Source organism: Chanodichthys erythropterus, chromosome 3 (assembly GCF_024489055.1).
Source record: "Chanodichthys erythropterus isolate Z2021 chromosome 3, ASM2448905v1, whole genome shotgun sequence".
NCBI lineage: Eukaryota > Metazoa > Chordata > Actinopteri > Cypriniformes > Xenocyprididae > Chanodichthys > Chanodichthys erythropterus.
The window spans coordinates 66668300-66792498 of NC_090223.1; the positions used below are offsets into that span (position 1 = coordinate 66668300).

The 124199-nt window shown below is 39.9% G+C and overlaps 3 protein-coding genes across 6 annotated transcripts; 1 reads left to right on the forward strand and 2 right to left on the reverse strand.

Moving 5' to 3' along the window:
• Positions 1–1684: 1684 nt before the first annotated feature.
• On the reverse strand, positions 1685–66744 carry LOC137006130 (NACHT, LRR and PYD domains-containing protein 3-like). Of its 3 annotated transcripts, XM_067366642.1 has the most exons (10): positions 66619–66682; positions 53040–53109; positions 50843–51120; positions 50564–50626; positions 42751–44548; positions 42201–42371; positions 37356–37529; positions 36703–36876; positions 32498–32544; positions 1685–3066 (listed from the first exon to the last, which is right to left on the reverse strand). In XM_067366642.1, the coding sequence occupies exons 3-10, from the start codon at positions 51099–51101 to the stop codon at positions 2519–2521; spliced, it is 3234 nt and encodes a 1077-aa protein (XP_067222743.1). In that variant the 5' UTR covers positions 51102–51120; positions 53040–53109; positions 66619–66682; the 3' UTR covers positions 1685–2518. The 3 variants fall into 3 exon arrangements, with proteins under 3 accessions (XP_067222743.1, XP_067222736.1, XP_067222752.1); XM_067366635.1 differs by lacking the exon at positions 53040–53109 and having other exon boundaries at positions 66619–66744; XM_067366651.1 differs by lacking the exons at positions 53040–53109; positions 66619–66682 and adding an exon at positions 54837–54850.
• Positions 66745–98091: 31347 nt separating this feature from the next.
• LOC137005407 (tripartite motif-containing protein 16-like protein) lies at positions 98092–100523 on the reverse strand. The gene is made up of 5 exons (XM_067366286.1): positions 100041–100523; positions 99722–99955; positions 99354–99513; positions 98872–98919; positions 98092–98645 (listed from the first exon to the last, which is right to left on the reverse strand). Exons 1-5 carry the CDS (start codon positions 100113–100115, stop codon positions 98092–98094), a joined length of 1071 nt encoding a protein of 356 aa, XP_067222387.1. The 5' UTR covers positions 100116–100523.
• A 141-nt stretch (positions 100524–100664) lies between these two features.
• Positions 100665–110142, forward strand: LOC137006512 (tripartite motif-containing protein 16-like protein). Of its 2 annotated transcripts, none has more exons than XM_067367341.1 (6): positions 100665–101285; positions 104954–105049; positions 105135–105368; positions 106718–106877; positions 108813–108860; positions 109086–110142. In XM_067367341.1, the coding sequence occupies exons 1-6, from the start codon at positions 100713–100715 to the stop codon at positions 109637–109639; spliced, it is 1665 nt and encodes a 554-aa protein (XP_067223442.1). In that variant the 5' UTR covers positions 100665–100712; the 3' UTR covers positions 109640–110142. The 2 variants fall into 2 exon arrangements, with proteins under 2 accessions (XP_067223442.1, XP_067223451.1); XM_067367350.1 differs by having other exon boundaries at positions 105147–105368.
• The last annotated feature ends 14057 nt before the right edge of the window (positions 110143–124199 follow it).

The window sequence follows — 124199 nt, forward strand, 5'->3', positions numbered from 1 at the left end:
ACGTTTAGATTCTTACCCCAACTCTGCTATTAGTTTCTGTGATCGGGATCTCCGTATTGATTTCATGTTATTGGTTCGTCGGATGGCAAAAATACCTTTATCCATGATGAAAGTGGAGCGGGCGGTCGCTGAATCAGCTCGCCAAAAAATTACTAAAATTTCAGACATATTCGGATGGGACATTTCTCACAGGACTTCTGAGTTAGCCGGGAAGCAGAAATTTTCCGATTCACGTACAAATATGAGGAAAAAATCGTAAGTGAACTTGGCTGCGCTGTGTTTTTGACTCTCAAAGAATCGGTTCATAAGAGTCATTTGTTAATGAAGCACACTGGGCGCGCTGCGTGCAACCATCATTCACAGTTTATTGAAAGACGTGTTTTCTTGCCATTACTTTGCGTTGCGCAATTTTTTTTAGTCATCATATTGAAGCGCCGCTCCTGAAAAGCAGTACTTGAAACACTGCTTACATATTTTATTCTGTGATAATTTTGAGGTGGCAAAGCTTTTTATTAGGGTGGCAGATGCCACCCCGTGCCACCCCGGTAGATCCGCCCCTGTCCACGCATCCGGCCTCTTTGGCGCCCCCTAGCGAGATTGCGCCCTTAGCATTTGCCTATACTGCCTATATAACGGGCCGGCTCTGCATTTTATGATATATTTCAGGTTGAATGTGTCAGTAGCAAAGGCTGGAATCACTGGGATCACATGATCAGACCAAACTTTCATCTGTCTGGGATCACAAGACTCTGTGTAAAGTGTGTTAATGTGTGTTTAAATACAAGTGTTTTTGCTAATTAAATATGTCATGACTTCTCCTCGTTTGAGAATAAAATTTCAACACAGAATCAGTTGCTCTTTTTTATTCAAAATGAAACTACTCTCATTATTTACTTTCATCTTTGATATATTACAGATATGCAAATTACTACATGGTCTATTATTTTACCAGCTAATTTAAGAACTAATACATTTCATTGTGAATATACTGCAGGTTTGATCATTTAGTTTCATATATAGTTTCATATCAACACTGTGTTAAACTGAATCCTGATTCACAGTGCTTCATGTTTTTTCCACATTATAATGTTTTGTCAATTAAATGCATCATTTTGTGGAAAAAAAGATGTTTCCTAATAATATGAAAAAAATAATACTTCACTTTAGGATTTAATAAAGTCTCTTTAAAAATATTTACCAACTGAGCAAGCAATTAAATGACAGAACAATCACAGCAGTATGTATATATGTCTGATTATCCACATAACAATAATATTCCTCACACTTCTGCCAATTGTCTTCTCCATATAAATATTTTTAAATAAAACCTGCATTAGTAACTTTTAGTTTTGTAGCTGATCAATTTAAGCACTTGTAATTCAGTTTTAACATTTTAATTGTTGTGGAAAGCGCATTAAAATAAAACCTTGTGAAAGTGCTGCAGGGAAGCTAATATCACTGTCTCATCATGTTTCTGTTCATATAGAGAGCATTGTGTGTTTTGCAGAAAATGATAAAGAAGGTTTACATTAATTCATACAAGTCAAAAACATAAAGGGAACATAAACCTTATTACCCTCAATGTGTTTAAAATAATAATGTCTGGTTAAAGTTATGCAGGCTATCTGAGAAAGCAATAGGGAATGACACAATAATCACAACTGAAACTTTTATTATGCCACCACAGATACATTTATACAAGTTATCTTCTCAAACGAATTAAAAGAAAATCAAAACAGCTAAAACAAACAAACTCGATGTCTGTTGGCTCATTTCCTAACGATAGACCAGTAGTGTCTGTAAACGCTACTAAATTATCTGTCGCGACTCAATGTGACCTACAGACTATTGAGATTCATAAACAGTTATTAATAAAGAAGAATCATAAATTCATTTGACGCGGAAACACAATCAGGTGACAGAAAACAGTTCTGTGATCCAAGGACAGTCCACTAACATGTTCAGTGGCGCTCAGACACCGAATATTTCATCACACCGGCTCTGATGAATAGTTGTTCTCACTGTCCAATGACAGCGCGTGTTACATTCACAGTGACAGAGGATTGGCTCTTCACACTGAGGTGAAAGCTGATTGGTTGCTCCACGTGTGTCCTGACCAATGGCGTTTTTAACTCGACTGACAAACGGATAAAGAAAAGCAATTGGCCAATGCTTTTAAAAAGAGATTTAAAATGATTTATTAATGTACGTTTAAAACATGAATCAAATAAACAGTTTTAAATGTGTGTATTTATTGATGCGTGTAAAAATGTCCATTTGTGTTTGAATGATTAAATTGATGAATTGATTGTTGATGTTATTTTTCAGTGGGTTAGTGGATCTAAATCTGTAAGTGTCACTCCTGCTCCTCATAACGACACCACATGACACAATATACATGAACACTGAGTTCAACATTTATTACAATATTTCAACATTTACTTCATCATGTGATTCTGAGTCATTAACACACATTTATTGTGTCCTGATATTTCAGTGTTAATGTCATGAAGAGACTCTAGAACAGTTTCACTGATCCAGGATAATAAACACTAAACCCAGGATAGAGCGGTTGAGTGAATGTGGTCTGGACTGTGTGGATGAGGATCATTGTGTCTCCAGAGACGCTGTAGAAGGACAGAGTTCCTGCACTGTGATCCACATACACTCCTACTCTGTAGTAATTCTCCTCATTCACTGTTCTCCTGATGATGGGCTTTACAGGGAGATCAGTGTCTATCTTATTGTGTCTGAATGAGTAACTGTAGGGATAGCAGATCAAACTCCAGGACTGATCATTATATCCAAACACACACTCACCCCGTCCCTTCCTGCTGATGCTCTTATATGACACTGATATAAACACATGTCCACTGCACTCAATCTCCCAGTAACAGCGTCGATCACACACACTCTCTCTACACAACACCTGAGGATGATGATCAAATCTGTCTGGATGATCAAGATACGACTGTGGTGTGCGAGTGTTAGTAATCACTGTGTTATTCTCAGACAGACGGAGGCGTTTATGTGCTGTGTTCAGATCCGGAGTGATCCGATGGGAATCTGATGGAGATAAACACATCACAATCAGGAATCATCAATCTGTCCATCTTTTAATCTACACTGTAAACATGATTTCTGCTGCTTGTTAAATGAACTTCATTAAAATGAGTTAAAGCACACAATTACTGCACATTCTGTCCTGATTTAATGGAGTAAATCCACTTAAACACGTCAAACTGAAGTTCACTTCATCATTATTGGTGTAGTGAAGGAACTGAAACTGGGCAGTTCCCAGCATGCTTTGCTCTGGTCTGGATCTATCACAGAATCTGAGGAGTTCATGTAGGATTTGTCTCAGATCTGAACTTGATTTAGGATCTTCTGGTCTCTAGTTGTGAATCTTAAAGCCTCCATCAGTTCGGTGATCGACTCTCAGGTCTGTTACCAAGAGCAGCTGCTGTGAAGAAACGCTCCAGATTCAAATGGAGGATCAAAACAGCTTTAATGAAGTTTGATCAAAGCCTGGCACTGTATTTCACCAGTCTGTCATTATTCATCAGTGTTTTGTGTTCAGAAAGTCTTTCCAGCGCTGATCTTCATAGTTCATCATTAACTCTTTCCCTCCAAACACAGGATTTTCAGGGTTTCCGTGTTTTCTCTGTTACACACTGTTACACATCATCTGAATGAGTACAGACTCTGCTTGATTAAAACTCATTTATAAATTCATTATTTTATCATGAATCATCATCTGTCTGTGTCCATTATCTTTTCATCTCCCGATCTCCAGTGGAAACACTTCAAAATAAAAGTCCCGATAAATATATATATATTTATTTATTTATTTATTTATTTTTAAACAAAATAAGTACACAACTAATACTAAAACACACACTTAATTAATACTTATACTAATATAGTGAAGCAAGAAAAACCCTAAGCTATTTAACCCTTAATCGGCTCTTGGGGTCAGGTTGACCCCGCTGACAGTTTCCTTCGTTTTTAAAAAGTGTTCCCTTCATCTCAGGGGCATGAAACTCTGTGACTTTTCCTAAATAATCTATCTAAAAAATCTGGGCTTGATTTGGTTGTTCTAAAGGTGCGTAAAAACCGTTTTAGTCCCTCGGGGTCAGATTGACCCCACATTGAAAATGAATGGGAAAATAAAAAATTACTTTCTTTTCATTGCATGTGTCAAAAAATAAATAAATAAAAAATCCAGAATAAATCTGAAATGTTCTACATTTCCAGAAAGGTCTGATCTTAGACCATAAACACAAAGTGGAACAAACTTTCTATCTCTCACACATACACACACACACACACACACACACACACACACACATACACGCCTATATTACAAACAGGGGACTATCACTCTACACCCGCCAAGAGGGGACTAGTGTTTCTGGTCATTTTGAAGAAACAAAAATGACATACAAAATTTTCTTTTAAGGTCTTTTTTCATAATATAACTTCAAATGAGCATTTTTTTATTTTTTAAAAAATATGCCAAGAGGGGACCTGCAACTCTGACCGATGTCTACCTATCCAACAGGGGACCTCCATAGCCTGCAATGGAGCTATGTGTGAACAGTGAACTGGCAGTGAAAACATTATGTAACTTTATATAATTATGTAATGTTCACACAGGCATAAGGGATCACAGTAGGCATAAATATACACAATATACAAATAAAAAAAATAATGACCAAACCATCAGTTATTAAAAATTTTAAACGTTGAATTGCTTGAGGAAAAACCATTTGAATCAGTTTTAAATACAACGGGAGAAAAAATACAGTCAGTGAGATGGCAACAGTTCAAAAGCTAATGTTTTGGACATTACAGAAGAGTATTTTCTTTAAGAAATGTATTCTCTGTTGTGGATTCATACAGTATATGATCAGTCCACATATCCCATTTAAGCTTATTGTGAAGTATACCAAGATATTTATAATTTTGGACTGATTGTACTGGCTTCCTATTAATTAAAAAAATAATGTATGCTCTCTAAAATTAATAGACATTTTCTTTGTTTTGGAGATGTTTAGAGTGAGATTTGATTCCTTGCACCAATTTAAAAAGATTGAGGACTGGACTGTGTTCCTCCTGCCCATCATATAAGAGACTCACTAGCCATGTTTCCACTGTTGAGCCAAAAACTTCAAAACTTGCTGCATTAAAAAATCCTCAGTTGGCTCAATTAAATTATGTGAACTGAACACTGGCACTTCATTTCTTAAACCAACCAAAGATTTTCAATGAAACAATCAACATAAAAATTAATTTTGACCTAAAAATAAATAAATAAATAAATAAAAATCTTATTACAGTGTATTTTTTATGGCAAGAACTAAGTTCAAAAGTTTAAATCTAGCAGAAACAGGTATAAGGTAACAATTGCAGGTCACCATTTTATCAGGTTAGTGATTATATTAAACAAATGGATACTGGTCCCCTGTTAGATGGTGTGAAATGATCTGATTGCTTTGCCAGTTCTTCAGTTTCATTCATTTTGACCTTAAAAATCTTTTTACAGTGTATTTTAGTAACAAAAATGGGTGTTTTAGTGTTTTTATGAACATTGCTGCTACATTCAAAGATATACAGAATACAAAATATTGCTAAATATAAAGGTATAAATATAAAAATATTATTTAACATCACTGAACCAACCTACCAATTTCAACAAAACTAGGCTTTATGGGTTAAATCAATCAGTGAAATTTGATTTGATTAAACAACATGCCTTTGGTCCCCTGTTTGATGGTAAATTGTGACATCTGTTTGGTTGCTTTGCCATTTCTTACCATCACAAACACACTAAATATTTTGGAGGTCAGATCTCAAAATTTTATGTTGACTTGCTGCATTGCTACCAAATTGTCAGTTATCTCAATTAAATTATGTGAACTTAACTGACACTTTAGCTGAACCAACTGAAGATTTTCAATGCAGGAATCAACATAAAACTGAGTTTTGTCCTTTAAAATCTTTCTACTGCGATGAACATTATGAACATTGCTATTACATTCAGAGATAGTCAGAATAGGAAATATTGCTAAATATAAAGGCAACCAAGCAGGTGTCACTTTACCATCTAACAGGGGACCAGTGTCCTTTTGTGTAATGAAATCAATATAACATGCACATTTTGCTGCTGCTTAACTTTACCATGTACACTTTAACTTGTGTGAAAATGGGCATGGAATGGTGAATAAAAAAGTCAATTATTAAACCTTACTGAACCAACCTACATACTTTAATTTATAACAACAAAACAAAGTTTTATGGGTTAAATCAAGCACAAATAGCTCTTTGAAATAATACCACTTTATACAGTGAATATTGATTCAGTTAAATAAAATGATTTTGGTCCCCTGTTAGATGGCAAATTGCGAAATCTGTTTGGTTGTTTTGCCATTTCTTACCATCACAAAACACACTGTAAATATTTTCCAGGTCAGATCTCAAAATTTTTTGTTGACTTGCATTGCTGAGTTGTCAGTTATATCAATTAAATAATTTGAACTGAATGTCTTTTAACACTGGCACTTTAGCTAAAACAATTAAATATTTTCAATGCAACAATCAACATAACACTGAGTTTTAACCTTTAAAATCTTTCTAAATTGTATTTTTATGGCAATATCTGGTATTTTAGTTTTTATTATGAACATTGCTATTACATTCAGAGATATGAAACATTGCTAAAAGTAAAGGCAACCAAACAGGTGTCACACTTTACCATCTAACAGGGGACACCTGTTCTTTTGTGTAATGAAATAACTATTACATGCACATTTTGCTGCTGTTTACCTTTACCATTTAACTTGAGTGGAAATGGGCATGGAATAAAGAAAAATTGTAACATATTGTGGTAACCTGTTATTGTAATGGCAAATTAACTAATTTTGTTGAAGTCAATAATTAAACCTTACTAAACCAACCTAAATACATACATTTTTACCCCAGAAAAAGTTTTATGGGTTAAATCAAGCAGAAATAGCTCTTTAAGGTAACAATTGCAGGTCATCACTTTATACAGCGATTTTTTATTTGATTAAATAAAATGCCTTTGGTCCCCTGTTTGATGGTAAATTGTGGCATCTGTTTGGTTGCTTTGCCATTTCTTACTATCACAAACACACTGTAAATATTTTGGAGGTCAGATCTCAAAATTTTGTGTTGACTTGCTGCATTGCTGCAAAATTGTCAGTTATCTCAATTAAATTATGTGAACTAAATGTCTTTTAACACTGACACTTTAGCTGAACCAACTGAAGATTTTTAATGCAACAATCAACATAAAACTGAGTTTTGACCTTTAAAATCTTTCTAAATTGTATTTTTATGGCAATATCTGGTGTTTTAGTTTTATTATGAACATTGCTATTACATTCAGAGATATGAAACATTATGTAAAGGCAACCAAACAGGTTTCACACTTTACCATCTAACATGGGACCACCGTTCATTTGTGTAATGAAATCATTATTACATGCACATTTTGCTGCTGTTTAACTTTACCATTTAACTTGAGTGGAAATGGGCATGGAATTAAAAAAAAAGGTAACATATTGTGATAATCTGTTATTGTAATGGCAAATTAACTCATTTTGTTGAAGTCAATAATTAAACCTTACCAAACCTTAAATATGAAGTTGAATGACAACTTAAATACATGAATTTTTACCCCAGAAAAAAGTTATATGGGTTAAATCAAGCAGAAATAGCTCTTTAAAGGTAACAATTGCAGGTCACCATTTTATACAGTGAATAGTGATTTTGTTAAACAAAATGTTTTTGGTCCCCTGTAAGATGGTAAAGTATGACACCTATTTAGTTGCTTTGCCATCTCTTACCATCACAAACACACTGTAAAGACTTTGGAGATATAGGGCCAGATTTACTAAAAAGGGAAAATTAGTGTGAGAGCTCAAAACCATAAAAGTGCTGATGGTAGTGGAAATTTCAGCGTGTGATCTACTGACGAAGCACAAATTAAAGAACACACTGACGCAGCTGGATCACTTCCATAATGACCAACGCAATCTACCAAGAGAAGCGCAAATTAGCATCTGGTTTAAGATTTTTGCATTTAAAAGGTAAACTCCAACAAATGCATATGCAAAAAGGACAGCTGCAAAAATATCTGTGTCCACGCCTTTTCAGAGCTAATTTTTTCACCGTCTTTAGTAAATCCTGAAAGTGGATTTGTGCTGTTGCAAACCGTTAGTAAATCTGACCCCAAATGTCAATTTTATATTTTCACTTGCTGCATTGAAAATTAGGGCTGTACAATATATTGAAATATCACAAATATATATATATATATATATATATATATATATATATATATATATATATATATATATATATATATATATACAGGTTATATAATTTTCAGTTTTTAAATATAATTTAAATTGAATAAAAAAATATTGTATCACATACTGCATATATTTATGACAAGAACTGGTGTATTAGTGTTGTTATGAACATTGCTATTATATTCAGAGATATGAACTATTGTTATATATAAAGGCAACTAAACAGGTGTAGCACTTTACCATCTAACAGGGGACCATTGTCCTTTTGTGTAGTGAAATTACTACAACATGTACATGCTGCTGCTGCTTAACTATCATTTACACTTTAACTTTAGAAATGGTAACATCTAAATTAACATTTTAAATTTTGTTCAATTCAAAAATATTACCACTTTATACAGTGAATAGTGATTCTGTGAATCTCAAAATGACTGTCAGAGTCCCCTGTTAGATGGTAAACTGCGACACCTGTTTGGCTGATTTGCCATATCTTACCATCACAAACACACTGTAAAGATTTTGGAGGTCAGATCTCAAAATTTTATGTTGACTTAATTGAAATATATGAAGTATGGATGTTCATTTTGCATGTCACCCACCCCACCCCCACTGACAGGTGATGCTTGTTACCCAATCATTATCCATTAACTGACAAGATTAGAATGTTATATTACAATTAAATTAGAATAGATATGTGTCTGTGACTCATTATAGTTTTTTTTTTAACAATTGCTAGGACAAGGGCTTGACAATAACACCCGCTAACCCGCCAAATGCGGGTAGATTTCAGCTGTGGTGGGTAAGACCAGAGTAGGCAAATACACGCACGCAGATGTCAAAATGTCGGAGTATGGATATGTGTCAGTATATTATGTACATGCATTCAGCAGCCCAATTAAATGTTTGTATGTCATTTATGTTAATCAAACAACAAAAGATAAATAAATATTAAATAAACCTACTCTATCTGAAAAATAGTTTAGGCTATTTAATTTACTATTGTGTTCGTAATTTGCTAAATTGCTTCTTTGTTCTTTTTTTGTATAGCCTAATAAAAATAACTTACACAATTATAAAATTTATCATATTATGGTCATATTACACACCCCTTGCCTACCCGTACATACCAGCTGATATACCATGTAGGCCTAGTCTTGATTTAGGTGGTTAATCTGCATTTGAAAGTTTGAAAGGGTTTTAAATCTAGCTAATCAAGTAAAATTACTCAAAATCAAGTAATTTTTAACATGCCAAAGTCAACTTTAATCATATAAAATGTAATTTCCCAACAGCAAAATTATGGCCAGTGAATTCTGAGTGGCTAGTAACTTTGGAAAACCACTAGCCACAGTGGCTGGTGAGCAAAAAAGTTAATGTCAAGCCCTGGCTAGGACACATTTTTCAATATTTATGTCACTTTTTCAAAACTCTTCACTCAGTTCTCCAAACCAGCTTTCTGCTTCACAGCAGTTAATTTCACATTCAGAATGCACTAAAACCACCAAAACATTTAAATTATGTCTCAAATCATTTTGCTGTTCAAAATTCACTGCAGTTTGTTACAATGTTCATGTTTACATTAGTGTACAAAATTATTTCTTTATTAAGTTTTATTAAGTTTCCCCTTTTGTATAGATGATGAAAATGATGAAAGACTGACATGTAACTGTTCAGCTACACCTAATTGTTTTAATAGTATTTCATTTTTTTTTTTAGATTTGGAATATATTTCAATATGATACTACTGTAAAAAATGTTGCAAATTTTTGTCTAAATAATAACTGTGTGAATAATTATGAAATCTGTCCTATAGTGATTGAAAAAAACTGTAATAGCAGCTGTAAATGTGGCCTTATTTATCATTCAAAATTAGTGTTAAACACATTTACACAAACACATGTAGATGGTCAAAGTATCACTGCCTCTATAGGATCGTTCACACCACCATCCTGAGTGACTAAAGACACAGAATGATAATATGCAGTGAGAAAGTCGCAGATACTAAAAACTTAATGAGTTAAACTCTTTTTGTTTAAGATATAATTTAAAACCGTGGTCTAAAGATTGAATTATTTGGCCATAACTCATTATTATCCTTGATATTCTAAACATAGGTAATTTTGTGTGTATTTAGAATTGAGCTTGCGGCACCAACCCCCACTGACAATTTACATTTCAATAGGCTTCAAAAACCAGTTTTGTCACAGGTGAGGTACAGGCCAAAAGAGCTTACTAACTACAAATACTGTTACCAATGTCTAAGAATCTGTGGAACTTCACAAATAAACTAAAGATTCTGGGATTTACCCAAATTAAGTTAAAAAAACAGTTTTACCACCGCTAGGATGCATTTCTGTTTAGGATAACTGAGTGAAGAGTTTTGAAAAATTACCTAACCAGCTTTCAGCTTCACAGAAGTTAATTTCACATTCAAAATGCACTAAAACTACCAAAAACACTTAATTTATGTCTCAATTCTTCACAAGACTAGCAAAAGTTCCCCCCAACAAACACACTTTGTCACTCATAAAACAAAACAACAACAACAAAACAGGAGCATTACACAATGTTTTCTTTTGTACTTCTTTACAAAAAAAAAATAACATTATCTACTGTTTATAATTCACAGTAGTTTATGTTACATAATCCATGTTAAATTAGATGGTGATGAAACAAAGACTAACACTTGTGTAGGTGTTCAGCTTACATATAATTATTTTGATTGTATTTGTTGTTTTTTAGATTCAGAATATATATCAATATGGTGTTACTGTAGAAATGTAGCAAATTTCAGTCTTACTCGTTTTTGTGTTGTGTTAGGTCTTGAATTTATGTTAAACAGTTTTGTAAAGAGTATGTAAGCATGTGTAAATTGGCCTGTATAGAACATAAAGCTTTGGTGATGTTTGTGTCTAAGTGAGAAATGAATTGTATGTTACATGACAAAAAAGTTATTTGTCATGTAACAAACTGCAGTGAATTATAAACAGTAAAAAGTGTCAATCTTGTTTTGTAAAGAAATTTTACAAAAGAAAACATTGTGTAATGCACCTGTTTTTTGACAAAGTTACAAAGTGTGTTTGTTGGGGGAAACCTTTTCTAGTCTTGTGAAGAATGATATGATTTGACACATAAATTAAGTATTTTAGTAGTTTTAGTGCATTTTGAATTTGAGATTAACTGTTGTGAAGCTGAAAGAAATGTGTCCTAGCGGTGGTAAAAATTGTTTTAATTTAATTTAAGTAAATCCCAGCACCTTCTCTTGTTTATTTGAGAAGTTCCACAGGTTCTTTGACATTGGTAACAGTATTGGTAGTTAGTGAGCTTGTTTGTCTGTACCTCACCAGTGATAAACTGGCCTTTTTGAAACCTAGTGTATTGAAATGTAAAGCGGGGGTAGCGGGGGCAGCGGGGGTAGTGCACTCAACACAATCCAAACTCAATCCTGAATACACATGAAATTACCTATGTTAAAATATCAAGGATGAGTTATGGCCAAATCATTCAATTTTTTGACTACAGTTTTAAATGGTCTTTTAAACAAAGAGAGTTTGTTTGACTCATTATTTTTTTAGTTTTGTCTGTGTGAATTTCTCACTGCATCCAAACCTTTAAGTTGATTTGGAGATTTTTCAAAAATTATCTATGCTATCATGTCTGCTATTTCATAAAGAAACCTTGCTGCCATTTATGCAGCACTGTAACACTACAGAATTTGTAGTGTCTTATTCACCCAGTACACCAAACCAACTTTTTAGCTTCACAGCGATTAATTTCATATTCAAAATGCACTAAAACTACCAAAACACATAATTTCTCAAATCAAGTCATTTTTCAAGAACACTAGCAAAAGTTTCACCCAACAAACACACTGTATCACTCATAAAACACTATCGACAGGCATTATACAATATTTGTTTGCTGTTTTCTGCTGTTCAGAATTCACTGCAATTTTTTACATGATGTTACAGTAAAATTGTTCCTCCTAGGTTTCCCCTTGTGTATAGACAGTGACTTAAGAAAATTTTCTAGATATAAATGTTTTTTTCTGGCCATGAAATTGTTTTTGCCAAAACAAGCAGTAATGACACCAACATTATAGATACCAGTGAAGATTTAAAATTCTCTATTTCAATTTCAAGACCACATCTAAAACCACAAGCCTAATTGATATAAATGTAAAACATTATTAAAGACAAGTAAACAGTCAGTAATACAATTATTATCCAAATGATACAAATAAAATGAACCGTCCTTTTCAGGTTTTTCAGGTAGGTCTAACAGTAGTTTTCAGATACAGGAATTAAATAAAGTAAGGAAATATAATATAATATAACACTGCATAGCCTTCACTGTAAATTAAACATCTTTATTAATGAATACTTATTAAAGTTACAAAAGTTATCCAGTCAACAGAAGTGAGGGATAATTTTCTTTTGCCTTTGTTGTTTGATTAACATTAAAAACACAGACAATGCATGGATCTAAGATACTGATACTGTATATTAAGACCTAACCAACTATGTTTACTGGGATACTCACTATTTTTTGACATATTCTTTATTAATCTGTCCACTTAAGAGCAAAATGTCATGCAAGAAAGCTCAGTTAAATATTTGTGGGCTGTCAAGAGATACTGATTTTTGGGCATGCGCTTGTTTGCGCACACAAAACTTTTCTCACAGCACACAAAATGAGCTCCCTTTTGTGCCTTCTTGCACTTGAAGATTTAAATGGTCAAGGCTTAAACTCTCTTGATGATGCAGCGCTGACCCATCAACTGTCCCAATCGTTGTTTATGTTTGTTCACGTTCATGCTTTGTTAGAATTCATAAAAATGCTACCAGCCAACTGGCGTGTGACACTGTTTTATACGCTCGCCAACACCAATTTTTACTCACATTTGGTGGTTGGGCAAGAATTAATATTAGGCCTTGTCTATATGTACATGCTTTTTTTCAAAACTGTTCAACTTAAGTTCAAACCCGAACATAATATTACCATAAAACTTGGTTTTGTTGTTATAAATGAATGTATTCAGGTTGGTTCAGCAAGTTTAGTAACTGACTTAACAAAATTAGTTAATTTGCCAATAACAGGTTACCATAACAGTTACAATAACAGGCTACCATATTTTTTTATGCACAGTTCTGTGCCCGTTTTCACACAAGTTAAAGTGTACATGGTAAAGTTAAGCAGCAGCAACATGTGCATGCTATAGTGATATCATTACACAAAAGGACACTGGTCCCCTGTTAGATGGTAATGTTTGACACCTATTTGGTTGCCTTTACATTTAGCAATATTTTGTAATCTGATTAGCTCTGTTTGTAACAGTAATGTTCATAATAAAACTAAAACACCAGCAAGTCAACATAAGATTTTGAGATCTGACCTCCAATATCTTTACAGTGTGTTTGTGATGGTAAGAAATGGCAAAACAACCAAACAGATCTGGCAATTTACCATCTAACAGGGGACTAAAGGTTGCCTGGAAAATCCAGCCTCACCACTCTACCAGCGGATGAGTCTGGTCGGCCATTGAATCAATTCAATTTCTAGGGCGGAGCAAATCCGAGCAAACAGGAAGCAGAGTAAACCAATCAGAGAAGGGCAGATATGACGTTAGCAAAGTGACAAGAGAGTCAACAGCGAAAAGTAAATAATTAATGTGTTTTTGGTCATTTAAAACTGAATTCACGGCTGAATAGAACGAACTCAGGTCTCCCGTGTGCAGTCTTTGTTGATATTGAAGGGACTTTCGCCGCACTAGAGTCACGCAGTTTGTGTCACTGAAATAAACAAATCTGATTGCACGGTACGTTTTGGAGTTGACTCGAATCACGACGGAGGGCAGACTGACCAGACTGATATATCTTGTAGATATATATCAGTCTGGCCTTGCAAGACTAAAGGCATTTTGTTTAATCAAATCAATATTCACTGTATAAAGTGATGACCCGCAACTGTTACCTTAAAGAGCAATTTCTTCTTGATTTAAAACAAAACTTAGTTTTGTTGGTATAAACTGATGTATTTGGTTTGGTTCATTGATGTTAAATAATATTTTTGATTTGAACAAAATATGTTAATTTAGATGTTATTATTTTTATTCATCATTCAATGCCCAATTCCACACAAGCAAAAAGTGTGCATGCTAAAGTTAAGCAGCAGCAGCATTTGCATGTGCAGTAGTGATTTCACTACACAAAAGGACACTGGTCCCCTGTTAGATGGTAAAGTGCAATTAGCAATATTTCATACTGTTCATACTTACTGTTTACTGTTGTACCCCATACAACTAAATATAATATATAATAATAATAATGCTATCCTTACAAACCCAGACACTTAAAACAAACTTAAAAGACTTCTATGTCAAGGTCAAAGTTCAAAATTTTAGGTTGACTGTTTTATTGAAATTTTTCAGTTGGTTCAACTAAAGTGCCTGTGTAAAAAAAAGACATTCAGTTCGCATAATTTGATTAAATCAGCTGAACATTTTCAACGCAGCAAGTCGATATAAAATTTTGAATCTTCACCTGATATAGTGTGACACCTGTTCAGTTGCTTAGTTTTTTGTTTTGTTTTTTACTTTGGTTGATGACAGTTGTATTTAATTTTACTGGATGAGTATATATTTTGAAATACTGTTTTAAATGTCAATTTTAAATAAAATTTCATATTAATGTAATGCAAAGTTTGAAACTAGTAAGTTTTAGGCTTTTTCCCCCTTTTCTTTTACAAGGTCCCAGTTTGCAAATGTGTTAGTGGCTAAATTGGTCAAATGTTATCCAGATGTAGAACGATGCATAAATGATTTCTATATTAAAAAACAAACAAACAAAAAACATTTGAATATTTTGTTAATTTACATGGTAATTGTCTCTGAATGTATTAGCATAACAGTGAAATAATAATTACGATAATTCAAAACATTTCTATAATTGGCCTAGTAGTATAAAAAATAAAATAAAAGGTTCCTTAAGAAAGCAGCCTGTTAAACAGCAGCTCGCAAAATATTGTACACATATATTTTGTACAATTTTACACAATAAATGTTTCTTGAGCACCAAATCATCATATTAGAATGATTTCTGAAGGATCATGTGACACTGAAGACTGGAGTAATGATGCTGAAAATTCAGCTTTGCCAACACAAGAATAAATTACATTTTAAAATATTTTCAAATAGAAAACAGTTATTTTAAATTGTAAATTGTTTCACAATATTAATGTTTTTGCTGTAATTTTAATTAAATAAATGCAGCCTTGGTGAGCAGATAAAACTTTTTTTAAAAACATTAAAAATCTTACAGATCCCAAACTTTTGAACAGTAGTGTATATGAGATATAAGGATTTTTTTTGTAGTATATAATATAGTCAATAACAAAGTGTATAATGTCAATAAAACAGTATACAGCAAATAAAAAAGTAATGTATTAAATAATAACAACTACCCTCTAAACAATGTTTTGTTCCGTATCTCAAGAATCAGTTCCTTAAGCAGCCTGTTAAACAGCAGCTCGCAGTCTCAGACCCTCTCTAGGACAGCAAGCCATTCAAACAATAGAGGAGTGTGAACGACGTGTGTTTATGGGCCATTGCAGTTCTTGCTCCAGCCTACAGGGGTGCTGCTGAGTATGGGCTTAAACACTCACACACCTGTAGGTCCCCACTTGGTCAAAAATGAAAAAAATTCACCAGAGCGTTTTTTACTTGATTTTAACATGATTTAAAGCATGACAAAGTGGGGACCTGAAAAATGTCCCCTCTTTGCTCGGTGGTCCCCTGTTCGTGAATGTGTTACGACACCAATGTCCCCAGTTTGATAGGTAGACAAGTACACACACACAAACACATAGTCTCTATTGACCTCTATTGGAGATATGTGGTCATTGCACTTTTTTTCTTTCACTATAATTCCTGAAGTTCTTCCACAAACCTCTAGATGGTAGTATTATATCCCTAACACATAGAGCAATGTCCAAATACAATTTAGATTTAATTAAGTTCATCATTAAAGTGATTTACTTTTATTATTAAAAATCAATTTTTCATAAGCCAATTTATGACATGGTTAAGTAATTATGCAGTAAATAGGTAAAAGAAAATACAAAATATCCACTAAAACACAGCATAAATGCATAGATGAGAAGTAAATAAAAAATTATATTTAGTTTATCATATAAAAAATGTATGTTTTCCTTGTGCAATCGCTCTGTAAAAGTTTGGGGTCGATCTGACCCCAAGGGACTAAATCGTCGGTACAATTAAGGGTGCGTTCACACTTGTAGTTTGGTTCATTTGGTTCATTTGGTCTGGACCAAAGAAGAAAAACATTTAGTCCTGGTCTGATTAGCATTCAGATTGTCAATTTTATCACTGAACCAAAAGATACCGAACCTAAAGGCATAGAGATACATTCACAACCTGATTGGTCGGATTTTATGATGTATTGCCTATTTTGAGGCTGAACTTACTGAACATCAGATCAATGCTGTGTGCTGAGGTAAATGCGCTCGCTGTGTGTGTGTAGCCTGCATGTGATGGTATTTTGGCCAGCTGGGAACTCGTGAAGAGCTTATAAAATGTGTAAAGGAGTCAAAACAGCGGCGGGAATCCCTCCGTCACACACACAAATGATCTGCTGCGTGGAGACGCGCGTCTGATGCCTGTGATGGGCAAACTCACGACTCTGACAAGAAAAACCCACATGCGTGAGGATTCTGTCCTTTTTAGGGTCTCGTCTTCCTGTGTTTGGTTCGTTTACATGTCTTTGGTCCGTGTTGCGTTCATATATCATTCGAACAGCACCAGAGTTCTTTTCAGCGGTCTCGGTCCGCTTGCCTGTCCAGGAGCGAGTGTTCAAAAGAGCACAGTTGTGTTGATGGGGCACATGACGAGGAAGAAGTGTCTCTGGTTAAAGGGATGGTTCACCCAAAACTGAAAATTACCCCATGATTTACTCACTCTCAAGCCATCCTAGGTGTATATGACATTCTTCTCTCAGACGAACACAATCAGAGTTATATTAAATAATGTCCAGGCTAATCCATGGTTTATAATGGGAGTGGATGGTGGCCCAAATTTGAAGTCTAAATAAATGCACCCATCCATTATAAAGAAGTCCACACAGCTCTGGGGGCAAAATTCCCTAAGGGTTAAAACAACTATTTTTGACACTGGACCAGCAGACGACGTAATGGGTGAAATAACCTTTTTCATTTTAACAGAAACATCAGTTTGAGTGGGTTGGGAATCTCCCTGTATGCTTATGGTATAATATGGACTGAGTTGTTGATAATAGAGCTTCTTCCCTCCTTTTGCTCTCCTGGGCTTCTGCTTCTTCTCTCTTATCTACAAATGTTTTGCTCTTTTTGATCTTCATCTATTAGATACAATACTCTGGATATTACAATACTCTAAATTTATTATTAACTATTGACTGCTCCTTTATGGTTGTTATTTAACCTTTTGGTTTTATTAATTATTTTCATTATCGATTAAAGTTTGCGTGTGAGGCTAAATTTAATTGTAATGAATAAATAATTTTTCATCAACTTTATCTACTTCCTGGATCTCATTTTCCCAAGAATTTGCACCAGTTTTTGGTGTTTCCGCCCGGTTCCGGTTCTGGTTCGGTCCGGAGGACGATGGTGCAAAACCAGCGAGGCTTAAAATAGGTGAGTAAAACCATCTGTTTTATTCGGTGTGCTGTTTTCCGGATTGTTGAGCCTGGAAGTGTCTGTCTGTCTGTCTAATGAGGATGTGGTGTTTTGATTGGCTGCAGACAAAAAAACAACCACGAAATCCGGAACCCCGACGAACTTTTGAATATTATCTGACTGGTGTTCATATTGAATTATCAAGTTAATATTCTGTTTCAATCAGACGGGGGAATAATGAGGGAGTGCTCTGTGACGAGGGTGACCACCGTTTGATATCAATATCCCATCGTTTGTTTACCCGTTAGGCTAATCCTCGGGTTAGACTGTGTTGGTGGGTTATTGAAAGTCTGTTTGGTCAACTCGTGTCTTTTTCGGCAGGGACACTTCTGATAAGGGCTCTACAATCTTCGGTAACTGGCAGCAGACTGGCCTTGCTTCATCATTTAACATTAAGATCCGTTGGCAAATAATATAGCAATATCTAAAATTAAAACCAAGAGAAATTTGAAATTTGTCTAAATTCAGAAAGTAGAAATTTAAATTTTGCAAATTTGTAAAAAATAGTTACCATTGTCTTCAACCACAAGTATTTTGAGTGTTTTATCTAATAGATGAAGTTATATTCGGTCATGACCTATTCTTGTGTGTATTGAAGTCCTTGCAAGGCACTAAATCCTAAAGTGCTAAATAACTTTTAAAATGTCCTACATAACTCGATCTTGTCAGAGTGGGTGTCAAAGCAGAGCAGCACATCAGTGATTATTTTTGTATGTGGATGTCCGTCTTATAGAGGAGACTGAATTGGATTGTTAAAAGGCTTATACATTCAATTAATGGCTATTTGCCACTATTTCCTCCAAGCCACTTTGATGAGGTGAAGTTAGTTTTGAACAAGTTTCTGTTCTGCTCTGTTCTGTCCCAGATGTGTTAGATTGAGTGTGCTGCTATCTTTAAAGTATTGTGGTCCAAATTTAGTGATACGATATGTACAATTGTACTTAGATAATTCTGCTTAATAGTTTGTGTTTTATTATTATTTTATGCATTGTCTCAGATAGGTTAAAAGGTTAAAGGAAAATACGATATGCATGAAATGTGGAGCTACCTAAAAGAGAAATCAATAAATAGTACAATATTAACTGAATGAAGCAAAAATATAGGTTTAATATATTCTGTTATCAGTGATCTGAAGATGTCTGAAATATGTATTCATAATCCCTGGTGGACAGCTTGAAATTGTATCTATTGTAGAGATTTTTAGCAAGTGTTAATGGAAATAACTTTTGCATTGTGTTGAATGAGAACGAGATTGAGTGACTAAGTTAAAATTAAATTGATTTAGTAAAGAAAGAAAATTTTTATTTTGTTTTGTTTTGTTTGATTTTGATGTATTTGTGAGTATCATTTATATGTTCAGATAATTAAAAATATAGTTTAGTTTGCTCTTTTTTGCATTTTGCAAAGAAGAAATTTCTTGCTCTATTTTCTGCAAAGAAGAACTTGCTTTATTAAATAAAATACAGAACTGCTGTTGTCAATTGGATGAGACTCTTAAAATAAGTAAAAGCAGAGCAGATTGCTCATATACGATTGTGATGACAATTTGTGTGGGGTCAATTTGATTTATGCCATTCTCTGAGTGTTCAGTTTGCAGAAGAAGATGTCCCAACACAAACAAGAGTGAATGGACTGTGCATGCCAGTGGGGGAAAGAGACTCAAAGACCCAGGCTGCAGAGAAACGCAGGCACCTGGTTGATGGGCCTTCAGCTCACCCCTGATTCCAGCTAACCCCTGAAAGAGGAAGCTGAAACTTCTGAGGGCTAATGACGAAAAGACTGAGTTAATGCAGAAACAACACATCCTGCCATGATGCAGAGAGAGAAAGATGGCTGCATTCAGAGTCAACCTCATGTTCCACCTGGTCCTCATGACAGACTGAGTGACCCAACGTACTGGATGAAGAAAGACACTAAAACTGCCAAACAGGCTCAACTGACTAACTGACCATACGAGTGGGGGACTTCCCTCTCTTCCTCGTGTGTGTGTGTGCAGGTACTGCCTTTACTGTGATCACTGCAGAGAATGCTTCAGAATTAGATTCGTCATCATAACTTACAGACTGATAATAGTCTCATAGCAGTTCTTGATTTTGTTAACCTCCTGCACTTTTCTGTTAATAAGCACCAGTCCAACCCTTTATGAAATGGAAGTTAAGTGATTGCTTGACTCACGTTCAGTTAAAACTGGGTTTGGACTTAAAGGATGTTGTGCAATGAAGAGAGTTTAGAGACTGCTCTCAGGACAGACATGTGTGTCACAGAGTTCTCTTAAATAGAATATGGATGGTAGAGATATGATATTAGTCACTCCAACTTGGCTAATAGATATTTATTCTTTATTATAAGGAAAAAAAATATATATTCAAAACCTGTAAAATCTATATATATATATATATATATATATATATATATATATATATATATATATATATATATATATATATATATATATATATCACAAATGCTGTCATCAGGGATTATGGTTATGGTTAATCATGGATCCAAAATTATGAGATCTCCAGTTTTTTTTTATTATTAGAACAGCTCATTAACAACTGTAGAAAGGATACTCTTTTTATTACACAAATGAATGATAATAATATATATTTAATAAATTTGTGTTCTTAACTGTGGCATGCCTAGGCTTGAAATAATATTTCTTTAAATTTGGTGTTTCTTTTTGCGGTGTTAAAATCAATTCTATTGCGACAAACATCGTCTGACTAAATCATTTTAAAAAAACCCTAGACACTGTTGCGCGGGGAATGCCACAGTGCCTATGTTTCACCATTTCCAACATCGTCGAAAGAGTTTGATTCGATTCGACTCGGTGGTATCCCATCCTTAACAATATATATATTCCCCATTCAGTTCACTGTTTACAGATGCAGTGACAAGAACAAAAAAATTATACTCTGGCCAGAGACATAAAAGTGTGAAAGTGTGTGTGTGTGTGTGTGTGTGTGAGAGAGTGTGTGAGTGATGGTGCACCAAGGCAAAGAAAAATGCCATAAACAGCTGTATTCAAATTTTCTGAGATAGGCACATTATATGAATTATGCCTAATGAAATAATGGTCATGGATGAATTTGGCTAATAATCCTGACCTGGGTTATTGTGGCAGAAAGAAACAATGCCACACCTGCGCAGGTGAATAACTTTGGGAAAGCAGAACAAGCAATCTTGTCCTGTTTACCCCACATCTAACTTTACTTTTCTTTCCAGCATGTCCTGATGAGTTCCACTGAATGAACTGATTCTGTTCTGAATGCATAATGTAATGTCTTGTGATTGTTAACATGTTGAAGTGATGAGTGTTATCCAGGTAGAGGAATTTATATTACTGGGTAAAAATAAGAAAGTATTTACTTATTTAATCAACAAAGGAAATAGTATAAATACAATAAGATTAAATCATGTATGATATTGCCAGATAAAGGAATATCATGGTCTGAACAGCCCTGGATAACTCTCACACCAAATCCGAATGAATTTCCACAGGTTTTGTTACCCCAAGGAGGACTGGACGGGGTGATGTGTAAATATATGTTGTCTCTAACAAAAACATTTCAGGGTCTTCATTCACAGGTCAAAGCCGTGCTGTTGATTGCTGAAATTCATCCTACTAATCCGAGTGCTAATGTATTGTTAATCATGTGAAAAACGACAATGTTGTTTTGTTTTGTTCTTTTGTTTTCCTTTTGTGTCCGTTATATCTTCTCCATGTCTAGGTTCAGTTTCTTAGTTTTTATCTAGGTCTAGTGTTGATATTGGATTCACAATTCATTATGGCAGATTAATTTGATTCTTTACTAAAACTGGCTAACAATTTAAGACTAATGGAAGAAATTTTAATCCACCTGATAGTTGCGGTAAGTCCTCAACCCAGCAAAAGTCCAGGGGACGTTCGGGGTCGGGTTTTTCTAGTAGCCCTCGTCGGACCAGCCTGGTGAAGCTTCCAGTCAATATTCTATGCAGGTAGCTGGGGTTAGAGAGGCACCCGCAGCTTCATTTAGATGTGATGCTTTATATTTAATTTATTCGACATCCATTTTCTATCTTTTAACAATTCTGTAATGAGTCCTTAAGGACTCAAGTGGGGGACTGATGGATCCAATGGTCAATATTAATATTCATGCCTTTTTATTAATATTTATGTTAATCGTTTATGGCTTATGATTTATCAGTTTCACTTTTGCTTTCATATATTTATGTACTCATACTTTATATATATTAATTCTCATCATATTTTCAAGTATTTACTTGTTATTGTACCCTTATGGTTATTCTTATTTTATATTTCAGAGTATGCTTGTTATGTTCAATTGTTCTTCAAGTGTTCCGGTGTGACAGGTCACGTCGACACGTTTGTGGTTAGACATTGGACGCCTGCCAAGTACTGCAGAAGTGATGTTTTTCAGAATCAGTGTTTGCTGACATTTAACAGTGCAAGATTTGCAAAATTCCCTAAGGGTTAAAACAACTATTTTTGACACTGGACCAGTGGACGACGTAATGGGTGAAATTAACCTTTTTCATTTTAACAGAAACATCAGTTTGAGTGGGTTGGGAATCTCCCTGTATGCTCATGGTATAATATGGACTGAGTTGTTGATAATGGGGCTTTTTCCCTCCTTTGCTCTCCTGGGCTTCTGCTTCTTCTCTCTTATCTACAAATGTTTTGCTCTTTTTGATCTTCATCTATTAGATACAATACTCTGGATTTTACAATACTCTAAATTTATCTTTAACTATTGACTGCTTCTTTATGGTTGTTATTTTACCTTTTGGTTTTATTAAGTATTTTTTATTATCTATTAAAGTTTGCGTGTGAGGCTAAATTTAATTGTAGTGAATAAATAATTTTTCATCAACTTTATCTACTGCCTGGATCTCATTTTCCCAAGAATTTGCACCAGGGTGTCAAACTCGTTTTAGTTTGAGGGCCGGACTGGAAAGAAATGAACCATATGTGGGCCGAATTACCTTCTTATGATAACCTTAGTGCGCTGATAGTTGCAATAATATTAAACATATGAACAACAAATTAATTTGCAAGAAAACCATTTTTTTTTTTTTTTACCGTGAAAAGACCATTCGATTTTTAAAAAGATTTTTTATTTAATATTTTTTATTAGCACCTATTTTGATTTTTCATGGCCAATTTCAATTTTTATAAGAAGCAAATCGTCTGATTCTGATATTGGTTGCAGATTTTTTTAAAGCAAATTTATTTGTTGTTTATTTTTTCACAGGCCAAACTGGCCTTAAACAAATATCTCTTTGACATTAGAGGCAAACACTGGCATTTGGATATTACAGGCATTTTTATCATAGTCAAAGATGTTATGCACATGAGCATGATCAGTTGTTCCCTTTCAGTCGGCCACGTTCGACGTACGTCAGTAGTGACCGACGAATTGGGATATCGCTAGAGAGCCCCTATCAGCTTCGAGAAGACTAAAACAAGCCAATGAACATTGGCGTGCGATATTTGCATAACGCACCCCTCCCCATCCGGGGCATATAAAAGGGGGAGGAGATGCAATCGCACTCTGTCTTTCGCTTCGGAGCCAAGCTATTGGTGTCCTACAGCTAAGAAGATCTTTAAAACAAGAAGAAACAGCGTTCTTACCGTGTTTGGCGCAACGACACTGCAGCGAGTCCACGAGCTTCCGGGTCCGGGCAGCAACATCGGCTGTGAAACAGCGTTCCGCTGTAAATCCAATTGTTTGGTCTGCGATTTGGCCGGGTCCCGTGTGTGTGTGTTTACCACACTTCGTGACACTCCCTGTGTGTCTCATTCACAAAAGAGCTGTGAGTTTCCCCCTCTATTAGACTTTACAGACGAACCCTGCATCTGGGGAGATGGCATTTCGTCTGTGCGCTACTGGGTGTGGTCGTTCCCTGGTCCCTGCTGATGGGCACAATCGCTGTATCACGTGCTTGGGCGTTCAGCACGCTGAGGCCGCGTTTGTAGATGGTTCATGTTCTCATTGTGGGAACATGACTATCGCGGTGCTGAGGTCGAGACTCTCGTTCCTTGGTTCTCAGGGAGCGGGGGTCCCCTCCCCTATGCCCCGTGCGGCCGTTTTCTCTGGCTCCGGTCGGGGTGACGGTTCGTTGGCGTGTAGGCAGGGTGACTTGAGGGTCACGGTTAGGGCTTCCCCGCCGAGCGTTGCTCCGCGGGCCCCTGCCGCCTCTGCAGCACCGCAGCCAGTGGTGTTACCGCCGTGTCATGCCGGGCCCTCTTCGGAGCGTCCGGTATTGTCCTTCGGTGCACCTGCGGAGGACCAGATGTCGATCACGGTATCGGAAGGCGAGCATGAGTCCTTGGGAGAGGATGACTCGGCTGAGCCCCCGTCTCAAGGGGTGGCGGCTGTGGCCGAGTCGGATCCTGAGTTGATGGCTGTGCTTTCCCGGGCTGCCGAGAGCGTCGGGCTCGTGTGGAACCCTCCACCCTGTCCCGGCCCCTCTCGGCTTGACGATTGGTACCTCGGGGCGGGTCGCGCTGGTCCTCAGCGTCCCGCCCCGATGCCTTTCTTCCCGGAGGTGCACGACGAGGTGACCAGGTCTTGGCGGACACCGTATAGTGTTCGTTCGAGGCCAGGCCCCTCGTCCGCCTTCACCACCCTGGATGGCGGAGAGGCTAAAGGCTATATGGGGATCCCTCCAGTCGAGCGGTCTGTAGCGATGCAGTTGTGCCCTACGGCCGCCGGCTGGCGTGGTGACCCGCGCCTTCCGTCCCGAGCCTGTAAGTTTTCTTCCTCTCTGACGGAGAAGGCTTATAGAGCTTGTGGGCAGGCCGCCTCCGCCCTGCATGCCATGGCCCTTTTGCAAGTGTATCAGGCAAAAGCGTTATCGGAAATGCCACAGGGTGGTCTTGACCAACATCTGTTGGGGGAGTTGCGGGCTGCCACCGATCTCGCCCTCCGGGCGACTAAAGTGACAGCACGCTCCGTTGGTCAAGCGATGGCTACTATGGTAGTCCAGCAGCGCCATCTGTGGCTAAACCTGGCTGACATGAGAGAGACCGATAAATATCGGTTCCTGGACTCCCCCGTGTCCCAGGCTGGCCTATTCGGCGACGCAGTGGAGAGCTTCGCCCAACAGTTCTCCGCTGCCCAGAAGCAGGCTGAGGCGATTAAACACGTCTTGCCCCGCCGGCCCGCTGCTGCCTCCACCCCGCCGGCGGCGCAACCTCAGCCTGCTCGTCGCCGAGGGCGCCCAGCCGCGTCGTCCTCCGCTCCCGCTAAGTTGGCCAAGCAGCAGCCTCCACCAGCCAAACAGCAGGGAGCCGGCGCCGGCTGGGGCGCCCAGCCCGCTCAAGCCAAGCCAGGTGGCAAGAGGTCGAGGAAGTCGCGATCCTGAAGCGGGCGACCTGGAGGAGGAAGTAGCAGCTCTTCAGGGGGGGATTCCATCTGCCCCTCCACTCCCAGAGGAGGGCCGGGAGAAACTTGTTGTGTCTGTCCCGCCGCTGGCTCTCCGGAGTCCAGCGGTACCCACCTTTTCACAGAAAGAGCTGTTTCCCTTTCATCCTCCAGGTCACAAGAGGGCGCGGTTGTCAGGACCCGGGGCTCTGCCTCGGTGTCCGCAGCCCCCTCTCATTTCGCCAGTGGGGGGCGCCCCGATGGTGCAGGCCGTACCACGTGTACCGTCTCCCATCGGTGCTGTCACCCCGCAGAATCTGACTCCACTTCGGGCCGCTGCGCTGTCCGAGTCGAGTCCCAGTATTCTGCCTCGCTGCCCCACTCCCGGTGCGCCTGTGGTGCCCTTGGTCCCGCTCGTTTGGCGTCTGGAAGCCTGGTTAGCGCTTCCCAGCCCGTCCCGCTGGCTCATCCGCACTATCAGGCTCGGCTATGCGATTCAGTTCGCCCGGCGTCCCCCGGTGTTCAGAGGTGTCCACTACACTCAGGTGTCACTGGACAGTGCTCCTGTTCTTCGGGCGGAGATTGCTGTCCTCCTGGCGAAGGGTGCAATCGAGCCGGTCCCTCCAGCCGATATGAAGTCAGGGTTTTGCAGTCCCTACTTCATTGTACCGAAGAAAGGAGGTGGGTTACGGCCAATCTTGGATCTGCGAGTCCTGAATCGGTCCCTTCACAGGCTGCCGTTCAAGATGTTGACGCAGAAACGCATTTTTCAATGCATCCGTCCCCAAGATTGGTTCGCAGCAATAGACCTGAAGGACGCATACTTTCATGTCTCGATTCTGCCTCGTCACAGACCCTTCCTACGGTTTGCGTTCGAGGGTCGGGCATATCAGTACAAAGTCCTGCCCTTCGGGCTGGCCCTGTCTCCCCGCGTCTTTACGAAGGTTGCGGAGGCGGCCATTGTTCCCCTCAAGGAACAAGGCGTTCGTATTCTCAACTATCTCGACGACTGGCTTATTCTAGCCAGTTCGCGGGAGCAGTTGTGCGAACACAGGGATCTGGTGTTGGCACACCTCAGCCGGTTGGGTCTTCGGGTCAACTGGGACAAGAGCAAACTCTCCCCCGGGCAGAGGATCTCTTATCTCGATATGGAACTGGACTCGGTCACCCTGACTGCGCAACTCACAGAGGAGCGCGTCCAGTCGGTGTTGAACTGCCTGAGTACGTTCAAGTGCAGGACAGCGGCCCCACTGAAAATGTTTCAGAGGCTCCTGGGGCATATGGCATCCGCAGCCGCGGTCACGCCGCTTGGATTGCTTCATATGAGGCCGCTCCAACACTGGCTCCACGGCCGGGTCCCGAGATGGGCGTGGCAACGCGGCACGTTCCGTGTTCCTGTGACACCGAGCTGCCGCCGTGCCCTCACTCGATGGTCAGACCCCTCGTTCCTGCGGGCAGGGGTTCCCCTCGAACAGATGTCCAGGCACGCTGTGGTTCACACAGATGCCTCGACCTCAGGGTGGGGCGCCACGTACAACGGGCATGCAGCCTCAGGTCTTTGGACGGGGCCTCAGCTGCACTGGCATATCAATTGCCTCGAGTTGCTGGCAGTTCGTCTTGCGCTGGGCCGCTTCAAGGAGCTGTTGACAGGCAAGCACGTTCTAGTCCGCTCAGACAACATCGCGACCGTAGCGTACATCAATCATCAAGGTGGTCTACGCTCCCGCCGCATGTCGCAACTTGCCCGCCATCTCTTGTTATGGAGTCAGAAGCATCTGAGGTCGCTTCGTGCCATTCATGTCCCAGGTGTGCTCAACCGTGCAGCCGACGAGCTTTCACGGCAGCCTCCACTTGCGGGCGAATGGAGACTCTATCCCCAGGTGGTCCAGCTGATTTGGCATTACTTCGGCAAGGCTCAGATAGATCTGTTTGCCTCCCAGGAGAATGCTCAGTACCAGTGGTTCTATTCCCTGACCGTAGGTTCTCTCGGCACGGATGCACTGGCACACAGTTGGCCCCGGGGTCTTCGCAAGTATGCGTTTCCCCCAGTGAGCCTTCTTGCTCAACTCTTGTGCAAAGTCAGGGAGGATGGGGAGCAGGTCTTGTTGGTGGCCCCTTATTGGCCCACCCGGACATGGTTTTCGGACCTGATGCTCCTCACGACAGCCCCTCCCTGGCCCATTCCTCTGAGGAAGGATCTTCTGACTCAGAGAGGGGGCACCCTGTGGCACCCGCGTCCCGACCTGTGGAACCTCCACGTGTGGTCCCTGGACGGGATGCGGAGGTTCTAAGTGATCTCCCGCAAGCGGTTGTAGACACTATCACTTCCGCAAGAGCTCCTTCCACTAGGAGTCTCTATGCGTTGAAGTGGAACCTGTTCGTTGAGTGGTGCTCTTCTCACCGAGAAGACCCCCGATCATGCTCGGTCAGATCCGTGCTTTCCTTCCTGCAGGAGGGTCTGGAGCGAAGGCTGTCTCCCTCCACCCTCAAAGTGTATGTTGCCGCCATTGCCGCACATCACAATGCAGTTGATGGGAAGTCCTTGGGGAAGCACGATCTGGTCGTCAGGTTCCTGAGGGGAGCGAGGAGACTGAATCCGCCTCGTCCCCCCTCCATACCCTCTTGGGATCTCTCCTTAGTTCTTTCATCCCTTCGGCGTCATCCCTTCGAGCCCTTGCAATCAGTTGAGTTAAAAGTACTGTCCCTTAAGACCGTCCTCCTGGTTGCATTGGCCTCGCTCAAGAGGGTAGGGGACCTGCACGCATTTTCGGTCGACGAATCGTGCCTGGAATTCGGGCCTGGTGACTCTCACGTTATCTTGAGACCCCGGCCTGGATATGTGCCCAAGGTTCCTACCACTCCCTTCAGAGATCAGGTAGTGAACCTGCAAGCGCTGCCTTCGGAGGAGGCAGACCCAGCCCTAGCTTTGCTCTGTCCCGTCCGCGCTCTGCGCGTTTACGTGGATAGAACTCGAAGCTTCAGGACCTCAGATCAGCTCTTTGTCTGTTACGGAGGCCAGCAGAAGGGAAAGGCTGTCTCCAAGCAGAGGACGGCCCACTGGATTGTGGATGCCATCGCCCTGGCTTATGATTCCCAGGGCGTGCCTTGCCCGTTCGGGTTGAGAGCCCACTCCACCAGAGGAGTGGCCTCTTCCTGGGCGTTGGCTCAGGGCGCCTCGCTGACAGATATCTGTAGAGCTGCGGGCTGGGCGACACCAAACACGTTTGCTAGGTTTTATAGCTTACGTGTGGAACCGGTTTCTTCCCGTGTACTCGCTTCCACTAGCCGGTAGACGCGTTGAACCTGTTCTATGTGTCGGCTTGCAATGCCATTCCCGCCCTCTGGGCTGGATACGTGCATTTTTGACTCCAGTCGTGTTCCCCGATCGGTGAACCCTGTCGAGTTCCTCCGCCTCCCCTTTCGGCTCGGACATTGTGGAGTGTCTGATGCCAGACCAACATCCACCTTCGGTGTTGTCTGTTGGTTGGGTTCCATATGTTGTAATCCCTCTAAGTGAGTGATTCCATATGTGTATTTCCACGGTTACTCCCTACGGTGAGTCCGTGTCTTTCCCTTAGCAGAGTTTCTGCTGTCACCTGTCAGATGAGTCTCCCCCTACTCAGGTGAAGCCATCCCAGGGACTTGTATGCGTTCTGCCCTTCGGGCCAGGCCATATGTTCCACGTAAATTCCTTCCCCACTGGGTGGGTAGTGGCTCCGCAGCGTCCCCTACGGGTTCGCTTCCCCAGTGTAGTCTAGTTTACTTAGTGGGTATTTCGGAACAGCAGTAGACTTCCCGGCGTAAGCTCGCCCCCTTCTCCGTCCCCCTGGTGCGACGGGTGGCTAGAGCTTGCGCTGGGCACTGGAAGGGGTTCGTAACTGTGGCGTTTTATTTGGGATCCCAATTCGTCGGTCACTACTGACGTACGTCGAACGTGACCGACTGAAAGGGAACGTCTCGGTTACGTATGTAACCCTCGTTCCCTGAAGGAGGGAACGGAGACGTACGTCCCGTCGCCACAGTTTCTGTACCCTCGCTGCAGTGCGGACACCAGTTGTCTCTTCAGCGAAAAACAGAGTGCGATTGCATCTCCTCCCCCTTTTATATGCCCCGGATGGGGAGGGGTGCGTTATGCAAATATCGCACGCCAATGTTCATTGGCTTGTTTTAGTCTTCTCGAAGCTGATAGGGGCTCTCTAGCGATATCCCAATTCGTCGGTCACTACTGACGTACGTCTCCGTTCCCTCCTTCAGGGAACGAGGGTTACATACGTAACCGAGACGTTCTTAATTTAAATTACTGAATAATTTGAAGATTAACAGCAAAAACTAGGTCTGGTCTTACTTTAGCTTTGTGAAATTATGCTACATAACAAAACAAAATCAGCAGACGAACTGAATGAAAATGGAACAGCGGCGATACAGCGTTTCCATGGTTACCGCTATACACACACACACACACACACATACACAGCAGCGCTTTTCGATAAATATAGGCTAATACTACTACTTTATATGGAGATAAGAGGAAAAGCCATCAAATCTTTTCTGAATACAGTTCCCTTCAGAGATACATTCATATCAATCCCACTGTAATATTTATATTATTCTCCCTATTTTTCACGAACAGTGAGCTTGTGCATGGTACAGTACTTTCTCCGCTGGCGCGTCTGTTCTCCTCTTTGTGTCCGTATTCAGTGTGTTAAAGTCCTGTTTACATACTTCGTAAATACACAGATGAAATTTGGGGAAATTATTACAAAGCAGTTTGTTTGCAAGCCCAGAATAATAATAATAAAAAAAAAACACTTAAAAACGTTTTTGGCCCCTGGACTAGTGCATCTCTGTGTTTTATTATAGTTCAAATCAGATTGGACACCGGGCCGAAAGTTTGACACCCCTGATATACAGCTATTTGCACTGTAAATTGTTTTATTTACTATGGGCTAATAAATTTAACCTCAATAAAGGTTAGCCTGGGATGAACGCAAATTCCCATGATAACCCTCTGGGATTTTGGAGCACCAACTTGTAACAGTAGATGAACATAACTATTGCATTCTTTAATTGATTCGCTGTCTTATTCTGCCCTCTAGTGGCTATTATCGAAATAGAATCGAAATTATTTGCACTTTTAGAACATTGTTTTCATTTTTATTGAAAATAAATGCCTTTTTTGCCGCGGCGATCGCAGTAAAAGCTAGTATTGCGATCCAATACGTTAATGTTGCGCCACTGAAGACATTGACAGATGCGCGTCCTTTATTATACTTGATAGACAACATATGATATGTATGATACTTGATACGTATGATACTTGATAGATAACGACTTAATATCTTGAAATAACCATTTAATATGTCGAAATAACGAGATAAGTTTTCGTTTTTTTTCCCACCATGCGGTTCAGGGCTTCCGTAGCAGTATAATGTTTTCTTGAGAAAAATATTATATTTTTCTGAAATATAAAGCTTTTGTAACATTATAAATGTCTATACTGTCACTTTTGATCAATTTAATGCATCCTTGCTTAATAAAAGTATTAATTTCTTTCAAAAAACAACAAATAAAACACTGATAATAATCATAAATGTTTCTTGAGCATCAAATCATCATATCAGAATGATTTCTGAAGGATCATGTGACACTGAAGACTGGAGTGATGATGCAGTCTTTAGTTCACAACACTTAAGTCAGCACTTAAGAATCTGTCTTATGTAACAGGTATACAAAGTATACGACTAAATATTGTTATAATATGTGATTCAATGGAAGAGGTAGGTTTCTTTTGTCATCCTGTTAATTTCATTATTTGTTATAATAATCCTTATTTTAATTATATCTTAATTATATTGTTTATATCTGTATTTCTACCCAAACTTATGTGTAAAGTACTATTTTATCTATCCTTGGGATTCTTTTATGTGAGACCAGCACATGGTAATGGAGGTGCATCATTTGTTTATAGAGTGTTATAAGGGCCACTCAATCTGAGGCTGCTTATTTGTCTCTTTTATTCAGGTATGTTTTCTGTATATTATATTCCTTATGTTCATGTTTTCTGCCCTTTTGAAATGTGATTCAATGGAAGAGAGTGTTATAAGGGCCACTCATTCACAGAGCAAGTTTTAATACCCGCTGGGCATAAGCGAGCTGCACGGCTTACACTTATACTTTACTAAAAGTTGCACTTTATAAAAGTTCTACTCTCTTTACTAAGTATTTTTGACACTTAAGTCAAAACTTAAGACTATTCTTAAGGGCCCAGGTCTTTTCATGATCGGATAGCTATCCCATCAGATAAAACACATGAAGTGACCAGGTGTACACAGATTTTAAAGAAACACAGTTTGAACCAAAGATATTTTACACGTCTCATAATAAGATAAATCTTTATGTTTTGTGTCATTGCTTTGGCAAAGCATCTCTCAAACAAACTAAAATAAAAAGCATGATATGGCTTTGTGCCCTTATCACAACTTATAAGACGATAATTAAGTAAGTTTGTGGCCCGTTGCGCTGCATGTTTCAGAGTGAAGAGCAAACTTTGCTCACTCCATCAGCTTGTTTTCCACATCTCAGTTCACAGTGAATGAATGCATCTCTGCATGTGCTTTGAGTTTAATGTGCATTTGGGAACGCAGCGAGCACCAGTTACACTCTGTTTTCACATTCGCACTATATCCAACATTTTTGTGGACAGTTGATTACAGTATTTCACCTGATTTGTAATAAGATGCATTTATAAACTGAACTGAAACTGCAAGTTTCTGCCAATATAACAGCTTAAGTGAAGAAATTAAGAGTAAGTATTGTAACGTCCTATTGTAAAATAATATACTCTTTATAAAACATTTTTCATTTACAGTAGTATATTACTGTCTTAGAGATAATTCGAATAACAGTGATCTAAATGTATTGTAGTTATTATTTATTATTAAACAGCATCATTTGACAGATACTGTGTGTGAGAGAGAGTGTGTGTGTGTGTGTGTGTGTGTGTGTGTGTGTGTGTGTGTGTGTGTGTGTGTGTGTGTGTGTGAGTAGACATACATTTGTGTAGTCCTGCTATTATCCTGAATTCTCCCCCATGATCCACACTAGAAAACACACACAGTGATACAGTTAGTCAGTAAACAAACTCACACACACCCTCAGACACACACACACACACACACACACACACACACACTCACACACACATACACACACAAAACCATTTTAATTTTGGACAATTGTAAGGCTAAGTACATTACCAACCAGGTCTGTTAAGGACACAGCTCGTTCTAATAGTAGATTTATTACAAAAAGAATATAAACATAATTCTGGAAGGAAAATCAGTCGGGAGCAAAACAAAACGCCGCATAAATCCAGCTGCCCAATTATAGCAACAAGGCCTCTAATCTCAAACTCACACACGGTCCACAGGTGCAGGAAATCAGTTCTACCAGAAAGACTCGGGAGGCAAGAGAACGTTTGAATAAGATTTATTTAACAGTTAGTATGCAAAGATGAAATGATGATGTGACAAGCAGGCCGGAGCGAGAGCTTCGGTGAGGGAACAGCGTGAGGCCGGTGGTGTAATTTGCTAAAGGCGGGCGTACACGGTGTGATTTTTGCTATTGTACGAGCTCGCAGGTGATTTTTTTCAATTGTGTGGAAATCTTTGATGCTCGTATGGTCACGGCTTGTATCATGTGCGAGGAATTATGAGCCAAGCAGAGTGGCTTACGAGCCCTTCCCGACTCCCGATCATTTTTAAACATGTCAAAAAAGTTTGGGAGCTATCGGTTTGAATTCGACACGTGTGTGGTTGAACAAGCCGTTTTTTCAATCTATCTGAAGTTGACCAATCAGGAGCTATGAAAAACCACATAAGAAAGAAGAAAGATGAAGATGACAGCGCCACGGCGAATTTGGACCATTGAAAAGGAGGATAAACTCGCTGAACTTTGGGCGAGCGCGGTATGATGTGTCAAGCAGTGTGTGCCACTCTTGGGATCGCCCAAGAGCTACAGTTAAAAAATAAATTCTGCTTGATCCGACTCAACTCATTATCCGCTCTTGATCACGACATGAAATTTCTCTGTACTACTGTACTATACGTGTTGGTAGCCATTAAAGAAAACATATTTAGTTTAATATTTATGTTTAAATATGCCTATTACAATGTTATTTTTTCATCTATTTGATTAAGACAAGTGAACAGCATGAGTAAGATAAATACATCGCGATCACTTGCACATGAACTGGAGCATGTCTTATAGGCTAAATGAACTGAAACTCAGCATATAGGCTGAGAAATATATCTATAGAAAGCTTGAAATGTCTTCTTTTAAACGAAATAATTCAAAACGAAAAGAAATGGGCTACTCTGATGATGTAATCCGAATGAAATGTGCATTCTCTAGGCACATCCACTGCAAAGATGATGAGAGTCAGTAATGTAAACTTCATCTTTGCAGCCGACAGTGATTTAGAAAACATTAGATTATTAAACAATTAAAATGTGTCTGATTCTTGCTGGGTTTTTTTTGTCACATTCATAATCATTTATTTTGCTGATTCTTTATGGCAAGCTTATGTGTGCGCTTGAGTGCTATATATACTAATTATAATAGTTTATTCTATCCAGTATTTAAGAAATTAAATGTGACAAAAGGCTTAAACAACTATAGTTGGTAAAAAAAAAACAAAAAAAAAAACGTATTTCACATAGGCCTATTTTCTATCCAGCATGTCAAAAAGGGTATTGAGCTCGCGCTCCGCTCGCATGCTCACACACACACTCACAAGGAACTTTGTGTGATTGCTTCGGAAATTGGCAGGTCGAAAAATCGTGTTGTATATATCACCACATCCGTACGATTCTCAGATAAACTCACTCGTGACGTGTGCATGGACATATGATCTTCCGACCATCACCATTCGCACCATATACGCCCGCCTTAAGGAGTGTCACCTGCGCACTGCACCAGTCTCATATCTCTCACGGAAGCATAAAGGGAGAAGGGACGACAGTGAAGGATGAGAGAGGACCAGGCCTGGATTTATGTTTTTATTGTTTTAGTGTGCGGCAGTCATCTGTGAGGGACGGCCGCTATTTTACTTTTGTTTTGAATTTGTATATTTTGTATTAAAGTGTGTTGAACGTTTGCCGGTTCCAGCCTCCTTCTTCCCACATAAATGAACTATGTTACACTAGTGGGGGTCTAGTGGAGTCCATGCCTCGACACGTCAGGGCTGTTTTGGCAGCAAAAGGGGAATCAGCACAATATTAGGAAGGTGGTCATAATGTTATGCCTGATCGGAGTAATTTCGTATGTGTGTGTGTGTGATTGTGTGTGTTTGGCATCAGCGTCTCTAATAGGGTAGCTTAACTGTTTAAAGAACAGTGACATTACTACCTCATTACTGAGAAACTGAGTCTGTACTCATGTGCTTCGAATCTTCACGAATCTTGTTTCGAATCAGAGGTTCAGAGCGTGAATCAAACTGCCAAAGTCACGTGAACCATTGAAATTTCGAAACACTTATGACGTAACGAAGCCTCGTTTACTAAAATCACATGACTTTAACGCTCCAAACCTTTGATTTGAAACACAAGATTCGTGAAGATTCAAAGCTTCATGAAGCAGTGTTTTGAAATCCCCCATCACAAGATATTGTTGAATAAAGTCATTATTTTGTTATTTTTGGTGCAAAAAAAGTATTCCCGTCACTTTATAATATTAAGGTTGAACCACCGTAGTCACATGGACTGATTTAAATATGTCTTTATTGGCTTTCTCTAAGTGTTGATTGTCTTGCTGGAGATGCAGGCCTCACTGAGCCATCGGATTTTATCAAAAATATCTTAATTTGTGTTTTGAAGATGAACTCTTATGGGTGTAGAACGACATGAGGGTGAGTAATAAATGACATTATTTTCATTTTTGGGTGAACTTTAATTTACACTTTCAATGCCCAGAGACTAGCAAAGGTAGCAAAGACTATATTTTAAACAGTTCATGTGACTGCAGTGGTTCAACCTTAATGTTATGAAGCGACAAGAATACTTTTTGTGTGCCAAAAAAAAAAAAAAAAAAAAGACTTTATTCAACAATTTCTTCTGTTCCGTATCAGTCTCTGACACACGTTCACGAGAGCACCAAGACCCAGAAATGCAGGAATGTATTTACAGAGGAAGACATACATATGCTCAACATAAAACATTTGCACAACCTTACTTATTAGAAAAAGAATATACAGAGAACAAACTAAAAGAGATGGAAGAGGCTGCAACACAACCACAGCCAAAGGCTTCTGAAAGACAGAGAGCAATGGAGAGCTGGTGGTGTAGATGTCATCAGTGCCAAGCGATGCCTACTGAACAAGACAGTGTAGTGCATCGATTGTGATATTGTCATGCCACAACTTGAAAGTCTGGATAATTCATGCAATGAGCAAATTGTTGAATAAAGTCGTCATTTTGTTTTTTGGCACATGGAAAGTATTCTCGTCACTTCATAAATTGAACCACTGTAGTCACATGGACTTTAAATATGTCTTTACTAATTTTCTGGGCATTGAAAGTGTAAATTAACTTGCTGTAAATGCAGGCCTCACTGACCCATCGGATTTCATCAAAAAATATCTTAATTTGTGTTCTGAAGATGAATGAAGTTCTTACGGGTGTAGAATGACATGAGGGTGAGTAATTAATGACTGAATTTTAATTTTTTGGTGAACTAACCCTTTAATTCTGTGTTGTGTACAGCCTGGATGAAAGTTACCGTTGTGTTAGGAACAAATAAACTTCCTTTGGATGAAGCTGATTGGATCCTGTGTTTTGACCAACACCCCTTGAGGAAAGCTAGATATCGGACATCACTTACTACAGTCACTTTTTCAGGCATACTATATAAATTGTGAAACTATTTTACTGATGAAGTCGTGGGGCAGCACTGACACATTTCTGTGCATGTTTATGTTTGAATGTGTGTGTGTTAGTGTGTCTGTACTGCATTTGTGTTAATTTGTATTGGACATAGAGCGGGAAAAATCATGCTCTAATTTAGTTGAGACCTGCCTGGAACTACTTTAGCTCTGCATTTACTTGACAATATTTGAGCACTTCAAAAAGTTTGTCAAACAATCAGAATCAAGCATTCAACAGCCCTGTAGTATAACTGCAGCTAAATCTCTGTTTATTCTCAGTAAGAACTTTTATAAATGTTTGAAAGAAATAAAGTCAAACACTTCCTGCTCAACATACTTGAATTTATCCAGTCTGAAGTTTTGATGGTTGAGTGTATCAGTGAGTAGCTTGACTCCAGAATCTCCTGGGTGATTGTAGCTCAGATCCAGCTCTTTCAGGTGTGAGGGGTTCGAACTCAGAGCTGAAGATACATAACCACAGCCTTCCTCTGTCACCATACAGCCAGACAATCTACAAACACACACAGCAAAAGTCCACATGACATTAGTTTGACAATCAGATAAGTCACTATCACACACTGACCTGTGCAGTTTGTATGCTGTTATTTTCTGTAGATTCAGTCATAAAAGTAACAAAAGTGTTAGTGGAAATGTACCAAAGTATTCATTCACTTTTCTAAACATGTACAGCAATGGAGCGTGTGCCATTCACAATAGCAACTTTTGATTCCATCCACCGAACCAGTGATTTTCTATGGCGATCAATCAACTGTGTTGAGCTTATTCAGAAGGTGACAAGTCAAGAATCTGAAGAATGATTCAACGAACGATTCAAGCTCATCCATATTTGTATGAGTACAAGTACATGAGCTTGGTATCGGGCCCGATCAGTTTCCGTTGACTATTTCCATTACATTGAGAACAAATGTCACATTCAGTGATAATCATTTATTGTGATAGCATTTTGTTAATTATTTTAAAACCATTTACCTCAGTATCTCCAGCTGACAGTTTGGACTCTTCAGCCCATCAGAAAGAAGCTTCACTCCTGAATCCTGTAGGTCATTGTTACTCAGGTCCAGCTCTCTCAGGAAGGAGTTTGAGGATTGTAGAACTGATGACAAACTCTCACAACACTGAGCAGTGAGATTACAGGTGGAAAATCTGAACAATAAAAACAAAATGTAATTGCATACAGAATCAATTTTAGCAGTGTGTTTTTAAAGGTGCCCTAGAACGCTTTTTCACAAAACAAGATTTTTTTTTTAACTGCCTATTTTGGTGCACTCCCTGCCCCCGAGCTCGCAACTCTATAATACATTGCATAAACAAAGTTCACACAGCTAATATAACCCTCAAAATGGATATTTACAAAGTGTTTGTCATGCATGCTGCATGCATGCATCAGATCATGTAAGTATAGTATTTATTTGGATGTTTACATTTGATTCTAAATGAGTTTGAGGCTATGCTCCGTGGCTAATGGGCTAAAGCTAACATTGCACACTGTTGGAGAGATTTATAAAGAATAAAGTTGTGTTTATGAAGTATACAGACTGCAAGTGTTTAAAAATTGTCTCCGTGAATACAGTAAGAAACGATGGTAACGTTAACCACATTTAACAGTACATTAGCAATTTTTGAAGAGAAAAATTGTGTGGGAGAGGACGCTGGCGTGGCTTGTTCGCCGCTTCTCCGCTTCTCTAACTGAAAACCCTCTACAGTGCAACAGTTGTTGTTATGGTATAACCTATAACATAACGTTTATCGGCCAGTAATACGTTCAGTCAGTTATATGTGGATTTGTATGTGTTCTGTACGGATTCCACCGACTCAAGCGGCTGCTCGCCTATCAGTTTGCTATCGCTTGTGGATTCCTGCGTCTGTTCGTCGCTGTCTGTTGCCGTGGGGCTTTCGTCTGGGGTCGCTGCCGATGATCGTGAGGTGTTCACCCATGGTCACGGTTGTTTGCTTGCTGTGTCTGTTGGCTTTTCTCTGTGCATCACGGGCGTGGCTTGCGGCTAGCAGACCACTCTCCATGATTGACATAATGCTGAATTACTCAGCCATTCAACTTAAGAAATTCAACAACTATACCACTCCATCGTGTACATCAGTCATTAAACAACTTGGACTCCTTCGCCGGCCCCGTTATATTCACAGAAGTTGCCGTTGAAAGTTTGTTTTCTCCCGGTCTGATCACAACATCTCATCCATCTGGTCTGGCGTGCGCACTGTCGCATTTCGAACACGTCATCAGAGCGCCGTCACTCATAGGACTAGTAGCGCTGGAGTTCCCATGACAACGCTACGCACTGACCTGGATGGAAACCGGAGAAAACGTGGAGTGGATCTCAGTCTACTTCGGCCAATACAGAGACACACTGCTGCAACGAATATCAAGATTGAATTTTTTAATGCACAATCCATCACAAATAAATCTTGCCTTATACATGATCATATTCTAGAAAAGTGTTTAGATATGATGTGCCTTACAGAAACCTGGCATCAACCAGATGTTTATTCTGTTTTAAATGAGACCTGTCCCCCTGGTTACTGCTATTTACAGAAAGCCCGCAGTACAGGGCGTGGTGGTGGTCTGGCTGTCATCCATCGAAGTGATCTGATCTTGTCTCCTATAACCCTGCCTGAGTTGTCTTCGTTTGAATGCCTTGCATTTAAATGTAAGCACCCTTTTTCTACTATGATACTTCTCATTTATCGGCCACCTAAACCAAACCCATCATTCATCCCAGAGATGTCCAATCTTCTTTCAACTTTCTGTACAATGTCTGCTAATATCATTATACTTGGAGATATGAATATTCATGTCAACTCTTCAACCTGTCGTTTTGCAGCAGAATTTCTCCAATTACTGGATTGTTTTAATCTGACACAACTTGTCGATGTCCCCACTCATACCAGGGGCCACACTCTTGACCTAGTCATTACAAACTCTGTTTATCTCAGTAATCTTCTAGTGTATGATCTGGGAGTTTCTGATCATAAGGCCATCTCCATGAAGATGTCTTCACTGTCCAGCCTCATCAAGCCCAAACGCCAAATCTGCTTCAGAAATCTGAAAAACATCAACCAAGAGTCTATGGCATCCGATCTCCAGCATCTCCTTTCTGTAAACTGTCTACCACCCATGGACTCAGTAGACTATTATAATAACACCCTCAGAAGCATTCTGGAACTTCATGCCCCGGTCAGAACTAGAACAGTCACTTTCACCCGATCAGCACCCTGGTATACCGGTGAATTACGAAAAATGAAAGCAGCTGGGCATGCCATTGAGAGGAGATTCAAAACTACAGGTCTCACTGTTCACAAGCTCGCTTTTCGGGAACACCGAAAGGACTACTCAAAGTCACTTATGGAGGCACGGTCAAATTTCTACTCAAATGTCATCAGAAATAGTCCCGGAAACTCCAAACAGCTGTTCTCCACCATAAACCATTTACTCAAACCACAAACCCCATCAATTACAGAAACTACAGAAGAGCACTGTAATAATTTCCTGGACTTTTTCAAAACTAAAATAGACTCAATTCACTCTACCTTTCCTGGATCTTCACCACTATCCACCCTGACTATCAACTCACAGCCTGCAATTTCGGAGCCTCTTCATTGTTTTCCAGAAATTTCACCGCAAGAGGTTGAGACAATAATTAAAAGGATGAAACCTACCACCTGTGCCCTCGACCCTTTTCCTACAGCTCTAGTGAAAGTAAACTCCTCTGTTCTAAGTCCTCTGATTACCACTATAATAAACCACTCGCTCCAGTCTGGCAATGTTCCATCTGCCCTAAAAACTGCCATAATCAGACCACTTCTCAAAAAACCCACTCTTGACCCAGATGTGCTTGCAAATTACAGGCCCATTTCCAATCTCCCACTTCTCTCCAAAATACTGGAAAAAGTTGTAGTTTCCCACCTCCAGGATCATCTCAAACACAATAATCTTTTTGAAAAATTTCAGTCTGGTTTCCGCACTGCACACAGTACGGAAACAGCCTTGGTTAGAGTCACAAACGACCTACGGATGACAGCTGATGCAGGCTCACCATCCCTCCTCATACTCCTCGATCTGTCTGCTGCATTCGATACAGTGGATCATGGCATACTCCTTAACCGGTTGCATCAAACCACTGGACTTACTGGCACTGCTCTTAACTGGTTTAAATCGTATCTCACAAACAGAACAGAGTACATTTCACTTGGAAGTGCAAGGTCCCGGCAACACACAGTTACTTGCGGGGTCCCTCAGGGGTCAGTCCTTGGCCCCATTCTCTTTATCATTTACATCATCCCTCTTGGCCATATCATTAGCCGCTATGGAGTCTCATTTCACTGCTATGCTGATGATACTCAACTGTACATGAAATCAGAAACACACACCTCTGCAATTTCACCAACATCATCTTCGTTTTCAACACTCACTGCCTGTCTGGAGGAGATAAGGGTGTGGATGAAGCACAACTTCCTCCAGCTAAACAGCTCTAAAACTGAGGCAATTCTTGTTGGCACACCACATCAAACCCAGTCTTCCTCCATAACTGGTATAACTATCTCTGATCATGACATTCCCCTCTCCACAACTGTCACCAATCTTGGTGTAAGATTTGATCCACAACTCAGTTTCGAAGCCCATATCAAAAACCTCTGCAAGACATCTTTCTACCATCTTAGAAATATTGCAAAACTCCGTCCAATGTTAACCTTAGCAGATGCTGAAAAACTGGTCCATGCCTTTGTCTCCTCCAGACTGGATTACTGTAACGCTCTTCTCACCGGGATCCCTAACAAAAGCTTGCAGAGACTGCAGTATATTCAGAATAGTGCTGCTAGGATCCTGATGAGAGTTCGAAAATATGATCACATCACACCCATTCTCCATTCACTTCACTGGCTTCCTGTTTCTGCCAGGATTGAATATAAGGTCGCCCTTCTAACCCACCAGTGCATCTATGGAAATGCCCCCACCTATCTGAAAGAACTACTCACACCTTCGACTACAACTCGATCACTCCGTTCAACGAATTCACACCGCCTTCTTATCCCCAAGACAAAGCTCAGCACTATGGGTGATCGGGCTTTTTGTTCTGCCGCTCCTCGGATTTGGAATGCCCTCCCCGACCATTTGAGGGGACCTCAAACCATTGTGACTTTTAAAAAAGGACTAAAAACATTTCTTTTTAGGAGAACTTATGACTTTTAACTATTAAATCTATTACTATTTTATCCTCTTTAAATGATCTTAATTGTAGCACTTTGAGATTTGTTCCAAATGTAAAGTGCAGTACAAATAAAATTTTATTATTATTATTTATTATAGCAACATGCTAACGAAACATTTAGAAAGACAATTTACAAATATCACTAAAAATATCATGATATCATGGATCATGTCAGTTATTATTGCTCCATCTGTTGTTTTTCACCGTTGTCCTTGCTTGCTTACCTGCATAACGTCTGATGATTCAGCTGTGCACAGATCCAGACGTCTAATGTCTAATGCCTTGAATGTCTAATGCCTTGAACATGGGCTGGCATATGCAAATATTGGGGGCGTACATATTAATGATCCCGACTGTTGCGTAAGAGTCGGTGTTATGTTGAGATTCGCCTGTTCTTCGGAGGTCTTTTAAACAAATGAGATTTACATAAGAAGGAGGAAACAATGGAGATTGAAACTCATTGTATGTCATTTCCATGTACTGAACTCTTGTTATTCAACTATGCCAAGGTAAATTTAATTTTCAATTCTATGGCACCTTTAAATAATTAACTTAATGGAAAACTAAATAAATAAAGCATTTAAACTCAAACCTCAGTATCTCCAGCTGACAGTTTGGACTTTTTAGTCCATCAGAAAGAAGCCTCACTCCTGAATCCCGTAGGTCATTGTTACTCAGGTCCAGGTCTCTCAGGAAGTTTGAGGATTGTAGAACTGATGAGAAACTCTTACAGCACTGAGCAGTAAGCTTACAGCACTGTAGCCTGTGTAGCGCACAACAACAATCAGTGATATCAATGCTTCTTAAGTAGTGTTTATAATCTAGAGCATAGATAACTTGGAAAAACCTTTGACTGTAGCAATGTAAGCAAAGCTAAAACAATTTTCATAAAACATCAAACCTGTATTTTCAGTTTCTTTAATTTATGATACAATTAAGAATAATAAAAAGGGTAAAACTCAGGTTCAACTTGTCTGATGGTGGAGACAATTTTTCATTTAATATTATCTCGCACATTGATTTACATTTACATTTATTCTTTTTTTCTGAACTGTCTAGGCCAACAAGTCATCCATTTAAAAAGAAGTCCCAACTACAAAAGACCAACAGTGCATATAAATGAATGTAAAGAAGACTCTTACAGTGCTTTTCTTGTGTTTTTGATCACTGGCAGCAGTCTTATCACTGCTTCATCAGATCTTCTGTATTTCTGCAGTTCAAACTTCTCTTGAGTCTCTTCTGACATCAGGAGCACAAACACCAGACCAGACCACTGAGCAGAGGAGAGAATCTGTGCTGAAAGATTTCCTGAGCTCAGGTTTTTCTGAATTTCCTCCACAAAATCATCTTTCAGTTCACTCAGACAGTGGAAGAGATTGATGGTCCTCTCCACAGATTTCTCCATCTCTATTTTCTTTTTGATATAGTCAACAGTGCTTTTCATGTTCTCTGTTTTGAGTTTCAGTCCTGGCACTAATTCCTTCAGGTCACTCTGATTGGACTCCAGAGAGAGACCCAGGAGGAACCGGAGGAAAAGGTCCAGGTGTCCGTTCTCGCTTTGTAAAGCCTTGTTGATCGCACCCTTATGAAGCTGAAACTGTGTCTTTCCGGACAGTTTCCATCTCAGTTTTTCTCTCAGGGATTGAAAAAGCAGCTTTGCTTTCTCATCTTTGCTAATCAAAAACACATAGAGAGCAGCAAGGAATTCCTGGATGCTGAGATGAACGAAGCTATAAACGTTTCTTGCTGAAACAGCTTTTTCCTCCTGAAAGATCTGAGTGCATAACCCAGAGAACACCGACCCTTCACTGACATCTAGTCCACATTCCTCAAGATCTTCTTTGTAGAAAATCAGATTTCCTTTCTCCAGCTGTTGAAAGGCCAGTTTCCCAAGCTTCAGAATAATCTCATCAAAAGACCTGGCTCTGGCTTTAGGCTGAGAGTCATCACAGTATTTGTTTTCCATCTGTTGCTGCTGAGTAAGTAAGAAGCTTGTGTACATCCCTGTCAGAGTTGTGGGTGTTTTGTCATTGCTCTTTTGAGCCTGTAGAGGCTGAAGAACAGTGAGAGAGATCCAGCAGAAGACGGGGATGTGGCACATGATGTACAGGCTCCTGGATTTCCTGATATGACGGATGATGTTTCCAGCAACCTCAGGACTGCTGTTTTTGATGAAGTATTGCTCTTTCTGCTCATCGTTGAATCCTCGCACCTCTGTCACCTGATCAATGTAGTCTCGGGGTATCAGACTGGCTGCTGCTGGTCTGGATGTGATCCAGATGAGAGCAGAAGGAACCAGATGTGTCTTAATGAGGTTTGTTATTATCTTACTCAATGTTGTTTTTTCTTTAACATCTGTAAATCCGTCATCCTCTTTAAAGTTCAAAGGGAAGCGACATTCATCCAGCCCATCAAAGATGAACATGATTTTACCGTCACCATCAGGAAGAGAAGGCAGTTCTTCAGGACTACTAAAGAAGTATTTGTTAAGAAGTCCTATAAGACTGTACTCTTCTTTAATCAAATTCAGTCTACGGAATGGAAGAGGGAAAATTAAGGCAATATCCTGATTTTCTGTTCCTATGGCCCAGTCAAGGATGAATTTATTGATGGAGATTGTTTTTCCTACCCCTGCGATGCCCATCGTCAACACTTTTTTGTTTTGTCGACCGTTATGGACTTTAAAAATGTTATTGCACTGGATTGGTGTGTCCTTGGCATCAAATAGTTTGAATTCAATCTGTCTCACCTCATGTTCACTCACTATTCCTCCAGTCTCATTCTCCACCACATATAGATCAGTGTAAATATTGTTCAGGTATTTCTGACGACCCCTCTGAGAATTACCAACCAATATTCGTTCATACTCCTGTTTTAATTTGACCTTCAGTCTGAGGCTGATCTCATGAAGAGCAGCTTTACTGTCCTCTGCAGCTGAGCCTTTGAGAAAGAGGGAAAATGTCAGCAAAAAGTGATCCGGTTTTATTATTTTATTTAAAAACTGATATTCCTATTACAAAAATAATCATACATTTGTGGTAACTTGAAAACTGTGCTTCTACTATTCAAATGAATCACACTTATGCTTAAGTTGACTGCATGGAAATGTCTTCACTCTTAAACACACCTTGTAGGGGTGAAAGATCAAAATATTACATCTCATATCACGATATCTGTGTTTATAACACTCTGAGGTCTGAAAACGCGCCGGCGCGTTTTGCAGGTTTTTTTTCACATTGCAGCAAAACAGACTTAAAATACTCCGTCATTTTTTGTCATAGAGACATAAGTAATATATCAATTGAAACTATAGAATATCTTCTTTTATTTGTATACACTCAGAGTAAAAACACAATGTTGTGCTTTTTGTAAAATAAAGAAAACTAACATGATGCGTGATTTCTCCTCTCCCTCTGAACGAAGTCCAATCTGATAGTTCTCAGAAAATGAACTGTAACTTAGTGAATACTAATCACAGAAAAATTAAACTTATGTCTAAAAAAACGTTAAGATGTCAGGTTTTAAATCATGTAAGTCAAATCGAAAACAAACCTTCTGTGTTTATGTAATCTGTATGAAAAGAGAGCCATGTCAGAAGTCCGTGATTCAGCTCATTATCCGCTAATGCGGCCACGCCCACGGAGCCAGCGCTATTCAGACGCTAATTCAGAGGCAATACATGCATTCATCGTCTCAATCGTGTATTTATTGTCTTGAAAAGTGTTTATCTGGATGTAAAAGTCATGGTTAGCGAGCCCTAGAAGACATGCAGTTAGTTCCTGTTTTCTTTTTTTCTATAGATGAATTTTAGATGAGTTTTTGTTTCTTTAGCGCCCTCCGGCTGCAGTATGAATTGGAAACTCCATTCATGGAATAGCCTCTTCTTCTTTTAGATGAATTTGTGGACTAAAAATGCACAGAGAGCCCTCCGACTTCAAGGATGAATTGAAAACACCAGCGCTCATAGTAATGACAATGAATATTAAATAAATATATCTAATATTCTATATATAATATAAATATAATATAAGAAAATTGACATAAGCATATGAGAATCCAATATTTCTCCAAATGTGCATGCTTTTAAACTAAAAGCCTATATTCAGACTCTTTGCATCACAGAAATACATTATATTTTAAAGTATAATATAAAACCATTACTTTATATTGTAATAATATTTTTCTGTATGTTTCATATATCATGATGAGCTTGAGACATCACAGAAGGTTTTTTTCACAGCCTACCTGACTGAAATGCCTCATTAATATGCAAGTCATTTCAGCTCATTACTATCCAATTCTTTTGTCTTCTCAGGTGAGAATGGCCCATTATTCAGTGGTGATTCACGCCTCCACGCATACTGTGTTTCTTGGCAAAAAGTGTCTTACAAAAACTAAATCAATATATTGTTTTATATGAAGGAGTAGGCAGCATAATTTTTACATAATTCTGAAGCAAAAACTCTAGTCTACAACCTCCAATACCCTAAAGTCTTGTGAACACAGATTTACTATACTTTTTTTGGCCTTATTTCAGTGACTTAAGTTTTTTGTTTTTTCAATAACCACGCATAAATGTTATTCCTTCAAAAACACAAACATGTACATACATGTTCCTCACATATTATTGTAGCCTAGTTTGTGCTGAATACAGTGTAATGACACTTTTTCCATTAATATGTTTATGAACAACTGAAAAAAGCACAAATGTCAGGGCATGTCAAAACTTCTCCAGGCCCCAAATCAGCCTCAGACTCCAGAGGGTTAATTCACGATAACAATATACACTGATCAGGCATAACATTATGAGCACTGACAGGTGAAGTGAATAACACTGATCATCTCTTCATCACAGCAACTGTTAGTGGGTGGATATATTAGGCAGCAAGTGAACATGTTGCTCTCAAAGTTGATGTGTTAGAGGCAGGAAAAATGGGCAAGCGTAAGGATTTGAGTGAGTTTGACATGGACCAAATTGTAATGGCTAGTTGACTGGGTCAGAGCATCTCCAAAACTGCAGCTCCTGTGGGATGATCTCGGTCTGCAGTGGTCAGTCAAAAGTGGTCCAAAGTAGGAACAGCGGTAAACCAGCAACAGGGTCATGGGCGGACCCCATGACAGTTTGTTGCGTATGGGGCTGCATAGCTGCAGACCAGTTAGGGTGGCCATGCTGACCCCTGTCCACCGCTGTTGTTTAACCCTAAATCAGGCAACGTGACTCACGAGTCACATAGTTTTTATTGTCTTTTTTGGGGCATAAGAACAATTTTTTTATTAAATCCTTTTATCATTTATCAATGCCTGGTCTGTCTCAAGTATGCTGGTCACATGATTTGCTTCAAGTTTTCAGTGATCTATTAGTCAGCCTGATCTAAATCCAACATGGCTGCCAGTTGTGGAGAACATTCAGATTTTGAAGTAGATAATTATATATTAAACTTACTTTTCTTTTGGGAAAAAAAATTATATTACTGCTAACATTAATTCTGAACAATGTCTTAGGGTGCTGAAGAAAAATTTTTTGTCATATGTTGTTTATGTTGTTATTTAGCACGTTTTGAAATGTATGTGACTCCTGAGTCACGTTGCCTGTTTAGGGTATAAAAAAGGGATTAACCCTAAGAGTAGAAAAGTCTAAGGTAACCATATTAAAAAAACTGTTGCTCCCCTTTTTGAGAATATACGTAACACTACACTAAATTTAAATGGTTGTAATTTAAGAATGTTTTGGAATATAGACATAAGTTTGGTCTTGTTTTTCAAAAAATGATTACATTTACTGTAAATCAAATATACTCTACAGTACAGTCCAAAAGTTTGGAACCACTAAGATTTTTAATGTTTTTAAAAGAAGTTTCGTCTGCTCACCAAGGCTACATTTATTTAATTAAAAATACAGTAAAAAACAGTAATATTGTGAAATATTATTACAATTTAAAATAACTGTTTTCTATTTGAATATATTTGACAAAGTAATTTATTCCTGTGATGCAAAGCTGAATTTTCAGCATCATTACTCCAGTCTTCAGTGTCACATGATCCTTCAGAAATCATTCTAATATGCTGATCTGCTGCTCAAGAAACATTTAATGTGTACAATTGTACAAAATATTTGTGTACAATATTTTTTTTCAGGATTATTTGATGAATAGAAAGTTCAAAAGAAGTGTTTATCTGAAATCTAATCTTTTGTAACATTATAAATGTCTTTACTGCCACTTTTGATTGATTTAATGCATCCTTGCTGAATAAAAGTATTCATTTCTTTAATTTCTTTAAAAAAAAATAAAAATAAAAATTCTTACTGACCCCAAACTTTTGAACGGTAGTGTATAATGCTACAGAAGCTTTGTATTTCAGATAAATGCTGTTCTTTTGAACTTTCTATTCATCAAGGAATCCTGAAAAAAAAGTACACAACTGTTTTCAACATTGAAAATAATCATAAATGTTTATTGAGCAGCAAATCAGCATATTAGAATGATTTCTGAAGGATCATGTGACACTGAAGACTGGAGTAATGATGCTGAAAATTCAGCTTTGCATCACAGGAATAAATTACTTTGTCAAATATATTTAAATAGTACACAGTTATTTTAAATTGTAATAATATTTCACAATATTACTGTTTTTTACTGTATTTTTAATTAAATAAATGTAGCCTTGGTGAGCAGATGAAACTTCTTTTAAAAACATTAAAAATCTTAGTGGTTCCAAACTTTTGGACTGTACTGTAAATATTTTATATAAAATGTATATTTTACAAAATAATTTTTACTCTAAAATTACTATCAAATCAAAGTCATATGTCTATCCAATTTGTGTTCTAAATTTTAATTTGATATCACAAAATGTAACTTCCCATGAGATTTTTAGGTTTTGTACCAAAAATAGCCACTGGGTGTTTTTTTATGCATTCTCCTGTATCAAATTTATACATTTCAGTCTCAATATCAAAAAACAGTTGGCAGATGAGACCGTGAGACTCAGAACTTTCCGATGATATGTGTTTTGTCAAGATTAGAAAAGTTTTTTTTTATAAAGTAGTTCAAATAAATTGTGTAATACAAAACCTGACACCACCCACTAGGTGAGGAGCTTGCTAAAAGAAATTAAAGTACCATTTTTATGGTAAAGCAAGGTCCGATTTCAAAATGGTTTTCACAGGCTGAATCTTGAGTTCGTAAGCTTTTGAATGATATATAATTTGTCAACATTACATCAGGTAAAGTATAGGATATAATTGTTTTAAGCATGCAGTGGCAAGTAGGCCAGTAACAGTTAACAGATTAATGACTTGGTCCTTTTTTTATACCCTAATCAGGCAACGTGACCTGGGAGTCACAACTCATAAAATCCAAAATATATCAAATATTTCAAAAATTCTTTTGGATATGTTTTACTTAAGCTCAGATGATATAAAAAATGACATGAAAATGTTTTTTGCTTATCATTTTCCACTCTTGCCTGTTTAAGGGTTAAAAAAAAAAGTCTAAATATATAAATAAACTAATATTATGTAGGTAATATAGTAAGATAAGACTGAAGTATTACTTATTGCATATTTCTCTTTTGAATTTATAAAGCAAAAAAATTACACTGGAAAATAAATTTAAGGGGGCAACTATTGTTCCTTAATTTTATGTAATTACGACAGATTAACGACATATTAGCAACAGCTTTAGTTGCAGCAGATCAATTTACAGCACCATATTAAACATTCAGACATGTGCACATAGGTAATATGGTCACCCTAACATAGGTAATTCTTTAGGCTTTAAGCTTTGGGTATTATTTTGTTGAAATGAAACGTTGGTTAATATCGACCAAAAAAGACAACGCAGGGATTAGAGCGGAGAAGCACCACCGTCATGCCTATGTGCATGCGATGCAGGAGCAGCACGCGCTTTTGTGCATTCACATATGCCGCGTTTGCAGTGCACAACTGATCCGTGGTTGTGTACTATATCACAAACACAACATTTACTTTTTATTTCACATTCAAAAGTTGTTACTGAACATGGCTTATCAGCATTGCGATGTACCCAGGCGAAAAAAGTACACTTCTATAATGTGCTCTATTTTCGTGTACTAATTTTGTACTTAAGAACTACTAAAAAAGAATTTTTAGTAAATTAAGAGAATCTTAACATCATCTATGTGTACTCAACTGTGCTATTTTGAGACACCATAAAATATGAACTAAAATGTGCTTTTAATATACTATCTCTGTATTTAAAAAATGTATTTGGAGACCACTTGTAGTACACTATGGGTTCAAATGTACTATAAGTAGTATCTAAATACATTTTTTAAATCTCTGTATCACTCTGTATCAAATGGCTAATTTTACTATAGTGGTTACCTGCCATAGTTTCATCTGTCCTGCTACAGTTTTATAATGAGCCTGAAAGATCACTAACACGGTGTTTTGCATCATTAATGTTAACGATTCAATGAGTCAATGATTCACTGACCCATTCATTACTGAAAGAATGAACGACTCGATGACTCACTCATTAAGACAGTGACTTGCTGCCACCTACTGGCAGTTTGTTTAATATTTCAAAGTATCTCAATTTATTGCTTCATTTATTATATTAATAATATAATTAATGGAATTGTAAGAATATGATATAAAACATGACATTTAATATGGTTAGAAAACTTTGCCTTTATGAAGGTAAAAATGCACCTGTAAATCAATTTATGGGGGCAAATATTGTCCCATAATGGAAAAGGTGTGACTGCAGTCTGAGTGTTAGAGAGGGAGTTTGCAGAAAGATGTTAAATGTCTATGGGGGAACGACACTAAAAGGTTGGGAACCAATCTAGGCCCATTGAAAGACTGATTCAACACTAATCATTTACAACATGCAGTGGTCAAGAGCATCTGATCTGGCCTACATTATGGCCTACAGGGGTTTCTCTGTACAGACAGTGATCATTATTTACCCTGCAGCGGTTTTGAACTGGGTCCAACAAGTGCAGGATCCTCAATACTGTCCTCAGCCTGAGCTGTGGAGAGAGATGAGAATGAAAATACTGTGACATTAAACCACACAAACACATCAGCAAAACAGAGAGATGAAAGATTCAGCTAAAAATGCAGTTATTCACTTATTCTCTAAACATTCACTCTGTGAGACATCAGTTATAGAAAAATAGTACAACACATTTAACATTTTATTTATATTTTAAACAGCACATTTAACAAGTTCATTTTAATTTTACCTTGCTTGTGTTTGTTCTCTAGCTGCTCAGCCAGATTATTCTGGTTCATCTTCCTCAGGATCTTCACGGTGATCTTCACAGCTTCTTCTGCTCCAAAACGTGCCACCATCTTATCCAGTGTGTCTAACCTATCTGCATTCTCCATTTCAGACTTTGATATACACTCATGATCGTTCACTAAATGCCACTGAAACTCCTTCAGTTCAGCTTGTACCAGTTCATTCAGTGATTTCTCAAGCAGATCTTTCACAGATGCCATCGTCCTTCACCGTCCACAGCTGCAGGACACAAAGAAAAAGATCTATTTTTAGTGTCTCAACTTATTATGAAAAAAAAGTTTTGCCCTGTATTTCATCTTTATTGCTAGATGATCATAAAAGCAAGTATCAATCTTCTGTCGTGCGAGAATAGCCTAAACAAAGGTAGCCAATCTCATCATAGTATATTTTGGAGAACAAAATTACCATCCAATCACAATTCGTTATCATTCGTTGCAGTTAGTAATGGCGGGATATTAGAAAGCGCGGAGGAGATCAAGTCAGACATGAAGATGTCAATGAAGCCTGTGTGTACCTTTAATGAGGATATTCAAAAGGAGTTTATCATGGTATTATACAGTAAGTTGTGCAGAAAGAACTGAATGTGGAATCGCCAGCCCTGGTCTAGTGTTCAAAAACAAACAAAAAAACCCTCAGGTGGAGGTAGATGTTTTTAATGCCTGATCAAAAGTTACTGCAAACCTGATAATATTACTACTATAACAGCAACAGAACACATTACATAATTATTGTTATTAAATGAAATATCTGGACATTTAACACTTGTTTAATAACATTACAGATTGATCTGAATAAACAGGGTATGTGCAGCTTTGGTGTATAAGACAGCAGGCTAACTGTATTTTGTGTGAATGATATAAATCATAATGTGATTTTATAGAAATTATAATCAGGTGCTAAAAAAGGGAGCACCCATTAAAATGTCTTTATATAAAGGACTCGATCATGGACCAATGCACAGTACAAGTGCAGCATTGATCTTCTTGAGTCTGTTCAGTAAGGAGCGTTTTGATTGGTGGACTAAAAGCTCACCACAATTGGCTAAACAGAACATCCTACAAAAAGATATTTATGAATATTAACTGACGGTCTCAAAAATACCACACACAAATTCAGAGCTGTCCACATACGTGAGACGATTCACAAATGCAGATTCAACGATCCATAAATACATGTAACATCATTCATAAATGTGTGATGGAAATTAATTCAAGAACTTGATATATACACATTTGTATATATTTTTAAATGAAAACAACATGATCAATTTCAGTCTGGATTTAGGTCTGTATAGCACTGAAACTGCCCTTCTCAAAGTGACAAAAGATTTGATGTTGTTGTTGGCAAATGTTAATGTACGAGTCCCTTTCATGTAAAGTATTACATGTATTAAATTAATGCAATTAGAATAACAAGACATTGATTTGTTATCAATCAAATTAAATTAGTATTAACAAAATCCATGTTTGCACTGCAGAGGAAACAGAAGCAGCATCTGAAGTGCATGTAGATTTATTATTTACAGTGTTTTTAATGAAGCTCAGATGTGCAATGAAAGCATTTTCACCACAGTTACAACTGCATAAATAATTCTGAGATTTTAGATTAGGGTCCAATATGTCTTTTGCCTCAGTAAACTCCTAATTACTGTGTGGCGATGAGGCTGAGGGGCGAGTGTTAATGAGTGTCAGCTGTGTGCCACACCGGTCTCGAGTTTCTCACGGCCCTCGGCCTCGTCCTGCTTATCACAGTCTGCTTTGTGCAGGGTTTTTATTTGCTGTACATTTTCAAAACACAAAAATCCAAACGGATCTTGTAACACTAACCTGACCTAATGCTTTCATTCTAGCTGTACATATTTTCATTCTTCATAATCACTGTTTCAAACACAAGATCATTGTGATATGTAATGAGAACATTTGGTTTAATCACTGAAACACAACAGTATGATCTTCTTTACTGTCCTTTAACAGTCAGTATGACATGGTCATGATGTTCTGTGCTAGAACAGAGTTTGCTGCCAATACAGTAAATGTTCTCACTGAACCATAGTGCGTTACAGTAAAGTGTCAGTCTCTACCATCTGTTTACAGTATCACATGTCAAACTGTAATGTAAAATGCTGTATTTGACGTCACCTGTCTCTCTTCTGATCAATCTGATATTATAGTCATTGACTGTTTCTTTTCCCTCGTACTCAGTCCTGATCTGTGTTCACAAATTACAAATCAAAATGTGGATTAAATAATAGACAAATGTATTAAACTGAACGAAAAGAGATGCAAATCAAAAGTTGCATAGTAATAGCATTATGAAAGTCAGTTACTGTATAAAAATGAAACACTTATTTTGTGAAGTGAAAATGATACTTTGTGATTTTTTTTTTTTTTCGGATCAGCACAAAAAAATAAAATAAAAAATTGGGTGGTGGGGGATAACTTTGCATTTATTACTTTATTTATAACCCACTTTAAATACTCTGATACCACAGCAGAAACTGAAGAGACTGTAAAAAGAACAAATACTGTACATCAATTACAAGCATAGATAAATAACAAAGTTACAAATAAAAAGGTCTAACTGTAGTAATAATTAAATGTAAAATGACACAGTTCACTGTATAAATTTGATATAGATTAATCTTTGTTAAAGTTGTGTTATAATGTTTGATTTACATGGCAGACAACAGCAGGTATTTATAGGTTGCTGTCACTTTAAGAGTAAGACCCCATGCACACTCACATCCGACAGATACACATCCGAATTCTCACCTCGTTCAATTAAGACATAACTGAATGTGTTTACGAGAATACTTGCCGAGAGGGGTATCTCAAAAAGCTCAAAAAGTTTTGAATGTTTGAAACTTACGAGTTTCTCCTCACATTTGCGTGTGAATCAACTTGGGTTTGTGTGTGTATTTCTGACACAATCCTGGCACCAGACTCCTCCCACCCAGGTCATTCGTACTCTGTAGCCAATCAGATTGAAGCTTATCAATCGACCAATCATTATCACGTGAGGGCGTGCCTACCTGGGTGTTACATCATCAGCTGTGGCCCAGTTCAAATCATACAGAGAGGTACAGTTTGATTGGTTCATCTGTGTTTACTGAAGTAAACGAAGTTAGAGATCAGCTGAACCTATAATTTATTAACTATTATCAGATATAAGCAAATGCTGTGGTAATCAGATATGTCCCATTTTGTCCAAAATGGAGAGGAAATAATGCTTGCTGTGCACACTGCTGTGACTAGGGGTTTGCAACATTGACAAAAACGTTAGATCAATCTGAGATTTTAATCCGTAAAGACAATTAAATGATATTTTCTGAGCGTGTAACTGTGCTGGTACCTTGGCAGGTTTGGGTCTGCCGTGGACAGCTGACTCAGGAGTTTTTAATACTCTTCATATTCTGCTTGATGGTCAGTTCACAGCAGTAACAAATTATTTTTTTCCAATGTTTCAATTGATTTTGTACCTTTTATGGGAATTTTTCCTTTATAAATCATCTTTTAAACCAAATTATACATGCAAAATCTTTTATGTCCATTTCATAAATCAAATTCAGTTAAAATAATAAGACACAATAGGACTGTTGCCAATCAAATTGAAAAAGTTTCAACAAAATTCATCTTTGCAATAGAGGAAACAGAAGTTGCATCTGAAGTGGCATATAGATGCATTTACACAGATATTTTAAAGGGATAGTTCACCCAAAAATGAAAATGTGATGTTTATCTGCTTACCCCCAGAGCTGCCAGGATGTAAGTGACTTTGTTTCTTCAGTAGAACACAAATGATGATTTTTAACTCCAACCAGTGTGGTCTGTCAGCTATTTACAAATTTACAAATATAACTAAAAATATCATGATATCATGGATCATGTCAGTTATTATTGCTCCATCTGTCATTTTTCGCTGTTGTTCTTGCTTACCTAGTCTGATTAATCAGCTGTGCAGATCCAGACGTTACTGGCTGTCCTTGTGTAATGCATTTGAACACTGGCATTATGCAAATATTGGGGTGGACAGTCGGTGTCAATATTACGTAACAGTCGGTGTTATGTTGAAATCGGAGTGTTTTCCGGAAGTCTTTTAAACAAATGAGATTTATAAAAGAAGGAGGAAACAATGGAGTTTGAGACTCACTGTATGTCTTTTCCATGTACTGAACTCTTGTTATTCAACTATGCCGAGGTAAATTCAATATTTGAATCAAGGGCACCTTTAAACCCTGCGGCTAAGACACGAAACGATTGGTTTGTGCGAGAAACCGAACAGTATTTATATCATTTTTTACCTCTAATACACCACTATGTCCAACTGCGTTCAGCACTCGCTTAGTGAGGTCTGATCGCGCTCTGACAACGACAGTGATGTCTGACACTCATTGAAGTATAAGCACGAGACATCACTGCCGCTGTCAGAGCGGTAAATCCTAGTAATCTACAAGACTATATACGTGCACAGCACTCTGGGTATGTGTGTGTGAGGGATAAACTCGATCAGATCACATGCTATTAAAACAACAATTACTATATTATAGCAGATGATATTTATCACACACCTTGATTGCTCTTCCCTATCCTCAATAAATAAATTAACATTATTTTCATAATCGTCTATTTATATACAGCATCTCTCTTCAGTCAAACCATTGCTATGCTTTCTGTGGAGTTTATTAATGTAAAATCCTAACGTTGTATGATATGCACATGAATAATTCTTTATTACATAAACATAATCCATCAACACCTAAAATAAATGTTTATGTTCACACTTGGACTAAACAAGTTAATAAACTATAGGTTCAACTGATCTCTAACTTCGTTTACTTCAGTAAACACAGATGAACCAATCAAACTGTACCTCTCTGTATAATTTGAACTGGGCGACAGCTGATGATGTAACACCCAGGTAGGCACGCCCTCACGTGATAATGATTGGTCGATTGATAAGCTTCAATCTGATTGGCTAAAGAGTACGAATGACCCGGGTGGGAGGAGTCTGGTGTCAGGATTGTGTCAGAAATACACACACAAACCCAAGCTGATTCACACACGAATGTGAGGAGAAACCCGTAAGTTTCAAACATTCAAAACTTTTTGTGCACAGCTTTATATCTATGAATTGTTTTGTGTGTGTGAAATGTATTTTATGAATATATAACTTTATTTTGTGTACGTGAATTGCTTTTTGTGAATGTATATATTTTTTCCACACACATGATTTGTTTTTTGTGCAAGTGAGTTAGGTTTCATGCATGTGTGAATCATGTTTCTTGCGTGAATTATATTTGAGACAAAATTCACTCCATATTACACAGCCTCGAACCAGAGAGAGTCAATGCGCTGCTCTTCCTGTCACTGTCTTTAAAACACACACACACAGGTTTGTTTTTTGTTATCTCAGTGAGGACTCTCCATAGGTGTAATGGTTTTTATACTGTACAAACTGTACATTCTCTCCCCCGACACTACCTCTACCCCTAACCCTAACCATCACAGGAAACATTCTGCATTTTTACATTTTTTACAGTTTTTCTCAATTGCTAAAACACTATAACCAGGCTTTTTAACTAAAATTTCAAAACCATAACACCATTTATCAAAAAGCACACCCAATTCCCTAAACTCTAAACACTACTCCCCTGTTTTAACACGAGTCAGATTTGTTGAGCTGTCACTGCAGAACTCTACACAAAATAAATTCTCAATTGTTTACACACAAATATTGGTACTTGAGACACAATGACCACAACATGTAACTCATGCACCAACCCCCTGAACCAATTCTGCTAAACTACAAGCACAATTCCTGCTTTACACTCACATTTCAGTTCTAAAACACACTTTTTTCGAAACACTACACACAATTCTCTGCATTTGGCACAATTTTCAGGCAGAAAAATCTCTTGTTTTCACAAGGAACACACTGCCATTCAAATATGCACACTGACTCATCACATGGGCAAACACCTGTCACACATTTTTACAATTAGCAAACAGAGCTTTAGCATAAAAGGGCAACAGGTGAGCTCTTCTGTTTTGGAGCAATGGATGCCAACAATGGAAACAGAGGCAGAGCAGCATAGTTTTTTTTTTTTTACTGTAACTGTATAGAGTAAATTCTTCTGTTGTTTTGTATGTATACCACTGTATGTGCAACTTTGCATTAATTGAGATGTGCACTGTACATTGTTTTTGTTGGAAAAATAAAATATATTTGTTACCGTGTATTTGTGTGTTCTGACTATAAAAACTATATATATATATATATATATATATATATATATATATATATATATATATATACTACAAATATTTTACAACACACTTATGTATGTACTGTCTGTAGTAAGTGTAACACTGAATCAAATAAAGACCAAAGTCATTATGATGAATGAAGAAGTGTTTTCCATTCATCATTGTGTTTTACATAGAGCACATCAGTGTTTAACTGGTTCTTATAAATGTCTATTCATATGATGGTTTGTGTGTGTCATTTGAAAACAAAACACCATTTTGAGAAGAAAGAACATTGTTTTGAATGTAAAGTTTCATTTTGCAGGAGAATTTAGGGGTTTTGCCCATTGTGTGTGTGTTTTTTGATTTGTGTGTACACTGTAAAAAAAAATCCCAGTAAAATTTACGGTAAAAAAACGGCAGCTGTGGTTACCAGAACTTTACCGTAAAAAATACAGTAGCAACATAAAAAAAAAAACTGTTAAATTTACGGTAAAATAACATATTTCATTAACTGATATAATGTTAATTTACCAACCTAATGAAGTACTAATATCTGTTTTGTACCTTTATAATACACTGACAGTCACCAAACACAGTGGTGATAAGAGTCACATGATGAATCAAAGTTCATCACAAGCAGCTTTTCCACAAGCTGAGGAGGACAACACTAACATATAGAAGGTGCACACAGTATCATTCACCATCATGGTAGCATGCATGAAATTTAAAAAATGCAATAAACATTAATTTAACAACATTAGATGTAACATTAAACCCTAATGTACATAACTGATTAGAAAAAAATGAGAAAAACTAAGAAGAAACATATCAAAATATATCAAATGTGAAGTGTCACGCAGGGAATTGTGGGAATGTCAATTTACAGTTAATTGTTATTTTTCACTTCCAAAAACTGTGAATTTAACGGTATTTTACCATAAAATTACATATTACAGTTATTTACCGTATATAGTACGGAAACTTTCTGTAAACCAATTGACAGTTTTTCACCGCAGCATTTTTACGGGCTTTTACTGTTAAAATCACGGTCATTTTTTACAGTGTAGAGTTCTGAGAGTATGAGACATGCTGTCAGAAAATGTGTGTAAACAATCAAGAAAAACTGTAATATCTTATTGCGTACACCATGTGGTCATTTTGAAAGCACTAGCATTCAATACTGTTCATTGAAGTCAGCACAGCTTGAGCTCAGTTAGCACACAATTCCCCAGATGAAAACACTAAGAGTCAAAATTGAACACACATCAATCAGATCCTTCAATAGATAGATAAAAGGGCCCTAATCAGTTCATTGAGTTTTGGAACAATGGATCCACAGAGAAATGGAGGAATATGTCGAGGAGGAAGAGGAAGAAGTGGAGGAGAAGGAGGAGGTGGAGAAGGAGGACGAGAACAAGGAAGGGGAATGGCAAGGAGACGAGCAGTCTCGGATGAAATTCGAGCCACTCTAGTTGACCTTGTCCATGGTATGACTATGAGGGAGGCTGGGCAACGAGTACAGCCAAATTTGAGTCGTTTCATCATCGCCTCCATCATCAGAGGAGGAAAGACTGCTCTGTACAGTAACCTTTGAGTGCTGTACTCTGCTGTGGCAACACATACAGTACACTGTTGCACTGCTACTGTACAAGAAATGCATCAAACTGCCTCACATACAGATAGAGTTTCAGTTCTAAACCCAATAGAGGAGTGTTTTTCTGCATGCCGGTGGAAAGTGTATGACCGAGAAGAACCTTCCATATCCGTGTTCACCTCGTCCAGGCTATCGAAGAAGCCTGCCTAGACATATGCGTGCCAGGAGTGGATCAGGCAGTCATGTAGAGGATTTTACCTCCGCTGCCTGGCTAGGGCCAATTGTGATGTGAATGAGATTCTCTGGCTTGACCCAGACCAAAGAGCTGCTGAGGTGGAATAATTTTTATTATTTTATTATAATTTTTGTACTGTGTTATGAATGAATAAAAATGTGCAATGTATACATTGGTTGTGTCTTTTGTGTTCATTATGTGAAAAGGTTTTTGAGGGGGTGAACCACAAGCAACATAACTTACCAGTTCTGGAAATGTTGTTTTGAATTTATTGCACCAGTGTGTAAGACTATGTTGTAGTGTATGTGTTTTTGAGGGCTTGTGTGTGATGTCTGAGGGCAAAGTTTGGTTTTTTCAGCAAGAGTGAATGGTTTTGAGTGTAGAGCTTCATTTTGACCTGAAAATAGGATGTTTGGGGAATTGGGTGAGACGTTATGGATTTGTGTTTACTGTTTTGAGAATACGAGGCATAGTTTCAAGAAATGTATTTAAGCAATTGAGAAAAACTGTAATAAAACATTGTTTAGTAGGTTTTTTTAAGTCATTTGGTTTATGAGGACAAATGAAGTGTTCTTATAAAACATGTTTATGTTGTAATACACGTGTCATGACCCATTACACACAGTTGTGTCCTCATAAACCATATATACAGTCAAACCAAAATTTATTCAGACACCTTCAACATTTCATTCATTAATGCAGTTTATTTAAAAAAAAAATGGTAATAAAATATGACAAGATCTCAGAGTTAAACTGTGTCAGAAATTAATCTTAATTATGTCAGATAACACTTCAGCAAAACATGTTCAGGTCAAAGTGCCTGAATAATTTTTGGTCCCAAATTTGTATAAATCTTCCTGCTAATCCACTGTATGAAGTATTTTTGGGTATAATATGTCACAGTTTATTTTATTTTGCTATCCTCACTTACATAAATGAACTGAAAAAAAAAAAAACAACTGAAAAGAAGTTCCCTTTCGATACTTCACTCGTACTGCGTATAGGGAAAGGTCTCCTTTTTCCCCGTTACTGAAGCCTTTTTCAATAACGCAGTGTAACTGCATCGTCATTGGTTCACTCATAGACAAGTTGTTGAACCAATGACGGCGCGGCATAGCTGCGCAACCTATGGCGAGAGAGCGTGCGAATATTCCCGCCGAAATGGGCGGGGTTTAGGGCTATATAAGCGGGCGTTTCGCCATAGGATTTCAGTTCTCTCTCCTTCAGCGACGACTTCACATCGCTCCTCGCTGATCTCCGGCTGAAGCCTTCGCCGCCTTGAAGAAGCTTGCCTGGAAAGAAGCTCTCGCCGCCGTCGAAGAGGCTCCCGCAGCGGACTGCTGAGCTCGCCGAGGAAGAAGCGCCGGCGCCCTCGTCGACTGCCGCCTTGAGCACCGTCTCGAGCCGCCCGCTTCACGCTTCCGGCCGCCTGCCAGCCCGTCTCCTGCCGCCATCCGGCGCGCCTGAAAGAGCGATTTTCCCGCGGTTTATTGCCGCTCTAAAAGAGCTTTCCAACAGCGGTTTTCACCGCTCTAGCGGCCCTCGCCGCTCTAAAAGAGCCCCTCAAACAAATGCCGCGCCACTCGTGTGGCACATGCAGAGCCCCTCTGCATGACAACGATGGACACGGTGAGTGCGTCGGCTGCCTGGGCAGACCCCATGCAGAGGCAGCGCTCACTGGGACCTCGTGTTCTCACTGTGAGAACATGAGTCTCGCCTCTCTGCGCTCGCGGATCGCCTTCTTCAGTGAAGGCGATCTCGCCGCTCGCGTCACGCCGGCTTCCCCGCGTGCCTCACCCTCTCCCCCAAGAGAGCAGTCCCCCGTCCTGTTCTCCCGCCCTGAGCTGCGTCCCTCGGCAGATTCGAGCGACATCTCTTTTGGCGGTTCTGAGGACGAGCCGCTTGATGACTTCATGTCTCTCGCGGCCTCTGAAACCGAAGGTTGGGCCGGTGATTCTGACCCCGCCCGCCTTTCCTCGCTGGAGCCCATTGACTGCAAGCCGGGTATGGATGCCGAGCTCTTCCGCATCCTCTTGAAAGCAGTAGAGGTTTTGGACCTCGAATGGGCTCCGCCAGAGGAGCCATCACGGAGCAGGCTCAATGAGTGGTTCCTGCCGGGTTCCCGCCAGGCCCCTCGTCAACGCGCCGCACCGTTTTTCCCAGAGGTTCACAACGAGCTGACGAAGTCGTGGTGCGCCCCGTATTCTGCCCGCCTATGTACTATGCATTTTTCAGCTCTCACCTCTGTGGATGGCTCTAAAGAGAAGGGTTACGAGCATCTACCGCCCCTGGACGAAGCAGTGGTGGCTCACCTCTGTCCCCCCACGGCTGTGGGTTGGAAAACTAAGAGGGCCCTTCCATCCAAGCCCTGCAGGACCACTTCTGCCCTGGCTGGCAGAGCATATACGTCCGCGGGCCAGGCTGCCTCAGCGCTGCACACCATGGCTATTCTCCAGGTGTTTCAAGCGAAGCTCCTCCGTTCTCTGGATGAGTCCGGCGTCGATGCACCTGCCTTCCGTGACCTCCGCAGTGCCACTGACTTAGCCCTGCGTGCCACAAAGGCCACAGCTCAGGCCATTGGATGATCCATGGCCAGCCTGGTCGTGCTTGAGCGCCATTTGTGGCTCAAAAAATTACTGCAGCACACAAGTCGTCTCAGGCTATGCGACACTTCCTGCCTAAACGCTCTAGCAGAACAAACCTGCCCCCTCTACCTCTCAGGCAGCACCACCCAAGGAACAGCACCATCGTAAGCGCTCCTCCTTCCCGAGGCAACGTCAGGGACCCCGGCCTAAGTTTACGCTGGACCCGATGCCTCCTAAGCCCTCCTGATGTTTCAGGAAGGAAGAGGATGGGGCAAAGTCTCGCCACGGCCGGACCACCCCAAAAGCTCTTTCGTTCCACCCCCCCTCCGCCTCGTTCAGCTCCGGGCGTGGGAGATATGTTCAGTGTTGTGCTAACTGGGCCCAGTGCTGCGTCCATGCAAAACGCCATTCTTATGGCGAACACTATGAATATTCTACCTTCTCTAAGAAAGAGCGAAGTTCCTGTTCCACTCTCTCCGGTGCATGGGCCCCCAATTGGCAGCCTGTCACCCGATACCATTCAGCCCCTTGTCACGCGGGCCATCCCCGGAGTGTCAAGCTGGGTTCTGGGAACCATAAGTCGAGGCTACTCGCTTCAGTTCGCCCGAAGGCCCCCACGCTTCAGCGGGGTGCTTCAGACTTCAGTCAACACGGACAACGTTCATGTCCTCCGAGCCGAAGTCACGTCTCTTCTGAGGAAAGGAGCTATAGAAATAGTCTCCCCCTCAGAGAGCAATTCGGGGTTCTACAGCCGTTATTTTCTAGTTCCCAAAAAAGATGGCGGTCTCAGACCCATCTTAGATCTCAGGCTCTTGAACCTCTCCCTCATGAGACGGAAGTTCAAGATGCTAACGCTGAAGCAGATCCTTCTGCAGGTTTGCCCCGGGGACTGGTTCTGCTCGCTGGACCTGAAAGATGCATACTTTCACATCCAGATAGCCCCCCATCACAGGCGATTCTTGAGATTCGCGTTCGAGGGTGTGGCTTACCAATATACGGTCCTTCCATTCGGGCTGTCCCTAGCTCCTCGCACTTTTACCAAGTGCATGAACGCGGCGCTTTCCCCACTAAGACAGATGGGAATCCGGGTTCTCAATTACCTCGACGACTGGCTCATCCTAGCCCAGTCACGAGCCGAGCTGGAGCATCACAGATCCGTGTTACTCAGCCACTTGGAGTGCCTGGGTCTCAGGGTCAACTTTGCCAAGAGCTCACTGCTCCCCAGCCAGCGTATAACGTTCCTGGGTGCGGTTTTCGACTCAGTCCGTATGACGGCTGTAGTCTCTCCAGAGCGCGCTCTGGCCATTCAGCAGCTTGCGGCTTCGGTCAGGAACAGAGCCTATTTCCCTCTGAAGTTTTTCCAGAGGATGCTAGGGCTGATGGCTTCCGCCTCCCCGGTTCTGCAGCTCGGCCTTCTTCGGATGCGGCCTCTGCAGTACTGGTTGAAGTTCCGGGTCCCTCCTCACGCCTGGCGGCACGGCCGTCTGCGTCTCAGGGTCAATCAGGCCTGTTTGGCAGCTCTGAAACCCTGGATGAACCCTGTATGGTTCAGCCAAGGGGTACCCCTACAGGCGGTGTCCAGAAGGACGGTGCTCTCAACGGATGCGTCCAACACAGGTTGGGGCGCTCTTTGCGAGGGCAGACCGGCCTTCGGCTCGTGGTCTCACGAGGAATGCCATCTGCACATCAACTGCCTCGAGATGTTGGCAGTGATTCGAGCCCTTCATGCGTTCCAGGCACACCTGACAGGGCGCCACGTCTTAGTCCAGTCGGACAGCATGACAGTGGTGTCATACATAAATCACCAGGGCGGTCTTTCGTCCAGCCGCTTATGCGCTCTGTCGAAGCGTCTTCTGGAATGGGCATCACCGAGGTTTCAGTCGCTCAGGGCGACTCACATACCCGGGAGAACAAACTTGGGAGCAGACATGCTATCTCGGAGCAATGTCCCCTCAGACGAGTGGATGCTCCACCCCCAGACGGATCTCATAATCTGGGAGTTCTTCGGAAAGGCAGAGGTAGACCTCTTCGCTTCAGAAGGCAACTCTCACTGCCTAATTTATTTCTCGAAAGAGGAAGATGCCATGTCTGGCCCAGCACCCTCCTTTACGCTTTTCCCCCGATCGCTCTGATCCCAGAGGTCATCAGACGAATCAGGGAAGACAAGCTCAGAGTTCTCCTGGTGGCCCCGCTCTGGAGGAGCCAAGTTTGGTCCTCAGAGCTGTTCATGCTTTTCAAAAAAGCTCCGTGGCCGATCCCCCTGAGACGGGACCTCCTCTCTCAGGCGAACAGGACGATTTGGCATCCCCAGCCAGAACTCTGGGCTCTGCACCTCTGGTCCCTCGACGGGAGCCTGCTAACCTCCCCGGGGACGTGCTGAATACCATTTCTCAGGCGAGAGCTCCGTCCACGAGATGCCTCTACGCCCAGAAATGGTCGGTCTTTGTTGACTGGTGTTCTACACGCAACATAGACCCAGTGGAGTGTGACGTATCTCCGATACTGTCTTTTCTCCAGGAGCGTTTGAATCTGGGTCGCACCCCTTCAACGCTCAAAGTTTACGTAGCAGCCATTGCAGCGTTTCACGCTCCTATTGCTGGCCAGTCGGTGGGACGAAACAACCTCGTGGTGCGTTTCTTGAGAGGTTCTAGGCGATTAAATCCTCCTCGTCCTCTCACTGTTTCCACCTGGGATCTCTCTTTGGTCCTCAGAGCTCTCAAAGGGCCTCCCTTTGAGCCACTGTGTTCAGCTGACCTCAGACCCCTGATGCTCAAAACCACTCTGCTACTTGCACTTGCATCGGTTAAGCGAGTTGGTGACTTGCAGGCCCTCTCCGTGAGCCCTGCATGCCTTGAGTTCGGGCCCAACGACTCCAAAGTCGTTTTTAAACCTAGGCATGGCTACGTCCCTAAGGTGCTCTCGACTCCATTCAGAGCACAGGTTATTTCCCTCTCAGCGCTTCCTCCCCCGTCAGACGAGCAAGAGCTGGAACTACTCTGCCCTGTCAGGGCATTAAGGACCTACGTTGATCGATCACAGCCTTTTCGGCAATCTGATCAGCTCTTTATCTGCTTTGGTGGCCGCACCAAGGGGTCTTCGGTCTCAAAGCAACGTCTTTCGCGTTGGATAGTCGACGCTATTGCTCTTTGTTACTCCTCTATGGGCCTCGACTGCCCCATAAGAGTTAGAGCTCACTCTACTAGAGGAATGGCTTCCTCTTGGGCCTGGTCTAGTGGAGTTTTGATTAAAGACATCTGTGAGGCGGCCGGCTGGTCCTCGCCGTCCACTTTTGTCAGATTTTATCATTTGGACGTCCCGACCTTGCAAGCTCGGGTCCTCTCGGTATGATCCAGCGGCCTCTATCGAGCTCCGCTCCATGCCACTCTGGGAGTTAACTCCCTTTTTGTAGTGTAACGAGGGTTCGACGGCTCCGGCCTTCTCACTTGTCCTCTGGTTCCCTCACGGTGCCCAAGACAAGTCCAGTCGTTCCCTGCCGTGGCACGGCACGGTTGAATTCGTTCCCCCATACGCAGTACGAGTGAAGTATCGAAAGGGAACGTACTCGGTTACTAACGTAACCTCGGTTCCCTGAGATACGGAACGAGTACTGCGTTAAATGCCGTGCCACGAGGCTGCGGCTTCAGTGTCGTCGCTTCAGTCGAATGACCTGATATCTTATGGCGAAACGCCCGCTTATATAGCCCTAAACCCCGCCCATTTCGGCGGGAATATTCGCGCGCTCTCTCGCCATAGGTCGCGCAGCTATGCCGCGCCGTCATTGGTTCAACAACTTGTCTATGAGTGAACCAATGACGATGCAGTTACACTGCGTTATTGAAAAAGACTTCAGTAACGGGGAAAAAGGAGACCTTTCCCCATACGCAGTACTCGTTCCGTATCTCAGGGAACCGTAACCGAGTACGTTTTGTCTGCTCACCAAGATTGCATTTATTTAAAAATACAGTAAAAACAGTAATATTGTGAAATATTATTACAATTTAAAATAACTGCTTTCTATTGGAATATAATATAAAATGTAATTTATTTCTGTGTTGGCAAAGCTGAATTTTCAGCATCATTACTCCAGTCTTCAGTGTCACATGATCCTTCAGAAATCAATCTAATATGATGATTTGCTGCTCAAGAAACATTTATCAATGTTGAAAACAGTTATTTACATTTTTATTTCATGATGCTATGATAAATATAATCTGTTGTTACATTTTAAATGTCTTTACTGTCACTTTTGATTGATTTAATGCATCCTTGCTGAAAAAAAATATTAATTTCTTTAAATTCTTATCAAAAAAATAAAATAAAAATTCTTACTGACCCCAAACTTTTGAACAGTAGTGTATAATGTTACAAAAGCTTTACATTTCAAATAAACGCTGTTCGTTTGAACTTTCTATTCATCAAGGAATCCTGAAAAAAAAAAAGTATACAACTGTTTTCAACATTGAAAATAATAATAAATGTTTCTTGATCAGCAAATCAGCATATTAAAATGATTTCTGAAGGATCATGTGACACTGAAGACTGGAGTAATGATGCTGAAAATGATCACAGGGATAAATTACATTTTATATTATATTTCAATAGAAAACAGTTATTTTACATTGTAATAATATTTCACAATATTACTGTTTTTACTGTATTTTTAATTAAATAAATGCAATCTTGGTGAGCAGACAAATCTTCTTTTAAAAATATTAAAAATCTTGCCGATCCCAAACGGTAGTATATATATATATAGTCTATGGAGCCCCGCACATGATGCACACTTTACATAGTTGTTCCCTCGGTTTATAAATCCTGCACACGATTTAGCCTACTATTTTTTTCCTGCATGTCATGTGCGGGGCTCTGTAGTTTTCAGCACATGTGTGAAAGCACAAATTATGTGTCAGTTAATTATAAATCATTATTATTCAGCCCTACTTTTCCCATCTCACATTTCACAGATCTACATTCAAAAGTGAAAATATTGTATGTATTTATGGACTCTGTTTTTGAAAACAGATGAAAACAAAAAAAGAAAGATGTAACACTCACCTCAAACAATATTTCAAGACTTTTCTTCACTTCTGAACTGTTGTGTTGAACAGCGGCTCTGAAATTGGTCACTTTATGTGAAATAAAGGAAGTGAAACTGCTTTTCAAGTGTCAGTGACAGTCAGACGTCAGCAAACACACTAACTCTCCTCTGAAATGTGTGTTCTCACTAAACTGAATTTTTTAGTTGTTTTTTCAAGTTTGTTGATACAGGTTTTTTAAATTTTAATAAAATGAAAACTGAAAGACTTTCAAATCACATGAGCCAATATTTTATTCACAATAGAACATAGATAATATAAATGTTTAAACTGATTTTATGCGTGTCGAATTTTATGCACAAAATGAGCTCATGTCAAATGTGATGCCTGCTACAGGTCTCAGAATAGTTGGGACGGGGGCATGTTTATCATGGTGTAGCATCTCCTCTTCTTTTCAAAACAGTGTGAAGACATTTGGGCATCGAGGTTATGAGTTTCTGGAGTTTTGGTGTTGGAATATGATCCCATTCTTGCCTGATATAGGTTTCCAGCTGTTGAAGAGTTTGTGGTCATCTTTCGTTTAATGATGCACCAAATGGTCTCCATATGTGAAAGGTCTGGACTGCAGGCAGGCCAATTCAGCACCTAGACTCTTCTACGATGAAGCCGTGCTGTTGTAATAGCTGCAGTATGTGGTTTTGCATTGTCCTGCTGAATTACACAAGGCCTTCCCTGAAATAGACGTCGTCTGGAGGGGAGCACATGTTGCTCTAAAACCTTTATATACCTTTCAGCATTCATAGTGCCTTCCAAAACATGCAAGCTGCCCATACCGTATGCACTTATGCACCCCATACCATCAGAGCTGCTGGCTTTTGAGCTGAACGCTGATAACACGCTGGAAGGTCTCCCTCCTCTTTAGACCGGAGGACACGGTGTCCGTGATTTCCAACAAGAATGTCAGATTTGGACTCGTCTGACCATAGAACACTTTTCCACTGTGAAACAGTCCATTTTAAATGAGCCTCGACCCACAGGACACGACGACGCTTCTGGACCATGTTCACATGTGGCTTCCTTTGTGCATGATAAAGCTTTAGTTGGCATCTGCAGATGGCACGGTGGATTGTGTTTACCGACAGTGGTTTCTTGTGACCTGTAGCAAGCATCCAATTTGAAAAGAGCTCATTTAGTGGATAAAATTGTAAAATTTCTAAGTTTAAACATTTGTTATGTTATCTATGTTCTCTCTTCACACAGTGATCACAACATCAGTCTATGTGAGCTAAACTGTGGAACATTTATACACAGTGTTTTTGTCAGTGACAAACTCCTGACCACGCCACTGCTCTCTGAACAAGAAAAACTAACACTGATGTGAAAAGTGTCTACTGTCTTATAATAGCATTTTTAGAAGTGTTTGCTTTTGCAAGATATATGTGATGTTTTGCATGTTGTGTGTGTGTTTTGTGGTTTAGAGTTTTGAGAAATGGAGCCATAGTTTCAGGAACTGTGTAACATTTTAAAAACTGTAACCGCAGTGTTAAGATGATAGTTGGTCAAGAGTAAACCTGTAACTTCTCTGTTAAGATGAGAGTTGGTTAAGAGTAAAGCTGTATCTTCTCTGTTAAGATGAGAGTTGGTTAGGAGAACTGTGTGAAGAGTTCTGAAAAAGTGAACTAAGTGTTGAGAAATGTGTCCTAGTGACTGCAAAAAAGTGTAAATGTGTATCAAGTGGGTTAGTGTATGTTTTCATTTTGCCTTTCAAATTGAAATAAAATGAGCAGAGACAAGAAAACGGTGTCTGTTAGAAAGGCCGGAGAGAGTGACGAATGGACTTATCCTAACTATCTAAACCTGGCTTGACATAGCTGCACATAATCACCCTGACTCAGAAAACGTGCAACGGACTAAGCCAGGATGCGCTGATTAAACTAGGTCAAGCTGCGCTTTTTCTGTTATCCTGGCTTTCCTAATTCTTCTCTTGTGTAATTCCCCTCTGAATGACTCCAGCAGGAGCATCATCCTCAGGATCCTTTCATCAGAATCCATCATGCTGATCTCATCTTGAAGTGAAAGAGAAATTTAGAACATGGGAAATTAACCTGATCCAATTCAATAATTGTGAGGTTTAGTATTTGTCCTACATGTTTGTGCATATGAGCTTATCTGAGAATCTCTGGATTTTGAGCTCCACATTCACTTGCACAGACACTAAGAGAGTCCTGGCCTCTGCAGTGACTTTATCAAACAAGAACTCATTAGTGTCCAGCTCTCCACATTCACTTCTTTCTTCAAACATTCTTCTCCTTTTCTCCTGACCTCAACTCAAGTAAAATGGCAGCAGAGTTGCTGTTCAAACTTGCTAATGCCCAATGGACACATCGCCATGGAGCTCCGACACAGCTTTATGATTGGCTCAATACAGACTTCTAATGTCAGCACGATCTTGTGATGTATCTGCTAACACTGCTAATCTTCATTCTTTGTTCAATTTACTGGTAATGTTACTTTTCCTCATACCGGTAAATTGCCAGATCTATCATTAACCCTACACTCTGTGGCAACAGGTTTGTTTGTATGATATCTGGGGCTTTACTTAAATTAAAAATGCTACTGAAAGAAGATTGTCTAAAAGGTAAGGAAGAGACAGAGTAAAGAAGCATGTTTGATGAAAAGCATGCTTAAAATTACATACAGTATGTAAATTAAATTGCCTAAATTATTACATTGTTAGCTAACTGCATGATTATATATGTACATTTCTGAAACCACATATACTGGACAATAAATTACATGCATTCTCTGTAAAGCTGCTTTGAAATGATATGTATTGTGAAAAATGCTATTCAAATAAATGTGAATTAAATCTACTTTTCTGGCAACTTTAAACAAAAAGGATAAAAAGAGATCATGACAGAAAGGCAATGAATGATAATGAATATTAATCATGATTTATAAATAATCACAACTTCATATTTAAGTTGCATTGACTTTATGCAGAGCTATGAATTATTTTGAAGGAAAAAATAGTAAAAGCTAAAAGAACGCTGATGAGGATAAATTACATTTGCACAATTACAATCCTTTTTTTTTTCATTCTGGAAATGTAAGTTTTTGTTTTTTTTACTTGGACAAGTGAATGACCAAAGACCAAAGGACAAGCACATGACAAGGCTTAATGTCGAGCCCTGCTTTATGTAAAAGTTATAGATTTTGTCAGTTTATGTTTCCCAATTAAATTTGTCTGTGGGGTAGTCAGTGAAATTAATTTAGTAAATTCAGCATGTACCTATTTTCTTCTTCTTCTTCATTTTTATACTTTTAGACACCCAAAACTGAGGAGGAATGGCAATGTAAAGGTTGCACAAAACTGCTCTGATTCCTTTGCCTCATGAATTGTATTAATTATTTTATTTACTCTTTACACAAATTCACAAAGTGTGATCTTTAATGTTACGTTTTTGAATTTCTATGTCTTCACATTGTTTTTTTTTTAGTTATAAAAACACTCTTTTCAAGGCAAGTATCAGTTTGAGCAGTCCCAGGCTGATTTTGAACTCTTGCGTCCAGGTCAGATCCATCTGACACGCAGTCTTCTTGCTTACTCGGTTCGTTTGGGTTCTTCTCATCTCCTTTCAACAGTTCCCTCAAGCTGCAAAGTCAATAATTAATTGATGTATAGAAGTATCCACAACAGAGAAAAGGTAACTTTTTTAAAATCTAGTTTAAAATACATTTTAATTTAATTTGGTGTAGTGAAGTAAAAATAACAATTTTGAGTATACATAAGTGTACACAAGATCATTATTATTTTTAAAATAGAACATCTTTTTTTCTTTCTTTTTTTTACTTAATTTTGAATCAGCTTTTCAACATTGTTGTCATATTTCTCCATTCAAAAGGGCCCTTTGCAGACATTTTATTAACATTTGGAATACAATGATAGTAAATCACACTGTGATTGAATTAACAGTAATAATACATGAAAAGAGCTTTAAAATTTGTGAAAGTACAAGTGACTTAATTAATGTGATATAATAAGAGTTTGGCCAATAAATAGCTGTTAAGAAACATTGACTGAGACATGCAAATTTGATGGCATATATGCCAAAATTATGTGGCGCCAGAGCTTTCTCAGTCAAATCTTTGCCCTGATTTATGTGTTTGAGTGGAGCTTTATTCTGCTGAAAAAGGATCTGAATTTGTCAGTCCTCATTTAGAAATGTAATCATACAGGAAAGTGTGCACTAACTCTTTTCTACAACATGTTCATGTTCACAGTTGTGTACTACAGTCTCACAACTCATTGCCTATAGAACAAAAGTGAATACTTACACTGGTCTCTGTGTGGCGTGACGTCATGTGTTTTCTTAAGAACTCCATATATCTTTAAGCAGCCAGATCTGCTTTGCTGTAGCTGTTACATCTCACTTGGGCTGAAGTAGTCGGCTGTACTGGGTACGTAATGAAGTATGCATTTCTTCACCTCCGAAACTGAAATGGAAATGCATTTATAAATGTTTCATCTCATAATGTTAAATTATAATTGCATAAAGAATGTTACAAGATTAATGTTTTTAAGATGATATTTTAAATCTAGAAATGTTGGACAAAATGCAATACATTTACATTCAAAGCAAAAAGCACCCGTAGGTGATGGCAAAACACTGTCTTAAATGAGCGACTCGTTGAAACATTCATTTAAAACCAAAGCAAGTGTGACTGTCTTTTCTAATAGGTCATTAAATCTGTAATTTGCTTAAACTGATTTTTTCAGAAAAGAAACACTACTGTGTTGCTCAGAGACGCACAAATGCTCTGCTGTGGCTTTGTTTGGAAATAATAATATTAAGATGTAAGTCACTTAATACAATAGTTTTTGCTGATTTGTTTCAAATACGTTGGATTTAGAATTCTATGAGAAAAAACTGTCATGTTTAACGAATGAAAACATGACAGTTTTTCCCCTGATCTTCCTCATCTCTGTGCTTCCTAAAAAACTTTGGTAGGTTCAAAGCCGTCACTTAAATCGCCTCCAGAAACTGAGAGCACATCACAGTTCTTGTGAAGAAAGGCGTCCTCAAAAGCTGTAAATGAGGAACGGAAGAAGACCGTCGCTTTACACCAGAGCATGAAAACAAAGGTCAATCGTATTTAATCGTTTATATGCCTTCAGTTGCTCGGTGAGTCTTATGTTTGTAAAAAAAACTTGAGCTTTTTCAGTCAGCAGGCCCTTCTGGTCAGATTTGAGCCCAGGCCACAGTGTTCCCCAACATAAAGCTTTACTAGGCTGATCTTTACTCTTTAGTCTGCTTCTCCAAATGTTGACAGATCTGCTGTGTTGAAGGAGAAAGCAGATCATTGTTGTTCAACATTGTACTGCATATGCTAGACAGTCCAGTTTTAAGCACAGCTGAAATGAAACAGACACAATTCTGCTAAGAGAATTAGCATGAAAAGTTCAAGAGAAACTGCGACAGCATATTTGAAAAGGAGTACATTTGTGATTCTGTTTCTTTACAGATCTTTATCAGTTAAAACTGTGAGTTTGAGAGTATTTTTCAGGAAGTGCACCAGTGCTCCAATGATAGCCTCAACCCGTCTCCAGACACAAGTGTGCCAGAGCGTTATGGAGGACCAATTAATGTATAATATATAAATGAATAATAATAATAATAAAAAAATGACTTAATAATATTAATGATTCATTTTTTCCCCTTAACTTATTATTTTCTGCTTTTATGTTTTTATTATTTTATTGATTTTTATATTTATTTATGCAGAACACAAAAAGGGCTGCACTCTGAAGCTCTTTAATCAAGATACACAGGATATGAGATATTTATTTATTTATATATTTATTTATTCCAATATGTATTTATTTAACCTTTATGGGTAACACTTTATAATAACTGCACACTATGAAGCATTAGTTAAGCATTAGTTAATAGTTATTTCATCACATATAAAGCATTAATAGACATTAGTAAGTAGTTTATAAATACAGCTATAATTGCTTTATTCTTGATTTATAAGCATATATATAATGTGTTTAATAATTGTATTTTCATACTTTATTAATAATCAATTTATCATTTCTAAATTAAGTATTACATTATTTACAAACCAGTTATTTAGGAGTTGTCAGTAGTTCATTTAGTAAGTGTAAGTAAATGATTAATAAACTATTTAAACATTCATTTATACATCTTATTATTTAGACACATAGTAATAGTTACTTAGTGTGTTAGTAAATGTTTTATTAACACATATTCCTACTGCAATTCATGATTAATTCAGGTAGTTATAAAACATTTAGAAGTAGTCAGTTAACTATTTTTGTGAGCTCATCTACAGTGAGGACTGTTTATGCTTTGTAAAGCTTTTATAAATGAGATTTAAAGGTTCAGTGATCTTCTGCACTGCTGTTCTCTAATGTTTTAAAGTTAGTACCGTGGTAGTTTTGACACTAGGAATATGTTAATAAAGCATTTATTAACACACTGAGTAACTAATACTATATGTCTAAATAATAAGATGCATAAATGTACATTTAAATATTTTATTAATCATTTACTTACACTTCCTAAATGATCTTATGAACCTAAATAACTGGTTTGAAAATAATGTAATACATAATTTAGAAATGATATATTGATCATTAATAAAGTATGAAAATACAATTATTAAACTCATTATGGATATGCTTATAAATCAAGAACAAAGCATTTATAGCTGTATTTATAAATGGCTTACTAATGTCTATTAATGTTTTATAAATGATGAATTAACTATTTACTAATGCTTAACTAATGCTTCATAGCGTGAGTTATTCTAAATCGGTATAAATTTCCCAAAATTTCCAATTAATTCCCATAAATGCCCATAAATTCCCATAAATTCACGTAAATTCCTGTTAAGTTTCCAAATTGGAGTATTTCCAAAATTCCCTAGGTTAAGTTACCATGCAAACTTTCCGCCCCTTTGCAACCCTATACAGGAAACAGGGAAACTGAAAAGAACTTTTACGATCAGAAAGAATTTTGCACTCTGACTTCATTCTTTCTTATATATTCTATATATAACCACTTGAGATACGTATAAACATGTATCCAGTTTTCCCCTCTCATGATTTTCCTTTTATAGGGTTTATTCTATGTTTTAATCCTTTTTTTTAAAACTATTTTGGTATTAACTATTTGATAATTTATGTTACATGTTAGCGCTATACAAATAAATGTGAATTGAATTTAATGTTATCAACTCTGTGACACATTAGTATTATAAGAATCTATAAAGGTTCTTCTCTCAAACATCCAATCCATTGTCTTATGCTAATATCTGAGATCTTCTCCAGACTCACTGTTTTGGACGATGTCCTGCATCTTCTTCCAGACTCTGAACGGCAGGTTGCCCAAGTAACGCGGCACATGAATCAAAGCTCCAGAAGCCATCTGTGGATCCGGCTGTGAGCTCTGGACTCTGGAAGAACATTCAGGAGTCAGAACTGCAGTGGCTTTGGATCAGAACCAGAGAGACCAGAGACAGGAGCAGATCACTCACCTTTCCATCGAGACTGGAAACTCCTGCAGAACAAACACACCATTTATCATCAAGAACTCAATCAATGAACCAACGATCAACCAATGATCTGAAATCAGACCTTCAGAAAGCAGACGTCACTGCTTTCATCATCTCCTCCATGTCTTTGATTGTGTGTGAAAGAGCTGAGATGTGTCTGTTCATCTCCTCCAGCTTCTCCTTCATCATCTGCTTCTTCTGCTCCTCTTCCTCCCTCAGTGCAGTGACTGTAGCTTCTTCCTTATCTCTGAGAAACTGATGAAGCTGGTTTGGTAAAACATCGATGCTTGGGTTTTTACATTTTTTATGTAAACAACAGAATGCCAACAAACGCCTGCTTTTATCATGTTCACTTTATGATCTTGCTAGTTTCCAGTGATTTCTTTCTGGTTATTTTTCTGATAAAACTTCCATTTGTTTGTGAAATGATGGGTTTGTGTGACGTTGTTCCAGAGAGGCGTGTTACGGGCGGGTTTTAGTGAAGCGCTGCAGAGCTTCTGGCCCGACGGTGGAAATGCAGCGTGATTTTGGGCTCGGTGCTACAGGTCCGGGGCTATTAGCCTAGCCAGGCCCGCTGAAAGCCCTGGCTCGCACTGGCCCGACAGTGGAAAAGTGGCTATTGTGTAGCTGCCATACTTTGCAGAGTGGCCTGTTTTTGTTCAAATAGTTACATTAGTAATCAATATTCAATACTTATATTCAATATTCAATACAATACAATAATACAATATTCAATATTTTATTTAGGTCACTCCTTCTAACCTCAAACAATATCTAACCCCTGTATAAACTACACTATTTCAGTAAAGTATCAATACCTGGAGAGTCAGCTCTCATGTCACCACCAACTATCGCTTTTTCCTCATGACTTAGGCACTCCAGATTCACATCCTGTGTGACTTTCCAGTGGTGAATAACTGCCGGTTCAACGAAAGCTCTGGCATGGCATCGAAATGTTTCATACCTAAACAACTGTAGCTTCATTGAAGACCTGTTGGTGTGGGGGGATAAATAATACATGTAATTTGATCTAAATTTAAAGGTGCCCTAGAATTAAAAATTGAATTTACCATGGCATAGTTGAATAACAAGAGTTCAGTACATGGAAACGACATACAGTGAGTCTCAAACACCGTTGTTTCCTCCTTCTTATGTAAATCTCATTTGTTTGAATGACCTCCGAAGAACAGGCGAATCTCAATATAACACCTATTGCATAACAGTCGGGATCATTAATATGTACGCCCCCAATATTTGCATATGCCAGCCCATGTTCAAGGCATTAGACAAGGCAGTATTAACGTCTGGATCTGTGCACAGCTGAATCATCAGACTAGGTAAGCAAGCAAGAACAACAGCGAAAAATGGCAGATGGAGCAATAATAACTGACATGATCCATGATATCATGATATTTTTAGTGATATTTGTAAATTGTCTTTCTAAATGTTTCGTTAGCATGTTGCTAATGTACTGTTAAATGTGGTTAAAGTTACCATCGTTTCTTACTGTATTCACGGAGACAAGAGCCGTCGCTATTTTCATTTTTAAACACTTGCAGTCTGTATAATTCATAAACAACTTCATTCTTTATAAATTCAATTCAATTCAATTCAAATTTATTTGTATAGCGCTTTTCACGATACATATCATTTCAAAGCAGCTTTACAGAAAATGGATGTCAACATTACAATTTAAAGAATGTAGTTAGCAAATAATATACTTTAGGTAATTAATTACAATCACTGTTAGCAGTTTAACTGAAGGTAGAAGCAAAGAGCTCCTGGAAAATGAATTACATTAACAATAAATTAGGATATAGAGATTGTGCAATGTGAATGTTGATCCAGATGATTGCGTCTTCTGAAGTCCTCGCAGGAGCTGGCGCCGTCTCTTCACAGGTGATGGTTGTCTGAGGTCTTCTTAAGAGGCTGGATCCAAACTGAAGCTGAAGTCCTCTCTAGTCACCTCAGGGCGGGTGTCCCGAGGCAAAACAGAAAAGCAAAAGGAGAATAATTAGCGTAGCTGCTGTTCATAACTTTAAGCAAAGATAGTCATGTGCAGTTGATCTGGTATGAGATGCATTATGTGAATGCTTGGCTAAAGAGATGCGTCTTTAATCTAGATTTAAACTGGGTGAGCGAGTCTGAGCCCCGAACATTATCAGGAAGGCTATTCCAGAGTTTAGGAGCCAAATGTGAAAACGCTCTCCCTCCTTTAGTGGACTTAGCTATCCTAGGTACAACCAGAAGTCCAGAGTTTTGTGATCTTAAAGAGCGTGAAGGATTGTAGGGCGATAGAAGATTGGTTAAGTATACAGGAGCTAAACCATTTAGAGCCTTATAGGTCATTAGCAATACTTTATAATCGATACGGAACTTAATAGGTAACCAGTGTAGAGATGATAAGATTGGTGTTATATGATCATATTTTCTTGACCTGGTAAGAACTCTAGCAGCTGCATTTTGTACTAATTGTAGCTTATTTATTGAGGAAGCAGGACAACCAGCTAATAATGCATTACAGTAATCTAGTCGAGACGTCATGAAAGCATGAACTAACTTTTCTGCATCAGAAATAGATAACATATTCCGTATTTTAGCAATGTTTCTGAGGTGGAAGAAGGCTGTTTTTGTAACATATGAAATATGATTTTCAAAGGACAAGTTGCTGTCTAATATAACACCAGGTCTTTAACTGTCGAGGATGGAGTAACAGAACATCCTTCTAAATGCAGATTGTAGTCTGAGAGATTCTGTGTACAGGTTTTTGGTCCAATAAGTAATACTTCAGTCTTATCTGAATTTAATAGAAGAAAATTACTAGTCATCCAATGTTTTACTTCTTTAACACACTCTGTCAGTTTGGATAATTTAGAGATTTCATCTGGTCGTGATGATATATATAACTGAGTATCATCGGCATAGCAGTGGAAACTAATCCCATGTTTTCTTATAATATTGCCGAGTGGCAGCATGTAGATTGAAAATAGCAGAGGGCCTAACACCGATCCTTGTGGCACTCCATAGTTTACTATTGTTATCTTAGATTTTTCCCCGTTTATATAAACAAAATTGTGATGGTCTGATAGGTACGACTTAAACCACCGTAATGCCTGTCCCTGAATACCAGTGTAATATTGTAGTCGATCTAGGAGTATTTTATGATCTATAGTGTCAAACGCAGCACTGAGATCAAGTAACACTAGTATTGAGACACAGCCTTGGTCAGAAGATAGAAGTAAGTCGTTTGTAATTTTAACGAGCACAGTTTCTGTGCTATGATGAGACCTGAATCCTGACTGAAATGTTTTTTCATAGATAGAGTTTTTTTGCAAGAAGGAGCACAATTGGACCGACACCACTTTTTCTAGTATTTTAGACATAAATGGAAGATTTGAAATGGGTCTGTAATTTGCTAATACGTTTGGATCTAATTGTGGTTTCTTAATGAGAGGCTTAATAACTGCTAGCTTGAACGGTCGTGGGACATGACCTAGAGATAAAGACGAGTTGATAATATTGAGAAGAGGTTCTTCTGCTACAGGTAACAATTCTTTCAGTAGTTTAGTGGGTATTGGATCTAATAAACATGTTGTTGGTTTAGACGCAGTGATAAGTTTATGTAGCTCTTCCTGTCCTATAGTTGTAAAGCACTGCAACTGTTCTTGAGGGGCGATAATTGAGGCTGAATCATAAAAATCTGTCAAAGGTTGTACATTTACAATTGTATTTCTGATACTTTCGATTTTTTCATTAAAGAAATTCAAGTCATCACTACTAAACTGTAATGAAACATTTTGTTCTGGTGATGTCTGTTTATTTGTTAATCTAGCTACTGTACTAAATAAGAACCGTGGATTGTTTTGGTTATTCTCTATGAGTTTGCGGAGATGCTCGGCTCTGGCTGCTTTTAGAGTCTTTCTATAGCGGGACGAACTGTCTTTCCATGCGATTCTGAAGACCTCTAAACGAGTTTGTCTCCATTTGCGTTCTAGATTACGAGTTTCTCTTTTCATAGCGCGAGTTATACTGTTGTACCATGGAACAGTATTTTTCTCTCTAACCTTTTTTAATCTCATCGGTGCAACAGTATCTAATGTACTAGTAAAAATGGTGCACATGCTGCTAGTCATTTTCTCAAGATCATTTGCGTGTTTGGGTACGATGAGCAGCTGAGACAGATCAGGCAGATTATTTGTGAATTTATCTATAGTTGTCGGGAGAATTGTTCTGCCTAGTCGATATCGTGGCGCAATTTGACAAATATCATCAATATGCAGTACGCATGTTACAAGGTAGTGATCAGAGACGTCACCACTTTGCGGTAGAATTTCTATATCGGTAGGATTTATTCCATGTGATATAATTAAATCTAGAGTATGATTAAAACGGTGAGTGGGTCCAGTGACGTTTTGTTCGACCCCAAATGAGTTTAGTAAATCTGTAAACGCAGCCCCTAACGTATCATTTGTATTGTCTACATGAATGTTAAAATCTCCAACAATCAGCGCTTTATCAACGTTGACCAATAGGTCTGAGAGAAAGTCTGCAAACTCTTTTAGGAAATCAGCATAAGGCCCTGGAGGTCTATAAACGGTAGCCAAAGCAAGAGATAGTAGCGACTTTTTACTTATATCTGAGAGTGTAACATTTAGCATAAGAATTTCAAATGAATTAAACCTGTAGTTTGTTCTCTGAGTAACATTAAGTATCTCTCTATAGATTGTTGCTACACCACCGCCACGGCCAATCAGGCGGCATTTATTTTTATAACGGTAGCCAGGAGGACAAGACTCATTAAGACCAAAATAATCATTTGCTTTAAGCCAGGTTTCAGTAAGGCAAATTACATCAAGACTATTATCCGTGATGATTTCATTTATGATAACTGCCTTAGGTGTCAGAGATCTAATGTTTAGTAGCCCTAGTTTTAGAGATTGTTTTTGTTCAGTAATTTTACAAAAATCTGGTTTGATCACGATTAGGTTTTTTCTAGATCCTTTATTTTTATTGTTAAACCTCACTATTCGGGGAATAGACACAGTTTCTATAGACTGTACTACACTCACATTTCTATCAATGAAGTGGGCAGAACACAGGCTGTGATTTGAGGTTTGACTTACTAGTCATATGGTGCGAAGCGTCTTGGAGATGTTCTCTGACAGAAGATCAGCTCCGATTCTGCTGGGGTGCAGGCCATCAGCACGGAAGAGACGAGGACGCTCCCAGAAAAGATTCCAATTATTTACAAAGAGCAGCTTCTGTTCATTACACCAAGACATCAACCATTCATTTAGAGCAAATAATCTACTGAACCTTTCATGTCCTCGTCGGTACGTCAGAAGCGGTCCGGACACGATGATCTTCGTCGCTCGTACCGTCTCGATCAGGCTTCTGAAGTCCTGCTTCAGCACCTCCGTCTGCCGCAGCCTGGTGTCATTCACCCCCGCGTGCAGCACTACAGCTCCGATGGTCTCAGCACCGTTGAGGATCGCGGGAATCTGCACAGAGACATCGAGAACACGAGCACCAGGAAAACAATGACTGCGCACCTTACCTTTGGCTGTGGTAGCGTGGACGTGGCGGACGATGGAGTCTCCGATGACCACGGCGTCGCGTTCTGCCTCACGAAGAGGGGAGAAGCGGTTCCGTGTCGAGACGTCGAAGACCGGGGGCGGTGGAGGAGAGGTCCTGGTCCGAGGCCTGGCTCGCGTCTTCCGCTGCTGAAGCACCCAAGGTCCCTGGTGTGATGGCGCCGGAGTGAACGAGGGCTGGGATGAACGCGTTGGTGCTCGGGCCCTGTGCAGAGAAACACACGACGTAGAGGAAGCAGGAGTGTTAATATCGCGCTGTAAACTTACCGAGGGCCGGTGAGCGTCAGCACAGGAAGTTTCAAGCACTGTCTGCCGCTCGCGTAGCTCGGCCTGCTTCTCGAGAAGGATCCGGATCTGCCGCTCCACGGCCTCCAGTTCCAACTGCACCGCATGCAGCTCAAACGTGTCCTCACCTGCACATAAAGGTAGAGAAACATCCAATACACTCGCCATTAGAGTAGATGAAACAATAATATTGTGAGAGAGAAGAGTACAAACGCTAGCGTAGCGTGGGCGTGGCACGCCGCTAATGCTAACGGGCTAAAGCTAGTAGCGAAAGTTCGGGAAGTCGGATAAAACTAGCGATATCAAGGTAATCCAAATGTTTTTTATATAAAATAATGTTGGGGATGTGTTCCCCCACCGAAAAAGAAAGAGTGATAGATTATAAGTTAGATTTTACGAGGCAAAAACAAACAATTAGGAATCAGCTCGACGGAGCTCTAGCTCAAACAACGCGGCAGCAACAAACAGGAATCTCTCCAACAGTGTAGCATTAGCCGTTAGCCACGGAGCACAGCTTCAAACTCTTTCAGAATCAAATGTAAACATCCAAATAAATACAATACTCACATAATCCGAGGCATGCATGACGAACACTTTGTAAAGATCCATTTTGAGGGTTATATTAGCTGTGTAAACTTTGTTTATGCACTGTTTAAGGCTCACGCGAGCTCCGTGGGCGGAGAGCACGAGATTTAAAGGGGCCGCAACCCTGAATCGGTGCATTTCTAATTATGCCCCAAAATAGGCAGTAATAATAATATTTATGCACATAAACAGTCCTAAAAGTAATGCTATAAACAACAACAGTCTCACTGAGACTAATTCTTTATGTTAGAATGTGAGCCACGAGCCACACATATATCTTCACACTCAGTAACTTACGACTTAAGTGTAGAGTCTTACGATGCTGTGATGGAGTCAGCAGGATCATAAGTGGAATCCTGTACCTTTGAAGCTTCCTCCAATGTATTATCCTCCAGCTGCTCATCAAGGTCTAGACGAGGTCTTTTGGGTGGTCTCTTTAAAGGTGTCGATGACAGGCACAAAGGGTCTGCATTGGATGTCCCAACACCAAAATCTTTGCATGAGACATTTGCCTGGATCCTTTGGCCAAATTAACTTTACTAAGGAAAGTCTAATATAACAACACATAATGAAAGCAAAGAGAAATGCCAGAATACTTACAAACTACATCAAAAGTAAATATACTGAAGGTGGCAGGTACATACCTTCACTTCTAAAGTGGGGCCGCAGAGTCTTTAAAGGTGCCCTAGAACCCTTTTTCACAAGATGTAATATAAGTCACTGAATTCACACTGAATTCCAAGATGGCGCCAGAATGTTTGGCAAGCCGTCTGTCTCTGTCGCATCTCCTTAGTTTGCTGTTTGCTACCGCTTTTCTTAGCAGTATATTTTGTCAAGATGTCTCTGCTTTGCTTGTTTATGATCGTCATACACTTTTCAACATTCGAACTACTGTTGATATACTGTCTGAAAGACATGACTTGGGAGACCGCTGGACCTCGAAACTTCCTCCTTTGCTGTCGGACATACCGGAGTATCTGCGCCGTTCACCTGCTGTTGTTCTTTCCCGCAAGAAACGTTACAGGAGACGGGGAAAACACGGCGGTGCACTGGTACGATTCAAGGCTTACCTGGCGTCCACGTGTGTGACGTGTCCGGATGGATGCCACGTTCCTACTGTTGCTGGGCGTTTGCTGAGGAGGAGAGATCGCTGGTTACGTCCTGTTTTCCCTGACTCACAGATTATCTCCGAGGCTCATCTGCTGATGGTGCCATCTTCTCCCAGGTGGGCTCGGATCCACCGAGGTGAAGGTGTGGATTTTTTGAACCTGCGCACGTTAGATCGTGTGGCGTCTGCAGCCACAGCCAGTGAGGATCAAACTCTTCGTCTGGCTTTGTTTAATGCTAGATCGCTAGCCAACAAGACTTTTCTTCTCAATGACTTCTTCACTTCTCGGGAGTTGGATCTCATGTTTTTAACGGAAACTTGGCTCCATGATGGCGATCTTACGTCTTTCTCCGAACTTCTTCCTCCCCGATGCGGCTACCTCAGCTCTCCTCGGGTCACAGGTAGAGGTGGAGGGCTAGCGTCTGTGTTTAAGTGTATTTTTCAATGTCGAGAGATACTGTTTGACAGCTGCTCCAGCTTTGAGTTGCAGTTGTTCGAGTTAAATTGTGTATCGACCTCCAAAGTTTAACAAGGATTTTATTCAGGACTTTGCTGATTTTGTGGCTGGGATTGCGTTAAAATATGATCACTTTTTAATTGTTGGTGATTTTAATATACATGTATGCTGCGAATCCAGACCGATGTCTAAGGATTTTATTAATCTTATTGATTCTTTCAATCTTATACAGTCTGTCACTGGTCCGACACACGAAAAAGGTCATACTTTGGACCTCATACTGTCATATGGCTTAGATGTTGCCATTAGTGAAATATGTGACACCAGTATGTCGGATCATCTACCCATTGTTTTTACTATAGTTGTTCCCTGCCCGGACACTTTGAATGTTGCTCCCGCACGCACCCTCTAACTGCCTCACAGTTTTCTGTTGCTTTTAAAGACTCAGTGCTGTACAATCTTTAAGACTGTACTCTTGATGTGGATGAACTCACAAACCTCTTTGACTCTACCTGTACTGAAATACTAGATTTTGTTGCCCCACTAAGGGAAAAACGCACTAAAACACTATCTGAACCCTGGTTAAATGACCATACCCGCTCTCTCAGACGGTCCAACAGTTTGACCCAGTCACATTACATGTTCTCTCTGACATAGTTAAGCAGCTCCGCCCTACAAACTGCCTGCTGGATAGTATCCCTGCCCGATTACTGAAAGATGTTTTTAACATTGTTGGTTCCAGTATTTTAAGCTTGGTTAACGCATCTCTCAGCTCAGGGTGTGTTCCCGTAGCTTTTAAACATGCAATCGTGCAGACCCTCTTAAAAAAGAAAAATTTGGATCATTCGGTTTTATCTAATTTTAGACCCATTTCTAAACTCCCATTTTTTATCTAAAGTCTTGGAGAAGGTAGTTTTTAATCAACTGCAATCATTTCTAGATGATTTTTGCATTTATGAAAAGTTCCAGTCTGGTTTTAAACCCTGCCATAGTACTGAAACCGCCCTTCTAAGAGTATATAACGATCTTCTCTTAGCAGTTGATTCAGGAAAATCAGCTGTTTTAGTCCTTTTAGATTTGACTTCTGCCTTCGACACTGTAAACCACTCTATCCTCTTATCCCGACTCGAACAAAGTGTTGGCGTTACGGGTACGGCCCTGAAATGGTTTAAATCATATTTGACAGATAGGAGTTTTTTCTGTCCACCTTGGGAATTGCTCTTCATCTGCTGCACCTCTTTCTTGTGGGGTTCCCCAAGGTTCCATTCTGGGACCAATGCTCTTTTCCCTGTACATGCTGCCCTTAGGGTCCATTTTTAAAAAGCATAACATTTCTTTCCACTGTTTTGCAGATGATGTACAAATCTATTTGCCTGTAAAAACCAATGAGAAGAACAATATCCAACCTTTGTTAGACTGTTTGTGTGATCTCAAAATTTGGTTGGATCAAAATTTTTTATGTCTCAATGATAAAAAGACTGAAATTGTTGTGTTTGGTCGTGCGGGACATGTAAGTGATTGTGCAGATGCTTTTGGTACTCTATGTTCCCATATTCGACCTTTTACCAGGAATCTGGGTGTCATTTTTGATAGTGCTTTTAAATTTGATAAACAGATTAGTTCAGTTGTTAAAACTAGCTTCTTCCACTTGAGACTTCTGGCTAAGGTCAAGCAATGCATGCTACGTAAAGACTTTGAAAGAGTCATACATGCTTTTATTACATCGCGATTAGACTACTGTAACTCTTTGTATGCCGGTTTGGATCAGTCATCACTCCGACGGCTACAGTTAGTACAGAACGCAGCAGCTCGACTTTTAACTGGGACCAAAAAACGTGAACATATTACACCGGTATTGGCCTCACTTCACTGGCTTCCTGTTTGTTTTAGAATTAAATTTAAAATTACATTAATTGTTTTTAAAATTTTGAGTGGGTTGTCGCCTTCATATTTGACGGAGCTTCTACATGTCCACACACCTGCCAAAGTACTGAGGTCTTCCGACCAGATGCTCCTCGATGTGCCCAGATCTAGGCAAAAAACAAAGGTGACAGAGCATTTGCAGTGGCTGCTCCTAATATCTGGAATAGTCTACCAATTTATGTAAGAAAAGCTCAGACTATTGAAACTTTAAAGTCCTTGCTTAAGACGCATTACTATGCTTTGGCTTTCAATTCTAGTTGAGCTTTGATATCTTGACCTGTTGGTTATTTTGTTTGCACTTAGTGTAATATTGTCTGTATAATAATCAGTTTTTTTTTTCTGTTGGATCTTGTGAAGCACTTTGGTCAATTACAATTTGTTTTTAAATGTGCTATATAAATAAATTGAACTTGAACTTGAAGTCTAAGGTGTCCCCTGAATGTGTCTGTGAAGTTTCAGCTCAAAATACATCATAGAATTTTTATTATACAATTTTTTTTAACTGCCTATTTTGGGGCATAATTAAAAATGTGCCGATTCTGTGTGTGTCCCCTTTAAATGCTTGTGCTCCCTGCCCCAAGCTCGCGACTCTATAATACATTGCATAAACAAAGTTCACACAGCTAATATAACCCTCAAAACGGATCTTTACAAAGTGTTCGTCATGCAGCATATCAGATCATGTGAGTACAGTATTTATTTGGATGTTTACATTTGATTCTGAATGAGTTTGATAGTGCTCCGTGGCTAAAGCTAACTGTAACACGGTTAGTAGATGTGGGAAGAAGGAGGCGGGAACCAGCGAACGTTCAACAAAAGTTTAATCTCAAAATAAACAAAGAACAAAACGAAAGTAATGCCGGCAGACCCTCGCGGACGTCTGCCGGCCACACAAACATAATAAAACATAAAATAAAGTCCAGGCCTGGTCCTCTCTCGTCTTTCACTGATGTCGCTCCTCCTTTTATGCCTCCGGAGCTCCTCCGTGAGAGACTCGAGGCCGGCACGCCTCGCAGGTGACGCTCATTATCACTCGCGTCACTGGCTTTGCGCTGTTCCCTCACGGCTCTCGCCCGCCCTGCTCGTCACACTAACATTACACACTGTTGGAGAGATTTATAAAGAATGAAGTTGTGTTTATGAATTATACAGACTGCAAGTGTTTAATAATGAAAATAGCGACAGCCTTGTCTCCGTGAATACAGTAATAACCGATGGTAACTTTAACCACATTTAACAGTACATTAGCAACATGTTAACGAAACATTTAGAAAGACAATTTACAAATATCAGTAAAAATATCATGATGTCATGGATCATATCAGTTATTATTGCTCCATCTGCCATTTTTCGCTGTTGTTCTTGCTTGCTTACCTAGTCTGATGATTCAGCTGTGCACAGATCCAGACGTTAATACTGGCTGCCCTTGTGTAATGCCTTGAACATGAGCTGGCATATGCAAATATTGGGGGCGTACATATTAATGATCCCGACTGTTACGTAACAGTCGGTGTTATGTTGAGATTTGCCTGTTTTTCAGTGGTGTTTTTCACGCACAAGATTTACATATGAAGGAGGAAGCAATGGTGTTTGAGACTCACTGTATGTCATTTCCATGTACTGAACTCTTGTTATTTAACTATGCCAAGATAAATTCAATTTTTCATTCTAGGGCACCTTTAAAAGAGAAAGAAAATTATTCTCTCATGTTTGTAGTTTTTATTTTTTTTTCCCCTTTTTATTTTTTAAATTTTCAGTGTTTCAGTGTATTTCAATGTATTTTCAAAGTGATTTTACACTATGGGCTGTACCATTAGCATGTCATGTGAGTGTGGGTGTGGGTTGGGGTAATAAAGGTCACGAGCAACCTTTTTGACACTTTCTTGTGAATCAACCATTTCACTATTTTTGAATTTGAAATGGCACGGTCTGAAAACATAACTGATATGGATTAGTGATGGGCATTCCGGCTCTTTTTCATGAGCTGGCTCGTTTGACTCGGCTCACTGAAAAGAGCCGGCTCTTTTGGCTCACAAACGGCTCTATAAATAATAAATGTTTTAACTATGACTTTGACTATGATAGGTGTGAAAACAATTTGTGAAATTGTGAGACATTGTGAGTATGATTTCATTTAATATTTTAATTAGAACTGTTTTCACACCTATCATAGTCAAAGTCATAGTTTATTACTTAAAGGGCCGGCTCTTTTCAGTGAGCTGAGTCAAACGAGCCGGCTCACGAAAAAGAGCCGGAATGCCCATCACTAGTGTGTGCGCCTAGGCTTATATAATTATAGTTTTTGTGTTGTTCTTTGAATTATTAGTCTATTGTTTTAATTAAAATTAAAATCATTCATTACATAATGATTTAATTTCTATAGGCTATATTTTTAAAATAGAGTTGGCTCTTCAGATATGTGAGCCGGCTCCTGACGTTCACGTAAAAGAGCCGGCTCGTTCGCAAACAACCCATCACTAATATCGATATAGTTTCCACAAACCAATTGCTTTCAAGAAAATAGTTGCCCCCCATTTTACACAAACACTTTTTCATTATGTACTTTGTCCATATCCTTATTCCTTGTCTTGTGATTTATTATCAATTGTTGCATCGGCAAATATTAACAATGTTGCTTGTTTAACAGGTTTCATAGATACCGCAAACAAAATCTATCTCTATTTACTACTGAAGTCACAAGGGCTGTCATTTTATAAAGCTGTTTCTTGCTGCAAAATACTTTCATTGTTACATGATGCTACTGTCCTTACTTAGACTCTAAGTGACTTCTGAAGAGGAAAAGAGACCAAACTTACTTCATTTTTGTTTTAAAGGTAAGAGGAAAAAAAGACAATTGAAAAAATCTGTGTATATAAAAATCACAACGTGTTTCTTACATAGATCATTTTACTGATTTGCATTTCTTCTTTGTTGTGGGACTGTTTTTCACTCACAGTATTGTTTGTTGTTTGTTAAAAAAAAATGTCAATTTATTCACACTCATGTCATTCCAATTTCCTTTCGTTCATGTTTGACGATGAATGAAATATACTAGAGTACTATAGGGACTGTGTTGTGTCTGGAATTCTTTTGTGAAAAATTAAAGAAATTAAAAGGAAATTATTTACAATTATTTGATTTTTTTAAACCCAAGTGGAACAGTGCTTTCCATGAAGTAAATGTTATCTTATTCTCAGAATTTTATACAGTTTTGCAGCGTCTAATTTTGTCTCATTATAACAAAGGAAACAACTTAAAATACTACATCATTTATGGTCATACAGATAGGAGTAACTGTAGGGTCTGTTGTTATTTGAGCGCTCTCTCTTTTGTAAAAATAAAGAAAACAAAAAGGATGCCACTTTACCTTTCTGTGAAGTTTGTGGAGCGCTTCATAAAAATAATTGAAACTCAGCGTATAGGCTACTAGCAAGCTCTTGCGTGCCATCTGACCTCTTGATTTGGGATGGTACATAGAGCGTCTTTTATTCTTCTGCTTTTTCCTGTTGTGGCGGATAGCAAATAGCATTGCATTAACCTGTGACTGACTGTATTCGTCATCTGACTGTATGCACTGAATCATTATGTCCGTACCATGATGGTTTGGGATGAATACATGTACCATTACACCCCTTGCAGTTTTGCAGACTTGATCTGAAGATTAGGTACTGTATGAGTAATTGGTTTCACTGAGTAGGCCTCAAGTTCCACTTTTAGTGTCTAAGCATTTTTTTTAAAACTGTATATATTAAAAATTGCAATGTGAAAAAAATATGATTTATTTATTTTAGGGGACCTGTCCAGCCTTGAGCATTTCCTGAGCATCCGATCATCCAGATTCCAAGCATTTCCTGAGACTGTAAAACAGCAGCAATCGAAACATCATCAAATTTAGCTGTTGAGCGCCGTGTAGACCTCAGAAGATGCCTTCAATAAATGAAATATGTGACTATTTTAGAAGTGTGCTGGACGAAAAGTCTCTTTCCATCTCTCTTCCATTAAGCATTTTGTTAATTCCTTTGGAAGCTTTGATTGATAAAGATTTTTCATGCCCATGCAAAGTAATAACAAACCTCATCTTTATTGCACCTTTTGTTTTTGTTTTTGCTTTAATGTGTATTATTTTACAGTAATGAAACGTGAACCTCGGTGTTCTATATCTCAAATGATCAAAACCATTTTGCTTTACCGTTTGTGTGGATCATGCTTGTTTTCCTTGACAGTGATTATTTTGCCTGTCATGAAACAGACTGGGACGGGACGGAGTGTGTTTATGATGATCAGCTAGATATTAAATGGTGTACACCTGTTTCGGGAGGAAATGAGACTGAACATCAAGCTGAGACTCTGAGCTTTATTGCTAATTTGCAGGTGAGTCATATACTGACATATTACTCTGTATTGCTTTACTGTGATTATCCCTGTAAATACATGACTCCACTTTGGATAAAAGCATCTGCTGAATGAATTAGATTATATCCACTATCATAGCAATTGTTTTTGTATTATCTTAATGTACTGATTTTTTCCCCTTTCTTCCAGATTATTGGTTTTTGGATGCTCTTATCTTTGGGCATTATAATAATAAGCACTGTATTTTATATTTGTTGCCGCTGCAGTCATGAAGAGCCACAATATCAGGAACAGACTGAGAGACAAACATTTACAGGTACTTTTGTTTGCCATAGACGAGAACCAGATCGACAAGAACCAGGCCCAGCATTTCCCAATGAGTTTTGAGGAGAAATGTTCTCTACCGCAGAAAGACACTACTGCAAAAAAATGAAAAAAATTAAAAAATAAAAATAAATAAATAATAAAAATTTAACAAATTGAAAATTGTAAAAACTAATGATAATTTTTATTATGTATGAATTCAGGTTCATTTGAATGGTTATACCTATATAGTATACAGTGAAACCAACATTTATTTAGACACCTTGAACAGTCATTCATTATTACAGTTTATTCACTATAGCTTAAAAATGGTAATAAAATAAAAACTGTCATAAAAAAAAATATCTTAAATTATGTCAGATAACACTTAAGCAAAACGTCTCGGGTTACATCTGTAACCCTGGTTCCCTGAATAAGGGAACGAGACGCTGCGTAAGCGCTTTGGGAACGCCTCTGTGTGTTACGTCTTGAAGCACTCGTGAAATCGAACCAATAGTGTGACGGGACGTCAGAGCGGGTGACGTCACGGACCAGGAAACTATAAAGCACCCTTGAGAACAAAGAACGCCAGCTTCTGAAATAGGGATGAAGCAGACGCTCACAGGCGTGCTGGGAGTATGGCTAAGCTACGCAGCGTCTCGTTCCCTTATTCAGGGAACCGGGGTTACAGACGTAACCCGAGACGTTCCCTTTCATGGGAACATCGACGCTGCGTAAGCGCTTTGGGAACGCTATCCCAACTAGGCCATAGGACCAAATGCATGTCTGTTATCTCTTCAGGACGACAGTACTGAGGACCCTGGAGTGGAGCCCAAATCAAGGTTATAGAACCTAATAAAGGTATGCTGAGACGACCACCCAGCAGCCTCACATATGTCATTGAGGGGGACCCCTGACATCAAAGCCTTTGAGGCAGCCATACCCCTGGTGGAATGTGCCCGGACAGCCAATGGAGAAGGCTGCCCGGAAGACTCATAGGCAAGCGAGATGGCCTCGACCACCCACTTACTCATTCTCTGCTTGGACGCCGGACCTCCTTTGTTAGGAGATCCGTAACATACAAATAATTGTTCAGATTTTCGCCACAGGGCAGCTCTGTGGACGTAAGCATCTAAAGCCCTCACTGGGCAGAGCAGATTTAGTTTTTCCTGATCCGCATTTGCAAAAGGTGGAGGACAAAAGGCCTGCAGCACAATCGGCCCCGGGACACTTGTAGGGACCTTGGGAATATACCCAGGTCTCGGATGCAGAAAAGCTTTGACCATTCCAGGTGCAAAGTCTAGACATGAAGGAGCAACGGATAGTGCTTGTAAATCTCCAATTCTTTTGAGAGATGTTATGGCCAGAAGAAATATGGTTTTCAAAGTGAGAAACTTCTCAGACACTTCTTCCAAAGGTTCAAAGGGAGCCGCAGCTAACCCTTCCAACACAATGGCTAGGTCCCAGGACGGAGTTTTTGTGCGTACCACAGGCCTCAGCCTCTGAGTACCACGGAGAAAACGTATGACTAAAGGGTTTCTACCCACAGAAACGCCTTCTATTTTAGCGTGATAAGCAGAAATCGCTGCAATATATACCTTCAATGTAGAAGGGGTTAAACCGTCCGAGAATTTTTCTTGGAGAAATTGCAGTACATGACTGATGGAGGAGTGGAACGGATCCACCTGTAGTCGGCTACACCAAGTAGCAAACAGCTTCCACTTATACGCATAAAGTTTTCTCGTGGATGGAGCTCTGGAGTGGAGAATGGTCTCTACAACCTCGGTTGAGAGACCGGATTCTATGAGCTCGGCCCCCTCAGGGGCCAGGCCCACAGTTTCCATATCTCTGGGCGGGGGTGAACTATTGAGCCACCCGCTTGAGACAGAAGGTCCTGCCTGATTGGAATCTCCATGGGGGAGCCTTCTAAGAGGGATACTAGATCCGTGAACCATATCCGGGTCGGCCAGAACGGGGCTACCAATATTAGACGGACCCCGTCCCGTCGAACCCTCTCCAGAACTCCGGGGAGCAGAGCGATCGGGGGAAATGCGTACAGACGCAGCCTCGGCCACGTCTGTACCATAGCATCCAGCCCCAGAGGGGTTGGGTCAAAGAATACCACAACGGGCAATGAGACGTCTCTTTCGAGGCAAACAAGTCGACTTCTGCGCGACCGAAATTCTTCCATATCAGCTCCACCACCTCGGGGTGGAGCCTCCATTCCCCGGGCCTCGGCCCCTGCCTCGACAGGATGTCTGCCCCCACATTTTGATGTCCCGGGATATAAGCTGCTCTCAGAGAGAGAAATTTCCCCTGGGACCATAGGAGGATCTGATGTGATAATTTGCACAGCTGGCGAGACCTCAGACCCCCCTGATGGTTGATATAGGAGACCACCGACATGTTGTCTGTACGAACTAACACGTGATGGCCCCTTAGGTCTGGGAGGAAGTATTTGAGTGCTCGAAATACCGCCATCATCTCCAGCTGATTTATGTGCCAGGAACGATGATGGTCCCCCCAAAGACCCTGAGCTGAGCGACCACTCATGATCGCCCCCAGCCTGTGAGAGACGCATCCGTCGTTAGCATTTTGCGACGACAAGGAGCCCCCAACACAGGACCTTGGGACAGAAACCAGGGTTTCTTCCACACTGCCAAGGCACGAAGGCATCGCCGCGTGACCTTGATTGTGCGAAAAGGATTTCCCCTCGGAGAAAACCCCTGGTTCTGAGCCACCACTGTAACGGTCTCATGTGCAGCAGACCAAAAGGTATCACGTTGGAAGCGGCTGCCATCAGACCTAACAGTTTCTGAAACTGTTTTACAGTGAGTGACTGGCCTAATTTCACCCCTTTCATGGTTGAGAGAATAGAATTCACCCGGGCAGGAGACAGATGTGCCTGCATCGTCGTGGAATTCCAAACTACCCCTAGATAGCTGGTAGTTTGAGCTGGAAGAAGCACACTCTTCTTGGTATTGAGTCTCAACCCTAACCTTCTCATGTGTGACAGAACTACATCTCGATGTTGAACTGCCTGTTGCTCTGATTGAGCCAGAATCAACCAGTCGTCGATATAATTCAGCACGCGGATGCCCTGGAGTCTCAGCGGAGCCAGAGCCGCATCCACGCACTTTGTGAAGGTGCGGGGTGAAAGAGATAGGCCGAACGGAAGAACCTTGTATTGGTAAGCTTCGCCCCCGAAAGCGAACCTGAGGAACTTCCAGTGTGAAGGATGGATTGGCACATGAAAGTACGCGTCTTTCAGATCTATTGTCACGAACCAGTCCTCGGACCTGATCTGTGTGGTGATCTGTCTGAGTGTAAGCATCTTGAACTTGAGCTTTTGTACTGAGCGATTTAACATGCGTAAATCTAGAATAGGACGCAACCCTCCATCCTTCTTCGGAACTATGAAGTAGCGGCTGTAAAACCCTGACTGTTTGCCGGGAGGAGGAACCCTCTCGATAGCTCCTTTTTGCAAAAGTGTCATAACTTCTTGTTCCATGACCAGAGACTGCTGGGGGCCCACCACTGTAGGGAGGACCCCGTTGAACTGGGGCGGGCGAGACCCGAATTGTATTTTGTAACCCTTTTCTATCATCTGCAGTACCCACTGAGAAATATTGGGAAGACGTTTCCATTCTTCCAAAAATTCTACTAAGGGAACCAACCTCTCGAGGCTGGTCTCTGGTGTTTTTTGAGCACTTGGCTCGACGCCCTGGAGCAGCGCACCGGCAGGAAGAAGTCGAATCAAGCGCTGACCGGCCCTCCTCAGAGGGTCGGTGGGGGCCGCTGCGCCCCGTAACGCACGAGACGGCGGGTTTGGCAGAACGGCCCCCTGAGGGCGCCGAAGAGGGGTTAGTATTATAGATTTTAATTTTACAAGACCCTCTTCGGAGGGGGCTGCCCTCAGAAGTCCTGAACCCCTGACGTCAGGACTTCTTCGAAGCCTTCCTCGCGATAATGACAGTCCGCAGATCTGTCTTACCCTTGGAAGGCTTCGCTTGCGTTGCCCTCCCCGGTCCCCAAGATCTTTGCGGGGGAGCACGGGTGGCAACACTTTGTTTCTGTTGCGCTCTATGCGCAGTCGAGGAGCTTGTAGACGGCCGAGGCTGCTCCCGCTCAGCAACCTCGGCAGAGCGGCGAGGGAGGAACTTTTGGAAGGCCGCCGACTGTCTTTTTGCCTCCTGGAACCTCTCAACGACAGATGTAACCGAGTCGCCGAAGAGGCCCAGGGGAGACACAGGTGCATCTAGAAGCACAGACTTATCTCGCTCTTTTATGTCTGACAGATTGAGCCATAAATGTCTCTCCGTGGCCACCAGGGCTGCCATAGAGCGGCCTATTGATTTTGCCGTCTCCTTGGTGGCCCGGAGAGATAAGTCGGTAGCCTTCCTGAGCTCTTGGATCGCATCAAAAGTCGCCTCGCCACTCTCGTCTATCTCCCCCAGAAGGTCGGCTTGATATGCCTGGAGGATGGCCATAGTGTGGAGACATGCGGCCGCCTGACCTGCTGAGGCATAAGCCCTGCCCACCAGCGCTGATGTTGTACGCAGGGGTCTGGTGGGCAAAGTCGGGGATTTTAGGGACGATGCTGTCTCAGGCGAGAGATAGCTCGCGAGCGTCTCCTCAACCTGAGGCATCGCCCCATAACCGTGCTGTTTACCTCCTACTATATTACTATATAGAGTGGTTTGTGGGTTGTAAACACGAAATTGTGCTGGCTTGTGCCACGATCTCGACACCTCGGTGTGGAGATCGTGGAAAAACGGCAATCCCCGGGGCTGAGGCTGTGATCGGGCGGGGAGAAAGCGCTCATCCAATTTGCTTTTTGTTCGCGCTTCTGATCTTTCTTCTGGCCATTCTATTTTTAACTTTGCCACCGCCCGAGTCACAACATCTAAAAGCTCCTCATGAGCTGGAGATGAGGATGGCGGGTCCTCCTCTCCAGCCCCGACGCTCGCTACATCCATCTCCTCGGAGCTGGATAAGTGAAGCGCCGGTGCAGGTGCCTCTACCCTGGGGGAAGAAACCGCAGCGCGTGCTTCCGCAGCCAGGGGAGAGACACTGGGTCTGGCGGGTGAAGGCTGAGATAGGGCAGGACCCGTCTCTAGCCCCTCCGCCAGATCCATCTGTGAACCCCAGGACTGAAGCCGCCGCTGTGCCTCGGCAGCAGCGGGACCCGAACCCTGGGGAACACTCGCCGCGGCGCCCTCTTTATTCTTGTCAAAGAACGCGCGGCGTGATCGGAGTACACGGAGCGTTAGCTTTTCACAATGTACACAGACAGCTCCCTCAAGAGCTGCCTGTGCATGCTCCACTCCCAAACAAGCAACGCACATCTCGTGTGTATCCCCGCCCGTGATGAAGCGAGGGCAGGGATGAACGCACTTAACAAACTGTTGCTTGCTTGAACTCGCCATTTGTGTCTCACAATATATATATGTATATATTATATGTGCTTGGTGAACTAAAATACTCTTGTCCTCGGACGAAGAGATATTTTGTTTGCTGTGTAGATATAAAGGGACAGACAACACCAAATAAGACACACGATAACACAGAGCGCTGCTGAAGACTTCAGAAGCTGGCGTTCTTTGTTCTCAAGGGTGCTTTATAGTTTCCTGGTCCGTGACGTCACCCGCTCTGACGTCCCGTCACACTATTGGTTCGATTTCACGAGTGCTTCAAGACGTAACACACAGAGGCGTTCCCAAAGCGCTTACGCAGCGTCGATGTTCCCATGAAAGGGAACATGGTGAGTTCAAAGTGTCTGAATAAGTTTTGATCCTAAATTTGATCAATTTTACTGGTAGTAAAAAAAGTATTTTTTTGGTATAATATTTCACTAACATAAATGAACTATAGTGTCCTGCACCCACTCTGAATAATTTTTGGTTTTACTGTATATCATTTTAATCAGTATTATATAAGACAAAATAAAGCAATATATTGAGTTTGAGTTTTTATACAAGTATGTAAATAAAGTCCTTGTGTGTTGAGCTACTTTCTTACGGCACAGATTTAAGATCTGCTGTTTAAAAACTTTCATGACTAATTGAAAAATTTCATTTTATTAGATTTTGGTTGATGATATGTAAATTATGTGATTTATGCTACATAAATTGCAATTGAAATATTTACAAATTCCCAGTGTATTTTCTTAGTTTTTAAATCAGTAAACATTTAGTTGTTTTTTATTTATATAATCTTCTGTATAGACACATACCATAAATTATTGGCTATTAAGGCTATAAAAACTATAAAATGTGGAAATAACAGTTACAGTCCACCGGACAAATGTTGATCTATTAAGGGGGCATGTTGTCACAATATCTATAGATGATGTGTTATAGATATATATGTAATAAAATGTGTAATAAATCTTGTTGTAAAGACAAATTCATCTAAGAAAAATAAAGTGAGTTTTTATTGACAGTTCTGTTGATTATGATGAAGTCATTTAACAAAAGTACATGAAGAAGTGCTTATACTGTAAAGTACCCTAGCATGTGGTGACCACTGGGAGCGCTATAATCAGTTATAAACAGGAAACCACCCTCACTCAGTAATCAGTTCCAGATCTTCAGTGTTAATTAATCTATGAGTCCAGTTATTTGATGGTGGACATTCAACAAACGAATTAGTTATCACGATATTTGTGAGTATATGCTAGTTGTGTTAGCTTCTTGTAGCAAGCTAAATGCGCAGTGCAAAATAAAAGCATATAAAAATATATCAACATAAAAGCATTACAATAACAAAAAGCCTATAAAGACGCATCAAACAAAGCTTTATGTAGTAGACACGCTAGTAACACGCATGTTTATCATCTGTTAGCTCTACAAAGAGCACCTAGTGTGTTTAGTGTTTTATTTACATATATAAAAAGCAGTGTAATTCAATTACATGAAAATTTATAATTATCCAGCATATTTTATTCCTGAACAAACAAAATTAAAAAAAAAAAAAAACGTATTTAAGTGCAACAGCAGTATAATGTCTGATAATGCGCGAGTAAATCATTTTAAGTGTTTTTAATTCTCAGTTGCTGGAATATCTTTCCTCATGTGGAATAACAGAATAACAAAGTATATTTGTATGAAAGTGAATTAATAAAGATTGTTTTTGTTGGTTTTAATATTTTTAAATGGTTCATTAAGTTAAATTATATTGTGTTATATATGGTTTTGCTTCCAAATAGTGAACGTATTTTAACACTTGATTGTGTCATTTAAAAATGATTACTTACAAATTAAATTGTAGCCTACACAATGCAGTTAAATTATTACAATTAGTGATCCAAAGTAATCACACTTACAACTCTATAACTTAAATTTATATAACACAGTATAGCATTAGACAGTACATAAATGAGTACAACAGTAAACAATAAATTCAATAATTAAACATTAAATAAACACCTGCCTGAACTCTTCTAACTCTACCAAAGACCTTGATTAGTTTGATCAGGGGTGTTTAATTAGGGTTGAGCTGAACTATGAGGACAGCTGAGATAAGTTTGACACTGTGGAGGACTGGAGCTTCAACACTGTCAGAGTAACTTCAGAGGATCAGAGGGGCAGGATAAAAAAGAAAATAGAAAGGAAAGAGAAATTAATTCTGGTTTAGGAACTGATACTGTAATAAACTGATCCTCCTTTGTGATTTATTTTATGTTGTTACAATGACAGTTAAATTGTCATGAATTAATCATGTTATAAATCTGAAACTCATTATCTATTTTATATTCAACTGAAACTTTTCTAGCTGGACAGTGTCCTGAATCACAGTTTGATGTTCAGAATGGCATTTTATAATTAAAACCAACATTACTCTTGACAAGTCATGCATTATTTGAAAGACCAAAGACTCAACTTTTGATATTTGGTAACTATTTGCTTATTATCTGAAGTGACATAGCAACTGTAATTTGATTTGTTTCATAAAGCAATATACAGTCATAATGGAGCATGGCTGTCACCTGGTGTCAACCTGAGCCCATTTCCAACCCACAACACCCCCTACCCTCTATTTTTCAACTGTTTTCAACATTGATGATAATCAGAAATGTTCCTTGACCGTCAAATCAAATTGTAATGATTTCTGAAGGATATATAATGATATCACAGGAATAAATTACATTTCATAATATATTAAAATTGAAAACATTACTGTTAACTGTTTTCTGTTTGAATATATTTTATTTGAAAAGAAATAAAATAATACTTTTATTCAGGAAATAAAATGAAGGATGCTGAAAATGCAGCTTTGATCACAGGAATAAATTACTTTAAAAAAGTGGATATAAAATATACTCAAACAGAAAACAGTTATTTTAAACCATAATAATATTTCACACTATTACTGTTTTTACTGTATTTTTAATTAAATAAATGCAGCCTTGGTGAGCAGACAAAAAAAATCGTAATATATATTAGGATTTCCGGCATGCGCCATTTGGCTGCGGAAAAAAATATAGTCCTACATTTGTTTCGACTTGCTATCGTGCTTCATTTCATTCATACAGTTTGCACTCATTACTTTATCATATCTTACAATGTTTTAAATATTTAAGTAAAAAACTAACTTCACATGCGGACTTCACATTTCTCTTTTTTTTCATTAGTTTTTTTGTTGTCCTGCACCTGAGCCCAGTTTGGGTTTTTTGGGATGTGCACATCTGCCTGAATATTTTGATTCTTAAATATTTAAGTAGACATCGAATAGTAGAAAGTGTGAATGATTTTTATGTTTCACTCGTAACTCGGGCTATATGATCTTTGTGGTTGTTAAATAAGTTTTGTAATATGATTGTTTTACAATATGTGTTAATAAATCATGTTTTAAATGAAGAAATATAAATGATGAATCCACTTTACCTGAAATGAAATTTGTCAGGACTGCATGTTTATTGGTGCATATCTTGCAAATAACACATTGAATCAACTGTATTTAAATGAAGCGTGTCTTGCCTAAAGCCCCCTTAGCTGATCTAAAATTGAAATTGATTTTGCTCGTTTCTCACAGAAGTCTTCAGAGGCCCATAGTCCATGATGTCTTCCAGCAAAACATCGTATATTGAGTAGCAGTAAAGGTAGAGAGTCTGTTTTCAGTACATACAATATAGCACACACACACACACACACAGTGTTCTTCCTGTCTATTTCTTCTGCAAACGTTCATCTGTAGTATTAATGTAATGAAGAGAAAATACGAGACTATAACATCTCACTGTCACTGATTCATCATCAGCTCAAAGCATTATGGGTAGAATCTCTCTTTTCTGATTCATCAACACAGTTTCACTGATCCATAATAATCAACATAAATCCCAGGATAGAGTGGTTGAGTGAATGTGGTCTGGACTGTGTGGATGAGGATCATTGTGTCTCCAGAGACGCTGTAGAAGGACAGAGTTCCTGCACTGTGATCCACATACACTCCTACTCTATAGTGATTCTCCTCATTCACTGTTCTGCTGATGATGGGCTTTACAGGGAGTTCAGCCTCTATGTTATTGTGCCAGAATAAGTAACTGTCGGGAGAGCAGCTCAAACTCCAGGACTGATCATTAAATCCAAACTGACACTCATCACCCCGTCCCTTCCTGCTGATGCTCTTATATGACACTGATATAAACACATATTCACTGCACTCAATCTCCCAGTAACAGCGTCGATCACACACACTCTCTCTACACAACACCTGAGGATACTCATCAAATCTGTCTGGATGATCAGGATACGACTGACGCTCTGGGTAAGTGTTAGTAATCACTGTGTTCCTCTCAGACAGACGGAGGTGTTCATTCACTGTGTTCAGATCCAGAGTGATCCGATGGGAATCTGATGGAGATAAAACACATCACAATCAGGAATGATCAATCTGATCTTTTAATGTATCTGAACTCTTCATGGCTCAGTGTTCAGTGTATCATCAGGTGTGTCAGCTGACCAGATATCCTGAATCATCATTATCATGATCAATTATTAAACTCTTCTATCATGATTTCTCCAGGAAGAACATGAACACATTCAGTGAGTTTCTCTGCTTGTTTTCTCAGTGACTTACACTGTAGGAAGTCGTTCCTGGTCTTGGGATTCATGTTGGTGAATGTGACTGTGGAAATCAACAGACATGAACAGTGTGAAGAGAAATGACTAAATCAAATGCATTCATTTCTAATATGATGTTGTACAATATGATGATGAAAGACTCATTTCTGAGAGCAGATGAATCTCCAGGGGCCTCATTTATAAAACACACGTCTCAGATTTGATCCTAAATTTCATGGATTTCATCCTGCATCATGTATAGAAACACTTGCTCTTGATGATGAGTGCCGTACTTCTGAACCATCAAGGGATATTTGTGGCCGTTCTGAAGGTGGATTTTGATGCACTTGTTCACATTACACTTGAATTTAAGATAAATTTTGAACAATGTAATTTAAGAATTGTGCACATGGACATTTATAAATCATAGGAACTGTTGTGCGTTCACATTTAGGGTCTTTCTACACACGTCTGTATAATGGAGGCGCAGGACTTTACCTCTGTCAGAGATCTTCTTCAGCTCCTCTTTGCAGAAATCCTCCAGTTTGTCTCTCAGCTGACGGACAGATTCTCTCACGCCATCAAAAGAGGAGAGAGAACTGAAGGGATCATCATTTACGTCTGTAGATTCAGGAGGAGCTGAGAGAGACTGGAAACTCTACAGAAAACACAAATCAAAACTTCAGCCAATAACCTGCTCTATATCAGATCTGTTGTTGATCTTTAGTAACTCGTCTCAATCCAGCACTTTCACACAATCAGATACTTTCTGCTCTTATTCATTATTTAGTGATAAAAACTATTTGGCATGAAATGTTTCTCCTGCTCAAGTCCACTATGATCCTGTTCTTCTAGATCTCTGTTACCTGCAGGAAATGGATGTGATCCTGTGTGTGTGAAAGCTGCTCCAGCTCAGCGTCTCTCCTCCTCAGATCATTGATCTCCTGCTCCAGTCGCTCCAGTCGTCCTTCAGCTCGACTCACTGCAGTCTTTTCCTGATCTCTGATCCGCTGTGTGGCCTCAGAGCGGCTTCTCTCGATGGAGCGGATGAGCTCAGTGAAGATCCTCTCACTGTCCTCCACTGCTGTCTGTGCAGAGCGCTGTTAGGACACACATCACAATCACACAGTGACTTCAGTGAGTCTGACTGAGACTTCTCAAACTTCTCTTCTTCTCCAGACTCACCTTATGAGACTCCACAGCCTCTCTCAGCTGCTGAAGATCTTTCTGTCTCTGCTGGATCCTCTGACGGATCTTCATCTGCGTCTCCTTCAGCCGTTTCTGGAGGACAAACCAATAACAGGAAATGACACGTAAAACTACTATCACTAAGTTACATAAATCCAGAATTGGTGGAGGGTTAAAGATCTTGCATGATGAGTTTATTCTGTAGGTTCAAACCACAGATTCATAGTTTCCTGAAATGAGATTATGAATGGTTCAACAGGCTACAGACTGCTTCAAGACATGGAGATTCCTCTCCCTGATATCAGAACACTGCAAAGAAGACTGCAGCATATAAAGATTGAGCCACAATAACTAAAAAGTGACAATGCTGTAGTCTATAGTCAATTACACTACATGACTTCTGCCCAGATATTCGCCTAATTTTCAATCTAGAAAAGAGAGTCCAGAGTTTCTCATTCACAAATAAAACTCAGTCATTCATGCAACTCCACTTGAAAGGCACATAAACACAGAAGGAAAGTGGAACGAGGAAGCTGCTTTACAGACACGCCTGTTTTCCACACGTCACTCAAACACAGAAGCAGGAAACCATTTCATCTTGTCAGTTCAGGGAAACAGAAACTGAAGTGGAGTTGAGCTGTTGTGTGTTTGTGTCGCTCATGCAGTAAAATGGCAGAGGCCAGATTTTCTCAGGATGAGTTCACGTGTTCAGTGTGTCTCGATCTCCTGAAGGATCCAGTGACTATCCACTGTGGACACAGTTACTGTAAGAGCTGTATTACAGGCTGCTGGGATCAGGAGGATCAGGAGAGAGTCTACAGCTGCCCTCAGTGCAGACAGACCTTCAGTCCAAGACCTGCTTTAGCTAAAAACACCATTCTGGCTGAACTGGTGGAGAAACTGAAGAAGAGAAAACTTCCTGCTGACTGTTACGCTGGAGCTGGAGATGTGCAGTGTGACGTCTGTACTGGAAGAAAACACAAAGCTGTCAAGTCCTGTCTGGTGTGTCAGGAGTCTTTCTGTCAAACTCATTTCGACCGTCATGAGGAATATCACTCTCGTAAGCCACACAAAGTGATCGATGCCACTGGACGACTGCAGGACATGATCTGCCATAAACATGATAAAGAGCTAGAAATGTACTGTATCACTGATCAACAATGCATCTGTGTGTGGTGTAAGGAGTATGAACATAAAAACCACAACACTGTATCAACTGCAGCACAGAGGACAGAGAAACAGGTATGAACTGAGAGGGATTGTTCACATAGAAATGAAAGTGCTGTCTTTACTTACTCACTGTCATGCCATTAAAAACCGCTTTGACTTACTTTGTTCTGCAGAATGTAAAAGGTGATATTTTGAAGAATGCCTCATCTATTTTAGTCTATACATTGAAAGTCAATGGATACAAAGAAAAAATCATAAAAGTAATCTAAACAACTCCAGTGGTTAAAAAATATGTGTGCTTAAGTGTACTGATGTGCGCTTGTAGTGTACTTCAAATTAAACGTATATTTTAATAAAATGCTTAGAGATAATGAAGGCAAATTAAGTGTACTGAAAGAATAAACTTTCATGACTGTTTCATAAGTACACTTTATAAAGTACACTGTCATAATGTCAAAAGTTTTACTTTAAAGTACAGTGGTGTGAAAAAGTGTTTTTTTTTTCTTTTGCATGTTTGTCACACATTAATGTTTCAGATCATCAAACAAATTTAAATATGAATCAAAGATAACACAAGTAAACACAACATGCAGTTTTTAAAAACATGCTTGCCCCCTAAACCTAATAACTGGTTGGGCCACCCTTAGCGGCAACAACTGCAATCAAGCGTTTGCGATAACTTGCAATGAGTCTGTTACAGCGCTGTGGAGGAGTTTTGGCCCACTCATCTTTGCATAATTGTTGTAATTCAGCCACCTTGGAGGGTTTTTGAGCATGAACCGCCTTTTTAAGGTCATGTCACAGCATCTCAATAGGATTGAGGTCAGGACTTTGGCTAGACCACTCCAAAGTCTTCATTTTGTTTTTCTTCAGCCATTCAGAGGTGGACTTGCTGGTGTGTTTTGGATCATTGTCCTGCTGCAGAACCCAAGTTTACTTCAGCTTGAGGTCACAAACAGATGGCTGGACATTGTCCTTCAGGATTTTTTGGTAGACAGCAGAATTCATGGTTCAATTTATCACAGCAAGTCTTCCAGGTCCTGAAGCAGCCAAACAGCCCCAGACCATCACACTACCACCACCATATTTTACTGTTGGGATGATGTTCTTTTTCTGAAATGCTGTGTTACTTTTACGCCAGACGTAATGGGACACACACCTTCCAAAAACTTCAACTTTTGTCTCGTCAGTCCACAGAGTATTTTTCCAAAAGTCTTGGGGATCATCAAGTTCTTTTCTGGCAAAACTGAGACAAGCCTTTATGTTCTTTTTGCTCAGCAGCAGTTTTTGTCTTGGAACTCTGCCATGCAGGTAATTTTTGCCCAGTCTCTTTCTTATGGTGGAGTCATGAACACTGACCTTAACTGAGGCGAGTGAGGCCTGCAGTTCTTTGGATGTTGTTGTGGGGTCTTTTGTGACCTCTTGGATTAGTCGTCGCTGCGCTCTTGGGGTAATTTTGGTCGGCCGGACACTCCTGGGAAGGTTTATCACTGTTCCATGTTTTTGCCATTTGTGGATAATGGCTCTCACTGTGGTTCGCTGGAGTCCCAAAGCTTTAGAAATGGCTTTATAACCTTTTCCAGACTGATAGATCTCAACTACTTTCTTTCTCATTTGTTCCTGAATTTCTTTGGATCTTAACATGATGTGTAGCTTTTGAGGATCTTTTGGTCTACTTCACTTTGTCAGGCAGGTCCTATTTAAAGGTGCCCTAGATTAAAAAATTGAATTTATCTTGGCATAGTTGAATAACAAGAGTTCAGTACATGGAAATGACATACAGTGAGTCTCAAACTCCATTGTTTCCTCCTTCTTATATAAATCTCATTTGTTTGAATGACCTCTGAAGAACAGGCGAATCTCAACATAACACCGACTGTTACGTAACAGTTGAGATCATTAATATGTACACCCCCAATATTTGCATAATGCCAGCCCATGTTCCCAACATTATGAAAGGCATTAGACAAGGGCAGCCAGTATTAACGTCTGGATCTGTGCACAGCCGAATCATCAGACTAGGTAAGCAAGCAAGAACAACAGCGAAAAATGGCAGATGGAGCAATAATAACTGACATAATTCAATTATATTGGATATGATATAACATGATATTTTTACTGATATTTGTAAATTGTCTTTCTAAATGTTTCGTTAGCATGTTGCTAATGTACTGTTAAATGTGGTTAAAGTTACCATCGTTTCTTACTGTATTCACGTGGCAAGAGCCATCGCTATTTTCATTATTAAACACTTGCAGTCTGTATAATGCATAAACACAACTTCATTCTTTATAAATCTCTCCAACAGTGTAGCATTAGCCGTTAGCCACGGATCACAGCCTCAAATTCACTCAGAATAAAACTTTAACATCCAAATAAATACTTTACTCACATAATTCGAAGCATGCATACAGCATGCATGACGAACATCTTGTAAAGATCCATTTGAGGGTTATATTAGCTGTGTGAACTTTGTAAATGCGTTGTAATATAGTCGAGAGCTTGTTTGGCAGGGAACACGCCATTTAAAGGGGCGGCGCACTGAAAAAATCAGTGCATAGTTAATGATGCCCCAAAATAGGCAGTTAAAAAAATTTATTTAAAAAAATCTATGGGGTATTTTGAGCTGAAACTTCACAGACACAGGAGACACCTTAGACTTAAATTACATCTTGTGAAAAAGCATTCTTGGGCACCTTTAAGTGATTACTTGATTGTGAACAGGTGTGACAGTAATCAGGCCTGGGTGTGGCTAGAGGAACTGAACTCAGGTGTGATAAACCACAGTTAAGTTTTGTTTTAACAGCACTTTTTCACACAGGGCCATGTGGGTTTAGATTTTGTTTTCCCTTCATAATAAAAACCTTCATTTAAAAACTGCATGTTGTGTTTACTTGTGTTATCTTTGATTCATTTTTAAATTTGTTTGATCTGAAACATTAAACTGTACATTTTAATAATATATCATCTTTGTAATGCATTAAATAAGTACAGTTAGTTTGATGTGTTGAATAACATACTGAAGCACATAAAGTACTTGATTATAATTGTGTTATTCAGTATATGTAAAGTTATATATAGTTTAAATATACTAAAGTGCAACTTCATATTACCATGCATGCTTGTCAGTACATTTGACAGTATTATAGTTTAAATTTATATTTAAAGCAATTAGCTGAACTTAATAGTTATTTTTGACTCATTTAAGTAAGACTGAAGTACATCTTCATATTTAATTTCATAATTCTATTGTCTTGAAATATGTGTAAAAATAAATAAAGTTTAATTGCAATTAACATACAAGTTAACAAATAAGTGTCTGAAAATATTACTTGACATCATGATGTTTAGTCATGTGACATGCACGAACCAATAAGGTTTGATGTTATTGACGTGTCACCATATTTTATTTAGCCTCTGTAAACAGCCGAGACATTCTTCAAAATATCTTCTGTTGTGTCTCACAATAGATAGAAAGGCATATATGTTTGGAACGACATGAAGACAGAATTAAACTTTATGGTGAAATATTCATATAAAACTTCACTCTGATGAAATACTGCTGACATTTCAGTTTCATATTCATTCACAATCTCATTTCAGGAAACTATGAATCTGTGGTTTGAACCTACAGAATAAACTCATCATGCAAGATCTTTAACCCTCCACCAATTCTGGATTTATGTAACTTAGTGATAGTAGTTTTACGTGTCATTTCCTGTTATTGGTTTGTCCTCCAGAAACGGCTGAAGGAGACGCAGATGAAGATCCGTCAGAGGATCCAGCAGAGACAGAAAGATCTTCAGCTGCTGAGAGAGGCTGTAGAGTCTCATAAGGTGAGTCTGGAGAAGAAGAGAAGTTTGAGAAGTCTCAGTCAGACTCACTGAAGTCACTGTGTGATTGTGATGTGTGTCCTAACAGCGCTCTGCACAGACAGCCGTGGAGGACAGTGAGAGGATCTTCACCGAGCTCATCCGCTCCATCGAGAGAAGCCGCTCTGAGGCCACACAGCGGATCAGAGATCAGGAAAAGACTGCAGTGAGTCGAGCTGAAGGACGACTGGAGCGACTGGAGCAGGAGATCAATGATCTGAGGAGGACAGATGCTGAACTGGAGCAGCTTTCACACACACAGGATCACATCCATTTCCTGCAGGTAACAGAGATCTAGAAGAACAGGATCATAGTGGACTTGAGCAAGAGAAACATTTCATGAGAGCAGAACGAGCCGCTAACTGAGATGTTTCAGGAATTCAGTCCGATTCAGTCCAGTGTTTGTTATCATATAATCATCAGTCAGACTCTCGTCTGATCATCTTTTGTTGAAAGACACGACACTTACAAAGACCTGAATAGGCTTTTTTTTAAATAAATTATTAGGCAAACACCATTAATTAATTTTTTCATCTGGTTTCTTCTGTCATGATGAAATCAGTGAACTTGATGGTGGCAATTTCCACCCAATTAGATTTTTCATCATATTTTTTTAATGAAATCTTCTATTTCTACCACAGTATTTTCAGTAATTTTCACTAAAGTTGGGTCAGGTGATTTCAAACCTGGTAAGATTGGTTAATCTACTCGTAGCTTTTGAACTGCTTTTCCTCTGGATATTTTCTCAATCCTACAATGTGATGCTTTTGATGCGCTCGACCTGTTACACAGACATTTATGATCTTAGCAGATGTTTTATCAGCCAAACCATTTCCTAGAAAGTTCACACATAGTCCAAAAGAAAGAAATGTGCTTAATTAAGTAAGTTAAGTAAGTAAGTTAATTACTTCAAATCTTTTATACATATATATATATATATATATATATATATTTATTTATTTTTTAAACTGGACTTGCAGATAATATAATATTAATGAAATAAAAGGCCACTTAAAAGAGAGACACTTTCATGTTTCTTAAAGCGTTATTTTATTATATTACTGATATTACTAATATATTTGATCATATTATTACTAATATATTTAAATGCATCACAGACAAGTTTCAGTAGAAATGACAAAGTATATTTTAGTTGATCATAAATGCTTGTCAGTTCATTGAGCAGTAACTTTAATCAACAGAAGTAATTATGAAATTATATTTAAAGATACTTAAATCCTACTTAAGTGGATCAAAATTAATAGGCACTGTTAATTTTAGCTAACATCATTTAATACAAATGTAAACTATAATACATTCATTTAATTAAAATAATTATTTTAATTATAATTTTAAAACGTTTTTAAAAAAAATTACTCTGCTCTTAAGTATAATTTTAAAATTATATTATTTCTGTAATAATAAAAGTTTGTATGTATAGTAAAAAGTAAAAGTATGCTAAAGTGCACCAGGATTGTAAGTGTCAAATAGTTTTTATCACTAAATAATGAATAAGAGCAGAAAGTATCTGATTGTGTGAAAGTGCTGGATTGAGACGAGTTACTAAAGATCAACAACAGATCTGATATAGAGCAGGTTATTGGCTGAAGTTTTGATTTGTGTTTTCTGTAGAGTTTCCAGTCTCTCTCAGCTCCTCCTGAATCTACAGACGTAAATGATGATCCCTTCAGTTCTCTCTCCTCTTTTGATGGCGTGAGAGAATCTGTCCGTCAGCTGAGAGACAAACTGGAGGATTTCTGCAAAGAGGAGCTGAAGAAGATCTCTGACAGAGGTAAAGTCCTGCGATTATACAGACGTGTGTAGAAAGACCCTAAATGTGAACGCACAACAGTTCCTATGATTTATAAATGTCCATGTGCACAATTCTTAAATTACATTGTTCAAAATTTATCTTAAATTCAAGTGCATCAAAATCCACCTTCAGAACGGCCACAAATATCCCTTGATGCTTCAGAAGTACGGCACTCATCATCAAGAGCAAGTGTTTCTGTACATGATGCAGGATGAAATCCATGAAATTTAGGATCAAATCTGAGACGTGTGTTTTATAAATGAGGCCCCTGGAGATGTATGTATAAAGCCGCTCAGAGTAAAATTTTAGTCTTAAGTGTGTCAAAATTCTAAGAATGACGTAATTTTACTCTTATTCTTAGACTTAAGAATAAGTGTGATTCATAAAGGTTCCTAAGTGTCAAGACTAGGTCTCAGCTCCTAAATTATTTAAGAGAGCTGCAGAGGTGTCTTAACCTAGTTAAGAGTAACAAGATGGCAGCAGAGAAGAGGAGACACACGCTTTCCAATGAAGATATGATGTATTGGAGTTATATGATGACATGGAGTTGATAAAATGATATAAACTTGATTGTACATTCTTTTTGTAACTGACCTAATAAGAAATTTCATAACTTTAAATAAATGTAATAAATATTACTTAAACAATAATTAATATGTTTAATGCATTTAAAGGTGCTGTATGCGATTTCTCAAATTCGTTGTTGAACACTGTTGATTATTTGAAATCAACCCAAACAAACACACCCTCTCTTCATTGCACCACCTCCAAAACTCGCACTCCAATCCTAACCTCTGAGTCGCCACCCTGCTCTGAGTCGGTCAAGAAACAAAATGCTTCACGAAAAATAAAGCGCAGATGATGAATGAACGACAAGGAAGCACAAAAGATGAACATACAGTACACAAGAGTGAATACAAACAAGAGTTTGTTGCTAATCGCAAACAATTTTGCTTAAACCATCAAAATATGAGAAAAAATATTTTTATTTTTATATTATTTAAATGTTTTCAAATATGACATTGAATACAACAAAATCCGTTTTTAATATTTAATTGGTTCTCTCTGGTTTTTGCATGTTCATAATTTCTTTGTATGACAGCCTGGCCAAAAATAATTTGAAATTTAATTTCATTATCACACATGAAACAATTGACTCCAAGCACAGCTAGTCGATGTGCTTACATATTTTTAACACATTTTTAAAAGTTTAATTAAGCTGAATTAAGGTTGAAGATGTCAGTTTTCATATGGCTGGACATCACATTTGTCCTCTACTCTATGGCAGTTCATTGACTGTCTGACTGACCATCAAACCATGTGGCAAAAGAAAGCCACTTTTATGTTGACTGTGGGCTTCCTGCAGTTGTTGGAGCCGTTGGTGAACTCAGGACACATCATTGCTCTAACTGTAAATGAGGAGACATATATCAATAGAAAAAGATTCCACACCATCAATACTAATTTGTGTTAAAAGCTATTGCTTTTAAATCAATTTATATATTAAAACGTTTGTGTTTTTTAATATATATTATTGTTATTATTGTTTTTTATAATAACATTAAATGATTGGTATTGTGCTGCCTTGACTTCACCCTTCCAGGCTCGCTATTGGCTGATTCAGAGGTTGAGGGCGGCCATTTTGAGTTGACATCATTGTAGTCTTTTAGCTTCTTTATAAAAGTTTCCTACTCTTAGAAAACTCCTACTCTTTACTAAGAATTTTTTGACACTTAAGTCAAAACTTAAGACTGATCTTAAGAGCATTTCTGAGAAGTTTTATACATACGGGCCCTGCTCTCAGAAATGAGTCTTTCTTTATCATCTAATGTCATATTGTACATCATATTAGAAATGAATGCATTTGATTTAGTCATTTCTCTTCACACTGTTCATGTCTGTTGATTTCCACAGTCACATTCACCAACATGAATCCCAAGACCAGGAACGACTTCTTACAGTGTAAGTCACTGAGAAAACAAGCAGAGAAACTCACTGAATGTGTTCATGTTCTTCCTGGAGAAATCATGATAGAAGAGTTTAATAATTGATCATGATAATGATGATTCAGGATATCTGGTCAGCTGACACACTGATGATACACTGAACACTGAGCCATGAAGAGTTCAGATACATTAAAAGATCAGATTGATCATTCCTGATTGTGATGTGTTTTATCTCCATCAGATTCCCATCGGATCACTCTGGATCTGAACACAGTGAATGAACACCTCCGTCTGTCTGAGAGGAACACAGTGATTACTGGCACTGACACACCACAGTCGTATCCTGATCATCCAGACAGATTTGATGAGTATCCTCAGGTGTTGTGTAGAGAGAGTGTGAGTGATCGACGCTGTTACTGGGAGATTGAGTGCAGTGAATATTATGTGTTTATATCAGTGTCATATAAGAGCATCAGCAGGAAGGGAGACGGTGATGAGTGTGAGTTTGGATTTAATGATCAGTCCTGGAGTTTGAGCTGCTTTCCTGACAGTTACTCATTCAGTCACAATAAGATACACACTGATCTCCCTGTAAAGCCCATCATCAGCAGAACAGTGAATGAGGAGAATCACTATAGAGTAGGAGTGTATGTGGATCACAGTGCAGGAACTCTGTCCTTCTACAACGTCTCTGGAGACACAATGATCCTCATCCACACAGTCCAGACCACATTCACTCAACCACTCTATCCTGGGTTTACTGTTTATAGAGGATCATCAGTGAAACTGTGTTGATGAATCAGAACAGAGAGACTCTACCCATAATGCTTTGAGCTGATGATGAATCAGTGACAGTGAGATGTTATAGTCTCGTATTTTCTCTTCATTACATTAATACTACAGATGAATATTTGCAGTTGAAATAGACAGGAAGAACACTGTGTGTGTGTGTGTGTGTGTGTGTGTGTGTGTGTGTGTGTGTGTGTGAGAGATAGAAAGTTTACGGTCTAGGACCAGACCTTTATGGAAATGTACAACATTTCAGATTTATTCTGGATCTTTTTCTTTTTTCTTGTTTTTGACAAATGAAATGAAAAAAAATAATTCCCGTTCATTTTAAATTCTAGGGTCTAAAACGATGATTTTTTTTTTACACACATTTAGAACAACCAAATCAAGCCCAGTTTTTTTTTTTTTTGTGCATGTTAAGACCGATATATTGTGTCGTTTATATTGTGTTTTAATCATGATTTATTTTATTACTAAAATGTCAGTATTTCTTGTTCATCATTTCAAAATGCACATTGATCATTAATTTAAATCTGCTAGTTATTTTCCATCTTTGAAATAAACGAATAAACAAACCTGCTGGGATTCTTTCTATTCTTTCTTCCTGTTTCAATATTCTGCCTTGATTTATTATTTATTTATGACACTCTATCATATTTTTTTACATTACATCAAAGATGTAAAAAGAAAAGAATAGGGTCTCCGCCCAACTAGGACCCGAGGAGGTGTTATACCAAAATAATCCACTGGGTGGCACCCATGCCCCATTATAACTAGTGATCATGACAGATCCTCTCCAGTTACTGACAGTGATGAAGCTCCAGTCCTCCACAGTCGACCTCACGGAGGATGAACTGCTTCTTCTTCAGCGAGACATCAAGGGATTGTTTAATGGACCTGGACTAAAATGCATGTTTGAGCCGTTTTGACTGAAAGAAACTTGCTCTGATGTATGTAGAAATCTGTCAGTGTCATTGTTTTGTCTCAAGATGAACACAAGTAATGTTTTTTTTTTCTAAGGCACTTTTAAAAAAGCTATAAAGGGGCTGTTTCCCGGACAGAGATTAAGCCTAGTCCAGGAATAAAATGGCCCTTTAAACCAGATTAACAGAAATCTGCTTTCTCTGTCATGGTTTAAAATAGTCCTAGACTTAGTCTAGTCCAGAGTTTAATAAGCTGATTTCCTGGAGGAAGACTAGAGCTACTCCAGGACTAAATTAAACCTACCAGGAGGAGGTTTAACTTCAGATTAACATTGCGCTTCAAAGAAGACACATGTATTACTTGGATATATATATCGATATTGATATATACAGTGTGTGTGTATATTTATTATTTAAACAATTTATTTTGATTTAACAGCATTGTTTCTGGTTCAAATGTGATTGCTTCATGTTAAATGGACTTGAAATGGTTACTAGAATTCACTTGATGTTTTCATTTTGAAATAACATGTTTCAGTCGAGTAACCAAACAGGACTTTCACTTCCCATCATGCTTTGCACCGGGCTGAAGTGGGGGGGAGTAAATGTTGAAATAAAGTGTTATTTTATGCATTTTTTAGAAAGATGAGAATATGGAGAGACTTCTTACTGTTTTATTTTCTATTATGTAAAAGTTTTTGTTATGTTAGTGTTTTTTGGAGATTACCGTTGTGGTGAAGTGTAGAGCTTGAGTTTGGGTTGAGGACCTGCTAATGTGAATTATTTTTTTTATATAAATATATTTAATGAAGCAACAACTATAATAGTGATTTAGATCAAACCGGTATCATTTCTAGACTGCCAACACGGATAATCACATCGTCCAGTTCAGTTCACATAAAACGGTGTCAATGCAGATCAAAAACATGTTAAATATCAAAGGTCAAGCAACAGTGGGGACATTTTTAATGATAGAGCCAAAACAGTTTGCAGTTCTTTTGTGTAAATTAAATCTTAATAACCTGTAATAATTGTGTTTGACTAATTAAAGCCTATTGTATAATATTGTTACATTAAGTGCTCTAACAACATGTTTGAAATGTAAAATGAACGCCTGTGTATTACATTAGAAACACAACCATGCCTAATACTTAATAAACTATTCTTAAAGAAGATAATAATAAAGACAACATAAACCAACATAATGTTTGTTGCAACACACTATATGTTCTGTAAAAGTAATTTTTTATTTCACCGTGACACACCTAATGGGCGGGGTTAAGGGCTATATAAGCAGGCGTTTCGCCATAGGATTTCAGTGTCATTCGACTGAAGCGACGACCCTGAGCCGCAGCCTCGTGGCACGGCAAGTATCGCAGTACTCGTTCCGTATCTCAGGGAACCGAGGTTACGTTAGTAACCGAGTACGTTCCCTTTCGATACTTCACTCGTAGTGCGTATGGGGAACGAATTCAACCACGCCGTGCCACGGCTGGGAACGATATAGCTTGAAGTTTGGACACCTGAGAGGGGGCCAAAAAGACAAGCGAGAGGGCAAGCCCTTACCGAACCCTTGCGTTACACTTAGAGGAAATTTATTTCCATGATAGCGTGAGGCGGAGCTCATCTGAGGCCGCTAATCACACTGAAAGGACTCGAGCCTGTAAGGTCGGGACATCGAGATGGTAAAACCTGACAAAGGTGGACGGCGAAGACCAGCCGGCCGCCACACAGATGTCTTGGATGGAAACTCCGTTGGACCAAGCCCATGAGGAGGCCATCCCTCTAGTGGAGTGGGCTCTGACTCCTATGGGGCATTTGGCTCCCAGTGAGGAGTAGCACAGCGTAATAGCGTCCACTATCCAACGAGAAATGTGCTGTTTTGAGACCGGAGATCCTTTGGTTCGGCCTCCAAAACAGACAAAGAGCTGATCTGACTGTCTGAAAGACTGCGATCGCTCTATGTAGGTCCTCAATGCCCTGACAGGGCAGAGTAACTCCAGCCCTTGCTCTTCCGTCGAAGGGGGCAGAGCAGAGAGCGAGATGACCTGAGCTCTAAACGGCGTTGAGAGCACCTTAGGGACGTAGCCATGCCTGGGTTTCAGAACGACCTTAGAGTCTCCAGGCCCGAATTCGAGGCATGCGGGGCTCACAGAGAGGGCCTGCAAATCGCCAACACGCTTGACCGAGGCCAGTGCTAACAGCAAGGCGGTTTTTAGCGTCAATGGCCTGAGGTCGACTGAGCCCATTGGTTCAAATGGGGCTCCTTTTAAGGCCCTGAGGACCAAAGACAGGTCCCAGGAGGGAACGGTGAGGGGGCGAGGAGGATTCAATCGCCTAGCGCCCCTCAGGAAACGGATGACAAGTCCGTTTCATCCCACTGATTGGCCAGCAATAGGAGCATGGAACGCTGCAATGGCTGCTACGTAAACCTTGAGTGTGGAAGCGTTCTTGGAGGAAAGACAGTATAGAAGATACGTCACTCTCCATTGGGTCTATGTTGCGTGACGAACACCAGTCAGCAAAGACCGACCATTTCTGGTCGTAGAGGCGTCTCGTGGACGGCGCTCTAGCCTGAGAAATGGTATTTAGGACGTCCCTGGGGAGGTTAGTAGGCTCCCATCGAGGGACCAGAGGTGCAGAGCCCAGAGCTCCAGCTGTGGGTGCCAGATTGCCCTGTTTGCCTGAGAGAGGAGGTCCCGTCTCAGGGGGATCGGCCACGGGGCTCTCAGAGAGAGCTTGAACAGCTCCGAGGACCAAATCTGGTTCCTCCAGAGCGGGGCCACTAGAAGGACTCTGTGTTGGTCTTCTCTGATGCGCCTGATGACCTGAGGGATCAGGGCGATCGGAGGAAAAGCGTAAAGGAGCGTGCTGGGCCATGAATGGGCCAGAGTGTCGACCTCCTTCGAGAAAAATGTTGGGCAATGAGAGTTGTCTTCTGAGGCGAAGAGGTCTATCTTTGCCTTCCCGAAGAGCTCCCAAATCCTGAGGACAACCTGGGGATGGAGCGTCCACTCGTCGGAGGGGACGTTGCTCCGTGACAGCATATCTGCACCCAGATTGTTCCTGCCAGGAACATGAGTCGCTCTGAGCGACTGAAGCCTCGGAAGAGCCCATTCCAGTAGACGTTTCGCCAGAGCGCATAAGCGGCTGGACGAGAGACCGCCCTGGTGGTTTAAATATGACACCACTGTCATACTGTCCGATTGGACTAGAACGTGACGCCCTGTCAAATGAGCCTGAAAGAACTGAAGGGCCTTCATCACTGCTAGCATCTCTAGACAGTTGATGTGCAGAAGGCTTTCCTCTTGGCTCCATGAGCCGAAGGCCGGTCTACCGTCGCACACAGCGCCCCAACCCGAGTTGGAGGCGTCTGTTGCTAGCACCGTCCTTCGTGAGACCGCCTGTAAGGGCACTCCACGCTTGAACCATACAGGGTTCGTCCAAGGTTTCAGGGCTAGAAGACAGGCCTGATTGACCTTGAGGCGAAGGCGGCCGTGCCGCCAAGCGCTGGGAGGAACCCGGAACTTCAACCAGTACTGAAGAGGCCGCATCCGAAGAAGGCCGAGCTGTAGTACCGGAGAGGCGGAAGCCATTAGCCCTAGCAGCCTCTGAAAAAACTTCAGAGGGAGGCAGGCTCTGTTCTTGACTGAGGCTGTGAGCTGCTGAATCGTCAGAGCGCGCTCTGGCGAGACTACTGCCGTCATATGGACTGAGTCGAAAACTGCTCCCAGAAACGATATTCGTTGAGTGGGGCACAGCAAGCTCTTGGTTGCGTTGACCCTGAGACCCAGGCATTGTAAATGGCTGAGGAGCACGGATCTGTGGTGTTCCAGCTCGACTCGCGAACGGGCTAGAATGAGCCAGTCGTCGAGATAATTCAAGACTCGGATTCCCGCCTGTCTGAGAGGGGAAAGTGCCGCGTCCATGCACTTGGTGAAAGTGCGAGGAGCCAGAGACAGCCCGAAGGGCAGGACCGTATATTGGTATGCCACCCCTTCGTAAGCGAATCTCAAGAATCGTCTGTGACGGGGGGCTATCTGGATGTGAAAATACGCATCCTTCAGGTCCAGCGAGCAGAACCAGTCCTCGGGGCAGATGTGCGCGAGGATCTGTTTCAGTGTCAGCATTTTGAACTTCCGTCTCATGAGGGAATGATCCAGGATGGGTCTGAGACCACCATCTTTCTTGGGGACCAGAAAATAGCGGCTGTAGAAGCCTGACTCGCTTTCCGCGGGGGGAACTATTTCCACAGCTCCTTTTCTTAGCAACGTCATGACTTTGGCTCGGAGGACATGGGCGTCGTCCGGATTGACCAAAGTTTGAAGCACCCCGCCGAAGCGAGGGGGCCGGCGTGCAAACTGGAGCGAGTAACCCTGAGTTACGATCCCCATGACCCAATCTGACACATCGGGGATGGCCTGCCAAGCCTCGGCCCGAGTGGCAAGGGGTTGAATGATATCGTGTGACAGACCGCCGCTGAGGGGGTTGTACACCGAGAGTAGCGGAAGAGGAAATTTGCTCTCTTTTAGATGATATAAAAATTTGTTCGCCGTGAAAACAGCGTTTGGAGTGGGCGCAACAGTTGTGGGCCCAGTTGTCACTTGAAACATGTCTCCCACGCCCGGATTTAAACGAGGCGGAGGGGAAAATGTTCGTGGGAGCTTTTGGGGTGGTCCGATCGCGACGGGACGATTCCCCATCCTCTTCCTTCCTGGCAGATCAGGATGACTTCGGAGGCACCGGGTCCAGCACAATCTTGGGCCGGGGTCCCTGGCGTCTCGGGAAGGGATGGCGCTTGGCAGAGCACGAGCGCTGGCGTTGCTCCTTAGGTGGCGCTGACTGCGGTGCTGCAGGTGGAGCGGGCTTGTGCTGCTGAGCCGACGCAGTCCTGGGGCGGCTGGAAGCAGAGCTGGAGCGCTTGGGCAGGAAATGTCTCATGGCCTGAGACGATTTCTGTGCCGCTGTGAAGCCATCCACTGCAGGGCCGAAGAGACCAGAGGGAGAGACCGGGGCGTCTAAGAAGGCCGTCTTGTCATTGTCCTTGATCTCCGTCAAGTTAAGCCACAGGTGGCGCTCCAACACTACCAGGCTGGCCATGGAACAGCCGATGGCCTGAGCCGTAGCTTTCGTGGCTCGCAGGGCAAGGTCAGTAGCGCTGCGAAGGTCCTTGAAAGCCGGCGCGTCAATCCCAGACTCGTCCAGAGAGCGGAGGAGTTTGGCCTGGAAGACTTGGAATATGGCCATGGAGTGTAGCGCAGAAGCGGCCTGTCCTGCCGAAGTGTAAGCTCGACCAGCTAAGGTGGAAGTAGACCGGCAGGGCTTGGAAGGGAGTGACCTCTTAGCTTTCCATCCCACAGCCGCGGGAGGGCAGAGGTGAGCAGCCACTGCTTCGTCAAGGGGTGGCAGGTGCTCGTATCCCTTTTCCTCGGCGCCGTCGACGGCAGTGAGGGCGGAGCGGTGCGTGGTATGAAGGCGGGCGGAGTACGGAGCGCGCCACGACTTCGTCAGCTCCTCGTGGACCTCGGGAAAAAAGGGCGCTGCTCGCTGGCGAGGGGCTTGGCGGCGGCCAGGCAGGAACCACTCGTCAAGGCGACTGCGCGACGGCTCCTCAGGTGGGGCCCAGTCGAGGTCCAGCTCTTCTACGGCTCTGGATAGGATGCGGAAGAGCTCGGCATCCATGCCCTGGCCATGTTCAATGGGCTCCAAGGGAGGCGGGGGGGCGGGATCGTCCGATTCGCCAGCCCACACTTCTGCTTCGGAAGCCGCAAGAGACATGGAGTCGTCCTGCTCGTCGTCTGTTCCACCGAATGAGACGAGGTCACTCGCTTCCGCAGAGGGACGCTGCTCAGGCCGAGAGAACAGGACGGGAGAGGGTTCCCTCGGAGGAGAGGGCGAGGCACGCGGGAGCTGGGCCGGCGTGAGCTCGCCTATCTCCTGGCGCTGGGTCGCTCTGCCCCGCTGTCTCTTCCTAGCCGGCTCGCGGGAGGAAGGAGACGGGAGGGCGCGAGCGGCGAGATCACCCTCTGTGAAGAAGGCGACCCGCGAGCGCAGGGAACTGAGACTCATGCACTCGCAGTGCGGGCATGAGTCCCCAGCGAGCGCGCCGTCTGCATGGGGCTTGCCCAGGCAAGCGACGCACTCGCTGTGACCATCACCGTCGTGCAGGGGGGCCCTGCACGTGCCACACGAGTGGCGGGGCATCTGAGAAGGCGCCGTTGCCGTGAAAACGGCACTTGGGTGGCTCTTTTAGAGCGGCGTTAAGCCGCGGTGAAGCTCTCAAGACGGCGCGCCGGATGGCGGCAGGGGACACACAGGAAGCGGCCGGGAGCGGGAAGCGGGAGGCGGCGACTCGGCGACGGCGCTGACGCTGCAGTCGGAGAGGGCGCCGGCGCTGTCCTCAGTCCGGCGAGTCCAGGCGAGTCCGCTGCGGGAGCCTCTTCAGACGGCGGCGAGAGCAGTCAGGAAGGCGGCGAGCTTCGGGGAAAAAGGGAGACCTTTCCCCATACGCAGTACGAGTGAAGTATCGAAAGGGAACAGCACTGTCCTATGATTTATCACTAAAGTAGCTTATATATTTTTATACTTTTGAAGGAACTATTTACAGCCCACAGCTTCACAATTAATAGAGAGACGGTTTGACTTATCCACACACGCAATCACTCTCATTACATACTGATACTGTATTAATTTATCTGTATCTGACTTACAACGAGCAGAAATCTGTAAGAAATGTGGTTGGTAAAAATGAATATGCTTCAATGCATATGTGTATAGAGAGAAAAAAATCACACCCATTAAAATTTTGTAAGGTATTTGTGCCTTAAAAACATTAATTTTACTGATATAAATTGTTGTAAATTCATCAGTTCATTGTGTGTGGAAAAGAAAGCTTTTCTATGTGAATATATATAGTAAAGTGTACTTTATTGCTGTGATCAAAGCTGAATTTTCAGCATCATTACTCCAGTCTTCAGTGTCACATGATCCTTCAGAAATCATTCTGATATGATGATTTGCTGCTCAAGAAACATTTATGATTATTATCAATGTTGAAAACAGTTGTGCTGCTTCATATTTTTGTGAAAATTGCGATGCAATTCAAACATTTGTGGTACGATTTTTAACAAAGAGAAATTAATACTTTAATTCATCAAGGATGGAATCAATTTATCAAAAGCGAGTGAAGACATTCATGTTACAAAATATTTCTACTTAATAAAATGAATGCAAATAAACTGTTCATTCACTTTCTATTCATCAAAGAATCCAGAAAAATTAAATGTATCATGCTTTCCCACAACAATATTAGGCAGCACAACTGTTTTCAACATTGATAATAATCATAAATGTTTCTTGAGCAGCAAATCATCATACTAGAATGATTTCTGAAGGATCATGTGACACTGAAGACTGGAGTAATGATGCTGAAAATTCAGCTTTGATCACATAAGTAAATTACAGTAACTATATATAGTCACATTTCAAATAAACTATTTTAACTTGTAATAATATTACACAATATTACTGTTTTTAATGTATTTCCAAGTACATGTTTTAAATTCTCGTTTATAAAAGTAGTTACTTTTACTTCAGAGAGATGGAGCATTTTTTGCCACTAACATCCCTTTAGGAGTTTCGGCCTTTTTACAATAAGTGTACAATTTAAGTAACATTATGCTATTACAAGCAATAAACTATAAGTCGATGTTAAAGGAAGAAGCTGTAAATGAGCTTTAAAGGAGACCGCTCAGGACGACTTTCATTGGCGGCTCCTTTATGATGCGATGAAACCTTGAATATATTATCACTGCTGCTTCAGATGATGGATGTGTAATTTGAAGATTGAAACTTGCCCTTTCCACTGGGCAACACAGATCCATGAAAGTGGCTCAGATTGATGATCTGGTTCCTCGACGAGGGTTTCCCACACTTCAGCTGGAGCTGTAGGATCAGGACAGTACAATAACAAGTACAGTGTGCTTTTCTTTCTGATGATCCTGCCCATGTTTGTTAGACAATGTGCAGTCTGAGAATATAAGACGCACCCTCCTCAAATTCAGGAGTTTGAGGGCACAGACTGATGATGTGTTGTAAGCAGCTATTTCAGTGCTCCCAATGTGGCAGCTTTCTCACTGAGGCATGTCTGCACACATTTGAAGGCCAGTTTCTGTGGTGTGGGGAATGAATGGGCCATTCTGAGGGTCAGAAAAAAACATCTTAGTAACAACACAACTATTATTATGACTTGATTTATCTAAATGCAAATACTGAGAAAATGTCTAACAGTCAATAACAACAATTAAGGGGAGCCGCAGAGCCATCTCAGGCCATAACTTATGAAGAAGGTATAATGTTTAGACAAATGTACAATGCTAGAGAGTAATACTAATAAGGCACGTCTTTTCTGAATCCTCCTCTGCATCCTGGCTCTTGTTTGGGTGAATTCACCGCCTCAGTTGAGCAGCCTCCTCTTCAGCGTTTTGATAAAGTATACCAACTGCAATGGCAATCTTTTCCATTTTGCTGATTAAATAATTTACTTGTTTCACTTTTTTGTCTCTAATTTTATCCTGGCAATGTCCAACAACTTCCCACAGTTTTTCCCACCTTTAAAAATTTAAATCACAAGGCTCAAAATTGCGACCATTTTGGTCACATATGCTCCCTAAATTTAACGCGTGCAACCTCAAAATATATATGGAGCATTTGCGCGAGTGCAAATAATCGTGGAGGTGCGACCTGTTTTCATTTCTCTACAAAACGCTCACTAGTTACTATGTGCCTGCGGTCCACATTTCTGTCACACAACCAATTAAACTTCATCTTTATGTTCTTAAGTTTAAAGCAGACCTCAGGCTGGTTAATAAATATAGTGGAGTTTTCCATATGTTGGCTCTATACAGAGATGGATTGTGGATTAAATGTGCATAATGTTATGTTTGGTCAGGTCTGTGCTAGCTTGAGATCTGTAAAAATGTTTTCTGATATATATGTATCAAATCCAGGGATAAAACTTTATTTTTTTTGGTGTCTGTTCACATTTACAAATGTACAATTCATGAATTAGTAAAAAATATTTTTAGATTCTGCAAAGAGTGTAAAGCAAATCTGTATAAATATCTTGCCTTGTATGTTTTTTTTTAGGTTTTCCCACTTTTTGGGCGCTCTAGAAGGGGATACCACACCCAGCAGGCCCTTCTCCTTCAGTACTGTTCTGTAGTACACCTAATGATTTAACACAGTAATAAAACCTCAACTGTATTCATTTATGAGAAGAAGAAAAATATTCCTAAAACTCAAATATTCTCCGCCCAGAAAACAGATGACCAAACCGAGTTCTGAGTCTAACATCCTCATCCATCTCTAAAGCAAATAAATATTCATCAATACATCATTTTCTAAGACGTAGGTTAAATACACTGTACAACAGTTCACTAACATATATGAGAAAAATCGACCAAATGATCATCTGTTGTATACAACTGCAAAACGCACTAATTAGTGTCTAAAACTTAATTACTGTGCCAACAAATAAACGTGTCATTTAGCTTCAGAATATCTTTACAAAGATGTTCTTATTAATAAAAAGTTACACTTGCATTTGTAAAAGTGGCCGCCTCCGGTATTGTCGTCCGCCATATTAATTTTTCTTTCGCGCTCTACCGTCTTATTGCGTTGGATTTTAGTCAGTCATTTACATGTACTATACGATATGCCTTTGTGATATTTTTTATTTTATTTTATTTTTTAAACATAGTATAAATCCATGAGGATTTAATACTCTTCTTTGGGTGGTGTCACGGCTGAAGACATGGAGAGAGCCAGAGATGCAGAATGAAGCAGCTCCAAACCCAACCTGGTCTCATAGGAAATACGCACCTCTGCACAATTTTTTGCAGCGCCACAAATATGTCCCACCAGGTACGTATTGCTAAAATGAAAAAAATAAAGAGAATGATACTTGTGGGTTCACATTATTTTGAGTTACCAGATTACAGAGCTTCATATCCGTACAAAAACGCTTACTCTTTAGCACAGCTTCATAACCCTCTGAAGCAAATCGGGATCCAAAACATAATCCCCTCCTAGGATGACATCGGCCACCAAGGTTCCCCTGGATTTCTTCCCCAAAAGTAATATGGGGAAGAAATAAAGTGCAGCAAGTGTGTCAAGCTGAAATAAAAACATAAAAAAACATGCACAGAATACAATGATTTAATTTTTAACATTAAATTTCATGACAGCTGTTTAATGGTCATATTTGATAAACAACTCATATCAAGAAATAAATTACTACTGGTTTATAACTACATAGTCCAAAAATGCTATCATTGTGATAATTTTTCTGCTTCACCAGCCATATTTTCAATGATGTATTTTTATACGCTTTTTGAAGTATCGCATTAGAAAAGATTATTGGAAAAATTCGAAAAAAACCCCATCAATTTAGCCAAAAAAAAAAAAAAATCATGCTCGCTTGAGATGGTTTTTGCCTTTTTCGAAAAAGTTAATGCGCTGAATGGGACATCGAAACCGCTTTGCCCAAGTTCTGATGTAGCGAACATTAAACTTGCATGACTGAACAGCTGTTTACGCAGTCAGGCACATTGCATAGTTCATTGAATCTGATTAGACTGTTAGCATCGCACTTAAAAATGACCAAAGAGTTTTGATATTTTTCATATTTAAAACTTGACTCTTCTGTAGTTAAATCGTGTACTAAGACCGACAGAAAATGAAAAGTTGTGATTTTCTAGGCTGATATGGCTAGGAACTATACTCTCATTCAGGCGTAATAATCAAGGAACTTTGCTGCCGTATCATGGCTGCAGCAGTGCAATGATATTACGCAGCGTCTCTCACAAACGTCTCCATGGTTGCAAGGCACGTTCCCTGTGCAAGCAGGGGCTCACGGGCGCTGCGTAATATCATTGCACTGCTGCAGCCATGATACGGCAGCAAAGTTCCTTGATTATTACGCCTGAATGAGAGTATAGTTCCTAGCCATATCTTTACTCTTTGATCATTTTTAAGCGCGATGCTAACGGTCTAATCAGATTCAATGAACTATGCTAAGCTATGCTAAAAGTGGTACCGCCAGAACCGGAGATCGGCTGAATGGATTCGAAAACGGTAAAACTCAACTGTTTAACTCTAGGGGAGTCGGAAAATTAGCCTATTTTCAAAAAAAGTGGAGTGTTCCTTTTAATTTATTTACTCCAAACCAGTTGATGGAAACTCACCTGATTAACATTTGATTAAATGATTCTCTTTTTTGCAACATTTCAAAAGTTTGCTTTATAATCACATGGAAACATGGCTATTGACTGTTAAACTTTATTGCGCTAATTGACTTCTTCATAAATCCCTTAGCCCTGACCTAACTTACCAACACATGGCTGCTATTGAGAACAACTGTCCTGTTGTTGTTTTTCTTGACTGACTGCTTCCATTCAGATTTTTTATTTTGAAAGTTGCATCTCTTCGCTGCAACTTTCGCTTTGTACGGCTGCAGTTGTTTGCAAAGTGGGCAAGTCTTGTATGCAACACTTATTAGGGTGTTGCACCCTGGGCACATTTTGTGTGTGCTTCCTGGCATCTCTAAAATGAAGTAAAAATGACATTAAAACCTTAATACAACATGTTTTTGTAACATTATATCCAGTATATCCATTTTAAAACTAGGTTGTTACTTTTAAGGCGGGTACTACTGGCTAGCCGAGAAGAGTCTTGCTGCAACCTGCGGTGGACATCCAAAAGTGCCAGTACAGATCGCATACACCAACCACTGATCTCTAAACCTACCCGTTACTGTAACCAATGAAATTAGCAGCAGGGCGGGATTTCTGGTGAAGTGTTTTTTATGGGGTGGGGGTGGGGTTAATGTGCTTTCATCATTAACCTTATGCCAAAAAATCCTTTCAATTGGAAACAAACATACAACAAATCGGGTTCTTGGGATGGGGAATCGCCATAGATGTGTTTTATTGATTAATTTTATATATTAACCAACATTTTGGCGCACAGCCTTCGTCAAGGTATTATACAAAAGTCAAAGTCAAGGTGCTGTCTTCTCTTTTAATTGTATATTTGTAACAAATGAATAATTTGTACTAACAAGCACCCCACCCCCCAATATCCTCCCGTCCATTTAGTGCCCTTTTTTTTTTTTTGGGCCACTGCCCCTTAAAATGTCTGTGCACGGCCCTGACTAAAATAGCAAATAGTGCCCTCAGCTCAGTGAGCTTCTGATTTACAGCTATCCCTAGTAGGGTTGTAACGGTATGAGATTTCCACGGTATGATAACCGTCTAAGTAAATATCACGGTTTCACGGTATACGTATTAAAAAAATCAATTTTTATTTATATCATCAATTAAAATGACCAATAAATTAATTAAAATGTTTGTTTTCTCAATTCAGATTTCAATAATCAAAAACAATCAAACACATTTAATAAATGATTATGGATTAGAACATGAACAACTTTTATTAATAATTAAAATTCAGAAATTCTGCCTTGACTAATTCTTCTGGCTTTTATTTTTTTAATACAAATATTATCAAAATGATGAAAATTAAATTAACTTTTTTATTATTATTTTGAGAAGTACATTCTATTTAACAATCATAATGAATTTCAGTCAATTTCTTCGAGTTAAAAAGCGGTCTTTTATTTTGACGGGATGTAGTGAAGAGCTTTGAGTTTCAGTGTATTTGACAATGGTTTTTCTCAAATAAAATGATGAAATGCTCATTAAGCGCTATCTCAGAGCAACCTTTGATATGTTTGTGTTCATGTCCTCTGATAACGAGACGGCAAACACTGAAAAAACAATAAGAGCGTCGCACATACTTGAGTATGTAGTACAGGAAACGACGCAGCTCATTCACAGACTGACACTCAAAACAAACAGATTTATACAGCCGTCTTTTTGCGCTTTAATATTCACAGACCCCGCCTAGACCATGTCACGATTTTATTTATTGTACAGCTCTGCTTTCGTTTTATTCATCAGTCCAACAAATCGCGCGTTTTTACCTGACATCACTGCGTTATACTGTTCCATTTTCATGACTGGACTCTGGGATTCCTTCTCCATCACACGTATCATACGACCTAAGTTATAAACGGAACATACCTGCATCTACACGGATGGTGTTCTCGAATATAGGTGAACATGTTCGATGCGTTTCCTCCTTTTGCAGGTAGACCTACTTTGCGCCCACATTGTTTTTGGATATCTACACTCGAGGACAGCCCCGCGTTTGTTTTTCAATATAAGTATTCCCATAATGCAAATTGTAACTTATTTTTCAACGGGGCATAGAGATTAGAGATAGCAACTTCTGTTTCTGACATTGTCTGCTGTATGTGTGGAGCAAGTTTAGAGTGTAGTGAAGTAGAAAGTTGTCAATGCGCAAGTGAAATTCTGCGTCTTATTTATTTATTTTTTACTATAACGTAAATAAGCAAATGTACACAATATGATAATCGTACGTGTTCATACCGTGATATATCGTCATACCGGTATATCGTTACAACCCTAATCCCTAGCCTGGGCCCTTGTGGTTCCAGGAAATTGTTTCTGAAACTGTTTTCAGACCTCACTCACCAGATGCTCAAGGCAGCTGTTTGG

Excerpts from the sequence above, each read along its gene's own strand:
- LOC137005407 (XM_067366286.1), bottom strand. The coding sequence starts at position 100,115 with ATGAAGATCCGTCAGAGGATCCAGCAGAGACAGAAAGATCTTCAGCAG. Across the intron at positions 99,956-100,040 it reads AGGCTGTGGAGTCTCATAAG|CGCTCTGCACAGACAGCAGT; the intron begins GTGAGTCTGGAG and ends GTGTCCTAACAG. Across the intron at positions 98,920-99,353 it reads GAAGAAGATCTCTGACAGAG|TCACATTCACCAACATGAAT; the intron begins GTAAAGTCCTGC and ends TGATTTCCACAG.
- LOC137006130 (XM_067366635.1), bottom strand. The coding sequence starts at position 51,101 with ATGGCATCTGTGAAAGATCTGCTTGAGAAATCACTGAATGAACTGGTA. Across the intron at positions 50,627-50,842 it reads AGAGAACAAACACAAGCAAG|CTCAGGCTGAGGACAGTATT; the intron begins GTAAAATTAAAA and ends CTCTCTCCACAG. Across the intron at positions 44,549-50,563 it reads CAGTTCAAAACCGCTGCAGG|GCTCAGCTGCAGAGGACAGT; the intron begins GTAAATAATGAT and ends TCTTTCTCAAAG.
- LOC137006512 (XM_067367341.1), top strand. The coding sequence starts at position 100,713 with ATGGCAGAGGCCAGATTTTCTCAGGATGAGTTCACGTGTTCAGTGTGT. Across the intron at positions 105,050-105,134 it reads AGGCTGTAGAGTCTCATAAG|CGCTCTGCACAGACAGCCGT; the intron begins GTGAGTCTGGAG and ends GTGTCCTAACAG. Across the intron at positions 105,369-106,717 it reads ATCACATCCATTTCCTGCAG|AGTTTCCAGTCTCTCTCAGC; the intron begins GTAACAGAGATC and ends TGTTTTCTGTAG.